Raw genomic sequence first — 144,179 nt, 5'->3', positions numbered from 1 at the left:
ACATCAGCTTTTGAAACTCCCTAATGTGGAGTTCCGCATCTTCCTCAACTAGGCCATTAAAAATGGGTAGCGGGTAACCTAGAGCCGGTAAATCCGTCGTTCCTGCTGGAATTGCAATAGGCTGTGCTATGACGAGGATTGGATTTGCACTAGGAATAGGGGACGGTAGGGTTACACCTCCCGTACTTGATGTAGACTGGCTTATGGCAGAAAGGGGAGCACTAGAGCTTTCACCTTCTCCTAACTTACTGCTTGTGGCCCCAAGACCACTAGATCCACTCCCTCGTAAGGGTTCAGCACCGCTACGCTTAGGGGAATATATCCTAAAAATTTCAGCACGTCGCCTAGCTCTTTCGTCTCTTTCTTGCTTTTGGATTTCTGCTAGACGATGCTTATCAATAAATAACGGATCAATCTCAGTATCCTTTGGCATAAACTGCTAGTTGGTCCCTAGAAAACCAGGATTCGAGGACCGCCACTTTTAAGCGGCCCCCGGCAGACGCACCACTGATGGACCAAAAACCGGGCCGGCACTGGCTCATGCACTAGCTGGGGCCTCGTCACTACGCATAAGACAACCCCTCGGCCTCGCGGCCAGGAGCGTCTATCAAAATCTCTGCCTTCCTAAACATTGCATTTGTAATACGTTGTTTGTAGTCCACTCTTCTCTCACCCACTACTCCTCAGAGGGAGTCCCTTACACATTGCCTAATGGCACGAAGCACAGACATAGGGGGTCCTCCAACGGCTGAGTGCCGCTACCCCTCTGCGACTCTCCTACACCTTGGGGATTGGCCCCTCGATGCGTCGCTTAACATATAAACATTTCGCACAAAATCCACTCAAGGTACCATTTAATCGTATACAGGAATGTACCATTGTCCTTCTCTTTTCCCTAGACCCCACGACTAGCCTATGGCTTAGGGTGCCCTGTCTCTCACTCAACGTGGGTCAATGTCCTAATGAAAACAATTGTTGTGCATCTAGGATTTCTGATACCTTTAAATATTTCCATGATTTATGCATATTGTGGATGCCAAGTGCTCAAACAATTATGAAATCGATATTGTGCACATGCGGAAAACATCCTTTCAATGATTTTCAACTACTATTCTTATGCGGCGTTGCACGAACCTAGCACCGAGGGAACCCTCGTGCTACTAGGCCCTTATTTTATAATTATTCACCGACCTATATGGCATGCACACAAAATCCAGCAATCTTTTCATCATTTGACTCCATATTTAGACACATTTTAACCACTCTACCCTCCCATCGATCAAATGCTGCATTGTGGTATAGATTTATAGGGCATTTTGCCATCATTTTATGTGTAGAAAGCGGGAAAAACACACTAGAACAAGAAGATGGGGTTGAACTGAGACGAATCCTCATGCTTCAGTCCCCACAAACATTCACAAACATTGCTCTTAATTTTCATTAATTTTCCGCACCCAAAATGCATTTTTCTCATATTTTTAGTGATTTTTCTCTATTTTTCTTGTATTTTCCCTTTTTTTGCATTATTTTATTACCAAAAATTCAAAATAGGTTATGGGCAGTGGCTCTTAGTTCCTTCTTGCAGCAAAAATGAAAATTTAGTTGGTGTTCCTATTCATTTTTCCATTTTTATGCCCAAAAACATCATTTTCCCTTGATTTTCCATATTTTACGTGTTTTAGTGTATTATTTTGAGCCACAAGATGCATATTTTTCTGATTTTTTGATTATGATAAAAAAATACTCATGGAAAACAGCAACATAAACAATTTTTAGCCCTCATGAACAACATTTTATCAATCAAAAGCCATGAAATCTCAAATTTCCTTTGAAAAATTTGAATTACCGCTTATTTGCGTGTTTCGGGTTTCATGTCCATGGCTGCAAATCTGAAAATCAGCAGCACTTCATGTCCATCACAATCACAAATCACCATTTCCAGCCTGTGGAGCAATCCGATCCATGCCGGACAAGCCTCCATCATTCTTTCTTCTTCCTTCTTCTTCCCACATGAATTCCCCCTTAGAAGAGAGAGAGGGAGGAGAGAGAAAGACTAGATTTCTATCTCAGCATTTAGGTCATTAATTGAGGAGCGAAGGACGGCGATAAGATCCACAGACATGAGGGAACAAAGCCCCATAATCCACTAGGCAGGGTGTTTGTAACATCCATGATGCCCTCTCTCCATCCATGGCGAAAAAAACGGCGCCCTCTGTTGATCACATTTTTTCATCCCTCTTCATTCTCTCTCCACGTTTTTTGCTTCATAAGGTGCATAAAATTTTTTGGGGGGAGGGGGGGGGTCCAAACTCAAAAGGCATGCTCAAATTTGGCCTCCCAAGTGTCCACCTTTTCATATCTTGACCATTTTGTGGCCATTTTCCCGTCCGGACTCCGAATTGAGCTCTGAAAAATCCTGGGCATCTGGCTTGGCATCCTGCATTGGCTAGTAACTCTTGCCAATCCGCACGACCGTCTAAAAAATTATGAAAAATCAACAAGTGTCTCTCGGGCACCTTTAAAGCACTTTGACGCTTAAAATCGTCCTAGATCGAGCCGCTGCCTTTGACATTGAATTTTTTTCCCTTGATATTCATAATTTTTAGCTATTTTTAACCACTTTCCGTCACCTAAATTCCTCTCTCAAGTGGTTCACATTCTTCGCCATAGACAGGCAGATTGAGATCAAGAGAATCTTCTCAAAGCAATGCAGATAGTGATATGTAGGTATCACGAAAAGGAAAAGAGAAGGTAGATCAGCCCATGTTTGATGTGAATGTAGGTCACTCTTATGTGGATGGTGAATCCAGTGGCTCAGAACAGAGCATTGATGATGAGTTGGGTATTCCTTCTATTGTTACATTTGGAGTAAGGAAGACCAGGGATGTTTTGAGAGCACCTGGGAGTGAACCTACTTTGCGCAGGTCTACCAGAGCTAGGTATCCTGTGGATAGGCTGAAATATGATGGATTTACAACCATTCGCTATGCATATATGGTCAAAGTGATATAGGAACTAGAACCCACTTCTTTTGAGAAAGCTATGGAAAAATAAAAATGGGAGAAAGCCATGGATGAAGAAATGGATGCCTTGGAAGCAAATGCTACATGCGAATCGGTACCTTTGCCTAAAGGTAAGAATGCAATTGGCTGTAAGTGCGTTTATAAGGTGAAGCACAATGCAGATGGTTTTGTGAGCAGATACAAGGCAAGATTAGTAGTCAAGGGGTATGCACAAACATATGGCATTGATTATGAAGAAACATTCAGTCCGTTTGCAAGGATGGCAACCGTAAGAGCAGTCATTGCTATGGCTGCATCAAAGGAATGGTCTTTACATCAGATGGATGTAAAGAATGCCTTCTTGCATGGTGATTTGCAAGAAGAGGTCTATATGGAGTAGCCACCAGGTTATGTGCATGCTGTTCATCCTGAGTTTGTTTGCAGGTTGAAGAAAGCATTGTATGGCTTGAAGCAAGCAGCTAGAGCATGGTCTGACAAGATAGGACAGTATCTTGTCACTATTGGCTTTCAGATTTCCAAGGCAGATTTCTCACTTTATGTGAGAAAAATAGAGAAAGATATTATGCTACTTGTCATTTATGTTGATGATTTGATTATGACACGTGACAGTGATGAAGATATCCTTCATGTGAAAATGCTATTGAAGCAGAAGTTTGAGATGAAGGATTTGGGAGAGCTGCGTTATTTCTTGGGCATTGAGGTGATCAGATCACCAAGTGGGATACAGCTCTTGTAGAGGCAGTATGGATTGGACATGCTGTCCAAATATGGGATGACAGGCTGTAAGCCTATTTCAGTTCCTTTGGAGCAGAATGTGAAGCTGAGCGTAGATGCAGGTGAGCTTCTAGAAGACCCTACTATGTACAGACGCATAGTAGAAAGTTTGATTTATATGACTATTACCAGGCCAGATTTGAGCTATGCTGTTGGATTGGTAAGTCATTTATGCAGGCTCCAAGGAAACCGCATTTGGATGCGGCTAGACGCATACTCAGGTATGTGAAGTCCACATTACAGTATGGACTATTTTATGAGACTGGTGTTCAGATACAGCTGCATGGATACACTGATGCTGATTGGGCTGGTAGTATTTCTGATAGACGATCTACTAGTGGATATGTGTTCTCTTTTGGGAGTGCTGTAGTCACTTGAAGCAGCAAGAAACAGCCTACAGTTGCCTTGTCGAGCACATAGACTGAGTACAGGGGTGCAGCAATGGCTGCATGTGAGGTAGCTTGGTTGCATAAGCTACTTTATGATATGCATTAGCCTACAGATGGGCCAGTTGTCATTTATTGTGACAACATGAGTAGTATATACTTGGCAAATAACCCAGTCTATCATGCTAGAACAAAGCACATTGAGGTGCATTATCACTATGTGCAGGAGAGGGTTTTACTAGGACTTATTGATCTAGTTTATGTCAACACAGAGGATCAAGTAGCTGACATATTTACGAAGGCATTGAGCGCAGACAAGCTGCGCAAGTTCAGAGACCTGCTTGGTATGCAGGAATTGGGATTGAGCTCAAGGGGGAGTGTTGAGATATCGAGCTCCACTCATGATATGCTAGGGTGACTGTTGTGCATTTATGTGACCGACTTGTTAGCTGTAGATGCCGTTGGTACACCGCCCATGAATAATAGCTAGATGACAGCTATCCTTATCTACTCTAGTTCGTGGCTCAGTTAGTATGCCACCTTAGTTAGTTGAGTTTGGTTTGAGACCCATATATAGGGTTCTTTTATTTCTTTGTATTAGAGTTCTTTTGGCTTACACAAACTAAGAAGAGGAAAATTGTTTTCAGCCTCCACCTCTGTGTGTATTCCCCCATTGTGCAAGCAAGAAAGCTACAAGTGAGACTCCTTCCTTCTCTCCCACAATCTTGACACGTCACACTATTTCTTTATTGTATTTTATGGTTTGGCGCAATACTATATCCGATATATGATATTACATTTTGCCCATAATTTGTATTTTGGGAAATTTTAACTTTCCAAACTTGCACATAGTTTGGTTGAGAGAATACATTTAATACACAAGTACATACATTTGGTGAAATTTTTTTCTTCTTAGTGAAGAATAATCTAGTTAATACATTTTCCAAAAAAAGATTAAATAATCAATTTTATAAATCAAAATTTGGTGAAACTTCACCTATGTGCCGACTCATGAAAACTAAAAAATCAGTCCCATTAGGAGCCTCTAAGACACCTGGCCAAAGGCTCGCGTGTGGAACCCTGATTTCCCAAATTTAGAACCCCACACATGAGCCTCTGGCCAAGTGTCCCAGATGCTTCTAATGGGGCCATTTTTTTTTGAGTGGTTGATGTGTCCTAGAAGAGTCCATAGGTAAAATTTCAAGTCAATCTAATCACTGGCCATATTTTTTCTAAAATTTGGATATATTAATTCAAGTTTATTGATTTTTAAAAACTTTGGCTATACGTTGAAAGTTTCACCTTATTTTACCCATTTGAGTTCTATGTTTCAAGTTCTCACTCTTAGAAGACATGGCAAGCACCAGTAAGCAAGCGGCTCATAGATTTCGCCCAAGAACTCCTATGCAGAGGCAACCTCCCCCTACTCCACCACCACCACCACCACCACCACCACCACCACCACCACCACCACCACCACCACCACCACCACCACCACCACCACACTATCATATCGCAAGCGTCGATGGAACGGTGGCCCTCCAAGAGATATGCCATTATTAGAAGACCATGCACCTCTTGATACCAAAGGTTGCATTCCAAAAGGTGCTACAAGAGACAATGCTGAACATATTGATTAAAAATAGCAGGAGGAACTTCCCTAATAATTCAAGTGTGGATCAACCTGATCGGTGGATTGCCTAGGCCCTCCTTGCACTACAGGAAGTTGCCAAAGCCTTCCTCATTGACTTGTTTGGAGACTCGATCTATGTAGCATGCATACAAGGATGGTCACCGTCACTGGTAGGGATCTACGGATAGTGAGATTCCTTTGATGATGGAGGGACAGTCCTAGCAAAGAGTAGCAACAATAGGGGTCTACCAGTCAAACATCTATGGAATCTAGTTTTTGAAATGATTTTGTAAAACCCTACTTGTATCGCATCCTCTGTAAATTGTTATGAATATGAATACAATTTTTTAGAGCATCTTATTTTTGTTTAATTACATGTTATTTATTTTATTTATTTTTTAAAGTTATCCTACATGCCTTTGGATAAATAAATATTATGCACAAATTTGATTAAGCGTTGTGTATTAAATTTAAATAAAAAATCATGTTGCATATAAATCAGACAAATAAGCATTACATTCAAATACAAATAATAATAAATGACATGTATCACAAACTACGTTGCACATAAATTCAACAATATTGATTTTTATTAGTGTAAGAGAAGATTATAAACTATGTTACATTGCAAATCACATGTCTTATGTGTAACGTGCCCGCTCCTCAAAACGTGAGACATGTCTTAGCAGCCCATTGAGATATATCTAGAAGATGCCGCCCGACACTCCTAGGGAATGACATGGGGTTTGCCAACTAGGGTCTCTCTAGTCTGCCCCGCAATGGAACTTACCCGACCGTTCCCACTAGGATCGACATGAAGTCTGGGTTCCTAGCCAACATTGTCTAAGGTCATAGACCGACTTTTTCCTAACATTTCTCGTTAACATTTCCTTTGAGGAAAGCACTCGGCTAACCAAGACCACCCTTCCGTAGGATAGACCCATTGGTCACATCCACCATGCTTCCCTTGGGGGTTGTTTTAGTTATCTAATTACCTAGCATGTTATGTTTGACACATAAAGGTAGCTTCCTTAATTAACCCATTAGTCACAGGTTCCTTTACGTAATTTAGGGCACTGACACGAAGACAAGATAAAAAAAGATCAAACACTTAACTTATCTTAAGATTAATGTTTGTCTCCTGCCCATACAGGAGAATTAAGTGTTCCTTTCTGTCTTCGCAGAAAAATCCTTCCATTTCCCGACAATAAAACCTGAAGGTTTATCCTTTCAAGATTCCGCCTTGTAACTAGTATCAAGGCCTCGACATCCCATCTCGAGTCACGTAGAACACTTGTGTAGGGTTCGAAGGCATTGGGATTTACGGCCAGAGCCCCCACTGGCACCAAGCGTCCTCCTACGCCAAGTAATTTCCACAGAGAGACCTCTCGCGGTGGGTTTGGTCCACATTCCCAGTGTGAACTCACAACCCCCTTGGTTAGGGTGTGGTGGTTCGCGGGGGGTAGCTAGCGCCATCCTTCCTTAATTATTCTTTTAGGAAATCAACCACAGCTGAAGCACCCAGCTGAAAAACAATCATTAGGGAAAACATTTCTTTTGTTTCCATGGCAATCATTCATTTCAGACCCGACCATGCAATCATCAAACACACCCCATTTGGGTTAACATCCAAAACCACATTAACAAATAGTTAAATGCACAACCTCTTGCTTCAAGGCATCGCAATTCCATTGCATGCACAGTCAGAATTTTAGCCGAATGTATCAAAACAATTATTTAAGCGATTCACAATCTTTACAAACCGCCAAGCATAACTTGGGTCAACAATCCATTTAGGGTTAGGTCACCAACTCCAACTAAGCTAGGAGCGTATTCATTTGTGATAATCCATAGCAAGATCAATAAAACAATTCATAGGCAATTATACTTATTCCTAATGCACCGGATCTCATGAAGGTCTAGGTTTCTATCCATTGGAGTCTATCATTTCATGTGTTTCTTTTAGTCATGATCGCGAAACATGATTTCTAAATGACTGTTCATGCACTGAATTGGTTTAAAAGCTATTATTTTATTTGAAATAATGTGAAGAACTTATCATTTTATGTGTGTAAAAGCTATCATTTCATGCCTAAAATCTTGTGTGAATTCCAAACTCTATCATTTCGCACGTGCAACTTAGCTCTTAGAGTAAACAAAACCCTATGCGCAACATCAATCCTTTCATCCCTTCCCTGAGAAATAATTCCTAAATTAAATTTTAATGCTTAGAACCTGGGCTTGATTCATGTATGTTGCGTTGGTCATTCCACTCGCCCCTCCAGCATTAACGGTGGCTTGGGCGCCTACGCTTCCCGTGACTATCTTGTTGGGAGCCATTCGCCTTGCGGAGATTGGGCATTCCAAACCTTGACGGCTGATAGGTTTGGAAGAAAGGGACTGTTGGATGGGGTTCGTTGCCACGAGAGTGGTTTGGTTACTCTCTTCTCACTCTCTTCTTCTTCTTTTTCTCCTCTCCTCCTTCTTTCTCCCTCTCTTCTTCTTCCCCTCTTCTCTCTCTTCCCTCTTCTCCTACTCTCTCTCTTTCTATTCTTCTTCTTCTTCTCTCCCTCTCCCTCTCTCCCTCTTCTTTCACTTCTCTCTCCCACTTCTTCTTCTCTCCTTCTCCTTCTCTCCCTCTCCTCTTCTCACTCTCTCCTCCTCTTCTCTCTCTTCCTTCTTTCTCTTCTCTCCTCTTCCACTACTCTCTCTTCTCTTTCCCTCTCCTTCTTCTTCCCTTCTCCTTCTCTCCTCCTCTACTCTCTCTCTCCTCCTCCTCCTCTCTCTTCCTTCTTTCTCTTCTCTCCTTCTCTTCCACTACTCTCTCTTCTCTTTCCCTCTCCTTCTTCTTCCCTTCTCCTTCTCTCCTGTCTCTTCCCTCTTCTCCTTCTTCTTCTTCTCTCTCTCCCTCTTCTCTCCTTCTTCTCTTCTCCCTCTTTTCTTCTCCTTCTCTTATAACACCATATTGGGGAATATGGGAATTTCGTGGTCAAATATTTAGATTTGTCATAACTTGAACATTATAACTCCAAATTGAACGCTCTATAGCTGAATAGATTCAATTTTCCAAGTGCTTTCCAATGATAGGTCATATCATATGGTTTTGAGAAACTTATGGGCATGTTATCTGGGTGCCACCTTTTTAGTATTCAAAAATGGGAATTGGGAGATTTCCAAACTCACTAATATTGTGTTTTCTTCTCTCTCTCCCTCTTCTCTTCTCCTGCCCTTCCTTCTCTTCTCCTCCTCTCTCTCCCTCTTTCTTCTCTTCACCTCCTATTTTGCTCACGGGGGGGAATTGCTGACGTCATGCCAGGTGGAGGCGGCACCTGCACAGGCATTGGAGGGGGGTAACTTCTGCAACAATGGAGGGGGAGGGGGGGGGGGGGGCTTCCTCTGAAGGAGGGAGAAGGGGGAGATTTTATAGGGGGCGTTGCCACCTGCGACCTGCATGCCCCCCAACTCCCACACATCACCCTCCCCCCTCTCTCTCTCCCCACCATGCCACGGCAGGGGGAGAGAGAGGGAGAGATTAAAAAATTTAAAAAAATTAGGGGGGGAGACTGTTCCTATGGAGGAGGCCCGAGGGAGCACGGGGGGGGGGGGGGGGAAGGAGACATTACATTATGAAATACTACTATGTCACTGACAAGCTGGCCAATGTACTCTTTCAATGCGGAGTCATGTACCCTTCCTTAGCAACTAGATCGGCCACCTTGCCTGGATGAAAACTCATCTATATAGATAATGCCTTGCATCACATAAGTTTAGTATCAAACTCACTATTCATGGAGTATTAAAGATATATACTTCAGGTTTGCATGCAACTTCACCCATAGGGCCTCCAAGTCATAAGAACCCACATCATGCAAATTCAGGTCCCCAGACAACGTGAGCCGATGGACACGACTCCTGAAGGGGTTTGATCTCAGTTGAATTTCATGGTGTGGGTCCTTATGCCCTAGAGACCCTATGGGTGAAGTTGCACTGAAAACTAAAAATATTACCTTCTCTGTATCATCCATTTGCTATTGTAATGGAGCATCCGGGTTTGCTCCTACAATTGGGCCACCCTAATCTCTCTCCTGAGAAGGTATTGTGTAGTCAGGTCGAGGACCAAAAAGTGTAATAAAGCTAAATTCCACAGTAAGCTTTTAAACTGAAAATACATGAAATATACATAAAATTCCAGGAAGCCATAGCCAAGGTGGCTTGGAAAGAAATGGTATGACCAATATTGGTTGAATGATGAGAGGTTGTAGCAAGGTATGCACCCCAAGCTATGATGGCCAAGAGTATTCACCCTCTTAGATGGTGGGAGGTTGAGACCTCAAATAAGTAATGTTTGTAAAATGGCAAAAAGATGCTACACATGTTACACCTCCACCTTTTATACTTACCCTAGACTAAGGCATTTATGTTAGGCATTTATGCTTTATTACAAGCCATCTCGGCCTAAAAGAGCTTTGTCCTCAAAGCTGGAATTGGGACAATTGATGAAGAAAGATTACAATAATAACTTGTAAGTGATAAATCCATGCTGTAATGAAACTCCAAGCTGAAGAAGATCTCATATATCAATGAAGTATAGGTATGAAATTTGAATATTCTGCTGGAAACTGTCCAAAATAGGCAGCTACATAAGAATGGCCATAACTTGAAGAAGGAATGTCCAATCATCATGGATGAGCTATAGAAATGTAGAGGACAATCCCTAGTATCCAGCCATGCCATAAAAATCCAATTTTGATGACCATAGAGCAATTATTTTTATGACAGAAATTTAATACAACAAGCTGTCATGTTTAGATATTACTCTGTTTCCTGCAAAAGCCATGGAAAAGAATCAAGGTATGATGATGGTTTCCAAGTAGACTCCTCCATGGGCAAACCTCGCCATTTAATAAGGTACTCCAGCAGCAAACGGTTCCTTAAAACCATTTCTCTTTTGCCAATAACCTTTTCAGGCTCATAAATGATAAGACCATCTTCATCCATGGGAGGTAACTCTTCTAAAACCTTTATGGATGGATCCACATTTCTCTTAAGTTGGGAAACATGGAAGGTAGAATGAATCCTTATTGAAGAAGGAAAATCAAGCTTGTATGCAAGCTCACCAACTCGTTTGAGGATTTGATAAGGCCCATAGTAACGATGAGCCAACTTATTATGACCGCCTTTGAGAGAAGCATACCTAGATTTAGGCACTTTGAGGAATACCCAATCTCCTTCTTCAAACTCCAAAGGTCTCTACTTTTCATCAGCATAAGCCTTCATAACATCTTGTGCCTTTCGAATGTTTTCCTTTCATTGATGCAAAAGAGCTTCCATCTTCTCAACTTCAGCCTTGGCTTGTGGATTCACGTCTTCATGAAAAAGGGATGAAGGTATTTGCACTTTGTAACCATAAAGCACTTCAAATGGTGACATGCCAATGCTCATATGATGAGTATTATTATAACAAAATTCAGCAAGATGTAACCAATAATCCCACAAAGCTTGAGTGTCATGGTAAAAATGACGAAGATAGACTTCCAACCATTTATTGACAAGCTCCATTTGGCCATCGGTTTGGGGATGATATGTCGTTTTAGGAGTAAAAATTATTCCCATAGAAGTGAATAAGCTCTCCCAAAATCTTCCCATGAACTTAGTATCATGATCGGATACTATTTTCAATGGCATACCATGAAGCTTAAAAACACATTCCATGAATTATTTAGCCACTTGCTTTGCTGTAAATTGAGCCTTGGTAGGGATAAAATGAGCTGATTTAGTCAACTGGTCCACCACCACATAAATGCTATTCCACCCATGCTTTGTTGTAGGTAAGCCCACAATACAATCCATTGTAATATCAATCCACTTGCCTCGAGGAATAGGAAGTGGCTGAAGTAAACCACCGGGTAGAAGAGAGGAATCTTTATTTTGTTGACATGGAAGACATTGCATAACATAATCCTTAACATCCCTCAAAATGCCCTTCCAATAGAAACTCTTATGGATATTGTCAAATGCTCTGAACAACCCATGGTGTCGTGCTAAGGGTGAAGAGTGCATCTCATGCAAGATACGGTCTTTGAAAGAAGATTGTGGTGTCAAGAATACTCTACCACGATACCATAAAAGACCGTTGTGCCATTTGAAGTTTGGATACTCTTCTCCTTTGCCTTGTTGAAATTCCTTCATAATCTTTGATGCTTGCTCATCAAGCAAATACTCCTCTTGAATATCATGGATCCAATCCTTATACATGATTGAAATGGTAGAAATGGAACATGCCCACATTCTTGATAAAGCATCTGCTACCACATTGTCTTTTCAAGCGATATAAGATATTTCAAAGTCATATCCTTGAAGAGTAGCTAACCATATTTGTTGCTTGGGAGATAAATTTGGTTGTGAAAGAAAATATTTCAGCACATGATGATCGATTTTGATCTTGAAATGGCTGCTATAAATGTAATGATGCTTATTTTTAATAGCATGCAATATTGCTAACATCTCTTGCTCATAAACATGTGATTGACGCTTCTTGTCATCATGCTTTCGGCTCTCATAAGCTATGACTCCATGATCTTGACATAAAACATCCCCAATTCCTCTTCCACTAGCATCCGCACATATGATAAACTCCTTAGAGAAATCTGGACATACAAGGATAGGTATTGAAATAAGAAGAGATTTTAGCTCATTGAAACTTTGATCGGCGATGAAATCCCAAAAGAAAGCTTCCTTTTTGAGCCTATCCATCAATGGAGCCGCCAGATGAGCATAATTCTTGATGAACCTTCTATAGAAGGATGACAATCCAAGGAATACTCTCAACGAGGTTGCATTGGTAGGAGTAGGCCATTCTTTGACACATTTTACCTTATTGGAGTCCACTCTAATCCCTTGTTCTCCCACAACATGACCTAAGTATTCAACTTCATCTTCCATGAAAGAACACTTCGTCATCTTGGTAAAGAGTGTGTGTCTTTGTAAAGTGTCAAAGACCTCTCTTATATGCTTCAAATGCTCATCCTTGTATTTACTATAGATGAAGATATCATCAAAGAAAACAAAAACTATTTTGAACAAGGACTGCAATATTTTATTCATGAGGACTTGAAAAGTAGTGGGTGCATTGGATAGTCCAAATGGCATAGCCAAGAAGTGGTATAACCCTCTTTCAGTTCTAAAGGTTGTTTTGAACTCATCTCCTTTCTTCATTTGAATTTGATGATAACCCGATCGAAGATCTATTTTGGTGAAGACCTTTGCATCTTTAAGCTCATCCAAAAGATCATCAATTCGGGGAATAGGATACCTATTCTTGACCATTGACTTGTTCAAATCTCGATAATCAATATACATGCGAAATGATCCATCCTTCTTTTTTACTAAAAGCACAGGAGAGGCAAACGGTGATTGACTTGCCTGAATTAAACCCATTTGCAGTAATTCCTTGACTTGATGCTCCACTTCTTCCCTTTCAAACTTGGACAATCGATAGGGAGGTTTATTAATGGGTTTTGTATTGGGCAATAAGTCAATAGGATGGTCAACCTCCCGCTTTGGAGGTAAAGATGATGGTGGCTAAAATAAATCATTGTATTCCTCCAATGTCAAGAATCGCGTGGTGGGGGGAGTTGCTCAAGATGCTGCGCCGAACACACACAGAATGCACAAGGAGAAGCTCACTCAGGAGACAAGAAAAGAGATGGAGGCCAAAACGTTTTCTTGCTAGTTTCTTCTTCTTCTTCCACACACTTTACAATGTACACAAAGTATAGATAAGATACAACATAAAGGAAAGTGGCCTACTAAGTCAAATAATGCATAACCGACTACACTAGTCGACTGGCGCTATAACTATGCCAGTTGTTAATAGGTGTAACAACCTGAATATAATAAGTAATGAGTCAGTGGCCATGTGAGAGTCATAATGACCATCGACGTGCTAAGTGTAGACGTGGGGACCCATCTAACTAGGTGGTCCATCATTAATGTCCCCATGTGTTGAGCTTGTCATCTCAACACTCCCCCTCAAGCTCAACTGCATCTCTGCAACTCCAAGTAAGCTTCGAAACTTTTGAAGCTTCTGTATACCCAATGCCTTCGTGAAGATGTTAGCTATCTGATCCTGTGTACTGACATACACCAAGTCAATCTCACCTGCTAGTACCTTCTCTCTCACAAAGTGGTAGTGTACCTCAATATGTTTTGTCCTGGCATGGAACAAAGGGTTCCTAGCCAACTGTATACTACTCACGTTGTCACAATAAATGACAACTGGACCTTCCACCTGCACATCCAAATCAGCCAATAACTTTTGTAGCCATACTACCTCACATGCTGCAATAGCAGCACCTCTATACTCAGCCTCTGTACTCGACAAAGCAACTGTAGATTGCTTTTTGCTGCTCCAAGCAACTGCTGCACTACCAAGAGAGAACATGTATTCGCTGGTAGATCTTCTATCAGATATACTACCAGCCCAATCTGCATCTATGTATCCAAACACCTGTACATCTGTACCTGCCTCATAGACAAGTCCATAATGTAACATGGACTTTACATATCTCAATATGCGTTTGACTGCATCCAAATGTGGCTTTTTTAGGTACTTGTATAAATTGACTCACAAGACCAATAGCGTAGCTCAAGTCTGGCCTTGTAATGGTCATGTAGATCAAACTCCCCACTATCCTCCTGAACATAGTAGGGTCTTCTATCTCATCCCCAACATCAGCACTTAACTTTACAGTCTGCTCCAACGGGACAGAAAGTGGTTTGCATGCTGTCATACCATACTTGGACAACATATCCAAGCCATATTGTCTTTGGGACAGCCATATACCATCATCACATCTGATCACCTCAATGCCAAGGAAGTATCTTAGCTCACCTAAATCCTTCATCTCAAACTTCTTCTTCCAAAAGTCCTTGACTTTAGCAATCCCACTATCACTATCACCTGTAATAATCAAGTCATCCACATAGATGACTATGATGACCAAACCTGCATCTTCCTTTCTCACATAAAGTGAGTGATCAGCATCAGAAATATAAAAGACAATATTGACAAGATACTCTCTGATCTTGTCAGACCATGCTCTAGGTGCTTGCTTGAGCCCATATAGTGTCTTCTTCAACCTGCACACATACGTGGGATGCTCTAAATCTTCATAACCTGCTGGCTGATCCATATACACTTCTTCCTACAAATCACCATGCAAGAAGGCATTCTTCACATCCATTTGCTACAACCTCCAACCTTTGGCTGCTGCCAAAGCAATCACACATCTGACAGTTGCCATCCTAGCAAATGGACTGAAGGTTTCATCATAATCTATGCCATATGTTTGGGCATAACCTTTTGCAACCAGCCTAGCTTTGTACCTGCTAATAGAACCATCTGCATTGTGCTTAATCTTATAAACCCATTTACATCCAATGGCTTTCTTGCCCTTCGGCAATGATACTAGATCCCAAGTCTTATTGGCCTCTAATGCAGCCATCTCCTCATCCATTGCTGCATCCCAATGAGCATGACCAACAGCCTCCTCAAAACATGTGGGCTCAACATCCTCAACTAGTTTCACCATATAAGCATAATGGTGAGCTGCATAACCTTCAAAACCAAATCTTTTAACAGGGTATCTGACCCTGCTAGATCTGTGTGTCACTGGATCACTCAATGGAGTCTTTGCATTAACGCGTGCTCTCTGCACACCTGGAGTCCTCACTGAAGGAATGCCAAGCTCATCATCCAAGCTCTCTGAGCCACTGGAATCTCCATCAAGAACTACATCAATGATTTCTAATACTTTATTCTTTCCTTTGTCTTTACCTGTAGTGCTACTAGATGCACCCGAAGATGTAGAGGTACTCCTTAGTCTTCCAGACCAAGGACTACTAGATGATGTCTCTGGTCCACTAAGATGTAACATTCCCAATTACCAAGTACGCATTCTTCGCATGAACCTCTACTTAATAGGAGGTCATGAATTGAATAAAGGCAATTTTTTTAAAAATTAATTATCTCTCTCTCCTCCAGCCGACTGTCGTGCTGGAGGAGAAGGGAATAGCAAGAGCTATTAATCTCCTTTTTGTTGGAGCTCACAAGGGGATGAAGGCATGGATGATGCCACGTGGGGGAGGGAGGACCTCCTCCCCTCACCTATATAAGTGGTATGGCATAGCCAGGGGAAAGGCTGCCGTGAAGGAGGAGGCGGTCGTAGAAGAGGAGAGGGCTATGAGAGAGGAAGAGCTTAAAGACACGCTGGCTACCATGAAGGAGGAGGCCGTCAAACTGTCGACACTACCATCAAGAGGGAGGAGCCAAGATAGAGCAGCACGACACTGCCGCTGCCGCCATCGAATTTTGCTTGTGCCTCCATTCCCTCATCCACGTAGGCTCCCACAGTCTCCAGAAGCTTTAGAAGCTGTTGGAAGCTTCTAAGGGTGGGCCTCCTAAGCCCCCTTTCCTAAGTCATTATTTTTTTTCCAACTCCCTTTTCCCTGGTAGTTTTAGTCCCTTTTCCCCCTTGGGCCCCCACAAAAATGCTTTCTTGTGAGTTTCGTTAAACCCCTTTTCTTAAGTGGGTTTAATACCCCCCCGGAATCCAAATCCTCCACTTCCCATAGCTTTATTAGGCCTTCCTCTTGAAGTTCTTCATAACCTCTTTCCCACTCCCAGGGATTTAATCCCTTCACCAGTGACTCTTACATCTTTTTTTTCCCCTTTTATTTCCACCAAGTGAATTTTAAAACCTCCACTCCCCGGGATTTAAAACCTTTCTGATTGTACACCCACAAGCCACCTAGCCCGGGTTTTCAAGAGAAGAAGGGGAAGTCTATAACCCCCTTCCCACCAATCACCCACAAGGCCGGCCCTAGGATTTTAGGGAAGGAGAAGAAGAACTCTCAAGCCTCCATTTCTGCAAGGCCCGTTCACAAGAACCCTTTTCCGAACCCCCTCTTTTTCGAAATAAAGAAGGCCCAAGCCTAAAACCCTAAGGCCTTCCATAAGCCAAATTTCGCAAGTCCGTACTTCTATCAAGGATCCATACTTCCAAGGGGATCTCTGCGTATGGATATCTCACTCAGCCCACAAGTCCATGTTTTCTTCCTATTTCTTGATTTATGCTGAAGTATTACAATCACGCATGGTTAATTCATGGAATTAGGATACACTTATGCTTGTCAAATCCACCTAATTTGATGAGAAGGAATTACATTGGCTATTTCAAAAAGAAATAATTCACGATTAAAGATTGGTCATTTGTAATTTTCCAACGAAATGAACGAAATATGTCCATGCATTTTTAGCAAGTTTCTTTTGTATATTACAAAGTAACGAATTTAGAATAACTAATAACTATCATTACAAAGTCGAGATTATTGTTGTACACCTTCGATTGGGCATGGAAAGATTAAAACATTGCATGCCACATTATTAGACAAATCCTTCTTCGTAATGATTCATTAAGAAAGTTGCTAACAATTGTAGGAAATTGCAAGGCATGGAAATGATTCTAGGTTGCATAAAGAAGGATTAACTCTAGTCAATTGGCATAAATCTCATTGAACTACGTAGTGGTTAGGAAAGATTGCATAATTCTCAATCAACGTACAAATATTTCATTCAGAAATGAAGTTAGGAAAAGGTTGCATGGTTTGTTTAACATAAAACCTTAAAAGCTTAGAAGCATAAGTTGTGAATGCATATCCTAGTAGGATCAATGGAAGTTATGAGAATTTTAACATGTGCTTGGTCTTAATAAGAAAAGTTAGGGATTACGAATCTAGAGGATATGAATCGCATGTTTACATGAATTATGATGTATTACTACTAGTTTTTCCCCTCTTCGATCAAGACAATATCTTTAGGAATAGTTCGTCATTATCAATTAGTAAATTGGATTACCCAAGACACCTAAACCACAAAGGATTCGCTTAGAAATGATTAAATCGATACAATATACTCCAAGTGCTAACTAGGGTTTAGCATGTTAAGGACTTGACCTAGTCGCACTTATTGCCAAGTCAAAACTTTCATACCCTAAAAGTCCTGCCCACATTCACGGAATGTAGGGACAATAAGACATACCTGCAAGAAACGATCTAGGGTTTCTATCCTAAGGATCGCTCGTTAAAAAGATGAAACTCGGATTGAGTTGGAACCCTAGGACCGACGATGTCGGCCTAGTGCGATCGGGAATGGATTGGATATAAAGACACCCTAAACCCTGTTTCCTATCTAATCAAGATTCCGTGATTAGAAGACGTCATGCGATGGGTGAAATAGTCCCATGAATTAGATGCAAAACTTGTGCAACAAGTTACAATGTCACATGATCTTGTGGTTTGATCACAAGAAATTGGTAAATTCATTGGAATGAGATTGGCAGATTTTTACGCAAGTTTATCTTGCAAGAGGAGAAATAATCATCGTAATATAGTACCTTTCTTGGGTAAAGTAACCAAGATACGAGGATTAGATATTTGCTTGGAAGCAAAAGACCAATTAAGTAGATTGGAATAACATATCTACTACTAATTGAACTTAAGGTATTGATTAAGTTGGGTTAGTAGGGTACGGCCCTAACCCAAGGATATAGGGTTAACAAAGAAAACCCTGGGGATCTTGCCAAGTCGCAATTTATCTTGGATCGAGTGCTGGATGCATTCGGAGAGAAGGATTCACTCCTTAGAAATTGGCCAAATAAACGACCACTAGAATTGATTGTGCTTGTAACAGTTTAGAAAGCACTGTTTGCATTGTTTGCTCAAGGAACTAAAGGATGAAAAGATATCTAAAGCTTTAGGTTGAAGGCCTGAAGGGAGAGGCAGCTTCAGTTACCCCCCACTGCATGCTTGACCCTAACCAAGGGGGTTGTTGACCGCACCGGGAACGTGGACTAAACCCGCCGCGAGAGGTCTTTCCGTTGAGCTCTACTTGGAGTAGGAGGACGCTTGGGTGCCTGGGGGGGCTCTGGCCGTAAATCCCTCGCCTTTTGGGTCCTGGACAAGAGGCTAACGTGACTCGGGATTGGATCTCGAGGCCCGCATACTAGTCTACGGGCGGAAGCTTGGAATAGTGATCCCTGGCGGATTACTGGATAGCCTTCGGGCGGATTATGGATAGGCCTATGGGCGGAACTCCTTGTATTTCAAAGATAAAATGATGAAATGTTAAAAAAGAACTTGCTTGATATTGTTTTTCTATGTCACGTGATAAGATTACGTGAAGGAACCAGTGCTTAACAAGATTAATTAAAGAAGCTGATTGTTATATGTCAAATTAATGTGTTAGATAATTACATAACTAAAACAAACCGAGGAAAGTGCAGAGGATGGACCATGGGTCGGTCCTACGGTTGGGTGGTCCCGGTTATCCGGGAACTTTTCTCAAAAATCTCGAAGAACAGCGGGATGATCATCATCATCAAAACGAATAACGAGAGCGATGACCTAGAGTTACGTCTTACCCGATTTACGCTGTTTTAGGGGAACAGAATGGGACTATGCCTTATGGCAGAGAGGTTGAGCCTTGCATCCCTCTCGTTTCCCATTCTCCTTGAACCATGTGCAGCGTGAATCCGCTTCGGACCCAGCGTTTCTGCGTAAAGTACGCTCGGGTCTGACACTAGTTGCTGTTAGCTAATGACCAAATCAGGAAAACCCTAATTCAGGTCGATCCTAAGTGGGAACGGCCAGGATAATTCCGCTACGTGGCAGACGTGGGAAGACCTAGATCACAAATCTCGTAACATTCCATGGAAATGTCGGGCGGAGCTTTCTAGACATCCTTTCCGATGGACTGCTAAGATGTGTCCTGGATGATTCTAGTGGACATGTTACAGTTGGTATCAGAGTGAACCAACAAAAGACTTGTTTTTAAGAAATTTTAATGAGAAGAAGTAAAGCAAATGATATTGTCCCAAACATTTCCTTACTTTCAATGCTGTCTTGCAGAATTATGAAGCATGGAACATGTTCTTAGTATTCTGAGTCATGTTTATGACCGTGATGTTGAGATATCGAGCTCCACTCGTGATATGCCAGGGTGACCGTTGTACATTTATGTCACCGACGTGTCAGTTGTAGATGCGATTGGTACACCGCCCATGAATAATAGCTAGATGACAGCTATCCTTATCTACTCTAGTTCGTGGCTCAGTTAGTATGCCACCTTAGTTAGTTGAGTTTGGTTTGAGACCCATATATAGGGTTTTTCTATTTCTTTGTACTAGAGTTCTTTTGGCTTACACAACTAAGAAGAGGAAAACTGTTTTCAGCCTCCACCCTTGTGTGTATTCCCCCATTGTGCAAGCAAGAAAGCTTCAAGTGAGACTCCTTCCTTCTCTCCCACAATCCTGACATGGTATCAGAGCCTTGTTCGTGGTAAGGAGCTCAAGAAAGCAAGCCAAGCTCGCGGTGTTCTGGTAAGAGGAGCAGTGTTGCTTTCATTTTCTGTTTTGGGAGCAGATCTCTGCAGGTAGCACAGCCGGAAAGTGCAGGAGTGCATTGTCTCAGGTTGAGACGCCCTTCGCGGTGAAGCAAGAGGACAGTATATGCTGTGGGATAGGGCTTTAGCCCTGCGCGACCTTGTTTTTTTGATTTGAGGCCATTTCGAGGCCTGTTTTGGAGGCGGAAGTTTTCTACATGCACTCAGGAAAAGGCCCAGTTTTATGCTGTGCCGCCATTGTTCTACAGGTTGGTGAAAAGTTACTGTAGAAATTGCATCGTATGCTTGTGCGCAGAGACATTGGGAGTTACAGAATCATCTCTGTTGCATGTTGATGCAAAATCGTCACTAGGAAGTGACTGTGTGGTCAAATACCACTTTCGTCAGTTTTGCAGATTTGCCTTTGTGAGGCTGAAGCTGTGTTCTTTGTAGTGACAGAATTTTTTGCAGTGTTCTGTAATGGCGTCTGATTCTCTCTCATAGATTGTCACTGAAAAGCTTGACAAGAACAACTCCCAAGCATGGAAGTTTAGAATGACGAATTTCCTTATGGGAAAAGGATATTGGGAATTTGTTGCAGGAAATGAAGAAGAACCAGTTCTTCTTGATGTTCCCAATCAACAGCAAATGCAGGCATTTAAAGCATGGCATGAGAGAGCCAGGAAACTTATGTACTGGTTGTCTATCAGCATTTCAGACTCTATGATTGTGCATATTCAAGATGCAAGTATGCCAAAGGAGGCATGGGATACTTTGTTAAAAATGTATAGCACAAATACACAAGCCAGGAAAATGCAGCTCACGCAAGAGTTGCATACTGTGCAAATAGAAAGTATGAGCATCAACGACTACCACATGAAGGTGAAGAAGATTGCAGATGCACTTGCTTCCATTGGGTCGCCAGTGGAAGATGATGATTTAGTTTCCGTGACCTTGAATGGTCTAGGAAAGGATTATGCACAGTTTCGGACATCCATTTCAGTTCGTGAAAGATTTCCTGATTTTGAGGAGCTGATTGCTCTTCTAATTTTTGAGGAGTAAAGAAATGGTGGTGCATCTTCTTCAGGAGGAACTTCAAAAGAAGCTGTCTTCTACTCAAATGCTAGAAGAGGTAGAGGCAGAGGTAGAGGAGGCCAATATGGAGGCCGTGGTAGAAATCAGAATATGTAGCAAACTCAAGAAAACCAGTCCTATGGAGGAGAACGTGGTAACTCTAGAGGCAGGGGGAGCCAAAGAGGTCGTGGTGGATGGCAAAGAGGCCAAAATGCAAACAGTAATGTTGAATGCTACTACTGTGGTAAAATGGGTCATATGGCTAAAGATTGCTATAAAAAGCAGAATGACATCATGAATGGAAAACTGCAACAAGGGAATTATGCATCTTTTAGTAGACAGGGTGATGACAGAAATGAGCACTTGTTTATGGTGCAGCACATGAACAATTCTGTGACAAGTGCAGAAGAAAGCAATGATGTATGGTATGTTGACTCAGGTGCATCAAACCACATGACAGGTCATGCAGAATGGATGGAGGATGCAAGAAAAATGGAAAAACTAGGATTTGTGGAGACTGGTGATGATACTGCACATCCTATTGTGCAGATTGGAAAAATTCATTTGTCTATGCAGGATGGGAAAAAGAAATACCTGTCCGATGTATTTCATGTTCCGAATATCACCAAGAATCTGGTTTTTGTTGGTTAAATGGTTGAGCAGGGCTTGCAGGTCAGATTTAATCCTCATGGATGCTTTGTTGAGGATATGAAAAATAAAGGTCGCTTGATGGCAAAAGGAAAGAAGAAGGGCACAATGTTTACATTGGATACAGACATGTCTGAATTGAGTGCAGCAATGTTTGCACATGGGACCGATGTAGTTGCAGATATTGATATCTAGCATAAACGCATTGGTCATGTTAATGTACAACGACTTAAATCAATGCAGGCCCAAAATATTGTTGCAGGATTGCCTAAATTCAAGGTTGCAGAAATGCATAAGGTATGTGAAGCCTGTCAGTTTGGAAAACAGGCAAGGAAACCATTTCCTAGACATGTTCAAGAGAGTGAGAAGCCATTGGAATTAATCCACTCTGATGTGTGGACTACTAAAGCTGCATCTCTTGGAGGCTGTCATTATTTTGTCAGTTTTATTGATGACTATAGCAGAAAAGTTTGGGTGTATTTTATGAAAAAGAAAAGTGAAGTTTTTGGGCATTTCAAAACCCTTAAAGCTATGGTTGAAAAAGAAACAGGCCTGCAAATAAAATGTCTAAGGTCAGATGGAGGGGGAGAGTACCTCTCAAATGAGTTTGCAAGGTTCCTGCAGGAGCATGGCATAAAACAGCAATATTCATGCAGTCATAACCCACAACAAAATGGAATTGCAGAAAGAAAAAACAGGCATATTGGAGAGGTATCTCGTGCCATGCTCAATGAAAAAGACTTGCCAGATTTTTATTGGGCTGAAGCAGTTGCTACAGCAGTCTACATAATGAACAGGACTCCCACTGCAGCAATACATGGAATGACTCCAGAGGAGAGGTATACTGGTAGGAAACCAGATATTTCTCATTTGAAAATTTTTGGTTGCATTGCCTATGTACATGTGCCAGATGAGTTGAGATCCAAGTTGGATCCAAAAGCTGAGAAGTGCATCTTTATTGGTTACTCTCTGCAGCAAAAAGGGTATAGATGCTATAACCCTTATACTCGTAAGTTTAGAGTGAGCAGAGATGTTGTTTTTGATGAGATGAGTAGCTGGTATAAACCAGTAAATGTGATTGATGATGTAGATGGACAAAATAATAATGCTGCACAGAATTTACAGCAGCAGTCACAAAATATTAGTGGACTTGGAGCGTCCTCTAGCAGTGGTTCACATTCTTCGCCATGGACAGGCAGATTGAGATCAGGAGAATCTTCTCAAAATAATGCAGATAGTGGTATATAGGTATCACGAAAAGGAAAAGAGAAGGTTGATCAGCCCATGTTTGATGTGAATGCAGGTCACTCTTATGTGGATGGTGAATCCAGTGGCTCAGAACAGAGCATTGATGATGAGTTGGGGATTCCTTCTATTGTTACACCTGGAGTAAGGAAGACCAGGGATGTTTTGAGAGCACCTGGGAGTGAACCTACTTTGCGCAGGTCTACGAGAGCTAGGTATCCTATGGATAGGCTAAAATATGATGGATTTACAGCCATTCACTATGCATATATGGTCAAAGTGATACGGGAACCAGAACCCACTTCTTTTGAGGAAGCCATGGGAAAAGAAAAATGGGAGAAAGCCATGGATGAAGAAATGGATGCCTTGGAAGCAAATGCTACATGGGAATTGGTACCTTTGCCTAAAGGTGAAAATGCAATTGGCTGTAAGTGGGTTTATAAGGTGAAGCACAATGCAGATGGTTCTCTGAACAGATACAAGGCAAGATTAGTAGTCAAGGGGTATGCACAAACATATGGCATTGACTATGAAGAAACATTCAGTCCGGTTGCAAGGATGGCAACCGTAAGAGCAGTCATTGCTATGGTTGCATCAAAGGGATGGTCTTTACATCAGATGGATATAAAGAATGCCTTCTTGCATGGTGATTTGCAAGAAGAGGTCTATATGGAGCAGCCACCAGGTTATGTGCATGTTGTTCATCCTGAGTTTGTTTGCAGGTTGAAGAAAGCCTTGTATGGCTTGAAGCAAGCACCTAGAGCATGGTCTGACAAGATAGGACAGTATCTTGTCACTATTGGCTCTCAGATTTCCAAGGCAGATTTCTCACTTTATGTGAGAAAAACAGAGAAAGGTATTATGCTACTTGTCATTTATGTTGATGATTTGATCATGACAGGTGACAGTGATGAAGATATCCTTCATGTGAAAATGCTATTGAAGCAGAAGTTTGAGATGAAGGATTTGGGAGAGCTGCGTTATTTCTTCGGCATTGAGGTGATCAGATCACCAAGTGGGATATAGCTCTTGCAGAGGCAGTATGGATTGGACATGCTATTCAAATATGGGATGACAGGCTATAAGCCTATTTCAGTTTCTTTGGAGCAGAATGTGAAGCTGAGCACAGATGCAGGTGAGCTTCTAGAAGACCCTACTATGTACAGACGCATAGTAGAAAGTTTGATTTATATGACTATTACCAGGTCAGATTTGAGCTATGCTGTTAGATTGGTAAGTCAGTTTATGCAGGCTCCAAGCAAACCGCATTTGGATGCGGCTAGACGCATACTCAGGTATGTGAAGTCCACATTGCAGTATGGACTATTTTTTGAGACTGGGGTTCAGATACAGTTGCATGGATACACTGATGCTGATTGGGCTGGTAGTATTTCTGATAGACAATCTACCAGTGGATATGTGTTCTCTTTTGGGAGTGCTGTAGTCACTTGGAGCAGCAAGAAACAGCCTATAGTTGCCTTGTCGAGCACAGAGGCTGAGTACAGGGGTGTAGCAATGGCTGCATGTGAGGTAGCTTGGTTGCATAAGGTACTTTATGATATGCATCAGTCTTCTACAGATGGGCCAGTTGTCATTTATTGTGACAACATGAGTAGTATACACTTGGCAAATAACCCAGTCTATCATGCTAGAACAAAGCACATTGAGGTGCATTATCACTATGTGCGAGAGAGGGTTTTACTAGGTCTTATTGATCTAGTTTATGTCAGCACAGAGGATCAGGTAGCTGACATATTCATGAAGGCATTGGGCGCAGAGAAGCTGCGCAAGTTCAGAGACCTGCTTGGTGTGCAGGAATTGGGATTGAGCTCGAGGGGGAGTGTTGAGATATCGAGCTCCACTCGTGATACGCCAGGGTGACCGTTGTGTATTTATGTCACCGACTTGTCAGTTGCAGACACGGTTGGTACACCGCCCATGAATAATAGCTACATGATAGCTATCCTTATCTACTCTAGTTCGTGGCTCAGTTAGTATGCCACCTTAGTTAGTTGAGTTTGGTTTGAGACCCATATATAGGGTTCTTCTATTTCTTTGTACTAGAATTCTTTTGGCTTACACAACTAAGAAGAGGAAAACTGTTTTCAGCCTCCACCCTTGTGTGTATTCCCCCATTGTACAAGCAAGAAAGCTTCAAGTGAGACTCCTTCCTTCTCTCCCACAATCCTGACACGTGATGCATTCCACGGACTATCGACAAAGGGTTGAGATGATGAACATCCTAGACTGCATTTACAATCCATTGTCTGTGTACGTGGAACGGAGATGGATGGGTGTTTCAGGGATCTATTAGATAACTGTGTATCGACCTGTGTACCTTCAAATTAACTTGAAGAGAATCAAGTGGATGGAGGATTTGAAGATCGTGAAGCTATTCGTCTTTGTTGAGGCTCACGCAAATGCGACCCTACAGGTCGGGGGTCGAAGGGTTAACCAAAATAAGTATGTGTACGGGGAAGTGATTCAAAGAATCCCTGCCGACCGAATCAAGGTTTTTGGGCGTCATGAGAAGAATGGATATCAAAGGAAAAGATACCCGAATCTTCCAATGAACTATCGATTCCTGAAAATTGATGACCCCAATCCGTACTAGTACTCAGTTCCTATAGCTGAATGCAACAACATCTTATTCTCCTCGAATTAATGTATCAACTTGTTTCATTGCCCCAAGAAATAATTGTACCTCGAAAGGGCTATGCTGATATGAATGGAATTCTTACTAGGAGGAAAAGTCGACTTCGATCAGATTCAGGATCATGAACCTAGGTATCCATGAGTGTCTACTCGGAATGGATTGGTTTAAATCTAAGGATGCCCACATTCATTGTGAAAAGGGCCAAGTCCTTTTCCAAACTCTGAAGGGAAATTGGTTACAAACTCCAGGAGAGGCTGGAAAGCCAAAAATTCAATTCGCTAAAAGCATCTCGGATTAAAAAGGGAGTTAGAAAGGGACTACCTGTCTACTTAATTAAGCTCAATAAGTTAGGTTAGAAGTAGGAGTCTAGTAAAGAACCTTCATGGCTAAAGGTATACACGGATGTAATTCCTGAAGAGTTAACAGAACTCCCGCTTCAAAGAGAAGTAGATCATGAGATCAAGCTAGTAATCGGAGTTGTGCCAATTGCGAAGAGACCCTATAGAATGTCTATACCGGAAGAAATTGAGCTGAAGGAACAACTCAAGCAACTGCTAGATCAAGACTACACCCATCCTAGCACTTCACCATGGGAAGCACCAGTACTATTCCAGAAAAAGAAAGATGGAACACTTTGACTATGTATTGATTACAGAGGGTTGAATCAATCAACAGTCAAAGACAAATATCATATTCCTAGAATAGATGAGCTTCTTGATAGTCTTCAGGGTGCCAAGATCTTCTCCAAGATTATCTTAGGTTTGGTTACTATCAGATAAGAATCAAGGAAGAAGATATCCCAAAGACGACCTTCAACACTAGATATGGACACTTTGAGTTCTAGTTATGTCATTAGGGCTTACGAATGCGCCTGCCACCTTCATTAGGTTAATGCATGATATCTTTAGACCATATCTTGATAACTTCGTGCTCGTCTTCTTTGATGACACTCTGGTCTATTCCAAACAAGAAGGAGATCATGAACCCCAACTTCGGATTTTCCTTGAGAAAAGGAGGTCACACAAGCTATATGCTAAGATGACGAAATGTGCATTCCTCAAACATCAGATTGGTTATCTGGGATTCATCATATCGGCAGAAGGAATCTCAGTAGAGCCGGCCTAAGTCAGAAATGTTCTAGGATGGCCAAATACCAACAACTGTCAAAGAAATACGCAGCTTTCTTGGATTGACAAGATGGTATAGGGTCTTCATTAAAAACTATGCTTTGATTGCAGCACCTTTGACAGACTTATTGAAGAAGCAAACGTCCATTGCATGGTCAACTACCGAACAAACTAGCTTTGATAGATTGAAGCAAAGTTTGGTATCAACACCGATCCTAAAACTTCTAGACCACAATAAGGAGCTCGAGGTAGTAACTGATGCTAGCATTCTTGCCTTGGGGTGTGTACTTATGCAGGAAGGTCATCCAGTAGCATACTCTTCAAGGAAATTGAAGAGTCATGGAAAGAATTATGCCACGCATGATCTGGAATTACTAGCTATCATCCATGCTCTAAATCTTTGGAGACACTACCTGTTGGGTAACAAGTTTACTCTAGTAACCGATCATAAGAGTCTCAAATGGATTTTTTTACCCAAAACGAGCTCAACATGAGACAACGTCGGTGGATTGAAGTATTGGAGGAATACGATTTTGAAATCAAGTACCGACCAGGAAAGGAGAATGTAGTTGCCGATGCACTCAGTCGCAAGGCATTCCTAAATTCCCTAATCTTGCAGAATCCATCAACGGCCAGATCTCTGGCTACAAAAGTATCTATGCCAAACAACCCTATACTTGAACTAGCTAGAGAGGAAGTATGCCATGATTTGGCCTACCAAACAATGATAAAGGAAATATCTACCAAGGAGCAGAATCAGAAGTTGCAAGCTAAGTATCAGGAATTTTCCATTGATAATGGACTTGTCTACTACAGAACAAGGCTGTGTATACCCGTAAGCTAGTCATTTAAGTAGAAGATATTGTGGAAAGTTCATGATTCCCCTTCTCAGGACATTTTGGCTATGCCAAGACTCTCAATGCAGTTAGGAAAAGCTACCATTGGGGGAGGCTTAAAAGTGACGTTCTCAAATATATCACCGAGTGTTTGTCTTGTCAACGTATCAAAGCCGAACAAGTCAAGATGCTAGGAAAATTGCAACCGCTTGACATTCCCCAAATGAAATGGGAATTCATCAGTATGGATTTTGTTGTTGGCCTGCCCCAAGTTCAGGGGGGATACAACTCCATCATGGTTGTGGTTGACATTCTTACTAAAGTTGCACACCTTATTCCAGTAAAGACAAATTATAAAGCCTCTGACATTGCAAGTTTGTTTATCAAGGAGATATTCAAGCTACATGGGTTACCTAGAAGAATCATTAGTGATCGAGATTCTCTCTTCACATCACACTTCTGGAGAGCTATCTTTGAAGCTATTGGGACTCAACTCTGTTTTAGCACCACCTACCATCCCCAAACGGATGGCCAAACAGAGCGAGTAAATCAAGTTATCAAGGATATGCTTAGGGCATACTGTTGTCGTAAACCAAAAAGGTGGATTCAATACTTGCCTTCGGTTGAATTTGCCTAGAATACTTCTTACCAACAAGGTATTCAGATGACCCCTTTTCAAGCATTGTATGGTCATGACTGTTGAAGTCCCCTAAACTTCTCAGATCCAACCTTGAGGGTTTAAGCTTCAAGGCAGATGTTGGAAGAGATGGATGACCAAGTAAAGTCAATAAGACAGGACATCCAAGCCGCCAAGGATAGACAAAAGGCATACGCGGATTTGAAGTGTCAAGATAGAATATTTGAGGAAGGAGACATGGTCTTCATTCACGTATGCCCAAAGAAGAGATTGCAAGAAGCTAAGTCCAAGGTATTGTGGACCATACAAGATCCTCAAGTGCCTAGGACCTAATGCCTATAGACTACAACTCCCTAAAAACCTAAAGGTTCATAATATATTCCATATCAGCCTATTAAAGAAGTATGTACCGAATCCTAACCATGTACTCGATGACCAACAAGTTGTAATGCCTAGTCAAGGAGTCCTTGAACTAAGGCATGACAGGATCTTAGATGTTAGGGAGAGACAACTGAGATCCAGAACCTTGAGAGAATGCCTCACCCAGTGGAAAGTTTATCCCGAGGAGGATGCCACTTGGATAGATGAAAGCACTCTCAACCTCCAATATCCCCAGTTTATCTCGAGATGAGGACATCTCGATTCCTCCAAGAAGGAGAGAATGTAACATTTCCAATTACCAAGCACACCTTCTTCGCATGAACCTCTTGTTAAGATTGTGGGAGAGAAGGAAGGAGTCTCGCTTGAAGCTTTCTTGCTTGCACAATGGGGGAAGACACACAAGGGTGGAGGCTGAAAACAGTTTTCCTCTTCTTAGTTGTGTAAGCCAAAAGAACTCACTTACAAAGAAATAGAAGAACCCTAAATATGGGTCTCAAACCAAACTCAACTAACTAAGGTGGCATACTAACTGAGCCACGAACTAGAGTAGATAAGGATAGCTATCATGTAGCTATTATTCATGGGCGGTGTACCAACCGCATCTACAACTGACAAGTCGGTGACATAAATATACAACGGTCACCCTGGCGTATCACGAGTGGAGCTCGATATCTCAACACTCCCCCTCGAGCTCAATCCCAATTCCTGCACACCAAGCAGGTCTCTGAACTTGCGCAGCTTCTCTGCGCCCAATGCCTTCGTGAATATGTCAGCTACCTGATCCTCTGTGCTGACATAAACTAGATCAATAAGACCTAGTAAAACCCTCTCTCGCACATAGTGATAATGCACCTCAATGTGCTTTGTTCTAGCATGATAGACTGGGTTATTTGCCAAGTGTATACTACTCATGTTGTCACAATAAATGACAACTGGCCCATCTGTAGACTGATGCATATCATAAAGTAGCTTATGCAACCAAGCTACCTCACATGCAGCCATTGCTGCACCCCTGTACTCAGCCTCTGTGCTCGACAAGGCAACTGTAGGCTGTTTCTTACTGCTCCAAGTGACTGCAGCACTCCCAAAAGAGAACACATATCCACTGGTAGATCGTCTATCAGAAATACTACCAGCCCAATCAGCATCAGTGTATCCATGCAACTGTATCTGAACCCCAGTCTCATAAAATAGTCCATACTGCAATGTGGACTTCACATACCTGAGTATGCGTCTAGCCGCATCCAAATGCGATTTCCTTGGAGCCTGCATAAACTGACTTACCAATCCAACAGCATAGCTCAAATCTGGCCTGGTGATAGTCATATAAATCAAGCTTCCTACTATGCGTCTGTACATAGTAGGGTCTTCCAGAAGCTCACCTGCATCTGCGCTCAGCTTCACATTCTGCTCCAAAGGAACTGAAATAGGCTTACAGCCTGTCATCCCATATTTGGACAGCATGTCCAATCCATACTGCCTCTGCAAGAGCTGTATCCCACTTGGTGATCTAATCACCTCAATGCCCAAGAAATAACGCAGCTCTCCCAAATCCTTCATCTCAAACTTCTGCTTCAATAGCATTTTCACATGAAGGATATCTTCATCACTGTCACCTGTCATAATCAAATCATCAACATAAATGACAAGCAGCATAATACCTTTCTCTGTTTTTCTCACATAAAGTGAGAAATCTGCCTTGGAAATCTGAAAGCCAATAGTGACAAGATACTGTCCTATCTTGTCAGACCATGCTCTAGGTGCTTGCTTCAAGCCATACAAGGCTTTCTTCAACCTGCAAACAAACTCAGGATGAACAGCATGCACATAACCTGGTGACTGCTCCATATAGACCTCTTCTTGCAAATCACCATGCAAGAAGGCATTCTTTACATCCATCTGATGTAAAGACCATCCCTTTGATGCAGCCATAGCAATGACTGCTCTTACGGTTGCCATCCTTGCAACCGGACTAAATGTTTCTTCATAGTCAATGCCATATGTTTGTGCATACCCCTTGACTACTAATCTTGCCTTGTATCTGTTCACAGAACCATCAGCATTGTGCTTCACCTTATAAACCCACTTACATCCAATTGCATTCTTACCTTTAGGCAAAGGTACTAACTCCCATGTAGCATTTGCTTCCAAGGCATCCATTTCTTCATCCATGGCTTTCTCCCATTTTTCTTTTCCCATGGCTTGCTCAAAAGATGTGGGTTCTGGTTCCTGTATCACTTTGACCATATATGCATAGTGAATGGCTGTAAATCCATCATATTTCAGCCTATCCACAGGATACCTAGCTCTTGTAGACCTGCGCAAAGTAGGTTCACTCCCAGGTGCTCTCAAAACATCCCTAGTCTTCCTTACTCCAGGTGTAACAATAGAAGGAATACCCAACTCATCATCAATGCTCTGTTCTGAGCCACTGGATTCACCATCCACATAAGAGTGACCTGCATTCACATCAAACATGGGCTGATCAACCTTCTCTTTTCCTTTTCGTGATACCTGCATACCACTATCTGCATTGCTTTGAGAAGATTCTCCTGATCTCAATCTGCCTGTCCATGGCGAAGAATGTGAACCACTGCTAGAGGACGCTCCAGGTCCACTAATATTTTGTGACTGCTGCTGTGAATTCTGTGTAGCATTACCATTTTGTGCATCTTCATCATCAATCACATTTACTGGTTTATACCAGCTACTCATCTCATCAAAAACAACATCTCTGCTCACTGTAAACTTACGAGTAGAAGGGTTATAGCATCTATACCCTTTTTGCTGCAGAGAGTAACCAATAAAGATGCACTTCTCAGCTTTTGGATCCAACTTGGATCTCAGCTCATCTGGCACATGTACATAGGCAATGCAACCAAAAATTTTCAAATGAGAAATATCTGGTTTCCTACCAGTATACCTCTCCTCTGGAGTCATTCCATGTATTGCTGCAGTGGGAGTCCTGTTCATTATGTAGACTGCTGTAGCAACTGCTTCAGCCCAATAAAAATCTGGCAAGTCTTTTTCATTGAGCATGGCACGAGATACCTCTCCAATATGCCTGTTTTTCCTTTCTGCAATTCCATTTTGTTGTGGGGTATAACTGCATGAATATTGCTGCTTTATGCCATGCTCCTGCAAGAACTTTGCAAACTCATTTGAGAGGTACTCTCCCCCTCCATCTGATCTTAGGCATTTTATCTGCAAGCCTGTTTCTTTTTCAACCATAGCTTTAAGAGTTTTGAAATGCCCAAAAACTTCACTTTTCTTTTTCATAAAATACACCCAAACTTTTCTGCTATAGTCATCAATAAAACTGACAAAATAATGACAGCCTCCAAGAGATGCAGCTTTAGTTGTCCACACATCAGAGTGAATTAATTCCAATGGCTTCTCACTCTCTTGAACATGTCTAGGAAATGGTTTCCTTGCCTGTTTTCCAAACTGACAGGCTTCACATACCTTATGCATTTCTGCAACCTTGAATTTGGGCAATCCTGCAACAATATTTTGGGCCTGCATTGATTTAAGTCGCTGTACATTAACATGACCAATGCGTTTATGCCAGATATCAATATCTGCAACTACACCGGTCCCATGTGCAAACATTGCTGCACTCAATTCAGACATGTCTGCATCCAATGTAAACATTCTGCCCTTCTTCTTTCCTTTTGCTATCAAGCGACCTTTATTTTTCATATCCTCAACAAAGCATCCATGAGGATTAAATCTGACCTGCAAGCCCTGTTCAACCATTTGACCAACTGAAACCAGATTCTTGGTAATATTCGGGACATGAAATACATCGGACAGGTATTTCTTTTTCCCACCCTGCATAGACAAGGGAATTTTTCCAATCTGCACAATAGGATGTGCAGTATCATCACCAGTCTCCACAAATCCTGGTTTTTCCATTTTCCTTGCATCCTCCATCCATTCTGCATGACCTGTCATGTGGTTTGATGCACCTGAGTCAACATACCATACATCATTGCTTTCTTCTGCACTTGTCATAGAATTGTTCATGTGCTGCACCATGAACAAATGCTCATTTCTGTCATCACCCTGTCTACTAGAAGATGCATAATTCCCTTGTTGCAGTTTTCCATTCATGATGTCATTCTGCTTTTTATAGCAGTCTTTAGCCATATGACCCATTTTACCACAGTAGTAGCATTCAACATTACTGTTTGCATTTTGGCCTCTTTGCCATCCACCACGACCTCTTTGGCTCCCCCTGCCTCTAGAGTTACCACGTCCTCCTCCATAGGACTGGTTTTCTTGAGTTTGCTGCATATTCTGATTTCTGCCACGGCCTCCAAATCGGCCTCCTCTACCTCTGCCTCTACCTCTTCCAGCATTTGAGTAGAAGACAGCTTCTTTTGAAGTTCCTCCTGAAGAAGATGCACCACCATTTCTCTGTTCCTCAGAAATTAGAAGAGCAATCAACTCCTCAAAATCAGGAAATCTTTCACGAACTGAAATGGATGTCCGAAACTGTGCATAATCCTTTCCTAGACCATTCAAGGTCACGGAAACTAAATCATCATCTTCCACTGGCGACCCAATGGAAGCAAGTGCATCTGCAATCTTCTTCACCTTCATGTGGTAGTCGTTGATGCTCATACTTTCTCTTTGCACATTATGCAACTCTTGCTTGAGCTGCATTTTCCTGGCTTGCGTATTTGTGCTATACATTTTTGACAAAGTATCCCATGCCTCCTTTGGCGTACTTGCATCCTGAATATGCACAATCATAGAGTCTGAAATACTGATAGACAGCCAATACATAACTTTCCTGGCTCTCTCATGCCATGTTTTAAATGCCTGCATTTGTTGTTGATTGGGAACATCAGGAAGAACTGGTTCTTCTTCATTTCCTGCAACAAATTCCCAATATCCTTTTCCCATAAGGAAATTCGTCATTCTAAACTTCCATGCCTGGAAGTTGTTCTTGTCAAGCTTTTCAGTGACAATCTGTGAAAGAGAATCAGACGCCATTACAGAATACTGCAAGAAATTCTGTCACTGCAAAAAACACAGCTTCACCCTCACAAGGGCAAATCTGCAAAACTGGCGAAAGTGGTATTTGACCACACAGTCACTTCCTAGTGACGATTTTGCATAAATAGGAACCACGGATGATTCTGAAACTCCCAATGTCTCTGCGCACAAGCATACGATGCAATTTCTACAGTAACTTTTCACCGACCTGTAGAACAGTGGCTGCACAGCATAAAACTGAGCCTTTTCCTGAGTGCGTGCAGAGAACTTCCGTCTGCAAAACAGGCCCCGAAATGGCCTCAAATCAACCTGAGACAATGCACTCCTGCAATTTCCGGCTGTGCTACCTGCAGAGATCTGCTCCCAAAACAGAAAATGAAAGCAACACTGCTCCTCTTACCAGACCACCGCGAGCTTGGCTTGCTTTCTTGAGCTCCTTACCACGAACAAGGCTCTGATACCATGTCAAGATTGTGGGAGAGAAGGAAGGAGTCTCGCTTGAAGCTTTCTTGCTTGCACAATGGGGGAAGACACACAAGGGTGGAGGCTGAAAACAGTTTTCCTCTTCTTAGTTGTGTAAGCCAAAAGAACTCACTTACAAAGAAATAGAAGAACCCTAAATATGGGTCTCAAACCAAACTCAACTAACTAAGGTGGCATACTAACTGAGCCACGAACTAGAGTAGATAAGGATAGCTATCATGTAGCTATTATTCATGGGCGGTGTACCAACCGCATCTACAACTGACAAGTCGGTGACATAAATATACAACGGTCACCCTGGCGTATCACGAGTGGAGCTCGATATCTCAACACCTCTACTTAATAGGAGATCATTAATTGAATAAAGGCAAATTTTTTAAAAAATTAATTATCCCTCTCTCCTCTAGCCGATTGTCTTGCTGGAGGAGAAGGGAATAGCAAGAGCTATTAAGCTCCTTTTTGCTGGAGCTCGCAAGGGGATGAAGGCATGCATGATGCCGCGTGGGGGAGGGAGGACCCCCTCCCCTCACCTATATAAGTGGTATGGGATAGCCAGGGGAAAGGCTGCCGTGAAGGAGGAGGCGGCCGTAGAAGAGGAGAGGGCTATGAGAGAGGAAGAGCTTAAAGACACGCTGGCTGCCATGAAGGAGGAGGCCGTCAGACTGTCGACACTACCATCGAGAGGGAGGAGCCAAGACACAGCTGCTGCCGAGCAGGATGCTACCGCTGGCGCCATTGAATTTCACCTATGCCTCCATTCCCTCATCCACGTAGGCTCCCACAGTCTCCAGAAGCTTTAGAAGCTGTTGGAAGCTTCTAAGGGTGGGCCTCCTAAGCCCCCTTTCCTAAGTCATTCTTTTTTTTCCCACTCCCTTTTCCCTTGTAGTTTTAGTCCCTTTTCCCCCTTGGGCCCCCACAAAAATGCTTTCTTGTGAGTTTTGTTAAACCCCTTTTTTTAAGTGGGTTTAATACCCCCTCGGAATCCAGATCCTCCACTTCCCATAGCTTTATTAGGCCTTCCTCTTGAAGTTCTTCATAACTTCTTTCCCACTCCCCGGGATTTAATCCCTTGACCAGCGATTCTTACATCTTTTTTTTCCCCTTTTATTTCCACCAAGTGAATTTTAAAACCTCCACTCCTCGGGATTTAAAACATTTTCGATTGTACACCCACAAGCCCCCTTGCCCGGGCTTTCAAGAGAAGAAGGGGAAGTCTATAAGCCCCTTCCCACCAATCACCCACAAGGCCGGCCCTAGGATTTTAGGGAAGGAGAAGAAGAACTCTCAAGCCTCCATTTTCGCAAGGCCCGTTTACAAGAACCCTTTTCCGAACCCCCTCTTTTTTGAAATAAAGAAGGCCCAAGCCTAAAACCCTAAGGCCTTCCATAAACCAAATTTTGCAAGTCGGTACTTCTGTCAAGGATCCGTACTTCCAAGGGGATCTCCGCGTATGGATATCTCACCGAGCCGACAAGTCCAGGTTTTCTTCCTATTTCTTGATTTACGTTGAAGTATTACAATCACGCATGGTTAATTCATGGAATTAGGATACACTTATGCTTGTCAAATCCACCTAGTTTGATGAGAAAGAATTACATTGGCTATTTCAAAAAGAAATAACTCACGATTAAAGATTGGTCATTTGTAAATTTCCAACAAAAATGAACGAAACATGTCCATGCATTTTTAGCAAGTTGCTTTTGTATATTACAAAGTAACGAATTTAGAATAACTAATGACTATCATTACAAAGTCGAGATTATTGTTGTACACCTTTGATTGGGCATGGAAAGATTAAAACATTGCATGTCACATTATTAGACAAATCCTTCTTCGTAATGATTCATTAAGAAAGTTGCTAACAATTGTAGGAAATTGCAAGGCACGGAAATGATTCTAGGTTGCATAAAGTAGGATTAACTCTAGTCAATTGGCATAAATCTCATTCAACTACGTAGTGGTTAGGAAAGATTGCGTAATTCTCAATCAACGTACAAATATTTCATTCAGAAATGAAGTTAGGAAAAGGTTGCATGGTTTGTTTAACATAAAACCTTAAAAGCTTAGAAGCATAAGTTGTGAATGCATATCCTAGTAGGATCAATGGAAGTTATGCGAATTTTAACATGTGCTTGGTCTTAATAAGAAAAGTTAGGGATTACGAATCTAGAGGATATGAATCGCATGTTTACATGAATTATGATGTATTACTACTAGTTTTTCCCCTCTTCGATCAAGACAATATCTTTAGGAATAGTTCGTCATTATCAATTAGTAAATTGGATTACCCAAGACACCTAAACCACAAAGGATTCTCTTAGAAATGATTAAATCGATACAATATACTCCAAGTGCTAACTAGGGTTTAGCACGTTAAGGACTTGACCTAGTCGCACTTATTGCCAAGTCGAAACTTTCATACCCTAAAAGTCCTGCCCACATTCACGGAATGTAGGGACAATAAGACATACCTGCAAGAAACGATTTAGGGTTTCTATCCTAAGGATCGCTCGTTAAAAAGATGAAACTCGGATTGAGTTGGAACCCTAGGACCGACGATGTCGGCCTAGTGCGATCGGGAATGGATTGGATATAAAGACACCCTAAACCCTGTTTCCTATCTAATCAAGATTCCGTGATTAGAAGACGTCATGCGATGGGTGAAATAGTCCCATGAATTAGATGCAAAACTTGTGCAACAAGTTACAACGTCACATGATCTTGTGGTTTGATCACAAGAGAATGGTAAATTCATCGGAATGAGATTGGCAGATTCTTACACAAGTTTATCTTGCAAGAGGAGAAATAATCGTCGTAATATAGTACCTTTCTTGGGTAAAGTAACCAAGATACGAGGATCAGATATTTGCTTGGAAGCAAAAGACCAATTAAGTAAATTGGAATAACATATCTACTGCTAATTGAACTTAAGGTATTGATTAAGTTGGGTTAGTAGGGTACGTCCCTGACCCAAGGATATAGGGTTAACAAAACAAACCCTTGGGGATCTTGCCAAGTCGCAATTTATCCTGGATCGAGTGCTGGATGCATTCGGAGAGAAGGATTCACTCCTTAGAAATTGGCCAAATAAACGACCACTGGAATTGATTGTGCTTGTAACAGTTTAGAAAGCACTGTTTGCATTGTTTGCTCAAGGAACTAAAGGATGAAAAGATATCTAAAGCTTAAGGTTGAAGGCCTGAAGGGAGAGGCAGCTTCAGTTACCCCCCACTGCCTGCTTGACCCTAACCAAGGGGGTTGTTGACCGCACCGAGAACGTGGACCGAACCCGCCGCGAGAGGTCTTTCCATTGAGCTCTACTTGGAGTAGGAGGATGCTTGGGTGCCAGGGGGGCTATGGCCATAAATCCCTCGCCTTCCGGGTCTTACACAAGAGGCTAACGTGACTTGGGATTGGATCTCGAGGCCGGCATACTAGTCTACGGGCGGAATCTTGGAATAGTGATCCCTGGCGGATTACTGGATAGCCTTCGGGCGGATTATGGACAGTCCTACGGGCGGAACTCCTTGTATTTCAAAGATAAAATGATGAAATGTTAAAAAAGAACTTGCTTGATATTGTTTTTCTATGTCACGTGATAAGATTACGTGAAGGAACCAGTGCTTAATAAGATCAATTAAAGAAGCTGATTGTTATATGTCAAATTAATGTGTTAGATAATTACATAACTAAAACAAACTGAGGAAAGTGCGGAGGATGGACCATGCGTCCCTCCTACGGTTGGGTGGTCCCGGTTATCCGGGAACTTTTCTCAAAAATCTCGAAGAACAGCGGGATGATCATCATCATCAAAACGAATAACGAGAGCGATGACCTAGAGTTACGTCTTACCCGATTTACGCTGTTTTAGGGGGACGGAATGGGACTATGCCTTATGGCAGAGAGGTTGAGCCTTGCATCCCTCTCGTTTCCCATTCTCCTTGAACCAAGTGCAGCGTGAATCCGCTTCGGACTTGGCGTTTCTGTGTAAAGTAGTTCGCTCGGGTCTGACGCTAGTTGCTGTTAGCTAATGACCAAATCAGGAAAATCCTAATTCAGGTCGATCCTAAGTGGGAACGGCTAGGATACTTCCGCTACGTGGCAGACACGGGAAGACCTAGATCGCAAATCCCGTAACATTCCATGGGAATGCCGGGCGGAGCTTTCTAGACATCCTTTTCGATGGACTGTTAAGACGTGTCCTGGATGATTCTAGTGGACATGTTACACAAGAGTTCGTGATTCTTGCTTTTCAGCCTCTGCACATGAGTGTCATGATCATCATCATCATCCAATGCATCACCACTAGATGCATACCAACTTCTCATTTCATCAAAGATGACATCCCTGCTCACTCTGAACTTACATGTGGCAGGGTTATAACAGCGATACCCTTTCTGCTCTAAAGAGTATCCAATAAGGACACACTTTTTAGCCTTTGGATCCAATTTCTTTTGCAACTCATCTGGCACATGAACATACGCAATGCATCCAAACACTTTCAAGTGTGAAACATAAGGCTTCTTACCTGTAAAACATTCTTCGGGGGTCATACCATGAACTGCAGCTGTGGGAGTTCTGTTCATAATATAAACAATAGTATGAATAGCCTCAGACCAAAAATGCTTAGGCATATTCTTTTCAGCCATCAAGGCACATGCAACTTCTGCAATATGCCTGTTTTTCCTTTCTGCATCCCCATTTTGCTTTGGGATATACCTGCATGTGAACTGTCTCTTTATCCCATGAGACCTCAGAAAATCATTGAACTCATTTGAGAGGTACTCTCCCCCTCCATTTGACCTCAAGCACTTTACTTTCAAGCCTGTTTCTCTTTCAACTGAAGCCTTGAAGGTTCTAAAGTGCTCAAACGCTTCACTCTTTTCCTTCATAAAATATACCCACAACTTTCTAGAACAATCATCAATGAATGTGACAAAGTATGAACTACCTCCAAGAGATACATTTTGTGTAGGCCACCAAATGTCCGTATACATAACGTCAAGGATATTTTTGCTTACATCTCTATCATGTGAAAAGGGTTGTCTTGCCTGCTTACCAAATTGACATGCTTCGCATACCTTATGAAATTCTGCAACTTTAAATGTAGGCAAACCTGTAACCAACCCTTTGGATTGCATTAATTTCAGCCTTTGTACATTTGCATGTCCAATGCATTTGTGCCAAATTTCAATGTCTGCAACAACACCTTTTCCTTTAGCATACATAGCAGCATTCATAGTAGGAATTCCAGCATCCAGAGTAAACATACGCCCAACTCTACTTCCCTTTGCAACTAACCTGCACTTGTCATTGAAGTCTTCTACAAAGCAGCCCTTTGCATTAAATCTGACTTGCAACCCTTGCTCTACCATTTGACTGACTCAAACCAAGTTCTTTGTAATAGATGGCACATGTAATACATCTGAAAGACTCTTTGTCTTACCATCATGCAAGGACAAGGGAACTTTTCCAATGTGTGAAATTGGGTGGCGTGCATCATCACCCGTCTGCACATAACCTGCATTTTGCAAATCCTGCATCTCTCTAAACCATTTTGCATGGTTGGTCATATGATTGGATGCACCTGAATCAACATACCAAACATCATCATGTGTTCCCTTTCCTGTAATAACATTCAACATATGCTGCATAACAAACAGACGTTCATTTTTTTCTTCATTCTGTCGTGAAGACGATGCATAGTTTCCTTGCTGCAACTTACCACTGCGGATTGTTGAGATATCGAGCTCCACTCGTGATACGCCAGGGTGACCGTTGTGCATTTATGTCACCGACGTGTCAGTTGCAGATGCGCTTGGTACACCGCCCATGAATAATAGCTACATGATAGCTATCCTTATCTATTCTAGTTCGTGGCTCAGTTAGTATGCCACCTTAGTTAGTTGAGTTTGGTTTGAGACCCATATATAGGGTTCTTCTATTTCTTTGTACTAGAGTTCTTTTGGCTTACACAACTAAGAAGAGGAAAACTGTTTTCAGCCTCCACCCTTGTGTGTCTTCCCCCATTGTGCAAGCAAGAAAGCTTCAAGTGAGACTCCTTCCTTCTCTCCCACAATCTTGACATGGTATCAGAGCCTTGTTCCTGGTAAGGAGCTCAAGAAAGCAAGCCGAGCTCGCGGTGTTCTGGTAAGAGGAGCAGTGTTGCTTTCATTTTCTAATTTGGGAGCAGATCTCTGCAGGTAGCACAGTCGGAAAGTGCAGGAGTGCATTGTCTCAGGTTGAGACGCCCTTCGCGGTGAAGCAAGAGGGCAATATATGCTGCGGGACAGGGCTTTAGCCCTTGGCGACCTTGTTTTTTTTATTTGAGGCCATTTCGGGGCCTGTTTTGGAGGCGAAAGTTTTCTGCACGCACTCAGAAAAATGCCCAATTTTATGCTGTGCAGCCACTGTTCTACTTGTCGGTGAAAAGTTACTGTAGAAATTGCATCATATGCTTGTGCGCAGAGACATTGGGAGTTACAGAATCATCCCTGTTGCCTGTTGATGCAAAATCATCACTAGGAAGTGACTATGTGGTCAAATACCACTTTCGCCAGTTTTGCAGATTTTCCCTTGTGAGGGTGAAGCTGTGTTTTTTGCAGTGATAGAATTTTTTGCAGTGTTCTGTAATGGCATCTGATTCTCTTTCACAGATTGTCACTGAAAAGCTTGACAAGAACAACTTCCAAGCATGGAAGTTTAGAATGACGAATTTCCTTATGGGAAAAGGATATTGGGAATTTGTTGCAGGAAATGAAGAAGAACCAGTTCTTCCTGATGTTTCCAATCAACAGCAAATGCAGGCATTCAAAACATGGCATGAGAGAGCCAGAAAAGTTATGTATTGGCTGTCTATCAGTATTTCAGACTCTATGATTGTGCATATTCAGGATGCAAGTACGCCAAAGGAGGCATGGGATACTTTGTCAAAAATGTATAGCACAAATACGCAAGCCAGGAAAATGCAGCTCAAGCAAGAGTTGCATAATGTGCAAAGAGAAAGTATGAGCATCAACGACTACCACATGAAGGTGAAGAAGATTGCAGATGCACTTGCTTCCATTGGGTCGCCAGTGGAAGATGATGATTTAGTTTCCGTGACCTTGAATGGTCTAGGAAAGGATTATGCACAGTTTCGGACATCCATTTCAGTTCGTGAAAGATTTCCTGATTTTGAGGAGCTGATTGCTCTTCTAATTTTTGAGGAGTAAAGAAATGGTGGTGCATCTTCTTTAGGAGGAACTTCAAAAGAAGCTATCTTCTACTCAAATGCTGGAAGAGGTAGAGGCAGAGGTAGAGGAGGCCGATATGGAGGCCGTGGTAGAAATCAGAATATGCAGCAAACTCAAGAAAACCAGTCCTATGGAGGAGGACGTGGTAACTCTAGAGGAAGGGGGAGCCAAAGAGGTCGTGGTGGATGGCAAAGAGGCCAAAATGCAAACAATAATGTTGAATGCTACTACTGTGGTAAAATGGGTCATATGGCTAAAGACTGCTATAAAAAGCAGAATGACATCATGAATGGAAAACTGCAACAAGGGAATTATGCATCTTCTAGTAGACAGGGTGATGACAGAAATGAGCACTTGTTTATGGTGCAGCACATGAACAATTCCGTGACAAGTGCAGAAGAAAGCAATGATGTATGGTATGTTGACTCAGGTGCATCAAACCACATGACAGGTCATGCAGAATGGATGGAGGATGCAAGAAAAATGGAAAAACCAGGATTTGTGGAGACTGGTGATGATACTGCACATCCTATTGTGCAGATTGGAAAAATTCCTTTGTCTATGCAGGATGGGAAAAAGAAATACTTGTCCGATGTATTTCATGTCCCGAATATCACCAAGAATCTGGTTTCAGTTGGTCAAATGGTTGAGCAGGGCTTGCAGGTCAGATTTAATCCTCATGGACGCTTTGTTGAGGATATGAAAAATAAAGGTCGCTTGATAGCAAAAGGAAAGAAGAAGGGCAGAATGTTTACATTGGATGCAGACATGTCTGAATTGAGTGCAGCAATGTTTGCACATGGGACCGGTGTAGTTGCAGATATTGATATCTGGCATAAACACATTGGTCATGTTAATGTATAGCGACTTAAATCAATGCAGGCACAAAATATCGTTGCAGGATTGCCCAAATTCAAGGTTGCAGAAATGCATAAGGTATGTGAAGCTTGTCAGTTTGGAAAACAGGCAAGGAAACCATTTCCTAGACATGTTCAAGAGAGTAAGAAGCCATTGGAATTAATCCACTCTGATGTGTGGACTACTAAAGCTGCATCTCTTGGAGGCTGTCATTATTTTGTCAGTTTTATTGATCACTATAGCAGAAAATTTTGGGTGTATTTTATGAAAAAGAAAAGTGAAGTTTTTGGGCGTTTCAAAACTCTTAAAGCGATGGTTGAAAAAGAAACAGGCCTACAGATAAAATGCCTAAGGTCAGATGGAGGGGGAGAGTACCTCTCAAATGAGTTTGCAAGGTTCCTGCAGGAGCATGGCATAAAGCAGCAATATTCATGCAGTCATACCCCACAACAAAATGGAATTGTAGAAAGAAAAAACAGGCATATTGGAGAGGTATCTCGTGCCATGCTCAATGAAAAAGACTTGCCAGATTTTTATTGGGCTGAAGCAGTTGCTACAGCAGTCTACATAATGAACAGGACTCCCACTGCAGCAATACATGGAATGACTCCAGAGGAGAGGTATACTGGTAGAAACCAGATATTTCTCATTTGAAAATTTTTGGTTGCATTGTCTATATACATGTGCCAGATGAGTTGAGATCCAAGTTGGATCCAAAAGCTGAGAAGTGCATCTTTATTGGTTACTCTCTGTAGCAAAAAGGGTATAGATGCTATAACCCTTCTACTCGTAAGTTTACAGTGAGCAGAGATGTTGTTTTTGATGAGATGAGTAGCTGGTATAAACCAGTGAATGTGATTGATGATGTAGATGCACAAAATGGTAATGCTGCATAGAATTCACAGCAGCAGTCACAAAATATTAGTGGACATGGAGCGTCCTCTAGCAGTGGTTCACATTCTTCGCCGTGGACAGGAAGATTGAGATCAGGAGAATCTTCTCAAAGCAATGCAGATAGTGGTATGCAGGTATCACGAAAAGGAAAAGAGAAGGTTGATCAGCCCATGTTTGATGTGAATGCAGGTCACTCTTATGTGGATGGTGAATCCAGTGGCTCAGAACAGAGCATTGATGATGTGTTGGGTATTCCTTCTATTGTTACATCTGGAGTAAGGAAGACCAGGGATGTTTTGAGAGCACCTGGGAGTGAACCTACTTTGCGCAGGTCTACGAGAGCTAGGTATCCTGTGGATAGGATGAAATATGATGGATTTACAGCCATTCACTATGCATATATGGTCAAAGTGATACGGGAACCAGAACCCACTTCTTTTGAGGAAGCCATGGGAAAAGAAAAATGGGAGAAAGCCATGGATGAAGAAATGGATGCCTTGGAAGCAAATGCTACATGGGAATTGGTACCTTTGCCTAAAGGTAAGAATGCGATTGGCTGTAAGTGGGTTTATAAGGTGAAGCACAATGCAGATGGTTCTCTGAACAGATACAAGGCAAGATTAGTAGTCAAGGGGTATGCACAAACATATGGCATTGACTATGAAGAAACATTCAGTCCAGTTTCAAGGATGGCAACTGTAAGAGCAGTCATTGCTATGGCTGCATCAAAGGGATGGTCTTTACATCAGATGGATGTAAAGAATGCCTTCTTGCATGGTGATTTGCAAGAAGAGGTCTATATGGAGCAGCCACCAGGTTATGTGCATGCTGTTCATCCTGAGTTTGTTTGTAGGTTGAAGAAAGCCTTGTATGGCTTGAAGCAAGCACCTAGAGCATGGTCTGACAAGATAGGACAGTATCTTGTCACTATTGGCTCTCAGATTTCCAAGGCAGATTTCTCACTTTATGTGAGAAAAACAGAGAAAGGTATTATGCTACTTGTCATTTATGTTGATGATTTGATCATGACAGGTGACAGTGATGAAGATATCCTTCATGTGAAAATGCTATTGAAGCAGAAGTTTGAGATGAAGGATTTGGGAGAGTTGCGTTATTTCTTGGGCATTGAGGTGATTAGATCACCAAGTGGGATACAGCTCTTGCAGAGGCAGTATGGATTGGACATGCTGTCCAAATATGGGATGACAGGCTGTAAGCCTATTTCAGTTCCTTTGGAGCAGAATGTGAAGCTGAGCACAGATGCAGGTGAGCTTCTAGAAGACCCTACTATGTACAGACGCATAGTAGGAAGTTTGATTTATATGACTATTACCAGGCCAGATTTGAGCTATGCTGTTGGATTGGTAAGTCAGTTTATGCAGGCTCCAAGGAAACCACATTTGGATGCGGCTAGACGCATACTCAGGTATGTGAAGTCCACATTGCAATATGGACTATTTTATAAGACTGGGGTTCAGATACAGTTGCATGGATACACTGATGCTGATTGGGCTGGTAGTATTTTTGATAGACGATCTACCAGTGGATATGTGTTCTCTTTTGGGAGTGCTGCAGTCACTTGGAGCAGCAAGAAACAGCCTACAGTTGCCTTGTCGAGCACAGAGGCTGAGTACAGGGGTGCAGCAATGGCTGCATGTGAGGTAGCTTGGTTGCATAAGCTACTTTATGATATGCATCAGTCTACAGATGGACCAGTTGTCATTTATTGTGACAACATGAGTAGTATACACTTGGCAAATAACCCAGTCTATCATGCTAGAACAAAGCACATTGAGGTGCATTATCACTATGTGCGAGAGAGGGTTTTACTAGGTCTTATTGATCTAGTTTATGTCAGCACAGAGGATCAGGTAGCTGACATATTCACGAAGGCATTGGGCGCAGAGAATCTGCGCAAGTTTAGAGACCTACTTGGTGTGTAGGAATTGGGATTGAGCTCGAGGGGGAGTGTTGAGATATCGAGCTCCACTCGTGATACGCCAGGGTGACCGTTGTGCATTTATGTCACCGACGTGTCAGTTGCAGATGCGCTTGGTACACCGCCCATGAATAATAGCTACATGATAGCTATCCTTATCTATTCTAGTTCGTGGCTCAGTTAGAATGCCACCTTAGTTAGTTGAGTTTGGTTTGAGACCCATATATAGGGTTCTTCTATTTCTTTGTACTAGAGTTCTTTTGGCTTACACAACTAAGAAGAGGAAAACTGTTTTCAGCCTCCACCCTTGTGTGTCTTCCCCCATTGTGCAAGCAAGAAAGCTTCAAGCGAGACTCCTTCCTTCTCTCCCACAATCTTGACCCATCATGCAAGGACAAGGGAACTTTTCCAATGTGTGAAATTGGGTGGCATGCATCATCACCCGTCTGCACATAACCTGCATTTTGCAAATCCTGCATCTCTCTAAACCATTCTGCATGGTTGGTCATATGATTGGATGCACCTGAATCAACATACCAAACATCATCATGTGTTCCCTTTCCTGTAACAACATTCAACATATGCTGCATAACAAACAGACATTCATTTTTTTCTTCATTCTGTCGTGAAGATGATGCATAGTTTCCTTGCTGCAACTTACCACTGCGGATATCATCTTTCTTAGCATAACATTGGGCTGCGATATGACCTGTTTTGCCACAGTAGTGGCACACAATACCAAAGTTGTTAGAACCTCTGTTCTTCCATCCACCTCTTTCTCTAAAGCTCCCCCTGCCTCTAAAGTTACCATGACCTCCTGAAACTTGCATATCACCAAATTGCTGATTCAATCTGTTTTGCTGGTTGTCACTACCACGTCTTGTACCATGGCCTCTTGAAGAGAACCTACCACGTCCCCTTCCTGAACTGGAGTAGAAAGCTTGGACCTGTTCACCACTTCTTTCAGATGTCTCACTCTGCATGTTGATCTCTTCAGTAATCATAAGGGAGACCAACTCATCGAAATCTAGAAATGGCTTTCTAACATATACGGAAGTTACAAAAGACTTCCAAGCCTTTTCATTGTTAAGTCCACCCAAGGTAGACGACACTAAATCATCATCATCGAGCATTGCATCAATTCGCTGCCAAGGCATCTGCAATGCTCCTTACCTTCAATGCATACTCATTGATAGACATCTTCCCTTTCTTTAATGTATTCAACTCTTGCTTGAGTTGAATCTTTCATGCCTTTGTATTTACAGAAAACATACTTTCAAGTATGGTCCAAGCTGCATATGCATTCTCTACATTTCTAATGTGTCCCAGCATATTATTGTCAATTACTGCAGACAACCAATACATGACCTTCTTGTCTTTTGCATTCCATTCCTTTCGTGCCTTTGTCTCTTATGTAGTTGGAGGATCACTCACCTCCGGCTCCTTTTCTTCACTTGAAACAAACTCATAGAGGCCTTTTCCAATAAGGAAGTTCGTGATACGGAACTTCCATGAAGGATAGTTATTCCTGTTGAGCTTCTCAATGATGGGGCTTCCACTGTTCTCTACCATTATCACAAAATTAATACCAAACAGCAAGCAAATCTTCTGCAACCTTTGACCTGTAGTGCACAGCAATACACCAGATAGCCTTTTTCACTATCTGCTCAACAATACATGCAATCTGCAACCTGTTTGCAGATAAAACTTGTGTTTACTCACTGGTAAACACATTTGAACTTATAGATCTGAAATTTGTAACCTGCGCACCCGCTTTCGGTCAATACAGTCGAAGTCACAGTGTACCTTGAAATTGCTGTCCGCAACCTTGCGGCTCTAAAACGGGCCCTGAAACGGCCTCAGATGCCCAAAATAACTGCAGCAATGCCCTAAAGGGCTAATCTGCAGAATATACAACGCTCTTTGTGCACACCAAATCTCACTGCAATCTGAGATTTTTTCTCTGCCCTGCTTCCGGTGCCTCCACAGGCACTATCCAAGAGAAGGAGTGGAAGAATGGGAGAGATTCTTACCCGTGGCTTGCTTGCTCAAACCTTGCTTCTTCTCCCTCACTTCAGCCTTCGAAATCAGCCTCTCTCAGTGGTGCGGCTCTGATACCATGCCAAGAATCGCATGGTGGGGGGAGTTGCTCAAGATGCTGCGTCGAACACACACAGAATGCACAAGGAGAAGCTCACTCAAGAGACAAGAAGAGAGATGGAGGCCAAAACGTTTTCTTGCTGGTTTCTTCTTCTTCTTCCACACACTTTACAATGTACAGAAAGTATAGATAAGATACAACATAAAGGAAAGTGGCCTACTAAGTCAAACAATGCATAACCGACTACACTAGTCGACTGGCGCTATAACTATGCCAGCTGTAAATAGGTGTAACAACCTGAATATAATAAGTAATAAGTCAGTGGCCATGTGAGAGTCATAATGACCACCGACGTGCTAAGTGTAGACGTGTGGACCCATCTAACCAGGCGGTCCATCATCAATGTCCGCATGTGTTGAGCTTGTCATCTCAACATCCAATAGCTCTTGTAATCTTGGATCCCTTTCCTTTGAAAAAGAAGATGGTTGATTTGTTAATTGTCTTCATCTACTTTTGCAAGCAAAAGAGTGAAGATGCATGACTTTGCATTGATTTCTTTTCGCAATTTCTTCATGGACATGAGTTCTATTTGTTTGTGGTCTATGCCTTTCAACTTTATGTGCTGTCCTTGCCAATTAAATTCTATTAGCATTTGCTCCAAGTCCAAGGTAAATTTACCAAGTGTTTTCAACCAATTACAACTAATGACAATGTCAAACGGCCCCATATCCAAAGCAATAAAATCTACTTTTATTGTGCAAGAGGGCGATAACTCAATTGAAGTACATGGACACACTTCTTTACTAGACTCATATGCACCGTTGGCAACTTGTATCCGCAAGGAAGATACCATATCAATGGGTAGCAACTTCAACCCATTCAAATATTTGGTGTTGACGAAGCTATGAGTGCTGCCCGTATCCATTAGAATATGTGCAACCTTGCCATTAATGAAACCTTTGAGTCTAAGTGTATTTTCCCCTTTGCAACCGGTCCATGCATCATGTGAGATGGTATACAAGGAAATATGAGAATCATGATGACCACTTGGATCAAAAGGAAATCCATCCATGGGATCATAGAATTCCTTGTTAGTGGCATGCTCCTCTTTATGAATCTCTTCAACCATTGGGTATGCATCAACATGTAGCAAATTTTCCTCTTGATCTTCTTCTTCTTTAACTTCCACTTCGTGAGTGATCACCATGTTGATTTTTGAGTTCTTAGCTTTACACTTCAGCTTATGATCTTGTGACCAATTTTCCCCACACTTGAAGCATAATCCTTTTGCATGCATTTCCCGAAGTTTGTCATGAGGAAGGAAGTTGCGGTTAGAACTATTTTGGGGCAATTTAGGAGCATTTTTAGCTCTTGAAAAAGTACTTCTTGGCTCAACCACATTTCTGAAAGTTTGCCCCTATTTTTGTACAAAATTTCCACTTTGTTTAGAGGCATAAACAATGGGAAATGTTGGCACTTTGATGCTATAACTATTTGTACTGTTATAACCTCTATTTTCTTGTCTAAAAGAGTTTCTTGATTGGCTGAAAACTTGCCCATACTTTGTAGGTCGATTGGAAACTTTATTACCCATGCTTCTTTGCTGAAAATTTCCTACATCCCTTTTGTAGTTCAAAGAATATCTTTTAGCCAATTGTATGGCTTCATGTAATGTTTTTGGTTGTTGAGCTCCTACCTTTGATGATAGGGTAGGGTCAAGACCAAAAATGTATTTATTGAGCTTAGCAAAATCTGAAATACCTTCAACATACATGGAAAGATTCAAGTAGGCATTGGAATAGTCTCTAACGGACATTCCCCCTTGAGTGCATGCATATCATCTTCTTTGAAGCCTTTCTTTTTCCAAAGGAGACACAAAGACATCAATCATCGCTTGCTTGAACTCCTCCCAAGAGTCAAAACTTTGCCCAATCTTTTACATGTAATGCCACCAAGTACGGGCATAACCTTCAAGATGAAGAGCCGCGAAATAAATTTTGGCCTCTTCACTTCTAGGGTAAAGGGTGAAGCACAATTCAAACTTATTGATCCACTCCCATTCTGAAGGTGATGCATTATCTCCTGTGAAATTAATGATATTAATCTTCTCTTTATATTCTTTTTCATTGTAAGATGGCTGCCCATGAGATTGTTGTCTCCATGAATCTTTATTCCATGAATTCTGTCTAAAAGTAGATGGTCCAAAACCATGAGATGAGGGTTGTCCATTTGAAACATGCTCTTGGTTTGGGATGTCATGGGCTGATATTTGCTCATCATGCCTTCTACCTTCATGAATTTGATTGTTGATTGCATTTCCTTTTTGTGCATTTGAGGGCTGATGATAAAGATTATTGTAGAAGGGGTCACATCCATGATAATCATTGTTCCATCGAGTGTTGTCATGTTTCCCTTCATGTCTATGATTATCCTTTGGAATGCTAAACTGAGGCCTTAGGGTATGAATACCATGAATTTGTGAAGGATGATGGTTGCTCATGACTCTAAATAGCTCTCCCCTTTCAAAGGTGTGCATTACTGGCTGAGAATTTTCTTTGCTTGGATGGGAAGGATTACCAATAAAGGGAATTGCATGGGAGTCTTCAATATTTTGAGATTCTCTTTGTGGTTTGCTTTTGATCTCCTTGATAGCTGAGATGAGCTCTTGGAATAAGGATTTATTGCTTTGCTACAATTCAAAGATTCCTTGGTTTACCTATGCCATCCCTTGCAACAACCCTTGATTCATATGGGTTAAACATTCATTCAAAGCTTTCAAATCCTTAGAAAGTCCTTCATTGACATGTCCCAACTCTTTTGATAGTAAGAGATAATCATTCCTTACATGCTCTTCATGTATGTCTTACTGTCCTTGGTGTGTGCTATAAGAAATCCCAATGCTTAATTCTTCATCTACTTGATCAAAATTATGGGCTTCAGTTGTGTAATTTTGATCCTCTTGGAAGTCTCTAACACCATCATTCAATGACTCAGTAATAGGGTCTTTCTTCTTATTCCTGGCCATTAGTAAACAATGTTGTAGTAGTAGAGAGTTTGTCACCCAACCCCTTGTTTCTCTTTGAATATGGCACCAATCCAAATGATTAATAGCTCTATAGAAATCTTATTATATGGGGATATACGAGATTTAATAATATCTCATCTTGCAATAAGTTGTATAGGTAGAACGAACTCAAACAGTGTATTCTAGATAGCTTGTTTAGGTGTAGTCCACTAGACCTCCTGTCAGTAAATTGGCCATGACTTTTGCTCCCGATGTCAGATTTACAAAATTTTGATTAAAATCCGAGCTTAGGATCCCCTCTTCGAATCAAGCTATTAAGATCCCAAACCAAATCATGAGAAAATTTCCTGTAATAGGAATTGTGTACATGTCCAGAGAATTTCTGCAACCTGTTAACACCCTGTGGAAACCTTGTTTGATCCTGTAGGATTACCTTGAGTGAAGGAAACCCTTGTAAACCACTGTAGCAACCAGGAGAGGATTATGGGGCACCTATAGGACTCAAGAAAAACCTGTAGATGAGTATATACCTCCTGTTTTATCTGTTAAACTCCTTTAGGTGTCCTAAAAATAGGAGATGCTATGCCCCTCTTCCAATGGTTCACCAACCACTTATGGAACCCTGATTATTGTTGATCAATGTTGTACTTGGACCAAACTACGATAATGAAAATGTACATGCACCTAAATTTGAAAATAGCATGGGCTTTGAGACAAGAGGGGCATGCAAAGTTCCACCTCAAGCCAGGTTGTGCACCCCTTCAGGGTCTTAATTGGGAAGGGAGGGTCACCTCTCTTTTGTCTTTCCGACTCGCCTGGCATCCGCTTTTCCTCACAGGAACCAACATGGCAAGTAGATTCTAATGACTAATCAAACAAGGATGCTATGCATTGACTGAAAAAGCCTTTGAACTTTTTAATGAAATGCAAGTGGGTATTGGGAAATGACTAAATTGAAAAGGGCTATGGATAGGGCATTACCCTTTTGCAGTGACTCACTGCTTTTACAATGTTTCCACTTACCATTTTCATCATTGTTTTAGTCCTATAGCATCAATGCTCAACCATCCAACAAAAATCCAAGTTAAGTAGGCAGTGAGTAGCATTTATGCAATCAATTGAGCTTTAATATTTGAATGGGCAGAAAAGAACTCATCAAGCAATCATAATTAGTCCTGGGCTGAATTCTACATGCCTTGAATAGGAATCTGTTGAGATGACAAGCTCAACACATGTGGACATTGATGATGGACCGCCTGGTTAGATGGGTCCACACGTCTATACTTAGCACGTCGGTGGTCATTATGACTCTCACATGGCCACTAACTCATTACTTATTATATTCAGATTGTTACACCTATTTACAGCTGGCATAGTTATAGCGCCAGTCGACTAGTGTAGTCGGTTATGCATTGTTTGACTTAGTAGGCCACTTTCCTTTTATCTTGTATCTTATCTATACTTTGTGTACATTGTAAAGTGTGTGGAAGAAGAAGAAGAAATCAGTAAGAAAACGTTTTGGCCTCCATCTCTCTTCTTGTCTCTTGAGTGAGCTTTTCCTTGTGCATTCTGTGTGTGTTCGGCGCAGCATCTTGAGCAATCCCCTCCACCACGCGATTCTTGACATGGTATCAGAGCCGCACCACTGACAGAGGCTGATTTCGAAGGTTGAAGTAAAGGGGAAGAAGCAAGGTTCGAGCAAGCAAGCCACGGGTAAGAAGCTCTCCCATCCTTCCACTCTTTCTCTTGGATAGTGCCTGTGGAGGCACCGGAAGCAGGGCAGAGCAAAAATCTCAGATTGCAGTGAGATTTGGCGTGCGCGAAGAGCACTGTATATTCTGCAGATCGGCCCTTTAGGGCTTTTCTGTAGTTATTTTGGGCATTTGAGGCCGTTTCAGGGCCCGTTTTAGAGCCGCAAGTTGCGGACAACAGTTTCAAGGTACGCTGTGACTTCAACTGTATCGACTGACATTGGGTGCGCAGGTTACAGATTTCAGATCTGTAAGATTAAAGGTGTTTACCAGTGAGTAAACACGAGGTTTATCTGCAAACAGGTTGCAGATTGCATGTATTGTTGAGCAGACAGTGAAAAAGGCTGTCTAATGTATTGCTGTGCACTAAAGGTCGAGGATTGTAGAAGATTTGCTTGTTGTTTGGTATTATTCTTGTGATAATGGCACAGAACAGTGGAAGCCCCATCATTGAGAAGCTTGACAAGAACAACTACCCTTCATGGAAGTTCTGTGTCACGAACTTTCTTATTGGAAAAGGCCTCTACGAGTTCGTTTCAGGTGAAGAAAAGGAGCCGGAGGTGAGTGATCCTCCAACTGCAGAAGAGATAAAGGCACGAAAGGACTGGAATGCAAAAGACAAGAAGGTCATGTATTGGTTGTCTGCAGTAATTGACAATAATATGTTGGGACACATTAGAAATGCAGAGAATGCATATGTAGCTTGGACCATACTTGAAAGTATGTTTTCTGTAAATACAAAGGCACGAAAGATTCAACTCAAGCAAGAGTTGAATACATTGAAGAAAGGGAAGATGTCTATCAATGAGTATGCATTGAAGGTAAGGAGCATTGCAGATGCATTGGCAGCGATTGATGCAATGCCCGATGATGATGATTTGGTGTCGTCTACCTTGGGTGGACTTAACAATGAAAAGGCTTGGAAGTCTTTTGTAACTTCCGTATATGTCAGAAAGCCATTTCTAGATTTTGATGAGTTGGTCTCTCTAATGATCACTGAAGAAATCAACATGCAGAGTGAGACATCTGAAAGAAGTGGTGAACAGGTCCATGCTTTCTACTCCAGTTTAGGAAGGGCACGTGGTAGGTTCTCTTCAAGAGGCCGTGGTACAGGACGTGGTAGTGATAACCAGCAAAATAGATTGAATCAGCAATTTGGCGATATGCAAGTTTCAGGAGGTCGTGGTAACTTTAGAGGCAGGGGGAGCTTTAGAGGAAGAGGTGGATGGCAGAACAGAGGTTCTAACAACTCTGGTATCGTGTGCCACTACTGTGGCAAAACAGGTCATATTGCAGCCCAATGTTATGCCAAGAAAGATGATATTCGGAGTGGTAAGTTGCAGCAAGGAAACTATGCATCGTCTTCACGACAGAATGAAGACAAAAATGAACGTTTGTTTGTTATGCAGCATATGCTGAATGCTGTTACAGGAAAGGGAACACATGATGATGTTTGGTATGTCGATTCAGGTGCATCCAATCATATGACCAGCCATGCAGAATGGTTTGGAGAGATGCAGGATTTGCAGAATGCAGGTTATGTGCAGACGGGTGATGACTCATGCCACCCAATTTCACACATTGGAAAAGTTCCCTTGTCCTTGCATGATGGTAAGACAAAGAGTCTTTCAGATGTATTACATGTGCCATCTATTACAAAGAATTTGGTGTCAGTCGGTCAAATGGTAGAGCAAGAGCTGCAAGTCAGATTTAATGCAAAGGGCTGCTTTGTAGAAGACTTCAATGACAAGTGCAGGTTGGTAGCAAAGGGAAGTAGAGTTGGACATATGTTCACTCTAGATGCTGGAATCCCTACTATGAATGCTGCTATGTATGCCAAAGGAAAAGGTGTTGTTGCAGACATTGAAATTTGGCACAAACGCATTGGACATGCAAATGTACAAAGGCTGAAACTAATGCAGTCCAAAGGGTTGGTTACAGGTTTGCCTACATTTAGAGTTGCAGAATTTCAGAAGGTATGTGAAGCATGTCAGTTTGGTAAGCAGGCATGGCAACCTTTTTCACATGATAGAGATGTAAGCAGAAATATTCTTGATGTTGTACATACAGACATTTGGGGGCCTACACAAAATGTATCTCTTGGAGGCAGTTCATACTTTGTCACATTCATTGATGATTGTTCTAGAAAGCTGTGGGTATATTTTATGAAGGAAAAGAGTGAAGCATTTGAGCACTTTAGAACTTTCAAGGCTGCAGTTGAAAGAGAAACATGCTTGAAAGTAAAGTGCCTGAGGTCAGATGGAGGGGGAGAGTACCTCTCAAATGAGTTCAGCGATTTTCTAAAGTGTCATGGGATAAAGAGACAGTTCACATGTAGGTATACCCCACAGCAAAATGGGGTTGCAGAAAGGAAAAACAGGCATATTGCAGAAGTTGCACGCGCCTTGATGGCTGAAAAGAATATGCCTAAGCATTTTTGGTCTGAGGCTGTTCATACTGCTGTTTATATTATGAACAGAACTCCCACAGCTGCAGTTCATGGTATGGCCCCCGAAGAATGTTTTACACGTAAGAAGCCTGATGTTTCACACTTGAAAGTATTTGGCTGCATTGCGTATGTTCATGTGCCAGATGAGTTGCGAAAGAAACTGGATCCAAAGGCTGAAAAGTGTGTCTTTATTGGATACTCTTTAGAGTAGAAAGGATATCGCTGTTATAACCCTGTCACATGTAAGTTCAGAGTGAGCAGGGATGTCATCTTTGATGAAATGAGCAGCTGGTATGCATCTAGTGGTGATGCATTGGATGTTGATGATGATCATGACACTCATGTGCAGGCTGAAAAGCAAGAATCACGGACTCTTAGTGGACCAGAGACATCATCTAGTAGTCCTTGGTCTGGGAGACTAAGGAGTACCTCTACATCTTCAGGTGCATCTAGTAGCACTATAGGTAAAGACAAAGGAAAGAATAAAGTGTCAGAAGGCATTAATGCAGTACTTGATGGAGACTCCAGTGGCTCAGAGAGCTTAGATGATGAGCTTGGCATTCCTTCAGTGAGAACTCCAGGTGTGCAGAGAGCACGGGCTGATGCAAAGACTCCATTGAGTGATCCAGTGGTACGCAGGTCTAGCAGGGTGAGATACCCTGTCAAAAGATTTGGTTTTGAAGGTTATGTAGCTCACCATTATGCTTATATGGTGAAACTAGTTGAGGATGTTGAGCCTACATGTTTTGAGGAGGCTGCTGGTCATGCTCATTGGGATGCAGCAATGGATGAGGAGATGGCTGCATTAGAGGCTAATAAGACTTGGGATCTAGTATCATTGCCGAAGGGAAAGAAAGCTATTGGATGTAAGTGGGTTTATAAGATTAAGCACAATGCAGATGGTTCTATTTGCAGGTACAAAGCTAGGCTGGTTGCAAAAGGCTATGCCCAGACATATGGCATAGATTATGATGAAACCTTCAGTCTAGTTGCTAGGATGGCAACTGTCAGATGTGTGATTGCTTTGGCAGCAGCCAAAGGTTGGAGGTTGCAGCAAATGGATGTAAAGAATGCCTTCTTGCATGGTGATTTGCAGGAACAAGTGTATATGGATCAGCCAGCAGGTTATGAAGATTTAGAGCATCCCACGTATGTGTGCAGATTGAAGAAGGCACTCTATGGGCTCAAGCAAGCACCTAGAGCATGGTCTGACAAGATTAGAGAGTATCTTGTCAATATTGGTTTTTATGTTTCTGATGCTGATCACTCACTTTATGTGAGAAAAGGAGATGCAGGTTTGGTCATCATAGTCATCTATGTGGATGACTTGATTATTACAGGTGATAGTGATAGTGGGATTGCTGAAGTCAAGGGTTGTTTGAAGACGAAGTTTGAGATGAAGGATCTAGGTGAGCTAAGGTACTTCCTTGGCATTGAGGTGGTCAGATGTGATGATGGTATATGGCTGTCCCAAAGACAGTATGGCTTGGATATGTTGTCCAAGTATGGTATGACAGCATGCAAACCACTTTCAGTCCCGTTGGAGCAGAATGTAAAGCTGAATGCTGATGTTGGGGATGAGATAGAAGACTCTACTATGTTCAGGAGGATAGTGGGGAGTTTGATTTACATGACTATTACAAGGCCAGACTTGAGCTATGCTGTTGGTCTTGTGAGTCAATTTATGCAAGTACCTAGAAAACCACACTTGGATGCAGTGAGACGCATATTGAGGTATGTCAAGTCCACATTACATTATGGACTTTTCTATGAGGCAGGTACAGACATACATGTGTTTGGATACACAGATGCAGATTGGGCTGGTAGTATGTCGGATAGAAGATCTACCAGCGGATACATGTTCTCTCTTGGTAGTGCAGCATTGCTTGGGGCAGCAAAAAGCAATCTACAGTTGCTTTGTCGAGTACAGAGGCTGAGTATAGAGGTGCTGCTGTTGCAGCATGTGAGGTAGTATGGCTGCAAAAGTTATTGGCTGATTTGGATGTGCAGGTGGAAGGTCCAGTTGTCTTTTATTGTGACAACATGAGCAGTATACAGTTGGCTAGGAACCCTGTGTTCCATGCCAGGACAAAACATATTGAGGTACACTACCACTTTGTGAGAGAGAAGGTACTAGCAGGTGAGATTGACTTGGTGTATGTCAGCACACAGGATCAGATAGCTGACATCTTCACGAAGGCATTGGATACAGAGAAGCTTCAAAAGTTTCGAAGCTTACTTGGAGTTGCAGAGATGCAGTTGAGCTTGAGGGGGAGTGTTGAGATGACAAGCTCAACACATGTGGACATTGATGATGGACCGCCTGGTTAGATGGGTCCACACGTCTACACTTAGCACGTCGGTGGTCATTATGACTCTCACATGGCCACTGACTCATTACTTATTATATTCATATTGTTACACCTATTTACAGCTGGCATAGTTATAGCGCTAGTCGACTAGTGTAGTCGGTTATGCATTGTTTGACTTAGTAGGCCACTTTCCATTTATCTTGTATCTTATCTATACTTTGTGTACATTGTAAAGTGTGTGGAAGAAGAAGAAGAAATCAGCAAGAAAACGTTTTGGCCTCCATCTCTCTTCTTGTCTCTTGAGTGAGCTTCTCCTTGTGCATTCTGTGTGTGTTCGGCGCAGCATCTTGAGCAATCCCCTCCACCACGCGATTCTTGACAGAATTAAGAGGTTCTACTACATTTAATCTCTCTTATGAACAATAGGACTGGTTCAACAATTGGATAAAAGAGAGATTAAGCTGAAAGTACTAGAACTACCTCTTTAATGCTGATGGAAAGAAGTGGATGAATCCAATCAATCAACCTTTAGCATAAGACCCCATCAATAGACGAAGATTTAAATCAATAAGACCAATCTTCAAGAAGGATTTGTCCAATATGATTGCTCCCAAGTATTCTTCAGCTCTCCTAATCAATAAGATTGCTCCAATGCAATCAAAATAAGTCAATGACTTGATAGGAATCCACAATAGCTTGTTGGAGAAGATCCTTTGAGCTTTGATACCTGTAATTTCTTATTAAAATCATAAATTCCATGAATTTTCAGACATTGCCATGTACAAGAGTTATAGAATCCGAGATACACACTCGACTTTCTTATATACTTAAAATATATATGGCGAATATTATGTTGGGAGAGGGGGAGAATAGATGAGAGAAAAGAAAGATGTAAAAAGAGAGGTAGAGAAATTGGCAACACACTAGGGATTGGAAGATGGGCCAGTCCCCCCCTCTTGTGGAGCTATATTATTGACAAGGAACAAGCTCCTCCTTTACACATAAGCTAGTTTTTACTTGTAGATCTTGGAAACAAGATCACGGTTCCTTGCACGATATACAACCAGTTAACACTTGCACAACTTGGAAGTTGGCACCTTTTGATCCTTCTTGAGTCTTCTTCTCTCCTACACAATATGTGTAGGTCTCTCCTCTTGGCGCTTGATTTTAGCAGAACTTCCGCAACACTTGCACCTTCTCTTCTCCTCTTGGATACATGCAAAGTGATGCTTCCTTCACCTCTCCCTTACACCCAAGAAGAGCCTCCTCTTTTATAGGCTTTCAAGAGCTTCTCTTCTTGGAGAGAGAGTTGAGTTGATCTTCATGCAAGATGCAGTTTTTCCACTCTGCAGCACTAATTTTGAGACATCTCTTTGTGCGTTGTTTGGATGAAAAAACGTCCAACATGAAAGTTGTAGATCTCGATGTTTTTGATAACCCTCACCGCCCATTTTTAGAGATAGTTTTTTTATTGCGAGATATTTTAAAAATGGATTTTTCAAAAAAACTATTTTTAAAACTGTACTCTTAACTTGTGGTCCATGCAACCACCTTGAGTCATAGATGAGGAGAGTTTGTTAGATTACATTGGGCCTCAACCTTAAGATTGAATTCCACACAAAAGCTTGTGTTATTTTAGACCTTAGAAAGAGAAAATCACTTCTCTCCTCACGTCCAGAGGATCACATCTCGTCTTTCTTAGTGAGAGAATCCCTCTCTCGTCTTTCGTAATGAAAGAAAAGACCTTAAACCTTGACTTGTAGGGAAGAGGATGACCCCAATTGAATGCAATGCTCATTACACAGAAGTAAACATTCCCAAGCATCCCTGGATGCACACATAAATACATATACACAATGCTAATGCACTTCCTCTTCTTAGAACTCAATCCATCTTCATATATGTGTAACTCCTTGGTTCTTGTGTACACTCTTACACTTGGCAGGCACTTCTTTCCCCCCTTCATAACTTGTACTACCTGTACCAGATATCCCTGTCACAGTGCTTTGATCACCCCATTAAGTGATGCACTAGGAATACTGGTCTCCAAATGGTCTCATGGCCATGCTAGATCATCATCAACACTTAAAGAAACGTGATTCATTAATTTATTGACATGAATTTGTTAAATAGAGAATGCGTAATAAGCAATCAATTTAGTGACATCCCTCTAGCTTCTAAACAATTGACCTCAACTGTAGAGGGGATACATAGTCCTTAAGAAGATCTGGAAAGTCTTGTAGTTCTCTCTTAGTCATAATCTGGGCGTCCAATGGGGGATAATTCTTAAACTTAACTAGATACTTCCGTAATACCTTACCTGACCTTAGAGTATTGTTTAGATGGTGTAAAATTCTTTCAGGCCCAAGGAACTCTTCTGTTTCTTCTATGCCAGGTAAATCTTCCTTGATTGGTTCCATTGGAGGTTCTCCAATATAGGGACATAGCAAACTTATATGGAAAGAATTGTGAATGTTCCAATGACTTGGTAGATCCAAACAAAAAGTCACATCGTTTAGTTTATCTATGATCTTGAAAGGGCCATAATAGCGATTAGAAAGCTTAGCTACTTTACCCTTTTGACCTTTCTGCTTCTTCAAGTGAGCCTTCTCAAACTTAAGAAGAACATACTATCCCAACTTGAGATCTAACTTACAATGAAGCTTATTTGCTTCGTGTTCATGCTTCTCTTGTGTCCTTTGGATAGCAGCTTTTACTTGAGTGAAAGTTGTATCAATGTCTCTAACAAACTCATCTGCTGCAAAGATCTTATCCTTCGTAAGAAAAATTGGTGGTAAATGAGGCTTACCATAGATGATCTCAAAGGGTGCCTTACCAGTACTAGAGTACACCGTATTATTGTATGCAAACTCTACTAAAGGCAAATACTTTTTCCATTCTCTTTGATTATTAGAGACATAGGATTTCAAAAGGTCCAAAACAATAGAATTAGCACTTTCACTCTGCCCATCCGTTTGAGGATGATAAGAGGATGAAAACTTTAACTTTGTCCCAAGGTTCTGGAAGAGAGCTTGCCAAAAGAGGCTGGTCATGCAGGGATCTTGATCACTTATAATGGACTTAGGCATGCCATGATGCTTGAAAATATGAGCAATGAATAGCTTAGCCATATGATTGGCTTTGATTGTCTTTCGCACAGGTATAAAGTGAGCTTGCTTACTAAATCTATCAATGATAGCCCAGATTGCATCATTGCCTGCTTGTGTGCGAGTAACTCCATGATAAAGTCCATGGCTATACTTTCCCAAGGCTCATTGGGAATAGGTAATGGCTTTAGTAGACCAGGTGGTTTATGCCCGTTATACTTTACTTTTTGGCATATCTTCCACTTGCGGACATATATTTCAATGTCATCTCTAAGAGTGGGCCAAAAGAAATATCTTTCCAATGCTTGAGTAGTGGGTAGAATACCCCTATGTCCAACATATGGAGATGCATGTGCTTCATCCATTACCTTGTGTCGCAATGGTAATGCTACACAAATTGCTTGATGATGATACAAATAACCATCTTGAATCGAGTAAGGTGTAATTGACTGACCTGAGTTAAGCTGATCCCATATGGTTGAGAAGTCAGAATCAGTTGCATACATTTTGAGTAAATCCATGAACTCGTTATGGTAAACAGTTGTGATTGCATTTACTCGAGGTCACCGTGATAGAGCATTTGCTACCACATTCTTAGTTCAAGATGTGTAAAGGATTTGAAAATGAAACATTGATAAGAAATTTGCTCAACGCATCTGTTTCTCTGAGAGCTTCTTCTGAGTGAGGAAGTATCTTAGACTTTGGTGATTTGTTTTAATAACAAAATCTGCACCAAGTAAATAGTGTTTCCATACTTGAAGAGCATGTACCACCGCCATAAGCTATATACTGGAGCATATAGCTCATGGTCCTTGAGACTCGGCTCTCAAATGCTATTGCATGATGCTCTTGGTTAAGCACAGCTCCAATGCAATCCCTAGAAGCATCGCATTGAACTTCAAAAGGTTTTTGAAGATCTGGAACTATGAGAATTGGCTCTTGAGTCACAAGAAACTTAATTCTTCAAAGGTTTTTAGTTGCCTTGATCCCTAGTAAAAAGGCATTTGCTTCTTAGTAAGGTCATATAGAGGAGATGCAACATACCAAAACCTCGTATGAACCTCCTATAGTATGACCATAGGCCCGAGAAACTTCTAACTTCATGTACATAAGTAGAGCTCTTGAAAAACAATAGATATATGTTTTCTATGCTCTTCTTCAGACTGTGAAAATATTAGAATGTCATCAAAGAAGACACATGTGAATTTTGAGTGAGGTCTAAAAATTCTCTCCATCATTTGATTGAATGTGGCGGGTGTATTAGTCAAACCAAATGGCATGACTAAGAACTCGTATAGTCCAAAGTCATACGAAAAGTTGTCTTATGAACATGTTCAGGTGCTATCCGTATGTGGTGATAACCGCTCTTGAGATCAATGTGACTAAAGATACTAGCCCCTTGCAACTTATCCAAATTTTCATCTATCCTTGGGATAGGAAAACGATTCTTGATTGTGATCTTGTTCAAAGATCTGTAGTCTATGCACATACAGAAAGAACCGTCTTTCTTTTGAACAAGTAAGACTAGAGAGCAGTATGGAGAAGAGCTAGGTTGAACTAACCCTTTTTCCAATAATTCGTTCACTTGTGTTAGGATCTCCTCTTGTTGACTTTCACTTACTTGGTAAGGCAGTTGGTTAGGTGGTGAATTTCCTCTGATAAGATCAACTGTGTGATCTTTCGGGCGCTTAGGTTTGACTCTCTCACAAAAATCATGTACGCAAAAATAGATTTCTTCATTTCTTTAGAAATGCTAACATGACTGCATACTATGTTCTGACCCTTGAATTGAAATGCAAGGGTCTTATTAACAAAATCGGGAAGAGGTCTAATCTTGTAATGCCAAGGCATGCCTAAGATAACATCATAGTTACCTTTGGGTGCAAGTAGAAAAGATTCTTGGTTGCGGTAATCCCCAATTCTAAGATTCAACTTCCCTTGAATAGGAGTAGAATTGGTTGTAAGTCCTTCAAATGTTGAATCTGATCCAACTGGTGTTCCCAATCGATCCGGTGGAATTTGGAGCCTTTCAATAGTATCTGCTGACTGAAAATTATATGTGGACCTTGGATCAAAGAGTATCACAACTCGTTGATTATTGAGTGTCCCCCATCCCTTTAAGAGTTGTCTTTTCTTCTCATTTGAATGAGTGTTAGCTTGCACATCCAGAACAAAATTTGAGGATGGTGGAGGAGGATCTTTAACCACATTTGCTTCCTTCCTTTTGTGACAACAATTAGGCTTCATATGCCCTAACTCACCACAAAGAAAGCACTTTCCTTCCTCTTTGTACTTTTGTATCTCAGAGGGTGAGAGATACTTGTGCTTCTTCTTGTTGCCCTCTAGCTTTGAATACTGGTCATGGGTTAAGGTAGATCTTCTTCGATTAGTTTTATCTCTTGGCTAATCATAGAGTTGCTCTTGTCTAGCTCTATAAGAACTCATCTCCAACTTTCTAGATGTACTAGGTGTATGCAAACTTTCAACTATGATGGCACACTCCATCATGCTAGATAAGGTTTCATGTGGATACACCTTCATGGTTTTGTGTAAATGAGGGAGTAGGCCAGCTTCAAACTTCCTTTTCTTCTCTTCATCGTTGATCTCCATGAAAGGAGTAACCTTGAGAAGAGTAGACCAAAACTTGTCCACATAACTAGTGACCTTTTCATGCTCTTTCTGGCCTAGCCAATCCCACTCCTTCTTGACATCATTCTCAAAATCAGGAGGCAAGAACTGAGCATAAATTTTCTTCTTGAACTTTTTCCAAGTCGTAGGTTTCCTTCCCTCCAAAATGAGAGTCAACCACTGATGGCTATAAGTGTCTTTCAAGTGCATGCCAACATGCCTTAGCTTGGAATTTTCTGAGAAATTACCATCAGAAAAAGCAACTTCAAATTGCTTCATAAAGGCTAACATCTTAGCAGGATCTCTCGTACCGGAGTAAGAGTCAAACTTTATGTTATTATCCCTAGACTTGAAAGTCTTAGTCTTCTTAAGCTTGCTCCTCTTATGGTCCCTCTTTGTCCATTTGTAAATTGCACAAGACTTAGAACCAAGAGAGTAGAAACTAGAAGATGATGAGGAGGAGGAGGAACTTGAGTAATCCGGGGAATAGCTAGTTGTTGAGGGAGATGACTCCCTCCTTATCCACCTCACTCGAGGTGAGGTCTTTTTACTCTTCTTGACCTGATAATCCTTCTGTCAAGATTGTGGGAGAGAAGGAAGGAGTCTCACTTGTAGCTTTCTTGCTTGCACAATGGGGGAATACACACAGAGGTGGAGGCTGAAAACAATTTTCCTCTTCTTAGTTGTGTAAGCCAAAAGAACTCAAGTACAAAGAAATAGAAGAACCCTATATATGCGTCTCAAACCAAACTCAACTAACTAAGGTGGCATACTAACTGAGCCACGAGCTAGAGTAGATAAGGATAGCTATCATGTAGCTATTATTCATGGGCGGTGTACCAACCGTGTCTGCAATTGACAAGTCGGTGACATAAATACACAACGGTAACCCTGGCGTATCACGAGTGGAGCTCGATATCTCAACACTCCCCCTCGAGCTCAATCCCAATTCCTGCACACCAAGCAGGTCTCTGAACTTGCGCAGCTTCTTTGCGCCCAATGCCTTCGTGAATATGTCAGCTACCTGATCCTCTGTGCTGACATAAACTAGATCAATAAGACCTAGTAAAACCCTCTCTCGCACATAGTGATAATGCACCTCAATGTGCTTTGTTCTAGCATGATAGACTGGGTTATTTGCCAAGTGTATACTACTCATGTTGTCACAATAAATGACAACTGGCCCATCTGTAGACTGATGCATATCATAAAGTAGCTTATGCAGCCAAGCTACCTCACATGCAGCCATTGCTGCACCCCTGTACTCAGCCTCTGTGCTCGACAAGGCAACTGTAGGCTTTTTCTTATTGCTCCAAGTGACTGCAGCACTCCCAAAAGAGAACACATATCCACTGGTAGATCGTCTATCAGAAATACTACCTGCCCAATCAGCATCAGTGTATCCATGCAACTGTATCTGAACCCTAGTCTCATAAAATAGTCCATACTGCAATGTGGACTTCACATACCTGAGTATGCGTCTAGCCGCATCCAAATGTGGCTTCCTTGGAGCCTGCATAAACTGACTTACCAATCCAACAGCATAGCTCAAATCTAGCCTGGTAATAGTCATATAAATCAAACTTCCTACTATGCGTCTGTACATAGTAGGGTCTTCTAGAAGCTCACCTGCATTTGTGCTCAGCTTCACATTCTGCTCCAAAGGAACTAAAATAGGCTTACAGCCTGTCATCCCATATTTGGATAGCAGGTCCAATCCATACTGCCTCTGCAAGAGCTGTATCCCACTTGGTGATCTAATCACCTCAATGCCTAAGAAATAACGCAGCTCTCCCAAATCCTTCATCTCAAACTTCTGCTTCAATAGCATTTTCACATGAAGGATATCTTCATCACTGTCACCTGTCATAATCAAATCATCAACATAAATGACAAGTAGCATAATACCTTTCTCTATTTTTCTCACATAAAGTGAGAAATCTGCCTTGGAAATCTGAAAGCCAATAGTGACAAGATACTGTCCTATCTTGTCAGACCATGCTCTAGGTGCTTCCTTCAAGCCATACAAGGCTTTCTTCAACATGCAAACAAACTCAGGATGAACAGCATGCACATAACCTGGTGGCTGCTCCATATAGACCTCTTCTTGCAAATCACAATGCAAGAAGGCATTCTTTACATCCATCTGATGTAAAGACCATCCATTTGATGCAACCATAGCAATGAATGCTCTTACGTTGCCATCCTTGCAACCGGACTGAATGTTTCTTCATAGTTAATGCCATATGTTTGTGCATACCCCTTGACTACTAATCTTGCCTTGTATCTGTTCACAGAACCATCTGCATTGTGCTTCACCTTATAAACCCACTTACAGCCAATTGCATTTTTACCTTTAGGCAAAGGTACCAATTCCCATGTAGCATTTGCTTCCAAGGCATCCATTTCTTCATCCATGGCTTTCTCCCATTTTTCTTTTCCCATGGCTTGCTCAAAAGAAGTGGGTTCTGGTTCCTGTATCACTTTGACCATATATGCATAGTGAATGGCTGTAAATCCATCATATTTCTGCCTATCCACAGAATACCTAGCTCTGGTAGACCTGCACAAAGTAGGTTCACTCCCAGGTGCTCTCAAAATATCCCTGCTCTTTCTTACTCCAGGTGTAACAATAGAAGGAATACCCAACTCATCATCAATGCTCTGTTCTGAGCCACTGGATTCACCATCCACATAAGAGTGACCTGCATTCACATCAAACATGGGCTGATCAACCTTCTCTTTTCCTTTTCGTGATACCTGCATACCACTCTCTGCATTACTTTGAGAAGATTCTCCTGATCTCAATCTGCCTGTCCATGGCGAAGAATGTGAACCACTACTAGAGGACGCTCCAGGTGCACTAATATTTTGTGACTGCTGCTGTGAATTCTGTGCAGCATTACCATTTTGTGCATCTATATCATCAATCACATTTACTGGTTTATACCAGCTACTCATCTCATAAAAAACAGCTCTGCTCACTGTAAACTTACGAGTAGAAGGGTTATAGCATCTATACCCTTTTTGCTCTGCAGAGAGTAACCAATAAAGATGCACTTCTTAGCTTTTGGATCCAACTTGGATCTCAACTCATCTGGTACATGTACATAGGCAATGCAACCAAAAATTTTCAAATGAGAAAAATCTGGTTTCCTACCAGTATACCTCTCCTCTGGAGTCATTCCATGTATTGCTGGAGTGGGAGTCTTGTTCATTATGTAGACTACTGTAGCAACTGCTTCAGCCCAATAAAAATCTGGCAAGTCTTTTTCATTGAGCATGGCACGAGATACCTCTCCAATATGCATGTTTTTCCTTTCTACAATTCCATTTTGTTGTGGGGTATAACTGCATGAATATTGTTGCTTTATGCCATGCTCCTGCAAGAACTTTGAAAACTCATTTGAGAGGTACTCTCCCCCTCCATCTGACCTTAGGCATTTTATCTGCAGGCTTGTTTCTTTTTCAACCATAGCTTTAAGAGTTTTGAAATGCCCAAAAACTTCACTTTTCTTTTTCATAAAATACACCCAAAATTTTCTGCTATAGTCATCAATAAAAGTGACAAAATAATGATAGCCTCCAAGAGATGCAGCTTTAGTAGTCCACACATCAGAGTGGATTAATTCCAATGGCTTCTCACTCTCTTGAACATGTCTAGGAAATGGTTTCCTTGCCTGTTTTCCAAACTGACAGGCTTCACATACCTTATGCATTTCTGCAACCTTGAATTTGGGCAATCCTGCAACAATATTTTGGGCCTGCATTGATTTAAGTCGCTATACATTAATATGACCAATGCGTTTATGCCAGATATCAATATCTGCAACTACATCGGTCCCATGTGCAAACATTTTTGCACTCAATTCAGACATGTCTGCATCCAATGTAAACATTGTGCCGTTCTTCTTTCCTTTTGCCATCAAGCGACCTTTATTTTTCATATCCTCAACAAAGCATCCATGAGGATTAAATTTGACCTGCAAGCCCTGCTCACCAACAGAAACCAGATTCTTGGTGATATTCGGAATATGAAATACATCGGACATGTATTTCTTTTTCCCATCCTGCATAGACAAAGGAATTTTTCCAATCTGCACAATAGGATGTGCAGTGTCATCACCAGTCTCCACAAATCCTGGTTTTTCCATTTTTCTTGCATCCTCCATCCATTCTGCATGACCTGTCATGTGGTTTGATGAACCTGAGTCAACATACCATACATCATTGCTTTCTTCTGCACTTGTCACAGAATTGTTCATGTACTGCACCATAAACAAGTGCTCATTTCTGTCATCACCCTGTCTACTAGAAGATGCATAATTCCCTTGTTGCAGTTTTCCATTCATGATGTCATTCTGCTTTTTATAGCAATCTTTAGCCATATGACCCATTTTACCACAGTAGTAGCATTCAACATTACTGTTTGCATTTTGGCCTCTTTGCCATCCACCACGACCTCTTTGGCTCCCCCTGCCTCTAGAGTTACCACGTCCTCCTCCATAGGATTGGTTTTCTTGAGTTTGTTGCATATTCTGATTTCTACCACGGCCTCCATATCGGCCTCCTCTACCTCTGCCTCTACCTCTTCCAGCATTTGAGTAGAAGACAGCTTCTTTTGAAGTTCCTCCTGAAGAAGATGCACCACCATTTCTCTGCTCCTCAGAAATTAGAAGAGCAATCAACTCCTCAAAATCAGGAAATCTTTCACGGGAAAAAATGGATGTTCGGAACTGTGCATAATCCTTTCCTAGACCATTCAAGGTCACAGAAACTAAATCATCATCTTCCACTGGTGACCCAATGGAAGCAAGTGCATCTGCAATCTTCTTCACCTTCATGTGGTAGTCATTGATGCTCATATTTTCTCTTTGCACATTATGCAACTCTTGCTTGAGCTGCATTTTCCTAGCTTGTGTATTTGTGCTATACATTTTTGACAAAGTATCCCATGCCTCCTTTGACGTACTTGCATCTTGAATATGCACAATCATAGAGTCTGAAATACTGATAGACAGCCATTACATAACTTTCCTGGCTCTCTCATGCCATGCTTTAAATGCCTGCATTTGCTGTTGATTGGGAACATCAGGAAGAACAGGTTCTTCTTCATTTCCTGCAACAAATTCCCAATATCCTTTTGCCATAAGGAAATTCGTCATTCTAAACTTCCATGCTTGGAAGTTGTTATTGTCAAGCTTTTCAGTGACAATCTGTGAGAGAGAATCAGACGCCATTACAGAAAATTGCAAAAAATTCTGTCACTGCAAAGAACACAGCTTCAGCCTTACAAAGGCAAATCTGCAAAATTGACGAAAGTGGTATTTGACCACACAGTCACTTCCTAGTGACGATTTTGCATCAACAGGCAACAAGGATGATTCTGTAACTCCCAATGTCTCTGCGCACAAGCATACGATGCAATTTCTACAATAACTTTTCACCGACCTGTAGAACAGTGGCTGCACAGCATAAAATTGGGCCTTTTCCTGAGTGCATGCAAAAAACTTCCGCCTCCAAAACAGGCCCCGAAATGGCCTCAAATAAAAAAACAAGGTCGCCAAGGGCTAAAGGCCTTTCCCGCAGCATATATTGCCCTCTTGCTTCACCGCGAAGGGCGTCTCAACATGAGACAATGCACTCCTGCACTTTCCGGCTGTGCTACCTGCAGAGATCTACTCCCAAAACAGAAAATGAAAGCAACATTGCTCCTCTTACCAGAACACCGCGAGCTTGGCTTGCTTTCTTGAGCTCCTTACCACGAACAAGGCTCTGATACCATGTCAAGATTGTGGGAGAGAAGGAAGGAGTCTCACTTGTAGCTTTCTTGCTTGCACAATGGGGGAATACACACAGAGGTGGAGGCTGAAAACAGTTTTCCTCTTCTTAGTTATGTAAGCCAAAAGAACTCAAGTACAAAGAAATAGAAGAACCCTATATATGGGTCTGAAACCAAACTCAACTAACTAAGGTGGCATACTAACTGAGCCACGAACTAGAGTAGATAAGGATAGCTATCATGTAGCTATTATTCATGGGCAGTGTACCAACCGCGTCTGCAACTAACAAGTCGGTGACATAAATACACAACGGTCACCCTCGCGTATCACGAGTGGAGCTCGATATCTCAACACCTTCTTCCTTCTAGAAAGCTTCTCAGCAATTGGATGCTTTGCATCTTCACCATCAATTAGTGCAATGGTGTTTTCTCCAGTATCACCATCTTTTGGAGTATTCGGTCCTTCATAAGCAGCTTCTTCCCTTGCCCTGAAACTATTAATCAATTGATGTACTTTGGGAATCTCCAACAAGCTATGATACTCTGTCAATTGAGCTTGTAATTGCTCACTTGTAGGTGCTTCATTAGTTGCCATATTTACCTTCTTCTTGCAAGGATCGCCTTTACTTTGAGAAAAGCAAAGAGACCTGCTCTGATACCACTGTTATAGAATTCGAGATACATGCTCGACTTTCTTATAAACTTAAAATATATATGGAAAATATTATGTTGGCAGAGAGGGAGAATAGATGAGAGAAAAGAAGGATGTAGAGAGAGGTAGAGAAATTGGCAACACACTAGGGACTAGAAGATGGGCCAGTCCCCCCCTCTTGTGGAGCTATATTATCGACAAAGAGCAAGCTCCTCCTTTACACATAAGCCAGTTTGTACTTGTAGATCTTGGAAACAAGATCACAGTTCCTTGAACGGTATACAATTGGTTAACACTTGCACAAATTGAAAGTTGGCACCTTTTGATCCTTCTTGAGTCTTCTTCTCTCCTACACAATATGTGTAGGTCTCTCCTCTTGGCGCTTGATTTCAGCAGAGCTTCCGTAACACTTGCACCTTCTTTTCTCCTCTTGGAACTTGATTTCAGCAGAGCTTCCGCAACACTTGATTTCAACAGGGCTTCCGCAACACTTGCACCTTCTCTTCTCCTCTTGGATACATGCAAAGTGATGCTTCCTTCACCTCTCCCTTACACCCAAGAAGAGCCTCCTCTTTTATAGGCTTTCAAGAGCTTCTCTTCTTGGAGAGAGAGTTGAGTTGATCTTCATGCAAGATGCAGTTTTTCCACTCTGCAGCACTAATTTTGAGACATCTCTTTGTGCGTTGTTTGGATGAAAAAACGTCCAACATGAAAGTTGTAGATCTCGATGTTTTTGATAACCCTCACCGCCCATTTTTAGAGATAGTTTTTCTATTGCGAGATATTTTAAAAATGGATTTTTCAAAAAAACTATTTTTAAAACTGTACTCTTAACTTGTGGTCCATGCAACCACCTTGAGTCATAGATGAGGAGAGTTTGTTAGATTACATTGGGCCTCAACCTTAAGATTGAATTCCACACAAAAGCTTGTGTCATTTTAAACATTAGAAAGAGAAAATCACTTCTATCCTCACTTCCAGAGGATCACATCTCTTGTCTTTCTTAGTGAGAGAATTCCCTCTCTCGTTTTTCTTAATGAAAGAAAAGACCTTAAACCTTGACTTGTAGAGGAGAGGATGATCCCAAATGAATGCAATGCTCATTACACACAAGTAAACATTCCCAAACGTCCCTGGATGCACACATAAATACATAAACACAATGCTAATGCACTTTCTCTTCTTAAAACTCAATCTATCTTCATTTATATGTAACTCCTTGGTTCTTGTGTATACTCTTACACTTGGCAGGCACTTCTTTCCCCCCTTCATAACTTGTACTGCCTGTACCAGATATCCCTGTCACGGTGCTCTGATCACCCCATTAAGTGATGCACTAGGAATACTGGTCTCCAAATGGTCTCATGGCCATGCTAGATCATCATCAACACTTAAAGAAAAGTGAGTCATTAATTTATTAACATGAATTTATTAAATAGAGAATGTGTAATAAGCAATCAATTTAGGAACAACAAGGGCTGAAAATGCTTTCAAACTTTAAGAATTCCTTCAATGTAAACCAAATCATTGAGAATTACCTTCAATTGAAGTTTCTCGAGGTTGTAGACAACAAAAGCCCCATGAAATTGAAGAAGATAATCCAAGAATTGGATTATTGAAGCTTCTTGCCATGTTTTGACTCCATAGCCACCATATTTTGAAGCTTCATATCCAAGAAGGCTTCAATGTTGGTCCCTTGATTGTTGAAGAAGCTCTAGGATACTTGTTAGAGTAAAAGTCCTTTGATTCTTTGCCAAGAAAATCATTGTTGTCTTGAAATCTGCCATAGCTAGGGTTTGAGAGTTCAAGAATGCTCAAGAGAATGGCCTTCAACTGAGTATACTAGAATGGAGACTTAGAGATTGATGACTACTGATTGCTCAAGCCAGAGATGATGCCTTTGACTGCTAGAAACAGGGAGAAGATGAACAGGAAATTCAGCGCAAAATGCGTTGATTCAACCTGCTGTCCTGGTTGATCACACTCATCAAAGGTGAGTACAATGTTACTCAATCTGGAGCTCTTGACACAAAGAATCAGGCTATGATGTCTCTTCAGGGGAAAATAGATCTTGGAATAAGATTTCAGCAATTGACTCTATGGATTCTTGGAGAGAAGCTTGAAAGGAAGAAGAGAGAGAAACTGTCCCCAAAAAGTAATCTTAGTTTAAACACTGTAACCCCACTTAGACTTCAGTTAGGGTCAAAAGCCTTCAAAATGGACCTCCATTTGACCACGTCCTGCTATTTTGGCAAAGAACCTCTATCTTCCTCAAGATCTTCTTCAAGAATCCTTCAAAATCAGTCCCAACTTGTTACAGAGAACTCTGACTAGTCACAGCTTGAACTGTACCAAACCATATGACCAAATCTTGATGCTCCAGTTAATTGGTTCCTATCCCAATGACTGAATTCTCCAAGAAAATAACACTTTCCATGGATCAAAGTCCATGTTCTAATACCAATATAATAAAGTTGAATTCCACAGCAAGCTTTTAAACTGAAAATACAACAAATAAATATAAAATGCTAGGAAGCCATAGCATATTGGTTGAGAATCAAATGATGAGAGGCTGTAGCAAGGTATGCACCCCAAGCTATGGTGGTCAAGAGTACTCACCCTCTTAGATGGTGGGAGGTTGAGATTTCAAACAAGTAATGTTTGTAAAATGGCAAAAAGATTCTATACATGTTATACCTCCACCTTTTATACTTGCCCTAAACTAAGGCATTTATGATAGGCATTTATGCTTTATTACAAAAAGGCTTTCTTGCAAGCACTCAAAATCCTGGTAAGAGATGTTATACTCTGGTTGCACATCCTTAATTTGATTTTCAATGCTCACAATGGCAAAGATGTCATTGATGCTCGTGCCATTGTATCGAGCTATCTCATCCACATATAGTGGAGTATCGTGTACATCAAAATCTGTAAAATTGTATGGTACATCACGCACCATGATATAGTGTAGTTCTTATTCTCTTATCTCCAAAATCTCCAACACATCTTGCATGAATAGGTATTCAACCCCCTCAATGGTGATAGCATGGAGAAAAACAAGGGGTGGCTCATTGCTCATCATCTCAATGCTCGTGCCATCATATCGAGCTATCTCATCCACATATAATGGGGCATCTTATACATCAAAATCTATAAAATTGTATGGTGCATCACGCACCATGATACATTATAGTTCTTCTTCTCTTATCTCTAGAATCTCCAACACATCTTGCATGAATAGGTATTCAACCCCCTTGATGGTGATAGCATAGAGAGAAGCAAGGGGTGGCTCATTGCTCAGCATCTCAACAAGGCAATGAGGTGGGTGTACAATAGCTAAGTTTTGTTCTACCTCCTCACTTAGATCGAGAGTGATTTCCTCAGGCTCCCTCTCAAAATACTGTAGTTGCGGCAGCTGAGAGGGTGTGTTGATATCTTCCTCACTGTCCTCTTGCACATCAATGCACAAAACATAGATGGAAAAGGCTACATCACACTCAATGAGATCCATCGTGATGTGGGCCTAGGATGAGGTGGGTATAGCTCTAGCACAGACTTGTTGCCCCACATGCACTCGAGCTTAGTTTATTACTTTTGCATGGCTCAATCTAGTATGTAGACTATACAAAAAATCTATCACAATCCACCTAAGAGTAGAGTTTGAGATGGAGAAAGTGAGAGGGTTTGTCTCATCACAAAATGGCACCAATATGCTAGAGCTAGGATCTACCTTGGAAAGTGAATTCTCTAGATTCAAGGTTATGCAAAACCTCAAGTAAATCTAGTTTGCTATAGGTGCATCGCATGTGGAGCTAATCTATGCAGTGAAGGTAGGAGTAGTGGCCACGACACACACACACACACACACACACACACACACACACACACACACACACACACACACACACACACACACACACACACACACACACACACACACACACACACACACACACACACACACACACACACACACACACACATATATATATATATATATATATATAAGAGAGAGAGAGAGAGAGAGAGAGAGAACAAAGGAGAGCATAGGTATAGAGAAGTAGAGAATGAAAGTGAAAATGAGTTTGGAGATCTAAATTTTATGTATCAAGGGTTTTAAATAAAGATTCTTTCAATTTTTTGAACTTAAAGTTTCAAATTAAAACCCTAATCATAGATACATTATTTCGATACTTGAAAGCCACCATCAGAATTACTCAAATAGACAAATGCTTCATTACAATTCATTATATCTTCAAATATGTTTGGATTACTGAGTATGTTCTAGTCTAACTAGAGAAAGTATTAGATTTTTAAAAGAAAAAAATCCAAAAGACCTTCAAACACAACAACCAAAAATCTAAATACTTTCAACACTTATTTTCATTCCTTTCAACAATAGAGTGAGTGCTCAAAAAATGAGTAGAAGAGATGAGCTGTAATATATCATTATGCAAAGACAATATTCTAAAGGCTATAGAACTCCAGCTTGCATTTAATTGTGATTTTAACTAACACGATTGACTAATTACAACATATATACTCACATTCTTAGATCATAGTTAATCAAAATGATCAAAATTAAAAGTACACAAAAGTTTAAAAAATGTTTGTATTCACTCTTTTTAAGAATTTTTATAAGGATTCCACTATCTCAAGGATATGTGGAGAAGCACACTGTTTACATGTCACTGATTGTTCACTACGAGTCCTAATCTTTCTATAATCTAACTTGAAGTAGAAGTTGCACAAGGGCTCATTGGACATTAATTAGATTTCTTGTCTTAGAAAAGAAATGGGCCAATGACTCTCTACACTAACTACAAAAGGATTATGACCATTCTACAAGATAACCACATCTATGAGAACTGTATGTGTCTCATCTCAGGTATCTTGGTCCAAGATGTTCCACTCCCCTTGCAAAAGTTACCATCTTTTATATAAAAAACGAATGCATAGAGTTTGTCTAGCAATGAAATGCTTGTAATTATAACAAAAAATACGGTGAGTAAAAGTGACTAACACAACAATTCATCTAAGCAATACCTACATCAATTAAATCAAGGCATACAATTCAATAAAAAAGATTTACCTAAATGTAAGATATGATTGGTTGACCCTACACTAAATTGTCTGATCAAAATGTGTTCTTTTGACGTGCCATGACTTACCCAATAGCTAACTTATCCATTCCTTAGATGGACACTTGCATTGATAAGTAATCTTTGTTTTCTTCAGAATCTCACAAGAACCAAAAAAATGTGCAAACAATGAAAATGGAATAAACCAACTAAGATGCATATCTTTGTAGCATGTGGTAGGTTTCATAACACTATTGATATTAGATTTTATCTTTGACTTACATGGTCATGAAAACTCCAAGCTACCAATCAACCATTCATAATAACTAGATAATGGCGGCTAGGACATGCTACAATCTCTGACTTTCTACTACATACAATGAATTATTAAACAAGATATTTTGAGTTGCAAGTTGACTTGCAGAGTTATTATCATAGATCAAAGAACCTATGTCTTCATGCCAAACATGTATCTTGGCGCTCAAACATTCCACATTCTGCCATTCATACAAAATTGATGGATATAGAGTTGTCAGTAAAACACATTTGAATTAGGAGATTATAAAAAACAACTCATATAAAAGAATAAACAATGATAAAATTTAGAAACTTAATATTTTTTTATATTTTGCATTATAATTCTCTTCGTGCACATAGATTTGCTTATGCATATAAACATGTTGGATCAATACTTCTCTTATTGTCCTTGTCCCATTAAGCAATTTTCTGAACTCTAAAATTATACCTTTTCAATGTTTGCTGGGGTTTGCAACATCCTTATGCTTAACCTTGAAACTTCCTTGAGTAATTGGATGCATCAAAATCCAATCGAACTTATAGTATTTATCACAAATCCAATTACTACTACTATCTTTCCTGTTAAAGACCTCCATTGCAAGCATGCTACTGACGTTTTTCCTCCGTGAAGACATCTATGTTAACCAAATACCAAAGTTACCTATCAACAAGTTTTTATATGCTTTTTTTATTATATACAAGTGAATTTTTTCATATATAGAATCATGATTATAATAGTATTTTCATGCACAAGCATCCCTTTGTCATTTCACATATACAATTCTAATATTATGTAATGCTATGAGTCTGCAGCACTGATACTATCTCATGCTATTCCATGGTTTTAGAATCTAAATAAAATTATCATAATGAGATTAAAAAAACTAAAAAAATCTTTCCTTATTTATATAATTTTAATCGTGGACTTCTAAATATAAAAATTATTAATGTTGCAAACTTAATGTTCAAATCTATATTAGATATTTCTTCCCATCGATCCTAACTAGATGTCAACAACAATAATTCATAAAGAATACTTACAGTTGAATATTTTTTTTACATTTAATCATTGTAGAGAGAAATGCACTTGACAAATTTATAGCCCTCAATCTTAAGGCTGTTAAAAAAGAAGTTCATTTCTAGACAATAGGTGTATTTCGCTGAGATGGAGGCCTAGGATACAATAGCAAAATGTAGTTTAACTTAGAATATGCATAATTTGCGAATGTTTTCTCCAAATGCAATGATATTTAACCATGAAGTAGTTTTAAAAAAAGGACATTATACATGTAATTCTTTTCACAAAGAAGCCTAGAGATGTTGAAAAAGAAGTTGAGTTATTACAAGACCATTGTTCCCTCATTTGAGATTCTTGGAGTACAAAAACAAAATAAATCTCAAGTCAAAGCATCCATATAACTTACATAAGCTTTGTTTGAATCAATTGGAATTCAACCATGGAGCAATAGAAACAAATAGCAATATACCTGTGGCTCTCTTTGCAAGATGTGGGAGATTCTTGGAGTACAAAAGCAAAGGAAAGCTTAGTAAGCATATAACTTGCATAGGTTTTGTCCAAATGAGACAAAATTTAACTATGGAGCAACAAAAAAACAAGACAACATACCTATAACTTTGTTTACATAGAAACCCAAAGATGTTGAAGAAGAAGTTGAGTATTTAAAAGATCATTGTTCTTGACTATGAGATACTCCTAGAGTACCAAAACAAAAGAAAGTTCATGTCAAAGCATGCACATAACATAGGTTTTTTTCAAATGAGATAAAACTTTACCATAGAACATCCATGGAAGAAAACAATATACATATAAATTTTCGTTGATAAAATCTCAAGGCTTTTGTAGAATAAGCTATGCTCTAATAAAACATGAGAAACTCACTCTGTGTTTGTGTAGAGGCAATGAAATTTCACAGGGCTATAAATATGGAAAGCAACAATGAGGCTATAAAATTTCATCAAGAAAGAAGTGGGGAAAGAGAAGTGATAAATTTGAGTTCCGCCTAAGAAAGAGGGGGAAACTAAAAAGGGAAGATATGAAAAGTCAAACATAAAAAAATGAGAAAGGGAAAATTTGAGTCACTAACTTTTAGGAAGTGATAGCCTTGTATTCTCCACATTTCCCCTTATTTTATTCTTGAGGAAAGATTTGGGCCAAGATATGACTAAAAAATTCATGCTACATGAATTTGGAATCCCATCTCTCTCATTGGTTAGGCTTATTTTTGTTTAATCACTCCTTAAGGGGCCAAAAAGAGAGTCTATATTTCACATGATGAATCAAAAGATGGGTCCAACAATTTAGATGATGAATAGAGTACTAGGGAAAGGCATAGGAAGAAGAAGAAAAAAAGCTCAGGAAAGAGCAAGAAGAAGAAGGCAAAGAAGAGAACTAAGGCAAAATCAAAGGACAATAGATTGAAAAAGAAGATCAAGTAGAAATTGAAAGACTTAGGTCTTTCTCAAACTAGAAGAAAGGGGAAATATTGTGAAATCTGTCATAGGAATGGACACGATACCAAAACTTTCCGGTATAGTCTCAATGTCCGGATGGAATACTAGGTGCTAGTGATGTAGACTAGAGTAAGGAATATACAACTAGCTATAAAAAATCAAGTGATCACTAATCCAATAACTAAAAGACCCTCCAAAGGACCTAGAAGGATGTTGGCTAGATACCTAGGGGTAGTTTTTAGGCATAGCAACAAACTGCACAAATGGGAGCATGCCATTATTGTGGAGGTCAAGGATGCCTTGTAGGACCAAACTGTGAACTATGGGTAAGGCATAGGACTGAGAGAGAAATGCAAGTAGCAAGGACCCACAATGATAGAAGACCTGTAGGAACACCTTATGAATTCCATCCACCAACCCTAATTGCAACAATATTGATAGAGTTACCTGACTCAGCTGAGCAAAGGCAGCCCCCTAAAGATGTAGCGACTATTGGTAAAGAAGGCATTCATCAAAAGTAAGAGAAATGGGGTAGAGGAGGTGTCAGTAGGTAATATGAATGCTATAAGTATGCATGTTTAGTGTGATTGTTCAAATTGTATTAATGTTGAGGATTGTCTTGAAGAGCCCATGGTATTAGCCATAACTAGATGTCAAGCATATATGAAGGTTGATTGGAAAAAGCAAGACAAGGCTAGGAGAATGGCCACCAAACAAGTTAGGAAGTTGCAAAAAAGAGTCAAGAAAAGAAGTACCTATAGGCTCTGAAGATTAGGAGGGGCAAGATAGCTTGAGACTTGATTAGAAAAATCAACATGAGAAGGTTAGCAAGATATCTTGAGTCTTGATTAGGAAAATCAACATGAGAAGGTTAGCAAGAGTACTAAAGGATGAACTTCAAGAATTTAACCTAAATATGGAAGGAGAGGCTAAACCTATCAAGGTTAGTGTATATGTTGAGGAAGACTTCAAGAAAGATCTTATCAAACTCTACAAGAAATTTCAAGATATATTTGCTTGGGACTACATTGATATGAAGGGCTTTGATCCAAAGGTCTATCAATATAGAATCAACTTGAAGAAGGATGTAAAGCTAATCATTCAAAAGAGGTATTGAATGAAAATGTACCAATCATTCAAAGGATGTAAATCCAATCATTCAAAAGAGGTACTGAGAATGAATCCAAGTTATGCTAAGCAAGTGAAGAAGGAGATAGTAGATGATCGACTTAGGGTTGGATTCATCAAGCCAATCAATGAGATGACTTGGTTATCTCCAATAGTAATAGTACCTAAGAAGAATGGGAAAATCAGGGTGTGTGTGCACTACAAGGAATTGAATGCAGCCACAATCTTAGACACTTTCCTAATACCATTTACTGACTTACAATTATGTAAGTTGAATAGGACTTGGTGCAAACTTGTCCACAACCATGTGGGTTGTTCAAGAGTTCTTCAAAGATAGTTAAGTTGATATATGTTTGATTGTGGAAGCATAGCCTCCATTGGATAAGGATTTAATGCAAGTCAAACCTATTTCTTGGGGTGGGTTGGATAGCCTCCATTGTGGAAGCATAGCCTCCATTGGATTTAAAGGATTTAATGCAAGTCAAACCTATTTCCTGGGGTGGGTTGGATAGCCCTTGGGCATTGATTCTAGGGCTATCATGAAGAGAGGCACTAAGGTGGAATGTTTGAGGGTAAAAGCTATAGTATCTTGTGCATCTTTGTGACTCATGCCTTCATGGGCAGATTGATACTCAAACTCCTAAGTGAATGAAAATTCAAGCATTGTAAGGATACACATTTAATTTTTCTCATCCTCAAGGGAGGGAATATATCTAGCTAATGATCAAGTGGTTGGAGGGTCACTAGACTCACTTTTTAATAATGTTGAGATAGCATCTAGGTTCCATCTAGGTCAACAAGGTTTTCTTTCTAAGATTCCATCTCAATGCACATTGCCTCCTTTCAATTTCCTAAGAATACTAGACCATTTCCCTAGTCTTCAATGAGATATGCATTGCACATCCAAGGTTGATCTAGTACTAAGTTGTACTTAACTCCTTTCATAACAATGAAGTTAACCTTAAACAACACTCTTTCCATTCTGACCGGCCAATCTCTTAGCATTCCCAATGGTCAAACTTTGAATTCATTAGCTATAGCTAGGTTAAATTACATAAGTTCAATGGGCAAATTACCCTAGGTTTGGGGCACACTATGGTTAACAATGCTCACACCAACTCCTATGTCTATTATGCCTCAATGCATGGTGTCTCCAAGAGTTTCTATAGGAAGCACTACATGTCACTTAGATCCTTCCTAGAATGTGTTGACACCTAAGGTACTCAAGGTCAGAGGTGTACTAAAGTGGCTAGACTTTGGAACTGGGTGGGATTGGCAAGGATTTGTATCTTCTACTGACACTTTTAATCCTTGCAAGATCATTGAACTATCTTTAAGTAGGGTTCCAAGTGAAATGGTGACTTGGCTTGATACAACTGTGCTGCATTTATGAAAGGTCCAATGTTCTCATAGATGTATTGAGAATGACTTGCATAAGGAATGAGGGATACCTCCTATTCTATAGGTTATGGACCAATTAGTATCTCTATTCTAACCTCATCTGATTGTTGTTGTGTTCCCATTTACATGGATACATTAGGTATATGAGATAGACTGGGGAGATTGATCACCTCATCATCTTGTTCTTTGTGCAATTCATATTGTATTACTTTCACCTATTCTTTGAACTTGTCAATGGAAACTAGCTATTGCATTGGGTGGGTGTGGGATCTTCTCGCTCAACCGTAAAGACCCATGGATTGCTTATTGTTTCAAGTGTTTCAAGCCAAGTGTAATGGCTACCTCTCACATAGCCATACGTGCTCTCACACCTACAAGTGTAGTGAGCTTACCTCCATGCTTAATTGAGTTGCCTCCTCCCTCAAGCACTATGGTAGCTCCACAATCTAAGGTGCAAGCTCAAGCAAGCTCGATCCTCAAGCTCCAAGCTCCATATTCCATTGCCACGTGGGAGACAAGAGAAGAGAAGAAGAAGAGAGGAGAATATGGAGAGCTTCTCCACCATGGTCTCTCACCCTCACACACTCACTCCCTCATTCCCTCACACTCCCTCTCTCAAGCACAAGCTCAAGCAAGCAAGCAAGAAAACAAGCAAAAAAGAAAGCAAGCAAGAAGAAGAAGAAGAAGAAGAAGAAGAAGAAGAAGAGCTAGTTTTGGCCACACACAAGAATGAGCTTCTTCATTCACTTTTTTTCTTTTGCATAAAACCCTAATCTCCTTTGGGCACCCATCCCTTTTTTACATGCCTGGCCATTTTAGCCTAGGTCCTCTTTTCTTGTTCCCTTCCTATTTGCATTGTGCTTTCACCCATGCTCATCTACATTTACAAATTGCATATGAGGGAGCCTAGTGCTCTTTTACAAGGATTTAGAGTGCACTTTTATATTTAAAATGTGCATTTTCTCTTTGGTTCTTTCCTTGAACTTTTAAGGTTGTCCTTACGCTTTTGACCTTTTTCCTTCCTATTTCTTCAGCCAAGCTGCCTTTTTTCGTTTTTCCCTACATTTTTTTAATTTTCTTTTTACTTTCTTTGCACTGGGGTTAACATTACCCCCTCCTAGATGAGTGCCTTATTGCCTTAATCATTCTTCCTCCTCTTCTTGCCTTTTCTTGCGCTCTTCTTCTAGTCTCTTTGATTTCTCCTTCACCCTTTACAGCTCTCGGGTTTCCTTGGAGGTGGATCGAGTTCTTCTTATGGGGATTTTGAGAGTGATCTTTTTCCTCTCCCCTTGGCTTGACAATTTTGAGCCTTGTTGTTCACTAATTGTATGCTTGCCTCAAAGCTTCTTGTTGTTGAGATGGTTGGTCATTCTCCTTTTCATTAGTAATTCTCTCCATATTATCCTACTGTTCCTTGTGGACTTCTTCTTCCCCTTATTCTCCTACTGAAAGTGAGATGGTTGGGCTTGCTAGGGTGGAAGAGCAATGTTCCTCTCAGATTGGTGATGGCTTGGGTGTCTCCTCTACTACTCTTTCTGCCTCCTCTAGAGCTTCCTAAATGATGGTAGTTAACAATCCTCCAAAGCCTACAATTGAAGCCTTGGAGACAAGTTGTTTCCTCTCAAACTCCGCTTTGGTATAGTGTAATATATCAAATATTTATTTTTTCTCCTTCTCGCGCGGAGGCGCATCGTGCTGGAGGGGTAGAGGGGGGATAGAGGAGCCAGCAAGCTCCTCGATGGAGCTTGCTCGGCTCCACGAGCATGCACTGGGACAAGCATGAGGGGAGGATTCCCTCCCCTCCCCTATATAAATGAGGGAGAGTAGGCTTGGGATGGGGAGGATGAAACCATTGCCCTGCTCGTGTTGCTGCCGAGCGTGTGGAGGAAGGAAGAAAGGGGGAAAGTTTGAGCTAGGGGCCTGTGAGAAGCTCGCGAGGAGCTGCGGTCAGAAGGCAGCACCCTGCGCATGTGGGAGGAAGGACGCAATCTAGATGCCAGGCAGACTTTCACCTCCCGTTGTCGCCGTCAGAAATCCCCCCCCCCACGTGACTATAGAAGCTTCAAGAAGCTTCTAAGGGGGGGCTCCTTAAGCCCCCCTTCCTATACTTTCATAAATCCATTCACCCCCCCTTCTGGTTTTATTCCCTTAGAACCCTTTCATCCCCCCCCCCCCCCCCCCCCCCCGATCTTAAACCCTTAAACCTTCCCGGGGGGCTATTAAACCCCACACCCTTTGGCCTCACAACCCAATAATCCCCCCCCCCCCCCCGGTGCCTAAATCTATAAGTCCCTTCTTGTGTTGAAACCCCGTGTTTCACCCTCCCTCATATTCCTTCTTTTCTTAACACACCCCCTAAGCCCCTTTCTAACCCCTGTATCCTTTTTTTTTCCTTACACACCTTTTTCCCCGTGCTATAAACCCTTGTGTTACCTTTCAAATTTTCCCCTTGGGTTTGAAAAACCCCTAAGTCCTTTCACTCCCGTGCCCAAATATCTCCCAAGGCCTTCATATATGTTTGAGAAACCACACTCAAACACACGCTTTTCACCGTGATTATACCCTATAGACCCTTTTTCTCTTAGGCTTTATAAACCTTTCCCTCTCCGAAGAAGCTAAGACCTTAAAGGTCTTGTTACCCCTTTCTTGTGGTTAATCCCTTAACGGCTCCTTGCCTCGAAAGAAAGAAGAAGAGTATTGAGGGGTGTTGGAGTTCCGGAAAAGGAGGGTAAAGTTGCGGTCACGTTCAAAGGATTACAATTGCGATGTCTCCTAAGAAAGCCCAAGGAGTAGCTGCAGGAGGGCAATCTCCCGGTATCCATGTGGATATCTCACCCCAAAACCAGGTTTTTACTTCTTGGTTTTATATCGGTTTTAATTCAATCATGCAAGATGAATTGTTAGGGATAAGATATATTTTGTCCTAGTCATTTACGATGAAGGAATTTAGATTAGTTGAACATGCAAAATGGATAAAGTACAAACATAGTTTTCCTTCAAACAGCCTTATGCACTGAAACGAAATTATGAGCAAGGTTATCTACCCACCAAAGTAGTATATTTTAGTTAAATCTTGAAGTATAAAAACTGTATCTTGCACCATTAGACCCTTTTCTTTTTTTTGCAGGAATCATCATAGAAGGTGAAATTCATGAATGGTTTCTTACGTTGCTTGAACTCTAGGAAGTTATCATTGCTAACTGCATATCTTAGCAAGGAAAAGATTGTTATTTGGCATGAGTTTCGTTTGCAAGGAAAAAGGAAGATTAATTGAATTTACCTAACCTCAAAGCAATAAAGTTTAGGACTGAAAAATCGATTGTCACAAAGATAACAAATCGGTCGAGGTGACCTCAATATTACCTTCTATAAGTTAACCGAGTTAATATAAAAATCTATGCATTGAGAATGATTTTTAATCCAAGAAATATTTATACCTTAAATACTTGCCCACCTTCCATGATTGTAGGGTCAATAAATCGTAACGTAAAAGAACTAGGGTTTGACTCCGAGGTTCTTAAAGAAAATAATAAAAGGAGACCCTAGGTCTGACAAACGTCAGCTTAAAGAAACTAAAATGGATTGTTTCATCGCATATTACGATGCAAGACTTGTGCAGCAAGTACGAAGTCATAGGGTCTTATGATTGATTCACAAGAAGAAAGGTTAAATACCCTCAACAAGGATGGTGGACCCTTACGCAAGTTATCTTGCAACAGGATGTATTCTTTGATATCCTTCTAAATAAGGAAAGTTAAAAACCTAAAACTAAAGTATCTAATGAACTTTAGGGTTGACCAAGTTGGGTTAATAGGGTACGCCCTAACCTAGAATATAAGGGACCTTTCCAAGTTGCAAGACACCCTAGAACGAGTGCTGATGCATTTGAAAGGAAAGAATCATTCCTTAGCACTTTGCCAACAACAAGGTCAATTAATGGAAATGTTTGTGCTTGCTAGAGATTTTAGAGCACTGTTTGATTTATGAATTACAAATTAAATGAATATCTATACTTCAGGTTGAAGGCCTGAAGGGAGTGGCAGCTTCAGTTACCCCCGACCGCCTGCGTGATCCTAATCAAGGGGGTTGTTGACCGCGCCGGGAACATGGACCAAACCCACCGCGAGAGGTCTCTCCGTTGAGCACTACTTGGAGCAAGAGGATGCTTGGGTTCCAGGGGGGCTCTGGCCGTAAATCCCTTGCCTTCCGGGTCCTGCACAAGAGGCTAACGTGACTTGGGATTGGATCTCGAGGCCCGCATACTAGTCTATGGGCGGAGGCTTTGGGCAGATTATGTACAAGCCTACGGGCGGAACTCCTTGTATTTCAAAGATAAATATGATGATATGTTAATAAAGAACTTGTTTGATATTGTTTTCTATGTCACGTGATAAGATTACGTGAAGGAATCAGTGCTTAACGGATTAATTAAAGAAGTTGATTGTTACATGTCCAAATTAATGTGTTAGATAATTACATAACTAAAACAAACTGAGGAAAGTGCGGAGGATGGGCCATGGGTCCATCCTATAGTTGGGTGGTCCTGATTAGCCGGGAACTTTTCTCAAATCTCAAAGAACAGCGGGATGATCATCAAAGGACACAAACAACGAAAGCAATGACTTAGAGTTATGTCTTACCCGATTTGCGCTGTTTTAGGGGGGAATGGAATGGGACTATGCCTTATAGCAGAGAGGTGGAGCTTTGCATCCCTCTCATTTCCCATTCTCTTTGAACCAAGTACAGTGTGAAGCCGCTTCGGACCTAGCGTTTCTACGTAAAGTAGTTCGCTTGGGTTTGATGCTAGTTGCTGTTAGGAAATGGCCAAACAAGAAAACCCAAATCTTGGTCGATCCTAAGTGGGAATGGCTAGAATACTTCCACTACGTGGCAGACGCGGAAAGCCCTAGATCGCAAACCCCGTAACATTCCATGGGAGTGCTGGGCGGAGCTTTCTAGACATCCTTTCCGATGGACTGCTAAGACGTGTCCTGAATGATGCTAGTTGGACACGTTACAGTTGGTATTATAGCCGACCAACAACGGAATTGCTTTTATGAGATCTCACTGAAATGAAGTAAAGTAATTGTTGTTGTCGAAACATTCCTTTACCTTCGATACTGTCTTGCAGAATTACGAAGCCTGGAACAAGTTCCTGGTATTTCAAGTCATGTTTATGACTACAATGCATTCTCCGCTTTATAGACAAAGGATTGGGATGATGAACATCCTAGAGCATATCTATAATCCATCACCTTTGTACATGGAACGAAGATGGACGAGTGCTTCAGGAATCTATTATATAGCTGCCCATCGGTTTGCTTATCTACAGACCAACCTAAAAAGGATCAAGTGGTTGGAAGACCTGAAAGTCGTGAAGCTATTCTTTTTGTGGAAGCTCACGTAAATTTGACTTTACATATTCGAGGTCGGAGGGTTGAGATGAACTCATATGTATATGAGGAAGTAACTCGTGTAATCCCCGCCGACAGGATTAAAGTGTTGGGCCGCCATGAGAAGTATGGATTCCAACGGAAAGGATATCTTGAACTTCCAATGACTTATCAATTCCTGAAGATCCATGACCCAAAACCTTACTATTACACAGTTCTTGTAGATAAATGCAATACAACGTTGTTCTCCCCAAACTAAATGTAACAATTGGCTTATCATCACATGAAACATTGTATTCGGAAGGGCTATGCCCATGTAAATATAAATAAATACTTATTTTTATCAATATCTGGCTGTACATACAAGTTGATAAAAAATTTAAATAGCTACATTGTTTATGAGATAGCTGAATTAAAGACGTAATATAAGCTAACGTTGATTATCGTATAATAACGTTAAGAAAACCTTTATTCAGGCACAACCCCAATACAGGTTCCTAATTCGCCTCCTACATCAAGTACTGCTGTGATCCAGGAGAAGAAGTTCCTTTTCAAGCAGATTAAGCCACCCGAGTTTGACGGGAGAGGCAGATTCATCTAGGCTGATACTGAAATTTGGATTGAATCCATGGAGGATTACTTCGAAGCAGCCAGTACTGCACCCGCCAATCAAGCTATGCTCACCAAGTTAAAACTCACCGGCGAAGCTAGAATTTGGTGGAAGCAATGGTGCAAGGATCAAGGGATCGCAGAGGGATTCGTTACCTCAGAGAAGGTGAAGAAAGCCGTGCAGGGTAGATACTTACCACCTGCATATCGCACACAGAAAATGAACGAGTTCTACAAGCTAAAACAACTAGGACTCACTCTTGACGCATACTACTCTAAATTCGTCTCACTTTTAAAGTATGCGCCACAGATGGACATGACATAGCAAGTGTCCAAATTTTGTGCGAGCTTAAATCCACCAGTAAATACCCGTCTCGAATCTATGCGTCCATCAGATCTTCAGGATGCACTCATTCAAGTGGCGCCTATAATTCAGGAGGTGCAGTCTAGACCAAGGGGTAACAAAACTTGGTCTTATAATGACCCAAACAGAGGAGCATTCAGACCTCAAATGAAGAGAGTTCAAGGTCATAATCAGGGACAAAGAAAGAGAGCAAGGATGAATAACATCAACAACTTTGTTCCTACTCAAACTAATGGCCGAAACCTCCGTTGTTTCCACTACAACGAACCCGGTCACTTCAAGAGGCAATGTCCCAAGCTCGGCGGAGGACATCACCAAGCACCTTTCCAAGGAATAGGCCATGGTCAAGGAGCCACTACCCGAGGAAGAGGAAGAACCGCCTGCATTGCCAATAGGCAAATGTGCGAAGGAGGGGTAGAAGAAGATCCGACCATGGAAGCAGAATTCGAAAGAGCGACAGTCCATGCTGCTTTACACAAGAAAGGGCCGAATCGCTAGTTCTCGGTGATTCAGACACTGTCGGACTATCAAGGTAAAGGTTTCAAAACCTTGATTAGTTGTGGCAGTACACATTCCTTTATCTCACCAGCATGGGCAAAAAGATTAGGATTAGCCATAGTAGAAGCACCTACCCTGCTTGTGGAATTGGCAAATGGTCATGAGGTAACTTGTACCAGGCAAACTGCTAAGGTGGAATTCTTTCTAGGAGGAAAGAAAACTTTGGTTAAATTCAGAGTCATGAATTTAGGTATCCATGAGTGTCTACTCGAAATGGATTGGCTTAAGCCCAACGACGCCCACATTCACTGTGGAAAGGGTCAAGTTTCCTTTCGAAACTCTGAAAGGGAATTAGTCACAACTCAAGGTGAGGTAGGAGTGCCAAGAATCCAATTGGCCAAAGTATCTCGGATCATAAAAGGAGTCAGAAAAGGATTACCCGTCTACTTGATCAAATTCAACAAGTTAGATCAAAAGCAAGAGTCTCATGAAGGACCTTCTTGGCTAAAAGAATATGCGGACGTATTCCCTCAAGAATTGACCAAACTTTCGCCTCAAAGAGAAGTGGATCATGAGATTAGGTTAGTACTTGCAGCTGCGCCAATTGCCAAGAGACCTTATAGAATGTCCATACCAGAAGAAATTGAGCTAAAGGAACAACTCAAGCAACTGTTAGATCAGGGCTACATCTGGCCTAGCAATTCACCGTGGGGAGCTCCAGTGCTATTCCAAAAAAAGAAAGATGGGACATTTCGACTATGTATTGATTACCGAGGGTTGAATCAATCAACAGTCAAGAACAAGTATCCTATTCCTAGAATAGATGAGCTTCTTGATCATCTTCAGGGTGCAAAGATCTTCTCCAAGATTGATCTCAGGTCAGGTTACTATCAGATAAGGATCAAGGAAGAAGATATCCCAAAGACAACCTTCAATACAAGATATGGGCACTTTGAGTTCCTGGTTATGTCATTCGGGCTTACGAATGCACCTGCCACCTTCAATAGGTTAATGTAGGACATCTTTAGGCCATATCTTGATGATTTTGTGCTTGTCTTCTTAGATGACACTTTAGTCTATTCTAAACAGGAATAAGATCATGAACCTCAACTTCGGATTGTCCTTGAGACAATGAGGTCACATAAGCTATATGCTAAAATGAAGAAGTGTGCATTCTTCAAGCGTCAGATTGAATAACTAGGATTCATAGTATCATCAAAAGGAATATCAGTGGACCCAGCCAAGGTTAGAGATGTGCTTGAATGGCCAACACCAGTATCTGTCAAAGAAATATGCAGCTTTCTTGGATTGACAGGATGGTATAGGGTCTTCATAAAAAACTATGCTTTGATTGCAACACCGCTGATGGATTTACTGAAGAAGCTGACTTCCATTACAAGGTCAACTACCGAACAAAATAGCTTCGATAGATTGAAGCAAAGTTTGGTATCAGCACCTATTCTAAAACTTCCAGACCTCAATAAGGAATTCGAGGTAGTAACTGATGCTAGCATTCTTGCCTTGGGGTGTATACTTATGCAAGAAGGTCATCCAGTAGCATACTCTTCAAGGAAACTGAAGATCCATGAAAAGAATTATGCTACGCATGATCTGGAATTACTAGCTGTCATCCATGCTCTAAAGCTTTGGAGACACCACCTGTTGGGTAACAAGTCTACTCTAGTAACCGACCATAAGAGTCTCAAATAGATCTTTACCCAGAATGAGCTCAACATGAGGCCATGTCGGTGGATTGAAGTGTTGGAGGAGTATGACTTTGAAATCAAGTACCGACCAGGGAAAGAGAATGTAGTTGCTGATGCACTTAGTCACAAGGCATTCCTAAATTCCCTTATCTTGCAGAATCCATCAACGGCCAGATCTCTAGCTACAAAATTATCTATGCTAAATAACCCTATACTTGAGTTAGCTAGAGAGGAAGCATGCCATGATTTGGCCTACCAAACAATGCTAAAGGAGATCTCTACCAAGGAGAAGAATCAAAAGTTGCAAGCTAAGTATCAGGAATTTTCCATTGATAATGGACTTGTCTACTATAGAACAAGGCTGTGTATACTAGCAAGCCAGTCACTTAAGCAGAAGATAATGTGGGAAGCTCATGATTCCCCTTTTGCAAGACATCCTGGCTATGCTAAGACTCTTAATGCAGTTAGGAAGAGCTACCATTGGGAGAGGCTCAAAGGTGACATTCTCAAATATGTCACTGAGTGTTTGTCTTGCCAACGTATCAAAGCCGAACATGTCATGATGCCAGGGAAACTGCAACTGCTTGACATTCCCCAAATGAAATGGGAATTCATCAGTATGGATTTTGTGGTAGGCTTACCCCAAGTCTAGGGAGGATACAACTCCATCATGGTTGTGGTTGACATGCTTACCAAGGTTGCACACCTGATTCTAGTAAAGACAAACTATAAAGCCTCCGACATTGCAAGATTGTTTATCAAAGAGATATTCAAACTACATGGTTTACCCAGAAGAATCATTAGTGATCGAGATTCTCTCTTCACATCACACTTCAGGAGAGCTATCTTTGAAGCTGTTGGGACTCGACTCTGCTTTAGCACCACCTACCATCCCCAAACAGATGGCCAAACAGAGCGAGTAAATCAAGTCATCGAGGATATGCTTAGGGCATAGTGCTGTCGAGAGTCGAAGAGGTGGATTCAATACCTGCCTTTGGTAGAATTTGCATACAATGCTTTTTTACCAATAGAGCACTCAGATGACCCCTTTTCAAGCATTATATGGTCATGATTGTAGAAGTCCCCTTAACTTCTCAGATCCAACCTTAAGGGTTGAACCTTCAAGACAGATGTTGGAAGACATGGATGATCAAATAAAGTCTATAAGACAAGACATACAAGCGGCCAAGGATAGACAGAAGGCATACACAGATTTGAAGCGCTAAGAAAGAGTCTTCGAAGAAGAAGACATGGTCTTCATTTGCGTACGCCCTAAGAAGTGTTCTCTATCCCTAGGAGATTGCAAGAAGCTAAGTCCAAGGTATTGTGGGCCGTACAAAATCCTCAAATGCCTAGGACCCAATGCTTATAGATTGCAACTCCCTGAGAACCTAAAAGTTCACAATGTATTCCATATTAGCCTATTGAAAAAATATGTACCCAATCCTAACCATGTACTTGATGACCAATAAATTGTAATTCCTAGTCAAGGAGTCCTTGAACTAAGGCCGGATAGGATCTTAGATGTCAGGGAGATACAGTTAAGATCCAGAACCTTGAGAGAATGCCTCGTCCAATGGAAAGATTATCCCGAAGGGGATGCCACTTGGGTAGATGAAGGCACTCTCAACCATCAATATCCCCAGTTTATCTCGAGATGAGAACATCTCGATTCCTCTAAGGGGGAGAGAATGTAATATATCAAATATTTATTTTTTCTCCTTCTCGCGCGGTGGTGCATCGTGCTGGAGGGGTAGAGGGTGTTAGATTTCATGGAAGCAGGAAGGAGAGCAACACGGAGTGAAGCAACATGCTTACATTCTCTATTCTTCTTATTATTCATTTATCACACACCCATAGTGCATATAAAACCTAAGGTCATAAAGACCATTCACACTAGAAGTAACACCGACTTATTTAATACACCTAACTGATCTAGCCAGACTAGCTGTGTCCAGCTCATGTCGGTCAACACACAAGTACGAGCTTGATATTCTAACACTCCCCCTCAAGCTCAAGACAGCATATGTACTCCAAGTAGCTGTCTAAAATCACAAAACTTATCTTTACCCAAAGACTTGGTAAAGATATCTGCTACCTGCTCATCAGTCCTCACATGCATAAGATCAACCTTTCCTGCAAGGACCATCTCACGAATAAAGTGGTAGTGTACCTCTATGTGTTTTGTCCTGGCATGGTAAACTGGATTCATGGCCAGGAGTACACTACTCAGATTATCACATAATAGTTTCACTGGAGCATCAACCTGAATATCCAAGTCAGCCATAAGCTTGAGCAGCCAAGCAATCTCACATGCTGCCAATGTAGCCCCCCTGTACTCTACCTCAGTACTAGATAAAGCAACCGTAGGCTACTTCTTGCTGCTCCAACTGATCATGCCGCTACCAAAGCCAAAGGCATAGCCACTCGTAGATCTTTTGTCAGTTGAGCATCCTGCCCAATCTGCATCTGTGTATCCAATCAGTGTCAAGGGCTTATCTCCCATAGTCTACAGTGGACTTAACATACCTCATGATGCGTCTAACTACATCCAAGTGTGGCTTTCTCAGCTTCTGCATAAACTGGCTTATCAACCCTACTGCATAGCTCAAGTCAGGCCTAGTGATGGTCAAGTAAATCAGACTGCCGACCATCTGCTTGTACATAGTCACATATTCTACTTCAGCCCCAGTGTTCATGTCTAGCTTTACATTCTGGTCCAGAGGTGTATCCAGTGGTTTGCATTCAGCCATGCCATACTTCTTAAGCATTTCCATGGCATAGTGCTTCTGCATCAGCCATAAGCCATTTTCAGCTGGTACAACCTCAATACCCAAGAAATACTTCAGATCTCCCAGATCTTTCATGTCAAATTCAGATTTCAACATCTTCATAGCATGCTGAATTTCCATGTCATCATCTCCAGTGATTATCAGGTCATCAACATATATGACTAGCACTACCAAGCCACTGTTAGTCTTCTTTGTAAACAGGTTGTGATCAGCCCTGCCAACAACAAATCCAAGACTCTGCAAGTAACTGCTGATCCTAGCATGTCAGGCTCTTGGAGCCTGCTTCAGCCCATACAGTGCCTTTTTTAGCCTGCACACATAATGCTGAAAATCAGGGTGCTCATACCCTTCCGGCTGAACCATGTATACATCCTCTGCTAAATCACCGTTGAGGAATCATTCTTAACATCCATCTGCTGCAATTTCCAGCCTTTTGCACCAGTCAAGGCAATAACAGTTCGTATGGTTGCCATTTTTGCAACCGGGCTGAGTGTTTCATCATAATCCAAGCCATACTGCTAAGCATATCCTTTAGTGACTAGCCTTGCTTTGTACCTTTCCACATTGCCATCAGACTTACATTTGATTTTATAAACCCATTTGCAGCCAATAGGCTTTTTCCCTTCAGGCAGTGGTACCAAATCCCAAGTCTGATTTTCAGCCAAGGCTTTCATCTCTTCGTCCATAGCCATGCACCAATTTTCATCCTTTGCACCAATTTTCAGCCAAGGCTTTCATCTCTTCGTCCATAGCCAAGGCGTATAGATAGTCGGAATGCCAAGTTCACTGTCTAACGTATCAGTAGACTCATATCCAGAAGTTATTCTGCCAGGTGGCGTCATACCATCCTCAGTAGCTTTCTCTTTTCCTTTGCTATCCAAGACATCATAATATCTCCCCCTCACTGACATACCAGTGTCAGTGGACGATGAGTGTCGCAATCTCCCTGTCCATGGGGATACTGTCTGCTGACTACTAGGTCCTGTCATATCAGTGTTCTGCTGTAACTCAACTGTAGATACATGAGTGGAAGGCATATCCAATGGCACTGCAACTGGTGAGACATACCATGAGCCAACTCATCAAAGATGACATCCCTGCTTACCAAAGTCTCCCTGGTAGAGGGATCATAACATTTGTATGCCTTCTTCTCCTGTGAGTATCCAATGAACACACTCTTATGCGCTTTGGGATCAAGCTTTTTCATTTTCTCATCTGGAATGTGCACATAAGCAAGACAGCCAAAGACCTTCATGTGTCTTACATCCGGCTTATAGCCATAGAGCCTCTCAAACTGTGTCATGTCATGAATGCCTGCAGTGGGAGTCCTATTGAGAATATATGCAGCTATCACAACAGCCTCTGCCCAATAGTAAAGCGGCATATGCTTCTCATTCATCATGGCCCTAGCAGCTTCCATCAGAACCCTATTCTTCCTTTCAGCTACTCCATTTTGTTGCGAAGTGTAGCTGCAGGTTAGCTGCCTACGAATGCCATTTTCAGCCAAAAAATTAGCAAACTCATTGGAGACATACTCCCCACCGCTATTAGATCTCAAGCAAGAGATGTAACATTCAAATTCCTTCTCAACCTGTGCTTTAAATTTTTGAAAAATAGCAAAGACCTCATCTTTTGTTTTCAATATGTAAAGCCAGGTATATCGACTGTAGTCATCAATGAAAGATACATAGTATCTGGAACCCCCCATAGATGCATTATGAGCTGGTCCCCAAACATCAGAGTGCACTAATTGCAGTGGTCGTGTACTCTGTCTTACATGCCTGATAAACGGCAATCGTGACTGCTTACCAAACTGGCAAGCCTTGCATACATGACCAATATTTGAATATTGGAATCTAGGTAACCCTGTTACCAGCTGCTTCTTCTGCATGGTCTGTAGCCTCTGCAAATTGACATGCCCCACTCTCTTGTGCCAAATCTCTAAGTCCCGGATAGTGCCAGAACCCTAGGCAAACATAGCGGAGTTCAGCTCTGGCAGTGTAGCATCAAGAGTGAACATTCTTCCATTTTTGTGGCCTTTCGCGATCAACTTGCATCCATTGCCAAACTCTTCAATAAAGCAGCCATGCTTATTGAAGTGAATCTGCAAGTTCTGCTCTGTCATCTGGCCCACAGACAATAGGTTCTTCATAATCGAAGGGACATGCAAAACATCATGAAGATTCTTCTTCCTGCCATCATGTACAACCAGAGGCACTTTCCCCTTGTGCTCTATGCTATGTTGCGTATCATCTCCTGTGCAAACATAGCCATGCTTATCTGCAACCATCTCAGTGAACCAGTCACCATGTGGGGTCATATGGTTTGATGCCCCTGAATCAATATACCATACTACATCATCAGATGATTTTTCAGCAGCCTTATCTTTGACATACTGCATGGCAAACAGTCTATCACCAGAGTCATCTGCCTGACTGGACGTAACATAATGTCCATGCTGCTTGCCCTTCTGATTTCCCTGCTTCTTCTAGCAATCCTTTGCAATATGACCATACTTTTCGCAGTAGTGACAATCCTTATCTTTATTTGGATTGTCTGACTGATGCTGCTGCTGCCATGAGCCTCTGCCACACGGGAGTTAGATCTCCCCCTGCCTCTGAAGTTTGCACCACCTCTGGCATTTGACGACTGCTGATTGCTATTGTTAAAGGATGCATTTTGCTGGCTTTCTCTGCTAGATCCAAAACCCCTGCCACGGCTACCACGACCACGCTAATTCGAATAAAAAACTGCATCCTTATTCTTTGAGCTGCTTGACCTTGTAGCTAAGCCAAGCTTCACCTCTTCATGAATCAATAATGCAACCAGCTCATTAAAATCAGGCATCTCAGCCCGCACAGATACTGAAGCATCAAAAGACTTGTACTCCGGACCCAAGCCATTTAAGGTCACTGCAACCATATCCTCATCTTCTACTTGTGAGCCAACAGATGCGAGCTGATCTGCTAAGGTTTTAATCTCCGTGACATAGTCCTATATGGATCTATTCTTCCTCTCTATGTTGTTGAATTTTTGATTCAGTTGTATCTTCCTGGCACTCGTAGTTGTGCCATAGTATCTTACCAATATGTTCCATGCATCTGCTGGGGATTTACAGTTCATGATCTGCATCACCATAGCATCCGAGATACATAATGACAGCCAATGTAACACTCTGCGAGCTCTTTCCGTCCAGGCTCGATGCGCTCGTCTTTGATCAGCTGTAGGATTCCTATCTGGAAATTTAGGTTCAGCCTCAACACCTGTCACTAAGTCCCAGTATCCTTTGCCTATCAGAAAGTTCTCCATGCGAATCTTCCATATTGCATAATTGTTGTTATCAAGCTTTTCTCCCACAATCTGGGTTACATTATCAGTTCTATCAGCATTTGCCATGTTGCAGACCTTGCCTGACTACCTGCAAACCAAGATCTTCTTAACGGTTCAACTTCAGCCCGGAACTGTTTATGACAGTTTTCTGCAATTAATTGCAGTAAAAAACGAGGGCATTTCAGCCCACTAATAGTCCAAAACAGCTCACAACCAAGTGGCTTAACCTGTGAGTAAAACAATCAGTGCAAATACTATGTATTCACTTTGGTTTGAACTCCTGCAACCTCACTGCCAGGGTACATATATGCAGTCTGAAAACTATAATTCTTGAGTGACCAGCAGTGATTTCAAGCCCAAAACTGAGTAGTATACATGTCATACATGTCCCAAACTTCCATAGATTGCTGCTAGTACATGTGTCAAGCCATGCATAGGCATAGAACCTCAAAACAGTATATAACCAGCATATATGAATATTGTAAATAAATTCCTAGATTTCAAACAGCCAATGCACTAGCAACAGGGATTAATTTCAGTCCCAAAAACCCATAAACCATTTGCATTACTTCCGTTTCCAATGCTCAAGCATTCAACAGTCATAGACCAAGTCTTCAAGTACCTGTGGAACAAACCCAGCCAACTAGTTCTTTAGAAACAACCAATTTGTGCTTTATGTCTGCAAATTTTTTTCAGTTTTCAGCCTATCATAGGCTCTCAGATCAGGCCATTTCAAGCTTCAAGTTTATGTCAAAATACCCAAGAAATATGACATGCCTTCTACCAAGCATCAAGTGCTACATCCAAGTTCAATGTACATGCCAAAGAGCATCCAAAAATGCAGACTTCCCAAGTGTATAATGTCACTGTAAGTTCACTAACAATTCAACCCTGTGTATTCAGATCTGTACACCTCTATTACACCTCCCACATGAGCTCCCACAAGAGCAATAGTGAGGTATACCCTTCAAGAACCTTCCTTGGTATGCATACAAGCTCTATGCCACTTGACAAGTGCTATACTCCTTGAATCTCAGCCAATGAGAGCAGCCTGTTCATAGGCACAGTCCACACAGACTGTTCAGAGTATATTCAGATCAGATTTGCCCACTTGTTGATGCTCAACGGAGCTTTGGTGAATCTTTAGACAAGCCATACTCCTGGTGATGCTCAATAGAGCCTTGGTAAGCAGTCCATGTGCTGAATCTCAGCCATGGAGTTCAGCCTGAAAATAGGCGCAAACACGCTGGCTGGGTAGATTTTTGCTGCTGCACATCTTGCTCATTACTATAGTAATAATGCACTCACTGGTGCTCAATCAGTCCTTGGAAGACTCCTCAGCAAGCCACAGCTCCTGCTTCAAGCAATGAGACTCCAATGCTTCACAATACATACCTCTGTGTAACCATTGATGGAAATGACAGTCAGTCCTCTTCTTTTTCTAGCTCTTCAGTTCACTCTTCAAGTCTTCTTCTTGAGTGCATTCCACCAGTGAGCCCATTCATGGCTCTGATACCATGTTAGATTTCATGGAAGCAGGAAGGAGAGCAACATGGAGTGAAGCAACATGCTTACACTCTCTATTCTTCTTATTATTCATTTAGCACACACCCATAGTGCATATACAACCTAAGGTCATAAAGACCATTCACACTAGAAGTAACACCGACTTATTTAATACACCTAACTGATCTAGCCAGACTAGCTGTGTCCAGCTCATGTCGGTCAACACACAAGTACGAGCTTGATATTCTAACAGAGGGGGGATAGAGGAGCCAGCAAGCTCCTCGCTGGAGCTTGGTCGGCTCCACGAGCATGCATAGGGACACACATGAGGGGAGGATTCCCTCCCCTCCCCTATATAAATGAGGGAGAGTAGGCTTGGGACGGGGAGGACAAAACCATTGCCCTGCTCGTGTCACTGTCGAGCGTGTGGAGGAAGGAAGAAAGGGGGAAAGTTTGAGCTGGGCCTGCGAGAGGCTTGCGAGGAGCTGCGGTCAAAAGGCGGCATCCTGTGCATGTGGGAGGAAGGACGCTTCACCTCCCGTCATCACCGTTAGAAATCCCCCCCCCCCCACACGTGGCTACAAAAGCTTCAAGAAGCTTCTTGAAGCTTCTAAGGGGGGGCTGCTTAGGCCCCCCTTCCTATACTTTCATAAATCCATTCACCCCCTCCCCCCCCCCCCTCCCGATTTTATTCCCTTAGAACCCTTTCACCCCCCCCCCCCCCCCCCCATCCCCCCAATCTTAAACCCTTAACCCTTCCCGGGGGGCCATTAAACCCCACACCCTTTGGCCTCATAACCCACAAATCCCCACCCCCCCCCCTCATGCCTAAATCTATAAGTCCCTTCTTGTGTTGAAGCCCCCTTTTTTCACCCCCCCTCATATTCCTTTTTTTCTTAACACACCCCATAAGCCCCTTTCTAACCCCCGTATCCTTTTTTTTTTTTCCTTACACACCTTTTTCCCCGTGCTATAAACCCTTGTGTTACCTTTCAAATTTTCCCCTTGGGTTTGAAAAACCCCTAAGTCCTTTCACTCCCGTGCCCAAAGATCTCCCAAGGTCTTTATATATGTTTGAGAAACCACACTCAAACACACCCTTTTCACCGTGATTATACCCTATAGACCCTTTTTCTCTTAGGCTTTATAAACCTTTCTCTCTCCAAAGAAGCTAAGACCTTAAAGGTCTTGTTACCCCTTTCTTGTGGTTAATCCCTTAACGGCTCCTTGCCTCGAAAGAAAGAAGAATAGTATTGAGGGGTGGTGGAGTTCCGGAAAAGGAGGGTAAAGTTGCCGTCATGTTCGAAGGATTACAACTGTGATGCCACCTAAGAAAGCCCAAGGAGTAGCTGTGGGAGGGCCATCTCCTGGTATCCATGTGGATATCTCACCCCAAAACCAGGTTTTTACTTCTTGGTTTTATATCGGTTTTAATTCAATCATGCAAGATGAATTGTTAGGGATAAGATATATTTTGTCCTAGTCATTTACGATGAAGGAATTTAGATTAGTTGAACATGCAAAATGGATAAAGTACAAACAATTTTCCTTCAAATAGCCTTATGCACTGAAACGAAATTATGAGCAAGGTTATCTACCCACCAAAGTAGTATATTTTAGTTAAATCTTGAAGTATAAAAACTGCATCTTGCACCATTAGACCCTTTTCTTTTTTTTACAACGAATCATCATAGAAGGTGAAATTCATGAATGGTTTCTTATGTTGCTTGAACTCTAGGAAGTTATCATTGCTAACTGCATATCTTAGCAAGGAAAAGATTGTTATTTGGCATGATTTTCGTTCGCAAGGAAAAATGAAGATTAATTGAATTTACCTAACCTCAAAGCAATAAAGTTTAGGACTGAAAAATCGATTGTCACAAAGATAACAAATCAGCCGGGTGATCTCAATATTACCTTCTATAAGTTAACCGAGTTAATATAAAAATACCTATGCTGCAAAATATGCATTGAGAATGATTTTTAATCCAAGAAACGTTTATACCTTAAATACTTGCCCACCTTCCGTGATTGTAGGGTCAATAAATCGTAACGTAAAAGAACTAGGGTTTGACCCTGAGGCTCTTAAAGAAAATAATAAAAGGAGACCCTAGGTCTGACAAACGTCAGCTTAAAGAAACTAAAACGGATTGTTTCATCACATATTACGATGCAAGACTTGCGTAGCAAGTACGAAGTCATAGGGTCTTGTGATTGATTCACAAGAAGAAAAGTTAAATACCCTCAATAAGGATGGTGGATCCTTACGCAAGTTATCTTGCAAAAGGATGTATTCTTTGATATCCTTCTAAATAAGGAAAGTTAAAAACCTGAAACTAAAGTATCCAATGAAATTTAGGGTTGACCAAGTTGGGTTAATAGGGTACGCCCTAATCCAGAATATAAGGGACCTTGCCAAGTTGCAAGACACCCTAGAACGAGTGCTGATGCATTCGAAAGGAAAGAATCATTCCTTAGCAGTTTGCCAACAACAAGGTTGATTAATGGAAATGTTTGTGCTTGCTAGAGATTTTAGAGCACTGTTTGATTTATGAATACAAATTAAATGAATATCTATACTTCAGGTTGAAGGCCTGAAGGGAGTGGCAACTTCAGTTACGCCCGACTGCCTGCCTGACCCTAACCAAGGGGGTTGTTGACTGCCCCGGGAACGTGGACCAAACCCACCATGAGAGGTCTCTCCTTGAGCACTACTTGGAGCAGGAGGACGCTTGGGTGCCAGGGGGGGCTCTGGCCGTAAATCCCTTGCCTTCCGAGTTCACAAAAGGCTAACGTGACTCGGGATTGGATCTCGAGGCCCGCATACTAGTCTACAGGCAGAAGCTTGGAATAGTGATCTCTGTGGATTACTGGATAGCCTTCGGGCGGTACGGGCGGGACTCCTTGTATTTCGAAGATAAATATGATGATATGTTAATAAAGAAATTGTTTGATATTGTTTTCTATGTCATGTGATAAGATTACGTGAAGGAACCAATGCTTAACGGATTAATTAAAGAAGCTGATTGTTACATGTCCAAATTAACGTGTTAGATAATTACATAACTAAAACAAACCGAGAAAAGTGCGGAGGATGGGCCATGGGTCCGTCCTACGGTTGGGTGGTCCCGGTTAGCCGAGAACTTTTCCTGATCGTCAAAGGACACAAACAACGAAAGCGATGACCTAGAGTTATGTCTTACCCGATCTGCGCTGTTTTAGGGGAACGAAATGGGACTATTCCTTATGGCAGAGAGGTGGAGCTTTACATCCCTATCGTTTCCCATTCTCTTTGAACCAAGTACAGCGTGAAGCTGCTTCGGAGCTAGCGTTTTTGCGTAAAGTAGTTGCTTGGGTCTGACACTAGTTGCTATTAGGAAATGGCCAATCAGGAAAACCCAAATTCGATCCTAAGTGGGAACGGCTAGAATACTTCCGCTACGTGGCAGACGCGAAAAGCCCTAGATCGCAAACCCCGTAACATTCCATGGGAGTGCCAGGCAGAGCTTTCTAGAAATCTTTTCGATGGACTGCTAAGACATGTCCTGAATGATGCTAGTTGGACACATTACATATAGCTAAAGTCTCCCCTTTTGCCACCCTTGGTGCTATAGCTATACCTTTGATGATGCCTATATTGTCTTTTGGACATAGGCATTCTAATTTACCTTGTAAGGCATTGGCTACAAGACTCTCCTACAATGGTACACCTATTTTATTCATGAGAGCATTATATCTGTGGCTTGAGAAATGGGTGTGGACTATTTTAGCCTGTAGGAAAATGGTGGGTTCCGGAATATCAGCTAGGCTGATTCCATCATTAGTGTAAACCTTCTTTTTGTCCATCCTCAATATCTTGTACACATCCCTTTTTGACCTATTTTTTGGCTTCTTTTTTAATCCCAATGCCTTCTCCAGAATTTCTGGATTAAGTGCAGCTTCCACCTTTCTAGAAGTTTCATCTTGATTGATGGTCACCGTGCCAATGTTCTTTCTTACATTGAAAGTCCTTAGGAACTCTATGCATCTGCCTTGGTCATTTTTCTAGCGAATCTTCTCCATGTATCTGTGGAGATCGCACTGGTCGACTATTTGTCTCACCACACCTTCCTTGTTCACCATGTCTTTAGCTGGTTGTAGACTTGTGTTTTAGTAGCCAATTGGTATGCATTGTGCTCTTCCTCTAAGAATGGGAATTGGGTTGCTATATCAGTGCTCCTGTTATAGCACAACAATTTAGAATTAGCTCCTTTGAGAGTACTTTTTGCAAAAAAGAAAATTTTTAAAGATCAAACATTATGGAATGGTACGATGTTCTGAAATTCCATAAAAGATTTTCTTCAAGTACAGGTTTCTTTTATTCATCCTTTTTCACTTTTGAACCTTTTTTGCTTTTCAAATTCAATTTGAATTTTTAAAGTTCAAGTCATGTTTTCTTTTTCACCTTACCCCCCTCCCCCCCGAGAATGATGAAAATCCTTCCCAATATTGGACAATGAAGGGTTAAGAGCATGAAGCACTTACTTGTTGTGCTTTACTTCTTCATTAGCCAAGCATAGAACTGTGGGTTATACTCTAAATGGGTGTGACTATTCATGTTTTGAGGCCTAATGTCTATTTGCATAATGTTGGTTAGGACATCTTAGGAAGTCTATAGAGTTCATTTTGTTGGCAACATGAAATTTTTCCTCAACCAGGAGTTGATCCAAATAGGGATGGGCCATGCCATATGTGCCTCTAAAGGTCCTTTGTGCATGATGGCCAAGACTTTGAATGAGGTAGGAGCCACATAAGTAGGATTGTACTCAGTGGTTTTGATTGCATTTCTCTACCCTCAGTGTTGGTCATAATTTTGTAGCCCTCTTGTTCCCATTGGATATGTGATGCATACCATTTTTGCAGAAAGAAAGAGTTTGAGCTGCTAGCTTTGTCAGCTCTTCTAGCTCTTGGCTTGTTTGGAAACACTTTACTCTTGCTATTTGATGTGATTAGCCATTGTTTGTAAGCTTGCTCTCAAGAGATCTCATTGGCGATCAATTCTTTAGCTACCTTGAGAATCTTGAAGAACATGAACACATATTCCTCTCAAGTGCATGGCAAGGAGTGTACTTCCATTGCTAATGTCTTGTCAAGGAGGCACTAGTAGTTCATAGCTCCTAGCTAGCATTGTGAATGTGGCATCCAATCGTCTGATGTAGGTGATGAGATTGTTCCCCATGTTCGTGGTGCTGAGGTCTAGGGCCAAGGCAAGAATAGATCTACACTTATAGGAGGGTCTTAGGCTGACAAGAAATTGGGGTTTGGTTGGACTGGATAACTTAGGAACTGATGCCTACATCTTGAATTGGTCAGTAGGGTGTGTAGCAGCCACTTGTGTAATGGGTTGGTCTTGGGGCTTAGATGATGCACTGCTTTCCACTTGTGGAGCTATTGAGATGCTGGGAGTATCAAGTTGAGTTGGTCTAGGGGAAGCTAGTTGTGGTTTTGGTTGATAAACTCATTGAGGTTTTATGGGTTTGGTGCTTTTTGGGTCAATGGGCTTCTCATTCCTCGGGTTAGCATTTTGTTGAGATGGACTGGAGAGCCCAGATTGAGAGACATGCATGTCACTCATAGTCTTGGGAAACCAAATGTAGTTGTTGCCTTCATAGTAGCCTTGAGCATGGAATAGATCTTTGGGCACCCATCATGACTTGACCGTTTGTTCACTTTAGTAGTAGCACCAGCTTTGCCTCCTAAGCCTAGGGTGTTATGTTCTATCGTTAGGAGTTCATGTGATTTGTGGCTTCTAGGTGACTATCATTGGCATTTGGGAACCCACTTGAGCTGTTGATCAACGGTCTTGGGTGTGGCTCTTTTAGGTAGCAGTTGGTTTGTCTTGGTAGGATGGAACACGTTACTATCCCCCTCCTTAGACCTTGCAATTGTTTCCTCTATCGGTGGCACTACAAGCCTTGATGGAGCCACACTACCCTTATTGAAAGTAGTCACTATTCGAACATTGCCAATGGGGAGATAAATGTGCTGCAAGTCATAATCGACATTGTAGTATGCTTGTCTCCTGAATGCACATCCTAGTAGTGATTCTTTAACAATATCCTTGGTGTTAGGCATCACATAAAAGATCATAGGTAGGCTTTCAATCTCGATAGAGATTGCTATTTTGCACTTTCCTAACAACGAGTATAGGACTATCCCCCAAATGGGTTGAGTTTAGTATTAATAGGTTGCACTTGAGGCTGACCAATGAGGGTCCAATGATCATGTGTATGAATATTAAAGTCAATTGTCTTGTCAATAAGTGTGTCCAAGACATGTGTCTTCTAGGCAGCTAGCGTACGTAGGTGAGTTCTACTGTTTCCTCATCCCCATCCTCTATCTCAGTGATAGTGGCTACTCTTACATTTATAGGCAGGTTCAGCATTGGAGGCTTGTGTGGTGAGTATGCTGGTATTGGTCGATTGCTAGAGCTCCTGACCATCATGTAGAGTGATACTGATAGTGGGATCCTACTCTTCACATAGCTAAGATGGCATGACTTTGTGGAACTCACCAACTGCCTTGGTTGGCAACTTGTTTATAATCCTCCTTTTCATTTGAGAATGGCAGTTCGATGGTAGCTAGCACATGCACCAATCCCACTCATCCTTGGGGAAAGGGATATACTTTGCTAGTGGCCCATAGGAATTTCTAACTTGTGAGTGTCCTTTCAACATAACAGAGATGGTCTCTGTCAAGAATCACATGGTGGGGGGACTTGTTTGAGCTGTTGTGGCAAACACACACTGTATACACAAGAGGAAGATCACTCAAGAACATAAGAAGAGAGATGGATACCAAAATGTTTTCTTTTTTATTTCTTCTTCTTCTTCACTCACAATACAATGTACACAAAGTATAGGTAGGATACACCATGAAGGAAAGTGGCCTACTAAGTCAAACACTGCATAACATACTACACTAATTGACCGGCACTATATCTTCGCCAACTGTAGGTAGGTGTAACAAACTAAATATAATAAGTGATAAGTCAGTGGCCATGTGAGTATCATAATGACCACCAATGTGCTAAGTGTAGATGTGCAGACCCATCTAGCCAGGCGGTCCATCATCAATGTCTGCACATGTTGAGCTTGCCATCTCAACAGTATCTAGGTCTATCGGAGTGGTCTTCCAAGTATCCATCTTGACTCTCACGGCCTTTGATCTATTTCCTAAGAATATAAGACCATTGCTCCAATCTTCTATCACTCTTGTGTTTTGCATCCAACGACCAACCTAGTCGAATGTCATAGTTCACTCCCTTAATGACTATGAAGTTCACTAAGATCTAAACTCCCACTATCTTCAAGGGCTATTCTTTTAGTACCCCAAATGGTTTAACCTTTATTCTGTTAGCTAGCATGACATTAAACATTGCAATCTCCATAGGTGCATTACCCCAATCCTTAGGATTTCATGGTTGAGGACACTAACTCTAGCTCTTGTATCTACAATTCTCTTCCTTGTAGCATCTCCTAATGCATTGGAAGACTACATGCATCTCTATTCTTTCCCAAAAGGCATTTACAACCAAAGACTTAGGCATTGAGTTCAAGGTTAAGCTTGGTATGTTTGTCATTACATCGTGGTTAGACAAGTCGGTCACTCCAAGCTCATCATGTTGCTCAATCCATTGCTTCAACCCTTGCCATAGCATTGGGTTTTGCCTAAGCAGCTCTCCTAGAGGTAGGGTCAGAAGGACTGATATCAATGTTGTAAGCAAGTTTCCAATTGCCTACTTTTCGTTAGGCTCTATACTCTTGTGCCAATGATATTGGGAAGTATGCCTACCTATGGTGTCTAGGCTCTATCTATGCGGTACTACGTGGGGTGCAAATGTGTCTCTTGATTTGAATTGAGTAGGTGAGACCGGTGTGCTCATACTAGAGAGCTCATCAATTTCATCTTCCATGATGGGTTTCGTATCCTTTAGGTGCACTTGGGCTTCTCTCACCCACTCCTTAACCTTATCAACCACTTCTAATTGGTTCCTAGATCGGGATAATCTCCAACCTTGGCACTTTATTTTTTTGTTGTCTTAGGAGTAGATGTCTCTGATTTTGCATCTGTGACTTGCTTCACCTTTCGTAACGTGGTGGCACTATCTGTGTTAAGCGTAATGTTCATCTCAATCCTCTTTTTCCTTCTTCTACGTCTTCTCTTCCCTATTGAAGTTGAGTCAAGGTTTCTAGGTTCGGGTAAGAAATATTAGCCTGCTTTGCATGTGCTTGGGTCATGACATTTAGTAGAATTGGTATGGCTTTGCCATCAAGCATTTCAACTCCAAACAACCCCAATAGTATGGATGGCATTATAGCCAAACTACTAGAAGGTTTTCGCCTAGGGCACTTGATGTACAAGTGTGTGATCCTATACTCAAGGCATCTGAGGTTGGCCTTCTCTCAATTGTCTTGTGCCCTTTTGGGGCATCGTGATGAGATGTGTACTCGGTGATCACAAGTCCAGATGGGTTCTTGGTTTTGTCCTCCTAGACCTCTATCTCTTCCTTTGCCCAATGCCATTACTGGCACTAGTTTCAAATCCATCAAGATGGGATTACCCTCTTTGTCGTATGAGATGTAAGGGTTTAAGTAGACTTCATCCTCATTTGGCTCCTCTATGTAATATATTGGAGCCTCACTCAGTGGATGGGTCACGATGGGTCTAGGTGGTCTAGGTATCCCCTTGGGGTTGACATCTATCCTAGGGAGAGCTAGCTTTGAATCATTGGGTGTTGGGAGAGCTAATGGAGCTTCCCCTCCAAAATATGGCAATCTACTCCCTAGGTAGTAAGACTGATTGTATGGCTATAAGTATGGCAATTGCATTGGTAATCAACAATGCATTGCATCATGGCCAAATCTATTGCAATCATCACAGGTCTGGATCTGGGATCCATGCACTCAATTGGAAGGTGGTTTCCTCTACAATGCATGCATTGCACATGAGGTCATGTGGGCTTTCTCATAATCTCTTGAAGCCTAGACAACTCTAGCTTCACGTCTGCCAACTCTTGGCTCTCATCGACACTCTTTGTAATGTGCTTGCCCATCGGCTGTCTAGACATGCTTTTAGCAATCTATCAAGAAATGAATCTAAGATTCACTGCTCGACACTCTCATGGAATATTTTAGGTTTTTTCACCTATGGTTTCCAAATTTGTCTCACAATGGAACGTTCATGGCAGAACCCACTAGGATCGACATGAAATTTGGGCTCCTAGTGGCCAAGGTCTCCTAACATCATTCTAGCATCGGATCTTGGACATCCTACTTTACACAAAGATACCCAAGCCAAAGCAGACCCATGCCACACTTGGTTCAAAGAGAATGGGAAATGAGAGGGATGCACTGCTCAACCTCTTTGCTTGTAGGGCATAGTCCCATTCCATTTCCCTAAAATGGCATGAATCAGGGTTCTAATCTAACAAATCCTAAGGGTTGTCGGACGTCCGTAAAACCTTGTGAGAAGCCTCCCAGTTCTCTAGGACTACCGTGACATAGGACAAACCTGTTAGGGGTCTACCCACCCGCTTCCCTTGATAGATTTAGTTTTCTAATTAGGACCTACCACATTTATGTGCAACACTTAAAATCAGCTTCATTAATTAAGCATTTAAGGAAACAAGGTTCGTTCACAAAACTTATAGCACAGACACAAAAACAGAGCAAGCAATCTATTGACAAACAAGTTCAAACAAGTTCCTTAACTTATCTTTAAGTTAATTTTTGTCTCTCACCCATACAGGAGAAATTATGTATCCCTTTTGTCCAATAGAAGTATCCCTTCTACCCTGCAGAAGTAACTGCTCCAATTCACATGGCACCACAAATTCAATCCTTTATCTAGAATAGGATCTCCCAACATGCCTAGATGTTGGGGGCCACTGAGGTCTTCGACTCCATTCTAGACCTAGCAAGGGGTGTCCAGAGCTCCACTTGACCCGCAAGTTGTCTAGGAGTGAAACATCATTCCTATGATTGGCCTTTTCACCATGGCCTTTTCACCACTTGACCTTTGACCCATGAATCGAGTAGTTCCCTCTTTGGGTTAATTCGCGGTGCGATCATGGAGGTGATCCACCCATGCAATATATCCTTTCTTAATTAAATCCTTTAGGAATCTAGCACAACAAGGCATTTAGCCCTAATATCAGTTTCTAAGAAAACATTCCTTTATTCCCATGGCAACTTGTCATCACAGACCCTTGCCATGTATTTACCATAAATCACAAGCACTTGGAACATCATCCAAAAAACTACTAACAACTAGTTGAATGTAAAAGCATTTAGGATGTTGTTAGATCATCCAACAAAAAAAACCAATTGTATTCTTGCCAAACAATGCAAGAATAGTCACGATAACATTACCATCACATATATGTTCTTCCCCTTGGGATCAAAGAGCGATTCTATGTAAAATTTACTTAACACTTGTATGCATAATTTTTAGTGTCATGATTATGCCATTCATAACCCCTAACCAATTCTTCCTTGTAATTGCTATATCAATGAATAAGCCATATGCAACTAGGTGCAATTAACTTTCCTTAATACATGCACTTCGCAAGCTCGATCTTTTGAATATGTGAGATAAAATTTATCCCTTCTGATGACCTATAATCATGCATCATAGTATGGGTCCTAACGTATCTCATACGAGAATCAAAACAAGCATCTATCAATTTGGAAATACATTACTTACGATCGGTACCGCAATTGGATTGATAGTGGTGCCTTCGTCTGAAGCTTCATTGTTAGTTATCGGATTGCCATCTACACTTGACATTCTTTGCTTGGGGGCCATCGTCCGCAAGTAGACTCAAGAGATTAAGAAGGCGGGATAGATTCGAGATGGGAGAGTGTAAGAGAAGATGGTTAAGTTGAGGATCGAGATAGAGGGAATTGTGCAGACTTTTGGGGTAACTACTCTCTCTCTCTCTCTCTCTCTCTCTCTCTCTCTCTCTCTCTCTCTCTCTCTCTCTTTCAAGCTCTCTCTCACAATCTCTTGGAGGGGTATTCTTCTCTCTGCCTCTCATAGCCTCTTGGGGTTTCCTTATGCTTCCTTGTGCCTCCCCATGCCTCATATTTATAGTGAATTAGAGAAGAGGGCTTGTGGTTGAGAAGTGGAGCTCTTTGTGGAGGGGGATCTTGGAAAGATTTGTGACTTGATGCTAAGATCGTAAATCTGATGGTTCCATTGGCTCTGAAAGGGGGGTAAAACTTCAAGACACTTGTTAGAAAGCTCTCAGTTCACTCATTCTTATTTTCTTTGTTCGAAAAGTGCTTTTTTTGTCAGTGGATTGCGATTGCGGTGTGCACGATTTCGCAAATCCCTCTCTTTATTTTTTTCTTTTTATAAAATCTCCAAACGAACTAAAACATCACTTGCCTTTTCTTTTAAATAACATCGAGTTCTAAAAATATCCATATCTTTTTAGAATAATATCTAAAATATATAAAACATACTAGTTTTGCCCAAAATCTAATATTTTTGGACCATCCAAACTATACACATTAATATTAGTGATTAATATAGCTCATAAACCTTGTTCATCTTGTAACTTCCGTGAAGGGTGGCTACATTCCTTGTCAACTCGAGAAAAATATCGGATTTACGACTCTCTATTTTTTAATATATATTTTAATTAAATAAAAATCCTTAATTATTAATGTTAGTTAGTTTTTACCTTAGTTAGTCTTTAGTTAGTAATCTTACTAATTTATTAATTGACTAACTAACTTTCAAATTAACTGACTAACTTCTATTGTGTTGAAATATTACATCCTCCTCCCCTTAGAGAAATCGAGATGTCCTCATCTCGAGAGAAACCGAGGGTATCATTTTGAAACCTGTGGATTATGGGCCCACCATGCTTCCATTGCACTACTATGATCACTCATAGGCATGGAATCTTTTGAAACAATAACCTATTGTATTTTAATATACCTGAGTCTTGTTGAGATATCAAGCTCCACTCGTGATATGCCAGGGTGACCGTTGTGCATTTATGTCACCGACTTGTCAGTTGTAGATGCGGTTGGTGTACCGCCCATGAATAATAGCTACATGATAGCTATCCTTATCTACTCTAGTTTGTGGCTCAGTTAATATGCCACCTTAGTTAGTTGAGTTTGGTTTGAGACCCATATATAGGGTTCTTCTGTTTCTTTGTATGAGAGTTCTTTTGGCTTACACAACTAAGAAGAGGAAAACTGTTTTCAGCCTCCACCCTTGTGTGTATTCCCCCATTGTGCAAGCAAGAAAGCTACAAGTGAGACTCCTTCCTTCTCTCCCACAATCTTGACATGGTATCAGAGCCTTGTTCGTGGTAAGGAGCTCAAGAAAGCAAGCCAAGCTCGTGGTATTCTGGTAAGAGGAGCAGTGTTGCTTTCATTTTCTGTTTTGGGAGCAGATCTCTACAGGCAGCACAGCCGGAAATTGCAAGAGTGCATTGTCTCAGGTTGAGACGCCCTTCGCAGTGAACCAAGAGGGCAGTATGTGCTGCGGGTGGGGGCTTTAGCCATTGGCGACCCTGTTTTTTTTATTTGAGGCCATTTCGGGGCGTGTTTTGAAGGCGGAAGTTTTCTACATGCACTCAGGAAAAAGGCATGTTTTATGATGTGCGACCACTGTTCTACAGGTCGATAAAAAGTTACCACAGAAATTGCATCGTATGCTTGTGTGCAGAGACATTGGGAGTTACAGAATCATCATTGGTTCCTGTATATGCAAAATCGCCACTAGGAAGTGACTGTGCGGTCAAATACCACTTTCACTAGTTTTGCAGATTTGCCCTTGTGAGGGTGAAGCTCTGTTTTTTGTAGTGATAGAATTTTTTGCAGTGTTCTGTAATGGCGTCTGATTCTCTTTCACAGATTGTAACTGAAAAGCTTGACAAGAACAACTTCCAGGCAGGGAAGTTTAGAATGACGAATTTCCTTATGGGAAAAGGATATTGGAAATTTGTTGCAGGAAATGAAAAAGAACCAGTTCTTCCTGATGTTCCCAATCAACAGCAAATGCAGGCATTTAAAGCATGGCATGAGAGAGCCAGGAAAGTTATGTACTGGCTGTCTATCAGTATTTCGGACTCTATGATTGTGCATATTCAGGATGCAAGTACGCCAAAGGAGGCATGGGATACTTTGTCAAAAATGTATAGCACAAATACGCAAGCTAGGAAAATGCAACTCAAGCAAGAGTTGCATAATGTGCAAAGAGAAAGTATGAGCATCAATGACTACCACATGAAGGTGAAGAAGATTGCAGATGCACTTGCTTCCATTGGGTCGCCAGTGGAAGATGATGATTTAGTTTCTGTGACCTTGAATGGTCTAGGAAAGGATTATTCACAGTTTCGGACATCCATTTCAGTTCGTGAAAGATTTCCTGATTTTGAGGAGTTGATTGCTCTTCTAATTTCTGAGGAGCAAAGAAATGGTGGTGCATCTTCTTCAGGAGGAACTTCAAAAGAAACTGTCTTCTACTCAAATGCTGGAAGAGGTAGAGGTAGAGGCAGAGGTAGAGGAGGCCGATTTGGAGGCCGTGGTAGAAATCAGAATATGCAGCAGACTCAAGAAAACCAGTCCTATGGAGGAGGACGTGGTAACTCTAGAGGCAGGGGGAGCCAAAGAGGTCGTGGTGGATGGCAAAGAGGCCAAAATGCAAACAGTAATGTTGAATGCTACTACTGTGGTAAAATGGGTCATATGGCTAAAGACTGCTATAAAAAGCAGAATGACATCATGAATGGAAAACTGCAACAAGGAAATTATGCATCTTCTAGTAGACAGGGTGATGACAGAAATGAGCATTTGTTTATGGTGCAGCACACGAACAATTCTGTGACAAGTGCAGAAGAAAGCAATGATGTGTGGTATGTTGACTCAGGTGCATCAAACCACATGACACGTCATACAGAATGGATGGAGGATGCAAGAAAAATGAAAAAACCAGGATTTGTGGAGACTAGTGATGATACTGCACATCCTATTGTGCAAATTGGAAAAATTCCTTTGTCTATGCAGGATGGGAAAAAGAAATACATGTCCGATGTATTTCATGTCTCGAATATCACCAAGAATCTGGTTTCTGTTGGTCAAATGGTTGAGCAGGGCTTGCAGGTCAAATTTAATCCTCATGGATGCTTTGTTGAGGATATGAAAAATAAAGGTCACTTGATAGAAAAAGGAAAGAAGGGCAAAATGTTTACATTGGATGCAGACATGCCTGAATTGAGTGCAGCAATGTTTGCACATGGGACCGGTGTAGTTGCAGATATTGATATCTGGCATAAACGTATTGGTCATGTTAATGTACAGCGACTTAAATCAATGCAGGCCCAAAATATTGTTGCAGGATTGCCTAAATTCAAGGTTGCAGAAATGCATAAGGTATGTGAAGCATGTCAGTTTGGAAAACAGGCAAGGAAACCATTTCCTAGACATGTTTAAGAGAGTAAGAAGCCATTGGAATTAATCCACTCTGATGTATGGACTACTAAAGCTGCATCTCTTGGAGGCTGTCATTATTTTGTCACTTTTATTGATGACTATAGCAGAAAATATGGGTGTATTTTATGAAAAAGAAAAGTGAAGTGTTTGGGCATTTCAAAACTCTTAAAGCTATGGTTGAGAAAGAAACAGGCCTGCAAATAAAATGCCTAAGGTCAGATGGAGGGGGAGAGTACCTCTCAAATGAGTTTGCAAGGTTCCTGCAAGAGCATGGCATAAAGCAGCAATATTCATGCAGTCATACCCCACAACAAAATGGAATTGCAGAAAGAAAAAACAGGCATATGGGAGAGGTATCTCTTGCCATGCTCAATAAAAAAGACTTGCCAGATTTTTATTGGGCTGAAGCAGTTGCTACAGCAGTCTACATAATGAACAGGACTCCCACTGCAGCAATACATGGAATGACTCTAGAGGAGAGGTATACTGGTAGGAAACCAGATATTTCTCATTTGAAAATTTTTGGTTGCATTGCCTATATACATGTGCCAGATGAGTTGAGATCCAAGTTGGATCCAAAAGCTGAGAAGTGCATCTTTATTGGTTACTCTCTGCAGCAAAAAGGGTATAGATGCTATAACCCTTCTACTCGTAAGTTTACAGTGAGCAGAGATGTTGTTTTTTATGAGATGAGTAGCTGGTATAAACCAGTAAATGTGATTGATGATGTAGATGCACAAAATGGTAATGCTGCACAGAATTCACAGCAGCAGTCACAAAATATTAGTGGACCTGGAGCGTCCTCTAGCAGTGGTTCACATTCTTCGCCGTGGACAGGCAAATTGAGATCAGGAGAATCTTCTCAAAGCAATGCAGATAGTGGTATGCAGGTATCACGAAAAGGAAAAGAGAAGGTTGATCAGCCCATGTTTGATGTGAATGCAGGTCACTCTTATGTGGATGGTGAATCCAGTGGCTCAGAACAGAGCATTGATGATGAGTTGGGTATTCCTTCTATTGTTACACCTGGAGTAAGGAAGACCAGGGATGTTTTGAGAGCACCTGGGAGTGAACCTACTTTGCGCAGGTCTACGAGAGCTAGGTATCCTGTGGATAGGCTGAAATATGATGGATTTACAGCCATTCACTATGCATATATGGTCAAAGTGATACGGGAACCAGAACCCACTTCTTTTGAGGAAGCCATGGGAAAAGAAAAATGGGAGAAAGCCATGGATGAAGAAATGGATGCCTTGGAAGCAAATGCTACATGGGAATTGGTACCTTTGCCTAAAGGTAAGAATGCAATTGGCTGTAAGTGGGTTTATAAGGTGAAGCACAATGCAGATGGTTCTGTGAATAGATACAAGGCAAGATTAGTAGTCAAGGGGTATGCACAAACATATGGTATTGATTATGAAGAAACATTCAGTCCGGTTGCAAGGATGGCAACCGTAAGAGCAGTCATTGCTATGGCTGCATCAAAGGGATGGTCTTTACATCAGATGGATGTAAAGAATGCCTTCTTGCATGGTGATTTGCAAGAAGAGGTCTATATGGAGCATCCACCAGGTTATGTGCATGCTGTTCATCCTGAGTTTGTTTGCAGGTTGAAGAAAGCCTTGTATGGCTTGAAGAAAGCACCTAGAGCATGGTCTGACAAGATAGGACAGTATCTTGTCACTATTGGCTTTCAGATTTCCAAGGCAAATTTCTCACTTTATGTGAGAAAAACAGAGAAAGGTATTATGCTACTTGTCATTTATGTTGATGATTTGATTATGACAGGTGACAGTGATGAAGATATCCTTCATGTGAAAATGCTATTGAAGCAAAAGTTTGAGATGAAGGATTTGGGAGAGCTGTGTTATTTCTTAGGCATTGAGGTGATTAGATCACCAAGTGGGATACAGCTCTTGCAGAGGCAGTATGGATTGGACATGCTGTCCAAATATGGGATGACAGGCTGTAAGCCTATTTTAGTTCCTTTGGAGCAGAATGTGAAGCTGAGCACAGATGCAGGTGAGCTTTTGGAAGACCCTACTATGTACAGACGCATAGTAGGAAGTTTGATTTATATGAATATTACCAGGCCAGATTTGAGCTATGCTATTGGATTGGTAAGTCAGTTTATGTAGGCTCCAAGGAAACTGCATTTGGATGCGGCTAGATGCATACTCAGGTATGTGAGGTCCACATTGCAGTATGGACTATTTTATGAGACTGGGGTTCAGATACAGCTGCATGGATACATTGATGCTGATTGGGCTGGTAGTATTTCTGATAGACGATCTACCAGTGGATATGTGTTCTCTTTTGGGAGTGCTGCAGTCACTTGGAGCAGCAAGAAACAGCCTACAGTTGCCTTGTCGAGCACAGAGGCCGAGTACAGCGGTGCAGCAATGGCTGCATGTGAGGTAGCTTAGTTGCATAAGCTACTTTATGATATGCATCAGCCTACAGATGGGCCAGTTGTCATTTATTGTGACAACATGAGTAGTATACACTTGGCAAATAACCCAGTCTATCATGCTAGAACAAAGCACATTGAGGTGCATTATCACTATGTGCGGGAGAGGGTTTTACTAGGTCTTATTGATCTAGTTTATGTTAGCACAGAGGATCAGGTAGCTGACATATTTACGAAGGCATTGGGCACAGAGAAGCTGCGCAAGTTCAGAGACCTGCTTGGTGTGCAGGAATTGGGATTGAGCTCGAGGGGGAGTGTTGAGATATCGAGCTCCACTCGTGATATGCCAGGGTGACCGCTGTGCATTTATGTCACCGACTTGTCAGTTGTAGATGCGGTTGGTGTACCGCCCATGAATAATAGCTACATGATAGCTATCCTTATCTACTCTAGTTTGTGGCTCAGTTAGTATGCCACCTTAGTTAGTTGAGTTCTGTTTGAGACCCATATATAGGGTTCTTCTGTTTCTTTGTATGAGAGTTCTTTTGGCTTACACAACTAAGAAGAGGAAAACTGTTTTCAGCCTCCACCCTTGTGTGTATTCCCCCATTGTGCAAGCAAGAAAGCTACAAGTGAGACTCCTTCCTTCTCTCCCACAATCTTGACAAGTCTTGATTGCAATAGAAAATTTATTGTAGTTATATGGTATATTCTGGATCACTGGAGCTTGTACAACTTCATTTCTTGTAAGTTCAAGTTCTCTTCGAGTTCTGTTGGGACAATTGATATAGTTATGTCCAATGTTGTGGCACTCAGAGCATCGGTGTTTAGGGTGCTTTGGTCATTCCCTTTTGAAATGACCTAACTCCCTGCAATAGAAACATTGCAGAACTTTGTCACTTGTGGTCACAAGATTCTTGGTTGTCCTTGGTAGGATTTTCTTCTTTAGATCAAATTGTCCTAGGATTCTTTTATCAGATTGGAGTGGTCCTTTATCTTGGAAACTATGTCCCCAGATTGTCCTCTTCTTAGTTTGGGACTGAGCTCCATGGACAATTGGCTTTGCTTGTAATACTAAAGAATACTTCCAAGCTTCGACATTCTGGTAAGACCCAATCTAAATTAGTTGAGAAGAAACAACTTAAGAGAAATTCATTGCACGTTATAACTGACATTCCTTTCCAGTGTATCTCTAATCATTTACAAGTTCTAGGCTCAAAATAGATGCACCTCATATTACTCACGTTAACTGTAGCTACAAGAGTAAATTTTATTCCAATACAAGTTGTATTTCATGTCGACAAAATTTCTAGGATTTCTAGTCATCTTGAAGAGGTGTTATCGATTCTAGATCTTTGTCTTCATCTGATTCCTCTATATATCCATAGACTGCATTTGTGTAGCTTTGTTTTCTTAGAGGCTCAATGTCTTCTGAACTTAGATCAAGGTAGTCTATTTGGATGTGTCCTAGCTCATTATAATGAAAGCATTAACGATAGAGACATCTCCTACGGATGTGCCCTATCTCTCCACACCTATGGCATCTCTTACCTAGATCTTGGGAGTCATCTTTGCTACAATTTCTTGATTTAAGTTCTTAGACGGTTGGATTGGCTCAGAGTAATGCATCTTGCAAGTCCATCGGATGCTTCGCTTCAAGATGGTGGTTCAGAGGAGTGTTTAGGCCATGGTAAAACTTGGATACTTGCTGCGCAATATCCACAGGTGATGCGTATTTTAGTAGGGTTACAAACTTTGAGTAGTAAGCTTCCAAGGTTAATTCTAGCTGCTTTAGCTTGAAGAATTCACTTGCATGTCAGCATTCGTAGGTTCAGAAGGTGCTTGACAATGAAGCCTACCTCTTAGATCATTTTGTTTAGGATATTCCTATGAACCATACATTAATCAATCATGGATCATTACAAAGTTTCTCTCTGATACCAACTATAACATGCTCGCCCATTGGCTGCCTAGGCACGCTTTTAGTGGTCTATCGAGAAACGAATCTAAGTGTTGCTACTCAGCACTCCCATGGAATATTCTGGGTTTTGTTGCCTAGGGTTTTCCAGATCCGCCTCGCAACGGAAAGTTCATGGCCGAACCCACTCGGATCGACCTCAAATTTGGGCTCCTAGTGGCCAAGGTCTCCTAAGAGCATTCTAGCATCGGATCTTGGACATCCTACTTTATGCAGAGATACCCAAGCCGAAGTAGACCCATGCCGCACTTGTTTCAAAGAGAATGGGAAATGAGAGGGATGCACTGCTCAACCTCTCTGCCCGTAGGGCATAGTCCCATTTCGGTCCCCTAAAACGGCATGAATCAAGGTTCTAATCTAACAATTCCTAAGGGTCATCGGATGTCAGTAAAACCTTGTGAGAAGCCTCCTAGTTCTCTGGGATTGTTGATAAATACAACATATCCTAAGCCATACCCTATGGATGTATGTACTAGAATAAAAGCATATGTAAAGTGTCCTTAAGTTGGGGATATCTATCTTTAGAGGATACCACTTGTTGTAGTCGACTCGGAGAATGGAAGAAGAATAATGGAGTAAAAGATAACATGTAGCTCCTAACCTCTGATTTGCTCCATCTCTTGGACTCCTCCACTTTAGTTTTCTCATTTGGTATCAGAGCATTAACAAACAAGATTCTTGACCACTGTCGAGGAATGGAATAACAAAAAGTGCATGCCAAAATGACTCTTGAATAGTCATAATATCTATGAAATGTGCAAGAAGTGATTCAGCAGCATTCAGCAACGTGCATAATGAAACTTGCAATGAGAAAGGCTCTTGATGAATAATCATTGGGGAAGGAATAATGATCCACAGAAACAACTAAATACATCCCCTTATTGTATACAGGGAGAGGTCTGCGAATCAAGACCTTGATAAGGCCAACTATTAGCAAGTCAAATAAAAAGAAGAACTGGGCACTGAATTTTGGAGCCAAGCAGATCGATATTGCCACAGGGATCTAGAAAAGGCATCACTCAAGGTACTGTCATCTGTTCCGAATGAAAGCCCCCCAACAAAGAGCTTTGTTGCAGGCCTCGAAGACATGAAACAAACTCCAATGCTGCTAAAAAGGCTAGATGAAGAAGCAAGCCGTTCTCTACATAGACCAGCCAGGGTGGAGCACCATACCCGAGAACATGTAGCAAATCAATTGGAAGCCTCCTGGTTCTAGTTGGGAGAATTCTTGAGTTAATTATGAAGTTTCTAATTTTTGGTAATGGTTTTCCTGGCTGCTTGGCCAAAATCGAAGGTTGTGAAAACTCACTGGCAGTAATCTAAATGGAAGTTATGCATTATGTTGGTCCTTGTAATGCCAAGCCTCAGTATTGGTACAGATCTTGATCACAGTTAGTAGTCTTTGACATTGGTCACAATCTGGTGTCTTCCAGGTGTTGCTACAACATAACGTACATGACACATGTTCTTTATGATTGAGAATCCTTGAATCTACCTTTGAGTGCATGAGAAGTGGATGTTGCATTGAGAAGTTAAGCATGTGGACTAGACTAGATCTGAGGGTGGGCATAGGAGGAGGATGCACACATTTGAATAACCCATACAAGTGGTGTGTGTGATATGTTTTGTAGGCATTAAAAAAGCTATTATGGTAGGCTATAGCTGAAAAGGAAGTTACAATACACATGAACAATGATCAAATGGCTTTATTTTATGCTCCTTATTTGAAAGCCAATCTAGAAAATAGGACACAAAAAAAGCTGCAGAAAATTTGCAAGAAGATGGTCAATTTTAGACCCATGTTTTGATGCATTTTGGGTCATACGGACATCGTTTGGGATCTGAATTGGATAATTCTTGTTGGGAATTGAATGTATGACATGTTAGCATCATGGATGGATGTATATGACAGATTTTGGACACATGTATGGCAATCATATTGTTGGAAGCTATTTTTACATGCATTTTTGGACTATTTTTTGTGCTTTTTGGTCTCGGATTGGACCATTGATGTTCTAAATTGGGGCATACTACTGAATATCATTTGTGGACAATTTGTATTGTTGTTTTTTTCTGAATTTGCAGCAACCATAATGTTTGACACGGCACAGATCACTCAAGATTGTGGGAGACAAATTGACCAAAGACAATTATAGTATTTGGTCTTACAAGATGGAGAATTTTTTGATGGATAGAGGTCTATGGGACCTCATAATAGGTGATAATGAATGTCCAGAATTTCTTGAACATCCAACTCAAGAGTAAAAGAAAGTGTACAAGGATTGGACATGGAAGAACATGAAAGTTTTACATTGGATCTCCATATGTATTTCAGAAACATTGATTCCTCATATAAAAAAGGCAAGTACTTGTAAGGAGGCATGGGAAATCATAGAAAAAATGTATGGAACATGTACAGAGGCTCGTAAGATACAACTCAAGTAGAGATTACATGGTGCATGGAGAGGCAATCACAATATCAGTGACTATGTGGCAGAAATCAAGCAAATTGCAAAAGACCTTGCATCCATTAATGCACCTGTTGATGATGATGATCTAGTGTCAGTGACACTAAATGGACTTGGATCAGCTTTCAAATCTTTGGATACCTCTATTTTAGTTAGAGGAGGATCTATGCCTGACTTTGAGGAGCTTATTGGATTGCTACTTAAAGAAGAAATCAAGTTGGGATTGAATGCATCTAGTAGTAGCAAAAATGCAGGTGGAGATAGTGTTTTCTATCACTAGAGAGGTTGTGGCAACTCATCTAGAGCTAGAGGTTCTTCACTTGCTGGTCGTAGTAATTATGGTTTTTCTCGTGGAAGAGGTAACTTTGGTTGTGGTGACTTCAGGCATAGAGGCAGGGGGAGATCTTTCCCTAAAGGTAGAGGATGGTCTAGTCCTTCTTCACAGAGAGATGGCACTTGTCATTATTGTGGGCAGTTTGGTCACTTTGAGAGGGATTGTTATCAGAAATAGAATGCCATGTCTAGGGGTCGTGGAAGGACCCAATATGGCCACTATGTAGTCACTTATGGTGGTACAGGTTATGGACCTAGAGGTGGATAGCCTAGAGGTCACCTATTTGCTATGGAGCATGTGCTTGGGAGCATGACTCACCCTCTTTGTGAGAATGACTGGTTTTTGGATTTAGGAGCTACAAACCACATGACTCATCATGCTGAGTGGTTTGATAGCAAGGAGCAAATGAAGAATGAGGAATATGTTGCCACTGGTGATGATACTTTACATAAAATTAATCATATTGGTAGTATGCCACTTGTTACTAAAGATGGGATTGAGAATAAGCTTGGTGATGTACGTTATGTGCCCACAATAACTAAGAACTTAGCATCGGTCAAATGACAGATCAAGGATTGTTGGTGTGGATGCAGGTACTCCAATGATTCAAAACTTTATGTATGTTGAGAGAAGACATGGGCAAGATAAGGAAGTGGAATTATGGCATAGAAGGATTGGTCACGTCAATTTGCAAAGATTGAAGCAAATGCAATCGAGACAGATAGTCCATGGTCTACCGCATTTTGAATATGTGAATTTTGATAATGTATGTGAGGCTTGTCAATTTGGCAAGCAGTCCTCCAGATTGCCATTTCCAAAGAGGGGAGAACAAGTAGATATCCTTTGGAAATAATACACTCAGATATTTGGGGCCCATGTCAGAATGTTTCCATGAGCGGAAGATGTAGATTCTATATCACCTTCATTGATGATTTTAGCAGAATGACTTGGGTGTACTTTATGCAGCATAAAAGTGAAGCATTTGAAAAGTTATTGGAATTTAAATCTAGACCGAAAAGCAGTTTGGATGCTACATAAAATGTTTGAGGTCAAATAATGGTGGAGAGTACATGTCATATGAGTTTTGTGACTTCTTGAGAGATCATGGTATCAAAAGGCAATTGACATGTAGATACACACCTCAGCAAAATGGTGTGGCTAAAAGGAATAATAAAATTATTGCAGAGGTTGCAAGGGCAATGATGAACCAAATGAACATGCCATTGTCATATTGGGCAGAAGCAGTGCATACTGCAGTTCACACTATGAATAGAACATCTACAGCCTTGACTCATAATATGTCACCATATGAGAAAATGTATGGCAGGACACCCACTGTTTCATACCTTAGAGTCTTTGGATGTGTTTGTTATGTTCATGTTCCGGATGATTTGAGAAAGAAGATGGAACCAAAGGCTATAAAATGCATTTTCATTGGATATCCTGATGAGAAGAAGGGATACAAATGCTATGATCTAGTGAGTAAGGAAGTATACATAAGCAAGGATGTCAGATTCAGTGAATATGAATCATGGTACAAGCCCAAAATTGCAGTGAATGTTGATTCCTATGAAAGCAATGATGATGATGCTATGGAAGGAAAATTTCAGCAAACAACAAGGCTGAAAATAAGCATGTGGAAGATGCTTCAATACCTCGAGAGAATGTGGAAAGTAGTGGCAGCTACAATCCATGGAGTGGTAGATTGAGAAATGCACAAAGGAGTGCAGAAGTTGCAAAAGGAAAGAGACCTATGGCTGAAAGTTCAGAAGTTGAATGTATAGATGACGAGTATGGCATTCCGCATATTAAAACACCTGGCACTAGAAGCATAGGAAAGTATGTTCCGCACATGCTAGATTAGATGAGACACATGGTAGTGCACCTCAATTGAGAAGGTTAGAAAGTGTAAGGTATCTAGTTGATAGATTGGGTTCATGAAGATGTATTATGTGTACATGGTTTCTTATGTACAACATGTGGAGCCTACTTGCTATTAAGAAGCAGTAGAGAGCAAAGAGTGGAGACAAGCAATGGATGAAGAGATGGATGCACTAAGGAAAAACAAGACTTGGGATTTGATGAAATTACCTCATGGCAAGAAATCCATTGGCTTCTATCTATGGTTGGAAGCTTTATCAAATGGATGTGAAAAATGCATTTTTGAATGGAAACTTAGAAGAGGAAGTGTACATGGATCAACCAAAGGGCTATGTGATCCAAAATACCCACATTACATGTGCAGTTGAAGAAGGCTTTATATGGACTGAAGCAAGCACCAAGATCATGGTATGATAGAATCAGTAAATTCTTATGCAGTATGGGATTTTAGTAGAGCAAAGTTGATTATTCACTTTATGTGAGGCTTACAGAAGATGGTATGGTTGTTTTTTTCATCTATGTTGATGATATCATTATTATAGGTACAGTTGAGAAGGAGATTACTGAAGTCAAGCATGGGTTACATAAAGAATTTGATATAAAGGACCTTGGTTTGTTGAGATACTTCTTGGGTATTGAGGTTATTGACACACCTCATGGTATATGGCTGATACAAAGGCAAAATGCATTGGAGATGTTGGAAAAATATGGCATGATAGGATGCAAACCGGTTGATACACCATTGGATCAAAATGTTAAGTTGATGGATGATGGATCTTATGTTGAGGATGTCACTATGTTCAGAAAGATGGTTGGTAGTCTTATCTACTTGACCATTACAAGACTAGACTTGAGTTATGATGTTGGATTGATAAGTCAGTTTATGCAAAAACCATGCAAATCACATTTGAATGTAGTGAGAAGAGTTCTTAGGTATGTGAAGAAGACAGCTGGATTTGGCTTGTTTTATAAAAAGGAATCAAGCCTACATTGTTTGGATACTCAAATGCAGACTGGGCAGGTAAGTAGCTCTATGGATAGAAGATCTACTAGTGGCTATGCATTCTCATTTGAATAAACCATGGTAAGTTGGAGTCATAAGAAGCAACCTATAGTTGCTCTATCAAGCACTGAAGCAGAGTATAGAGGCATTGCATTGGCATCATGTGAGCAAACATGGCTAAGATTGATCTTATATGACGTGGGTATAGAGATTGATGGTGGAGTCATTATGTATTGTGACAATGTTAGCAGTATTATGTTGGCAAAGAACCCAGTCTACCATGCAAGGACAAAACACATAGAAGTGCACTATTATTTCATTAGAGAAAAAGTCCTTCATGGAGAGATTGACTTGGTCTATGTGAAAACAAATGACCAAGTTGCTGATATCTTTACCAAACCATTAGGTAAAGATAAGTTTGAGTACTTCAGGAGTGCACTTGGAGTCTTATGTGTGCAAGCTCATTCTGAGCTTGAGAGGGAGTATTGATAAATATGACATATCCTAAGCTATACCCTATGGATGTATGTACTTGAATAGAAGCATATGTTAAGTGTCCTTAAGTTGGGGGTATCTATCTTTAGAGGATACCACTTGTTGTAGTTGACTCATAGAATGGAAGAACAATAATGGAGGAGAAGATAACATGTATCTCCTGACCTCTGATTTGCTCCATCTCTCAGACTCCTCCACTTCAATTTTCTCAGGAACCACCCTGTCGTAGGATAGACCTGATTTGCCCACCCTCTTCCCTTAATAGCTTTAGTTTTCTAATTAGGTCCTACCACATTTATATGCGACACTTAAAATCAGCTTCATTAATTAAGCCTTTAAGGAAACATGGTTTGTTCGCATAACTTATAGCATAGACATGAAAACAGAGCAAGCAATCTATTGACAAACAAGTTCAAACAAGTTCCTTAGCTTATCTTCAAGTTAATCTTTATCTCCCGCCCATATAGGAGAAATTATGTATCCCTTCTATCCAACAGAAGTATCCCTTTTTCCTTGCAAAAGTAATTGGTCCAATTCACATGGCACCACAAATTCAATCCTTTATCTAGAATAGGATCTCCCAACATGCCCAGACATTGGGGGCCACGGAGGTCTTCAACTCCATTCTAGACCTAGCAAGGGGTGTCCAGAGCTCCATCTGATCTGCAAGCTATCTTGGAGCAAAACATCATTCTCGTGGTTGGCCTTTTCACCACTCGACCTTCGACCCATGAATCGAGCATTGCACTCTTTGGGTTAATCCGTGGTGCGATCATGGAGGTGATCCACTCGTGCAATATATCCTTCCTTAATTAAATCCTTTAGGAATCTAGCACAATAAGGCATTTAGCCCTAATATCACTTTCTAGGAAAACATTCCTTTATTCCCATAGTAACTTGTCATCACAGACCCTTGCCATGCATTTACCATAAATCACAAGCACTTGGAATATCATCCAAACAAAAACTAACAACCAGTTGAATGTAAAAGCATTTAGCATGTTGTTAGATCATCCAACAAAAAAAACCAATTGTATTCTTGGAAAACAATGCAAGAATAGTCGCGTTAATATTACCATCGCATATATATTCTTCCCTTGGGATCAAAGAGCGATTCTATGTAAAATTTACTTGACACTTGTATGCATAATTGTTAATGTCATGATTATGCCACTCATAACTCCTAACCAATTCTTCCTTGTAATTTCTCTATCAACGAATAAGCCATATGCAACTAGGTGCAATTAACTTTCTTTAATACATGCACTTTGAAAGCTCGATATTTTGAATACGTGAGATAAAATTTATCCCTTCCAATGACCTATACTCGTGCATCATAGTATGGGGCCTAACATATCTCAAAACAAGCATCTATCAATTTGGAAATACATTACTTATGACCGACCACAATTGGATTGACGATGATGTCTTCGTTGTCAGTTATGGGATTGCCATCCACACGTGACATTCTTCGCTTGGGGGACCATCGTCCGCAAGTAGACTCAAGAGATTAAGAAGGTGGAATAGATTCAAGATGGGAGAGTGTAAGAGAAGATAGTTAAGTCGAGGATTGAGATAGAGGGAATTGTGCACGCTTTCGGGGTAACTACTCTCTCTCTCTCTCTCTCTTTCAAGATCTTTCTCACAATCTCTTGGAGGGGTATCCTTCTCTCTACCACTCTCTTGCAGCCTCTCGGGGTCTCCTTATGCTTCCTTATGCCTCCCCATGCCTCATATTTATAGTGAATTAGAGAAGAGGGCTTGTGGCTTATAAGTGGAGCTCTTTGTGGAGGGGGATCTTGGAAAGATATGTGATTTGATGCTCAGATCATAAATTTGATGGTTCCATTAGCTCCGAAAGGGGGGTAAAACCCTAAGACATTTGTTTCGAAAGCTCTTAGTTCACTCCTTTTCTCTGTTCGAAGTGTTGTTTGTTGAGATATCGAGCTCCACTCGTGATACGCCAGGGTGACCGTTGTATATTTATGTCACCGACTTGTCAGTTGCAGACGCGGTTGGTACACCGCCCATGAATAATAGCTACATGATAGCTATCCTTATCTACTCTAGTTCGTGGCTCAGTTAGTATGCCACCTTAGTTAGTTGAGTTTGGTTTGAGACCCATATATAGGGTTCTTCTATTTCTTTGTACTAGAGTTCTTTTGGCTTACACAACTAAGAAGAGGAAAACTGTTTTCAGCCTCCACCCTTGTGTGTCTTCCCCCATTGTGCAAGCAAGAAAGCTTCAAGCGAGACTCCTTCCTTCTCTCCCACAATCTTGACATGGTATCAGAGCCTTGTTCGTGGTAAGGAGCTCAAGAAAGCAAGCCAAGCTCGCGGTGGTCTGGTAAGAGGAGCAGTGTTGCTTTCATTTCCTGTTTTGGGAGCAGATCTCTGCAGGTAGCACAGCCGGAAATTGCAGGAGTGCATTGTCTCAGGTTGAGACGCCCTTCGCGGTGAAGCAAGAGGGCAGTATATGCTGCGGGACAGGGCTTTAGCCCTTGGCGACCTTGTTTTTTTGATTTGAGGCCATTTCGGGGCCTGTTTTGCAGACGGAAGTTTTCTGCACGCACTCAAGAAAATGCTCAGTTTTATGCTGTGCGACCACTGTTCTACAGGTCGGTGAAAAGTTACTGTAGAAATTGCATCGTATGCTTGTGCGCAGAGACATTGGGAGTTTCAGAATCATCCTTGGTTCCTGTTTATGCAAAATCGTCACTAGGAAGTGACTGTGTGGTCAAATACCACTTTCGCCAGTTTTGCAGATTTGCCCTTGTGAGGGTGAAGCTGTGTTTTTTGCAGTATTCTGTAATGGCGTCTGATTCTCTTTCATAGATTGTCACTGAAAAGCTTGACAAGAACAACTTCCAGGCATGGAAGTTTAGAATGACGAATTTCCTTATGGGAAAAGGATATTGGGAATTTGTTGCAGGAAATGAAGAAGAACCAGTTCTTCCTGATATTCCCAATCAACAACAAATGCAGGCATTTAAAACATGGCATGAGAGAGCCAGGAAAGTTATGTATTGGCTGTCTATCAGTATTTCAGACTCTATGATTGTGCATATTCAGGATGCAAGTACGCCAAAGGAGGCATGGGATACTTTGTCAAAAATGTATAGCACAAATACGCAAGCCAGGAAAATGCAGCTCAAGCAAGAGTTGCATAATGTGCAAAGAGAAAGTATGAGCATCAACGACTACCACATGAAGGTGAAGAAGATTGCAGATGCACTTGCTTCCATTGGGTCGCCAGTGGAAGATGATGATTTAGTTTCCGTGACCTTGAATGGTCTAGGAAAGGATTATGCACAGTTTCGGACATCCATTTCAGTTCGTGAAAGATTTCCTGATTTTGAGGAGTTGATTGCTCTTCTAATTTCTGAGGAACAGAGAAATGGTGGTGCATCTTCTTCAGGAGGAACTTCAAAAGAAGCTGTCTTCTACTCAAATGCTGGAAGAGGTAGAGGCAGAGGTAGAGGAGGCCGATTTGGAGGCCGTGGCAGAAATCAGAATATGCAGCAAACTCAAGAAAACCAGTCCTATGGAGGAGGACGTGGTAACTCTAGAGGCAGGGGGAGCCAAAGAGGTCGTGGTGGATGGCAAAGAGGCCAAAATGCAAACAGTAATGTTGAATGCTACTACTGTGGTAAAATGGGTCATATGGCTAAAGACTGCTATAAAAAGCAGAATGACATCATGAATGGAAAACTGCAACAAGGGAATTATGCATCTTCTAGTAGACAGGGTGATGACAGAAATGAGCATTTGTTCATGGTGCAGCACATGAACAATTCTATGACAAGTGCAGAAGAAAGCAATGATGTATGGTATGTTGACTCAGGTGCATCAAACCACATGACAGCTCATGCAGAATGGATGGAGGATGCAAGGAAAATGGAAAAACCAGGATTTGTGGAGACTGGTGATGATACTGCACATCCTATTGTGCAGATTGGAAAAATTCCCTTGTCTATGCAGGGTGGGAAAAAGAAATACCTGTCCGATGTATTTCATGTCCCGAATATCACCAAGAATCTGGTTTCAGTTGGTCAAATGGTTGAACAGGGCTTGCACGTCAGATTTAATCCTCATGGATGCTTTGTTGAGGATATGAAAAATAAAGGTCGCTTGATAGCAAAAGGAAAGAAGAAGGGCAGAATGTTTACATTGGATGCAGACATGTCTGAATTGAGTGCAGCAATGTTTGCACATGGGACCGGTGTAGTTGCAGATATTGATATCTGGCATAAACGCATTGGTCATGTTAATGTACAGTGACTTAAATCAATGCAGGCCCAAACTATTGTTGCAGGATTGCCCAAATTCAAGGTTGCAGAAATGCATAAGGTATGTGAAGCCTGTCAGTTTGGAAAACAGGCAAGGAAACCATTTCCTAGACATGTTCAAGAGAGTGAGAAGCCATTGGAATTAATTCACTCTGATGTGTGGACAACTAAAGCTGCATCTCTTGGAGGCTGTCATTATTTTGTCAGTTTTATTGATGACTATAGCAGAAAAGTTTGGGTGTATTTTATGAAAAAGAAAAGTGAAGTTTTTGGGCATTTCAAAACTCTTAAAGCTATGGTTGAAAAAGAAACAGGCTTGCAGATAAAATGCCTAAGGTCAGATGGAGGGGGAGAGTACCTCTCAAATGAGTTTGCAAAGTTCTTGCAGGAGCATGGCATAAAGCAGCAATATTCATGCAGTTATACCCCACAACAAAATGGAATTGCAGAAAGGAAAAACAGGCATATTGGAGAGGTATCTCGTGCCATGCTCAATGAAAAAGACTTGCCAGATTTTTATTGGGCTGAAGCAGTTGCTACAGCAGTCTACATAATGAACAGGACTCCCACTGCAGCAATACATGGAATGACTCCAGAGGAGAGGTATACTAGTAGGAAACCAGATATTTCTCATTTGAAAATTTTTGGTTGCATTGCCTATGTACATGTGCCAGATGAGCTGAGATCCAAGTTGGATCCAAAAGCTGAGAAGTGCATCTTTATTGGTTACTCTCTGCAGCAAAAAGGGTATAGATGCTATAACCCTTCTACTCGTAAGTTTACAGTGAGCAGAGATGTTGTTTTTGATGAGATGAGTAGCTGGTATAAACTAGTAAATGTGATTGATGATGAAGATGCACAAAATGGTAATGCTACACAGAATTCACAGCAGCAGTCACAAAATATTAGTGGACCTGGAGCGTCCTCTAGCAGTGGTTCACATTCTTCGCCATGGACAGGCAGATTGAGATCAGGAGAATCTTCTCAAAGTAATGCAGATAGTGGTATGCAGGTATCACGAAAAGGAAAAGAGAAGGTTGATCAGCCCATGTTTGATGTGAATGCAGGTCACTCTTATGTGGATGGTGAATCCAGTGGCTCAGAACAGAGCATTGATGATGAGTTGGGTATTCCTTCTATTGTTACACCTGGAGTAAGGAAGACCAGGGATGTTTTGAGAGCACCTGGGAGTGAACCTACTTTGCGCAGGTCTACAAGAGCTAGGTATCCTGTGGATAGGTTGAAATATGATGGATTTACAGCCATTCACTATGCATATATGGTCAAAGTGATACAGGAACCAGAACCTACATCTTTTGAGCAAGCCATGGGAAAAGAAAAATGGGAGAAAGCCATGGATGAAGAAATGGATGCCTTGGAAGCAAATGCTACATGGGAGTTAGTACCTTTGCCTAAAGGTAAGAATGCAATTGGCTGTAAGTGGGTTTATAAGGTGAAGCACAATGCTGATGGTTCTGTGAACAGATACAAGGCAAGATTAGTAGTCAAGGGGTATGCACAAACATATGGCATTGACTATGAAGAAACATTTAGTCCGGTTGCAAGGATGGCAACCGTAAGAGCAGTCATTGCTATGGCTGCATCAAAGGGATGGTCTTTACATCAGATGGATGTAAAGAATGCCTTCTTGCATGGTGATTTGCAAGAAGAGGTCTATATGGAGCAGCCACCAGGTTATGTGCATGCTGTTCATCCTGAGTTTGTTTGCAGGTTGAAGAAAGCCTTGTATGGCTTGAAGCAAGCACCTAGAGCATGGTCTGACAAGATAGGACAGTATCTTGTCACTATTGGCTTTCAGATTTCCAAGGCAGATTTCTCACTTTATGTGAGAAAAACAGAGAAAGGTATTATGCTGCTTGTCATTTATGTTGATGATTTGATTATGACAGGTGACAGTGATGAAGATATCCTTCATGTGAAAATGCTATTGAAGCAGAAGTTTGAGATGAAGGATTTGGGAGAGCTGCGTTATTTCTTGGGCATTGAGGTGATTAGATCACCAAGTGGGATACAGCTCTTGCAGAGGCAGTATGGATTGGACATGCTGTCCAAATATGGGATGACAGGCTGTAAGCCTATTTCAGTTCCTTTGGAGCAAAATGTGAAGCTGAGCACAGATGCAGGTGAGCTTCTAGAAGACCCTACTATGTACAGACGCATAGTAGGAAGTTTGATTTATATGAATATTACCAGGCCAGATTTGAGCTATGCTGTTGGATTGGTAAGTCAGTTTGTGCAGGCTCCAAGGAAACCACATTTGGATGCGGCTAGACGCATACTTAGGTATGTGAAGTCCACATTGCAGTATGGACTATTTTATGAGACTGGGGTTCAGATACAGTTGCATGGATACACTGATGCTGATTGGGCTGGTAGTATTTCTGATAGACGATCTACCAGAGGATATGTATTCTCTTTTGGGAGTGCTGCAGTCACTTGGAGCAGCAAGAAACAGCCTACAGTTGCCTTGTCGAGCACAGAGGCTGAGTACAGGGGTGCAGCAATGGCTGCATGTGAGGTAGCTTGGTTGCATAAGCTACTTTATGATATGCATCAGTCTACAGATGGGCCAGTTGTCATTTATTGTGACAACATGAGTAGTATACACTTGGCAAATAACCCAGTCTATCATGCTAGAACAAAGCACATTGAGGTGCATTATCACTATGTGCGAGAGAGGGTTTTACTAGGTCTTATTGATCTAGTTTATGTCAGCACAGAGGATCAGGTAGCTGACATATTCACGAAGGCATTGGGCGTAGAGAAGCTGCGCAAGTTCAGAGACCTGCTTGGTGTGCAGGAATTGGGATTGAGCTCGAGGGGGAGTGTTGAGATATCGAGCTCCACTCGTGATACGCCAGGGTGACCGTTGTATATTTATGTCACCGACTTGTCAGTTGCAGACGCGGTTGGTACACCGCCCATGAATAATAGCTACATGATAGCTATCCTTATCTACTCTAGTTTGTGGCTCAGTTAGTATGCCACCTTAGTTAGTTGAGTTTGGTTTGAGACCCATATATAGGGTTCTTCTATTTCTTTGTACTAGAGTTCTTTTGGCTTACACAACTAAGAAGAGGAAAACTGTTTTCAGCCTCCACCCTTGTGTGTCTTCCCCCATTGTGCAAGCAAGAAAGCTTCAAGCGAGACTCCTTCCTTCTCTCCCACAATCTTGACATTGTTTTCGGTTCGTGGACTGCGATCGCGGCGCACACGATTTCGCAAATCCCTCTCTTTATTTTTTCTTTTTATAAAATCTCCAAACTAACTAAAACATCACTTTTCTTTTCTTTTAAATAACATCCAATTTTAGAAATCTTTATATATTTTTAGGATAATATCTAAAATATCTAAAACATACTAGTTTTGCCCAAAATCTAATATCTTTGAACCATCCGAACTATACACATTAATACTAGTGATTAATATAGCTCATAAGCCTCGTTCACGTTGTAACTTCCGTGAAGGGTGGCTACAGTCCCTCTCAATCCGAGAAAAATATCAGATTTACGACTCTCAAATTTTTAACATATATTTTTAATTAAATAAAAAACCTTAATTATTAATGCTAGTTAGTTTTTACCTTAGTTAGGCTTTAGTCAATAACCTTACTAACTTATTAATTGACTAACTTTCAACTTAACCAACTAACTTCTATTGTGTGAAAATATTACACTCTTTCCCTTGTTTTGGGTGCTCTGGTTAGATCTTTCACCAATGGTTGTAGCCCCTTTTCAGGTTCTAAAGACATTGTTGTCTTAGGTTGTGGGTCTCGAGCTCCTCTCCTTGAGTAATTCATCCACTCGTATGGCTTCTCAAAGACCCTAGCTAGCACATCCCTTTGCAAGGTTGAGTTGCTCACCAAGGCCTTGTAAAGCTTTTTTCTTTAAATTCTGCTTATGGAACATTGTGGAGTCTGCTCATTCGCTAGGTCACTCTGTGTGGCTGGGATTCTCTTAAAGAGACTTCGTACATGGGTGACATACACTTGGATAACCTCCTTGTCCTTTTGATTGATGTTCATCAATCTAATAATGAGGTTGTTAGAGTATCCCACGTGAGAGAATATCTTGATGAAGAGAATCCCAGCCACACAGAGTGACCTAGCGAATGAGCAGACTCCACAATGTTCCATAAGCAGAATTTAAAGAAAAAAGCTCTACCAAGGCCTTGTAACACATTGAGAAAGGTTTATGAGGTCATTAGCCTTTCATACTTGCTCAAAATACTCCACAAAGCTATAGGATTCATTATCGAGTTGACACTTTTCAAGTTGCTTAGAAACCATAGGTATCTTGGCCTAGCTTATCATGGATCCATAGGTTGATTACACAACATGTTATGCGTACGCCTCTTGCTATATATGCATGAGGGATGGGTCATAACCTTATGCATTTAGCTTAGGGCTACGAGCCTTATTTTTCCTCCTTGGAAAGGAGCATATTATTGTATATCTGTACTATTTCAGGGAGGGATGTGTAGATGCTATTCTGTTTGATTTCGTTAGGCCAAGAGGGCCAGTTTTGTGAGGTTTTAAATGCTTTATTTTGTTAGGCCAAGAGGGCCAGTTGTCTGTTTAGTACAGGTGCGTTTAATGGTTTCTTATTGTAGTCTTGTGCTAGACAGGTTTGAAGAAGAGCTTAGAAGGAGCCTTTGTTGCACGGAAGCTTCTCGTGGCCCTATCTAGGTGATATCTCTCCTTTTCGAGTACCGTGTTTTTCTGCTCTATGTGTTTGTGTACTTGTTGGGGGATTTTTCTTTTCTTGTTGGGGATCGGCGTCCAAGGCATGAAGTCCTAGGTTTAGGTTAGGTCTGTCTGAGGGAGGTGTGAGTAGTCGTTGCCTCCTGTAAAGACATTGTCAGGCATCGAAAGACCTATTTTAGAAGGAAGTTCTAGTGACCCTGCTCTACTAGCCTGCTAGGCAACCATTCTAGGAGTTCTTATTAGTTGTGAGGCAGTTAGAGAAACCTGCCAAAAGAAAAATAATGATGATACAGAGGGACAAAACCCTGAATAACTCAAAAGACAATAAATATATACAAATGTGTGTAAAAAGGGGTTCTAACCCCAACGCACTAGTGTGTCTATAAGGTCAACTAAGTCGACTAGGGATGCATCCCTAATCTTGGCAAGCCTATCCTTCTCTCAGTAATGTGATGGTTCATTCCCCTCTATGTCTTTGTTCTTGGTTTTCTAGGTCCCTTATCCAAGTCTTGGGGTTGTATTCCTACTAGTAGATTCATTTTTAGGTTAATCTCACTTAGTACGTTCCTCTTAATCCAACAATTTACAAATGTGCAACACTTATACACCAACAGTGCATCTCAATGTGCGTTGTGCAAAATCACTCTTTTCAACTTTCACACATGCTTAAATGCCTACACTACTAAATGTGACCTTCGATGGAGTCAACTATGTCAATTAGTTTATTGTTCTTGATACTTTTGGAAGGGGTTTTGATTACTCCTCCCAACCACTTGAAACTAGGTTCTCTATGACTCCTGTGTAGGTGGTGTGTCGAGCGTCTAGCCTAGAAAGTCAACTTGGGTCTCTAATCAGGTAGCGGCCAATGGTCGGGGCCAATGGGCAATTCTCTTAGTCCCCCCACGGACAACTAGATTGAGGTTATTTGAGTGTGAACAATCCTATAGTTTCATCTACTGGTTCACGGACTTCAACCTAGTCTCACTGGTCGATTGGGAATAGGCTCTAACATGTCCTTGAAGGCCAGAATTCAATCAGAATAGGATTCTAGACAACTAGTCCGAGTCCCAAACTCAACTGTCCAAGTCGAGGATTCGGATGTCCTAGTGGCCATCAGATGAGGGGTGCCCATCCCAATGTGTCTGAGTGGCCAACTGAGGTTGAGTTGTTCAAGTTTGGCCATTCAAGGCAGCTCAATGGTGAGTCAGAGTGTGAGAGGGTAACTTAAGTGGCTCAGACCTCTAAGCTAAAGTCACGACTCGATCATTTGAGGCCTGTGGGGCTATTGTCTGAGTGACACCCAAAACCCATCAAATGGCAAAAATACTCTATCTAATGACTTAATATCCACTCTTAAAATCATCTAGGAGTCCAGAGCAATGCAACAATCAACAATAAGGATTCAATACATACCTGGAAGAGTTGGAAGTCTCAAAGATAAGGATCGTTGGTGCAATAGCCTATGGACCTATCACTCCTTGTTTCTCTCTCACTAGCTCTCTCTCAATCTCAGTGAATGAAAATGAGCTATCTCTTCCCCTCTTTTCACCTTATGTTTTCTCTCTTTCTCCCCTTATCTTCTATTTTCATTCCTCGACATGAAAATATATTTCCTTTCTTTCCTTGGTTCCTTGTTTCTTGGTTATCTAGAGAGTTCTCTTTTTCTTATTTTTCCTTATTTTCCAAACCTAAGTATCTCATATCTGATAAAAAATGCACAACTCCTACTCTAACCATTACATAAAAAGCTACCTAACTTTAAACTAATCCACAAAAGAGATCGAATACCTAAAACCAAGTTCTGTTGCAATGTTGAACTCCTACTTTGTCCCTCGATTTAGAGCATGCAAGCACTCAAAGCTTGAATTTGTTTGTCCCAACAACAGTAGAACCAAAATGTCGGAGCTCTCTCTCTACTACCAAGACCCATGGACCACTTATTACTTCAAGCATTTAAAGCCAAGTGTAATGGCTACCTATCACATAGTCGTACGTGCTCTCACACCTACGAGTGTAGTGACCTTACCTATATGCTCGATTGAGTTGCCTCCTCTCACAAGCACTTTGGTAGCCCCATGATCCAAGGTGCAAGCTCAAGCAAGCTGGATCCTTACGCTCCAAGCTCCATGCTCCATTGCCATGTGCGAGACAAGAGGAGAGAGGAGAAGAGAAGAAAAATAAGAGAGAAGAAGATAGAGAGCTTCTCTAGCACAATCTCTCACCCTCACACACTCACTCTCTCACTTCCTTACACTCCCTCTCTCAAGCACAACCTCAAGCAAGCAAGAACATGAAGAAGAAGAAAAGAAGAGAGCTAGTTTTGGCCACACACAAGAATGATTTTCTTCATTCACTTTTTTCCTTTTTATACATACCCTCCTCTTGGGGCACTCATCCCTTTTTATATCACTGGCCATTTTAGCCTAGGCCGTCTTTCCTTATTCCTTCCTATTTTCACGATTTCTTCACCCATGCCCATCTATATTTACAAATTTCACATGGCACTCTTTTACAAAATGAATTACAATGTGCCTAGTGCTTCCCTTGCTAAAATATTAGATGCACTTATTATTGTGTGCTTCCTTTTACATTTGAGGCTTTTCTTGCATTTTTCTAAGCTTTCCTTTCTCTTTCATTTTTCTCGCATTGGGCTATTTTCCATTCCTAAAATTTTGGGGCTTTTTCGTCTTGGACTTCTTTTTGGGTTGTAACAAATTCACAGATACATAGATGTAGAGGATGGAGTCAAATTGATTCATTGATAAGACCTCAAATTAGCTGGCATGTGATTCTAGGGGATTGGCAGGCTCTTATACAAGCTTATCGGAATTATTTGTAGTTTGCCCAGATCTATAATCAATCTATTGATCATTCAACTAGATTAATTTCTCATTTTTCTTTATACTTAGCATACATGCATTGTCATTCTCATAATGATCAGAAGCCAATACCAAAGTTGTGTATTGATGTTAATGTGGATGTTGATCACTACCAATTGTTGGATATCATGTATTTCTATATTCTTTGTCTTCCAAGCATATGTCTTGTTCTTGTGGAGAGGATATGTTGTTTCCAATTCTTTCAAAATCCTCCCAAGATATTTGTGGATAAATCCCCTTCCATGGATAGGTTCCGGAATCATCATGCCTTTAAAAGAGAACATATTCATTAATGGTTTTTTTTAAATGTAATTGGTAATTTAGCTTTAATACAATCTCTTTCATTCTCCCTTATTGGGATATCATTCAGATTTCTATGTGTTATGTGTTTGTGTGTGGGTGTGTTTGACTTGTGTCCTTCTAGAGATATGGTTTGAGAAAGCTGCAAAGATTCAAAGGTGCTGATTTTCTGATATGGCTCAAGTTTTGAAGACTTGCGAAGGAATGGAAGAACATCTTATATCCATTACTAGTTTTTTTAATAATATTTTAGTAAGCTAAGAACTGGTTCATGCTTCAAGGTATTTTCCTTTCGTTAATGTTTTTGATAGATCTAGGGTATTTTGGAGATTGATGGGATCGAGGTTGGTTTTTGGATACTAAGTGATCAATGTTTGAGATAGCAATACATTGAGCTAGTTTTTGGTCTTATTATTCTTTCTTTTTCTAAGGTTGTAAGAATACTCCTTGATTAAGTGTGGGGATATGTTGAGGGTTGAATTAACTTTGTTTTTAGGATGATTTTTATTGTTTTTATGAGTTGAATGGTTAATTTTGAGGTTTTATTGATTGATTTTGGAAGTGTTGGAAGTGTTGGACGTGTTTTGGATTAGGTTAAGTAGGTTTAAGAAGCTCATGATGGTTTTTAGTCGAGACATGATGTTTTGATTGGTTCTGCGAATTGTATGCTTGGTTTTGATAGGGTTTGTTTTGCCTTTGATTTGATATATTTTCTTTTTGTTTGAGACTTTGAGATTGTAAATGAATGAATTGAAGAATTATTTAGAGTTTATAAAAAGGCTTTGAATGGTTTGAAGTGGTTTTGGTTTGAGTTGTATGGTTTTTATATGTTTTGTTGACCTTTTGTAGCGTTCTGTAGAGCTTCTTTATGTGGTTTGTAAGCCTCGATTTGCTACTTTATGTGTTTAAAGTGACTGATGTTTAGGTTGGGGATATCTTTTAATCTTGAAAGAGGAATAATATAAGCTCAAAATAGCTCGAAGAAGTAGTTGATAAAGACTTGAAGTGAAGACTGAAGTGACAACGACACTAATGAGCTTCCAAGGGACATTGTAGTGGCTCTAATGACTCTTCATATGAAGTATATCTCTTGGGAGGGATATCCACCACCAAGAGAGGATCATTGAGAATTATTATTTGTTATTCCAATGTACTTTTGAGAGATATCATATGTGAGAGAGATAGTGTATGAGAGAGAGCCAATATTCTATGAAAAATATTATATCTACATGAGAGAGATTGAGAGGACTATGAAGATGATGAAATATGAATACTATGTGATGAATTCCATTCAAAGTTGATCATTCCTTTGTATTACTTTGTTTCTTGGATGATTTATGTGAAGAATATGAAGGATATGTTGAAGATTTCTTGTGATAAATCCATGGGAGATTCACTATATAATATTATAGTGTGAAGATTGGTTATTCTTGGTGTTCATTTTCTTCTTGTGGTTGATTAAAGTATGAAAAACATGTTGGTGTGACAATATAGATTTTCTTGCAATAGTTTTCTTGGTGTTTCTCTTAGGGCTCGAGTCTCATATATGGACAAGTATCCCTTGCATTCATAGTCCACCACTTCCATGTTGGTTGCTTCTTGGCCATCTCTAGCACAAATGGATTTGATGATACACATTCTCTTAGCCAGAATCTAGAGATCTCCCTAATATATACTTTACGTGCTATCTTATTGTCCACATAGAATATGTTGATCACAATGTAGAAATTATTAATAGTATTTTATGAAGGTGAAAGTCAAAGAAGGTCAAAGTAAGGTCATAGTATAAGTGCTAAATTTATTTTGTACACTTTTTTATTATTGTTATATACATGGACATCATCAAATTATCATGGATATTTAGTATTAGATGAGTATAGGCTTGGTCTAATTAGACTAAGGTACAAGCATGCTATGAGGATTCACCAACCTAGATCCCATAAAGGGAGTAGAATGCCCGAGAGAGGGGGAAAATCCTAATTCACAATGATAGAAACCCTAAAACACAAAAGGGGTGCAAACCCCAAAACACAAAGCGGGGTGCAAATCCTTATACAATATGTTGTCTTAGAGAGGTAACCTAAACCTAATCCTAATTTGTGTCTATATAAGATTTGGAGGTCTCGAGTGTATTGACCCTTTTGGTGCATCCATGCTATGGAGGCTCTATTAGTGCAACTATTGAAGCTTTCTATTCTCTTCTTTTATTATATTATCTTACCTTCATGGTTGAGAGTGGATGAGAGAGAGTGAGTGAAAGGTATGTTGAGTAAGGGGCTAAGGGAGATGAAGCTCTTCATCATCTTTTTTCTCTTCTTCTTCTTTTCTAGTAGCTTCTCGACTTGTTGGTGTGCTCGATGGTGGATGTAAATGAGTGATGGCATTGGATCATGTTGATTGTGGTTGTGGAACCATCTTCAAGCTTTCAAGACTTCAAGATTTTGGACTATAATATGGGAAGGTAAGTTTTTGAGTTCACTATACTTGGAAGCTAGTCTTATGTTCTTGCTTTATTGGGATAGATAGGAGAATGCACAGTTAGTTAGAGCAAAGTGTTGAGAGAGAAGGTGAGAGATTGACACCAACTGAGTTGCAACTTCTCAAACAATAGAAGTCCATCCAAAGTCCTGACTATTTGTGTGTTTGGCTCAACATTTTGGTTCCCTTGTTCAAACCAAGGATAGTGCAACTGCCAAAGTTTTCATACTTCTACCATGTGGTAGAATAGGAGGCTTATGCATGGGCATGGATGGGATTATGAGATACTTATCATCCGCATTTGTGGCTAGCATTCTGAAACCCATGTGACTAAGTTAAGAAAGCCAAATCAAAAGGATCCCATTCGTTGGATTAAGATTGAAGTTCTTACATGAATAATTTGTGTCATACTATTGTGGATTGAACATACATCATTCTTATCATAGTTCTTTGGTTATATGTGCATTGAAGGACAGTGATCAAAACTCAAAACACTCAAAACACACAATGTAAGAATCAAATACACAATCATTGTTTCATTGTTTGGTTGGTTGTTGCTTATTGCCATTTGATAGTTAGGATCCTCTGCACTTAAATTTAGAGTTGCTTTGCACTAAAAGATCATCATCATCATAGTTCATACTCACACTAAAATTTTAATTACTTTATTCAAATTTCACTCACACCCAAAGTTCACTCACATTCAAAGTTCATGACCCATACATACATCACATTTATTCACTCACTCCCACCCACTCATCCCCACACCTTGTCCACTAGGCACTCGTATGCTAGAATCCACCTAGGACTTGCACTTGCACCACTAGGCTTGCACTTACAGCACATCGGCTTGCATCACCTATCTACACTTGTCATTTGCACCACCCACTTACACCACTAGGTTTGCACCACTTTCATTGCCCTCATGACTTGCATTATCCACCTACGACTTGCACCATGTAGGGTTTGCATCATTTCATAGCTTGCACCACCTCACCTAGCACTTACACTTGCACCACCTAGAATTGCACCACGTGCCTACACTTGTCACTTGCACCACCCACTCATACTACTAGGTTTGCACCACTTGCACTACCGTCATGACTTGCACCACCCACCTAGGACTTGCATCACCTAGGCTTTCATCACTTGTCTATACTTTTCACTTATAGACAATTTGTACTAGTATAGACCTTGAATTTGTCACATTAGTCTAACAAACCTAGGGACATTTAGGATCATAGTACAAAGCCACAACAATCATTTCCACACCTTGGCATAGAACACACAAAAATTCAAGGGGGGAATCATCCAATCTACCACGAAGAGCTAAAGTCTAGTCACTACAATAAGGGTCCAATGAGAGAGAAGTTATTGACTAAGCTATCAAGAGTACAAAGCTACATTCACATCATTCTAGAGATTTAGAATAGTAAAAATACACGCAAGAAATAACACAAGAACTTGAAATTACAAGAAGATTTTCTAAGTTTGTCATCTAGATTTTTAGAGCATAAGACTCAGTTCATGTGCCTCATAGCAAACTACACTATAGGTCTACAAGTCCTAAAATCTTTAGAGTCACCAATAAAGAGAAACCTTCCCATCTATCTATCCATTGACAACATGACTAAGCTAGCAATTCAAGAATCTAGGGACCATAGCTCGTAGATGGGATGGGAACAAAGATTGAACTTAGATGCATTGTGTAACATCACTCATATGTATCATGACTATCCAATATGCAAGGCATCCAGTAGTAACCTTACATGGTCTACAGAGCCTAATACTTGAAAGGTCAAAGCCACTAACAATAACTCAAAAGATGAAGAGCTAATACCTCCCACATATCTTAGGGTCAAACTAATTGTTCAGTAAGAGCTCATCATTGATGCTCTCATTGACAAAGGTTCTGATTACAACATCATGACTTATGATGTATGGATTGTGATTGGTCAACCTGAACTAGTCCCAAAACAAATACAATCATCAAACCTTATGGAGGATCATCTTATTCTCTCCTATGATGATGTAAGATTCTTTAAACTATAGAGAATGAAAGCCTGCCCATTTTTTTCTATGTGCTTCCAAAAAACCAATAAGATATGGGCAAGGAAGTTCTACTTGGAAGACCTTTCAAGCATGGAACCAAGTGTGATGTGGACTATGTGGCACACTGCATAACTTGAGCTATAGCTTGAGCCTACTAGATATCCAGATTGTCATTGCTTTTAGCAAAGGGACCATTATCTCTTCTTTAGAGAAGGGAAAGTAACCTATCATAGAGTCAAACCATACACTAGGGAAAAAGACCAAAGAGTTCTAAAGGAACTCCTCAAGGCACAAGTGGACTAGGGAGAACCACTTAGTAGGAATCCTCTTGGAATCAAAGGAAAGACCAATGCTACTAGGAATACTAACATAGCTTCTCAAGCTAATGGAAATAGAACTACATCTAGTCTAAGGAAAAGAAGACCCGGGGCATGTAATAATATGGAACATCGATGGAGAGTTAGCACAAAATCATGATGGGTTCCCAAAGTGTTGCTAGGTGCGCAAGGGTTTAATGTAGGAAATTATTGGACTTGTTTGTTGAAACTAGTTCAAAGCCACCTTCATGGACTATTGCCCAAGTCCCATCAAAATCCAAAGAGAAAGAAAAAGTGATCCAAATGCAAATCTAGATCCCGAACGAAAGGTTGACCTCCCTAGCACATATTTATGAGATCCTATTGTACGCTTTGTTGCACCAAGAGGTAGGAAAGAAGATGATAAATATGCTTAATGACCTTCATACTAAAATATATAAATTTATGAAGGATCAATTGGTCCTATATTATGATGCACGTCATATGTTATTTCTCGACAAGTTGGAACACAAAATGGGGTGGCCCTTATAAGAGTTTGTATAGGAAAGAATGGCTCTATAACCCTTTTAGTAGATTTGCAAGGGATAGAGTTAAAAAGTAAAGTAAACTTTAATAAAGTAAATCCCTATTATGTGTAGGGACTAATGTTGGTGGACTTGCTACCTTTGTAGGCCTTCTAAAACACCTAGCTTAAATTTATAGTAGGTGCCAAGGCAATCGGATGGGCAGAATCATTTCTTGTCTTGAACATCCATATTTAGAGTAGTGTTACCACCAAGGTGGAGTAAGGGGGGTTAGCATATTACTGAATGGCAAGATAGATCTTTCACATGGAATATTAAGGTCTACTACCACTATTGTCATAGGATTCTTATTAACATCCCTATTGAGTTTAGTGAGAAATGAGGGATTGCGTCTATCATACACCCTCTCTCTCAGTTAGATTTTGATTACCATAAGTACGAGTAGACCGATCGATATGACATGGCCTATCAATGAAGAATGGGTATATACTTTGTATTTTGATGGAGCTTCACGAGGACCCACTAAGCATGCAAGTGTCAGTATGTTACTAAAGACCCTCGATGTAGAGTCCTTATGAAAATGGGAGTCTATTTAGACACCGCTTTTACGAAAAATATGGTAGAATACAATGCCTTAATCATGGGTTTATAGCTCGATATGGTGGTATTTGTTGTTTATTGGTGAAAGGTGACTCACAGCTAGTGATCAATCAATTAAATGGGACCTATAATATAAGGGATCCCATTCTGTAGATGTACCATCATGCAACCTTGGATGTACTTCAGATTTTTGAGATAGTGGCTTGTCATAGCTAGTTCCTTATCAATAGAACCACTTTGCAAATTCATTAGCAAATTATGCCTTTGTTGAGGATGTATTTCCTAACTATGGTCTTGAGGGATTATTAGAATTGTCCAATCTTATTAGTCCAAGACTAGTGTTGGGACTATTGCTGACATGTCTTTTTCTGACTGCTGATGGTTAGTATGGGTGATAAGCCAAGGAGCGATTGACCATCTTCCTATTCTTTCATAGATGCATAGGATCATTCAATGACATATTCATCAGACATCCCTTTCCATTTATGTAGGGGGATCAGCAAATAATTTGATGCATTTAGTGTAGGGCCTGAGCAACCCACCCCCTTGGTCTAGTTTTGTGTTTCAATAGAGTTTATGTGGGGACAAAGGGTTTGCTTTTAGTAGTAGATTATTGAATGGTGTGTTGTATGGTTATATTTAGTTAGGCCAAGAGAACCACTCCTTTCATAGTCAAATGCTTGATTTCATTAGGCCAAGAGGATCATGTGTCTATTTGGTGCAAGTACATTTGATGGTTTTCTATTTTAGTGTTGCACCGGACAAACTCAATGAAGTACTGGCTGGAGAGAGCCTCTTGTTGTACAGAAGCTTCTTATGGCTAAGTCCAGGTTCTATTCTTTGTTTATAAGCTCATTACCCTTTAATCTAAATGTTTATGTGTTTGGTGGGAAATTTTCCTTTCTTGGGGGATCGGCAAGTCAAGACATAAAGTCCCAAGGTTAGGTTACATGTGTTAAGTGAGGTTTGAGTAGTTGTTCGCCTCCTGTGAAGACATTGTTGGACACTCTACGAGTTATTTTTTAGAGTATTCCTCAGTGACCCTATCTTGCTAGCCTACTAGGCAATTGTTCCTATGAGCTTCTATTAGTTGATCGGTAGATAGGGAAGCCTGCTAAAAATAAACATAGAAAGTGATACTTATATTTGGAAAACCTAGTATGCAAAGGTGTGTAGAAAGGGTGTTCTAACCTTGAATAAGAAAAAAACAGCAAGAGAGACTTCCAAGAGCAAATGTTCAAAGCCTTGTGAAGGCCTAGTAGATTCTTGGGGATAAGCTAGACCTGAGGCCATCTTCCAAGTACGGCGTTTAGCCAAAAAAATAAATAAGGATGGTTGGAGTGAAAGTAAAAGTGAGGAAAAGAAGAAAAGGATTTAGTGTCACCTTCTGAGAGCTTGGTAGGTTCTTGGATACCAAGACAAAACTTGAAACTGATATCGTGTTCTCCTTGGGTGGTCACAATACGCTCAGCTCCCTCCTTTTTACATGCTTGAGTATAAAATATTGAAGAAAAGTGTTGTGTAGTAGAAAATATATTGACCAACCTATGGGAGTCCTCACCTAGTAGGAGTTATTGGTCTAGTTGACATAAGTTAGGTAGACAGGTTAGACCACCACTTAGGATGACTCCTTTGATAGTTGGTTTCTGCCATCCTGTGTTGGAGCAGTTGATTAATGACTAGCTTTGGATTTCTCTCAGATTATGCTTGGCATGCTGTCCCTCGTGGATCTTCATACCTTGATTTTGTCAAAGGGTAGAATTAGATTTGTGTTTATATTTCGTTTTGTATTTTCTTTGTAGCAACTTGATGCTCTTATGGTTTTTGTATGTGCAAATTGGTTCATGGATTCAACAAGCTAAGTCACCCTATCCCAAGGTTGCTAATTGTAATATCTCAGCACAATAAAAGTTAGTTGGTTGGTTTGTAAGTTAGTTAGTCAATTAATAAGTTAGTAAGATTACTAACTAAAGACTAACTAAGGTAAAAACTAACTAACATTAATTATTGATAATTTTTATTTAATTTAAAATATTTTATTTAGAAAAATCAAGAGTCGTAAATTCGATGTTTTTCTCGAATTGGCAAAGATCGTAGCTACCCTTCACGTAAATTACAACGTGAACGAGACTTATGAGTTATATTAATCACTAAGTTCATGTGTATAGTTTGGAAGGTCCAAAAACATTAGATTTTGGGCAAAGCTAGTATATTTTAGATATTATCCTAAAAGAAAAAGATATGGAGATTTTTAGAACTGGATGTCATTTAAAAGAAAAGACAAGTGAAATTTTAGTTAGTTTTAAGATTTTATAAAAAGAAAAATAAAGAAAAGTGAATGGCGAAATCGCGCGCACCGCGATCGCAGTTTGCAGGCAGTAGACAGCACTTCGAACAGAGAAAAGAAGAAGGAGTGAACTGAGAGTTTTCTAAGCAAGTGTCTTGGAGTTTTACCCCCCTTTCGGAGCCAATGGAACCATCAGATTTATGATCTGAGCATCAGATCACTGATCTTTCCAAGATCCCCCTCCACAAAGAGCTCCACTTCTCAACCACAAGCCCTCTTCTCTAATTCACTATAAATATGAGGCATGGGAGAGGCATAAAGAGCATAAGGAGACCCCGAGAGGCTGCGAGAGAGAGGTAGAGAGGAGGATACCCCTCCGAGAGATTGTGAGGAAGAGCTTGAAAGAGAGCTTGAGAGAGAGAAAGAGAGAGAGAGAGAGAGAGAGAGAAGAGTCACCCCGAGAGGCTGCAAGGAAGAGAATTAGCTCAATTCCTTCTATCTCGAGCCTTGACTTAACCATCTTCTCTTACGCTCTCCCATCTTGAATCTACTCCACATTCTTAATCTCTTGAGTCTACCTGCGGACGATGTCCTCCAAGCAAGGAATGTCGCGTGCGGATGACAATCCTGCAACCAACAACAAGGTTTCGGGCAAAGGCATCACTATCAATCCAACTGCGGTTCCGGTCGTAAGTAATGTATTTTCAAATTGATTGATGCTTGCTTTGATTCTCGTATGAGATACGTTAGGCCCCATACTATTGCATGAGTATAGGTAATGGGAAAGGATAAATTTCATCTCACCTATTCGGAAGATGGAGTTTGTGAAGTGCATATATCAAGGGAAGATAATTGCACCTAGTTACATATGACTTATTTGCTAGTAGAGCAATTACAAGGAAGAATTAGTCAAGCGTTATGAATGGCATAGTCATCAAAAGAACGACATTAAAAGATTGGGCATACAAGTGCTAGATTAAAGTATAGTCAAGGGTTATAAGTAGCATAATTGCTAAAAGAATATGACATTAAGAATCATGAATAGAGAAGTACTAATTTAAAGTTTAGATACTTCAAAAGTACTTAGCTTAAGAACCCAAATATTAAGAAGAATTATATTCTAGCTCAAGGAAAGGCATGTTAAAGTCTAATTACTTGAGATAATCTCACACTTATCTTATCAAGTATTTATACGTTATGCCTATGACATGTTTGATATATGAGGATAATTTTCTAGTTGCCTCATGACTTGACTCAGAGCTAGTACAAGAAATTGATCATAAGGGTTAAAGCTAGGATGTCTTGAGATCCGTTGGATAACGATGACTTTTGCCAATCCAAATTCACGGTTGGATTATCGATCAAGGTAAGTGACCTATAGAATTTACATCATGAATAGTGTTTGAACCCTTAACATATACCCTAGCCGAAGGAAGGAAGTGTTAAGAATATTTTTGCATAATATTGCTCTTAGATCCCAAGGGAAAGAGCAATTATGCAATGGGAAATATTATTTCATCTACTCTTGCATTGTTTTGGAAAGAATGCAATTGGTTTTGTTGGTTGATCAAACAATATCCTAAATGCTTTTACATTCAACTGGTTGTTAGTTGTTGTTTGGATGATTATTCCAAGTGCTTATGCTTTATGGTAAATGCATGGCAAGGGTCTGTGATGACAAGTCGCCATGGGATTAAAGGAATGTTTTCTTAGAAAATGATATTAGGCTGAATGCCTTGTTTGTGCTTGATTCCTAAAGGATTTAATTAAGGAAGGATATATTGTACGGGTGGATCACCTCCATGGTCGCACTGCGTATTAACCCGAAAAGGGCACTACTCGATTCATGGGCCGAAGGTCGAAAGGTGAAAAGGCCAACCACGGGAATGATGTTTCGCTCCTAGACAGCTTGCGGGTCAGTTGGAGCTCTGGACACCCCTTGCTAGGTTAAGAATGGAGTTGAAGACCTCCGTGGCCCCCAACATCTGGGCATGTTGGGAGATCCTATTCTAGATAAAGGATTGAGTTTTGGTGCCATGTGAATTGGACCAGTTACTTCTGCAGGGCAGAAGGGATACTTCTGTTGGATAGAAGTGAAACATAATTTCTCATGTATGGGCGGGAGACAAAGATTAACTTGAAGATAAGTTAAGGAACTTGTTTGATCTTGTTTGTCAATAGATTGCTTTGCTCTGTTTTCGTGTCTGTGATATAATTTACGCGAACGAATCTTGTTCCCTAAAAGGCTTAATTAATGAAGCTGATTTTAAGTGTCACACATAAATGCGGTAGGACCTAATTAGAAAACTAAAGCTATTAAGGGTAGCGGGTTGGCGGAACCCCCGACGGGTCCGTCCTATGGCAAGGTGGTCCCAGAGAACTGGGAGGCTTCTCACAAGTTTTTATTGTCATTCGACCTTTAGATATTGATAGGTTAGAACCCGATTCATGTTGTTTTAGGGGACCGGAATGGGACTATGCCTTATGGGCAGAGAGGTTGAGCAACACATCCCTCTCGTTTCCCATTCTCTTTGAACCAAGTGCGGCATAGATCTGCTTCGGGTTGGGTATCTCTGCGGAAAGTAGGATGTCCAAAACCCGATGCTAGAATGCTAATAGGAGACCTTGAGAACTAGGAACCCAAATTTCAGGTCGATCCTAGTGGGTTCGGTCGTGAACGTTCCATTGCGAGGCGGATTCGGAAAACCCTAGGCAACAAAACTCGGAACATTCCTTGGGAGTGCCGGGCAGCGACGCTTAGATTTGTTTCTCGATAGACCGCTAAAAGAGTGCCTGAAACGCCGATGGGCGGGCATCTCACACTAATGAGAACAAATTTTTATAGTCAATTTTAAAGTGCAAAAGTAGCTCGGGAGGCATAAAAAAACAAATTTTTGTGAAAAATGAAGTGATTGCGGATTGATGAGCTAGAGTCTTTCTAGATGCATTTTGACACGTGGAATCCAATGCTATCCAATGCAAGTAGCTCAGGAGGCATAA

The sequence above is a fragment of the Lygodium microphyllum genome, chromosome 22 (genome assembly GCF_053477565.2).
Source record: "Lygodium microphyllum isolate KBCC chromosome 22, Lygodium_microphyllum_v1.1.10, whole genome shotgun sequence".
NCBI classification, from domain to species: Eukaryota; Viridiplantae; Streptophyta; class Polypodiopsida; order Schizaeales; family Lygodiaceae; genus Lygodium; species Lygodium microphyllum.
Note: the sequence above shows the minus strand (reverse complement) of the source record.